The sequence below is a fragment of the Furipterus horrens genome, unplaced genomic scaffold (genome assembly GCF_987537825.1).
Source record: "Furipterus horrens unplaced genomic scaffold, mFurHor1.1.pri manual_scaffold_16, whole genome shotgun sequence".
In the NCBI taxonomy this organism is placed as follows: domain Eukaryota; kingdom Metazoa; phylum Chordata; class Mammalia; order Chiroptera; family Furipteridae; genus Furipterus; species Furipterus horrens.
Window position 1 is genome coordinate 1,689,146 of NW_028327186.1, and position 144,179 is coordinate 1,833,324.

A 144,179-nucleotide genomic window follows, 5' to 3' on the forward strand; every position below is an offset into this window, starting at 1 on the left:
GCACCCCCCCCCCCCCCCCCCATTGGTACAGATACCTTTATTAGAATGGACAGATTTCTAAAACCGGGCAACATGACTTCCTCTTACCTTAGGAATTCAGCTGTGCTGGAATTTCAGGCTCCTTTTAGAGGTTTTCTCAAGAACTTCATAGAAACTGTCAGGATGAGCAACTTCCCAAGGCTCCTTGTCCATGGTACCTGCTTGCCTTAAATACACTTTTTAGACTTTCCTTCCATCACTCTGTAAGGACCATGTTGACCCTTCCAGTCCCTTCCCTGAGTCACCAAACCACTGAAATACACAGCTTCCATTTCCTCCCTCTCATCTTTACCCACACCCCTCAAGAACGTGGAATGGGTAACTCAGCACTCACCTCCTCCCACAACCACATCAACATTACAACTACAGAACAGCCACCATTTGAAACCACCTGAAATGCAGATGAATGGAAGCCTCATGACTCAAGATGGCCTCAGGAATCTAGAGGAAGAAGAACACAGCTGGAGGGTATCATGCTACCTCATATCAAACTATGCCACAAGGCCATAGGCATCCAAACAGCACGATAACTGGCATAAAACCACGGGAGGCAAGAATGTACAATAGGGGTAAGACACTAACGTTGCTGGGAAAACATTACACCACACACAAGAATAAACCCGAAATGCATTAAAGACTTAAATGTAAAACCTGATGTCATAAACTCCTAGAAGAAAATATGAGCAGTAAAATCTCGCACATTTCTTAGTAATATTTTCATGATCTCTTCACACAACATAAAAGGAAAAAATAAAAAATAAGTGAATCTACATGACACTAAAAAGGTTTTGCACAGCAAAGGCAACCATCAGAATGAAAAGACAACCAACCTACTGAATCGGAGATGTTCACCAATAATAAAGAACTTGTACGACTCAACACCAAAAAAAATCCAATTATAAATGATCAAGTGACCTGAATAGACACTTCCCTAAAGAGGACACACAGATGGCTGATAGACATGAAAAAATGCTCAATGTCACCAATCATCAGAGATGCAAATTAAAACAATGAGATATCTCCTCACACCTGTCAGAGTGGCCACCATCAATAAATCAAGTGCTGCTGAGGATGTGGAGAAAGGGGACCCTTGTGCACTGTTCGTGGGAGTGCAGATGGTGCAGCCACTGTGGAAAGCAGTGTGGAGATACCTCAAATCTGCCTATGACCCAGCGATTCCACTTCTAGATAAATATTAAAACAACTAATTTGAAAGAAAATATGCACCTCTATGTTCACAGCAGCGTTATTTATAATAGGCAAGATAAAGAGGCAGCCCAAGTGCCCTTCAACAGATGAGTGGATAAAAAAGCAGTGGTAAATATATACAATGCAGTATTAGCCATAAAAAAAAGAAAGAAAAGCTTACCTTCTGAAGCAGCATGGATGAACCTAGAAAGTATTATTAAGTCAGAGGAAGATACACAACCATATGATTTCCGTTATACGCAGAATCTAAAAAACTATAAAGAAACAAAGCAGACTCATAACACGGCTGGGGGACTGAGCAGTACAGACTGGTTGTTGCACAGCAGTCATGGATGTAAAGTACACGGTGGGGAAGACAGTCCCTGAGACTGTAGTAACTATGGTGCCAGGTGAGTGCTGGGAATATTAGATGGGAATCCCTTTATGAAGTTATGACTGACTGCTACGCTGTACCCTGAAACTACCGAACAGTGAATGGCAGCTGTAACTGAGAAAAGGGTAGAAGCAGCCACATCGGAGCAGGTGGGAGGGGCAGAGACAGGGAACTGTCCCACACCAACGTGTGGCGGATAAAAACCAAGAGCAGCGCCTTGGCAGCAGGGGTCCCCTCTGCAGTGAGAGGTCCCAGCCCTACACCAGGTCCCCCCTGCCCAGGACTCCAGTGCCAGGAAGATGAGTCCCCACAACTTCTGGCTGAAAAGCCTGCGGGGATCGTGGCTGCGGGAAACAGGCTGCTAGATTCCCAGGCAGCTCGTCTCAAAGGGCCGGCGCACAAACTTCCTCCAACTCACCCCCTGAGCTCCAGCCCTGGGCACCAGGGACAGAGGGGCTGAATAGTCACAGCCTGGCTTCGGGTGAGGACCAGAGGGACTGCTGTGTCCCAGAGCAGTGCTGGGGCAGAGGCCGCTGCATCGCCTTTGCTAACACTGTTCACCGGGCCCTGGTGAGCCCTCAGGCCCCACCCTCACCCAGCGTGCGGGCCACGCAAGCTGTTTCCAGGGCTTTTCCGTACAGAAGGCCACCCTGCGTCCTGCCGCTGACGTCCTTAAAACCTCTGACACACGCAGCACCTGGTCCTGGTGAGCCTGTACTTTTCACTTAAGTGGGCAGAGGCCTGGCTCCCAGCTTGGCCTTGCCCAGGCACCTCCAAGCCCAGCCCAGGTGACAACCATCTGTGGGTCACTGCAGCTCGTGCTGGTGGCCCTGGGCAGGACAAAGGTGGCAGGTGCCCCTGGCTTGCACCGCCCTGGTGGGCCCAGAGCCAGTGCGCCTGGCGGACAATGTCTGACTAGCCTCCGCCAGGAGGGCAACACTCCAGGAGAGCAGTCAGGGGGCACCTCACGCTGCTAGTCCTGCCCTGTGGGGCTGTCCCACGCACAGCAGCCTCCATGAGGGTCACCGCCAGGCCCTCCCATTGACATGCCAACAGCAGTCAAGGCTCAACTGCTGCTGGAGGGCGCAGAGCTTCCACCTGGGGCTCAATGGGAGCGCCCCACTCGGAGGACAGGGAGGCCCCACGGGGCCCACAGCACACCCACCGAGACTGGGAGCCGCAGCAGCTCTGCCTAGTACAGGGGAGCACAAGGAGGCAGCCCAAACGAGGCGGCGGAAACGGGACACACACACCCCCTCCAGAAAACAGATGTGGAGTTCAAATGCTAGTTATAAGGATGCTCAGTGAACTCAGGCCGGGTAATTAAACTCGGTGAGAACTTCAACAGAGAGGAAACAAAAATGAAGACCGAAAACAGAAAACCAGTCAGAAATGAAAACACACACTGACAAAGGAAGCAGAGGAGGGTCAGTAATTCGGAAGATCAAGTATTAAACACCCAGTCAAAACAGCAAAAAGAGAGGATCCAAACCCACGAGGAGAATGTAGGGGCCTCTGGGAGAACTCAGGTGTCCCGGCACTCACGTCATGGGGTGCCAGGAGAGTGAGCAAGGACCTGAGAACCTATGTAAGAAAAAACGAGCAACTTCCCTTACCTGGTGGAGGGAAAAGACAAACATGCCCAGGAAGTGCCAAGAGTCCCAAATAAGATGAACCCTAAGAGGCCCATCATGTTTAAAAGGCCGAAGATTGAAGACAATGTTAAAAGCCGCAAGGGAAACGCGGTTTCCTCCCACAAGGCTCAGCTGATTTCTCAGCCGAAACTTGGCAGGCCAGAAGGGACTGGCATGAAATACTCAGAAATAAATAGCAAGGACTTGTAACCAGTATTACTCTGCCTCCTAAGGCTATCGTTTCAGACCAGATAGATTAGAAGAGCTTACCAGAGAATTAAAAGCTAAATGAGTTCATAACCACAAAACAAGTATTACAAGAAACTGTAAAGATAAAAAATATGAATAAAATGGCCACATATACATATCTATCAACAATTTCTTCCCCACTCTGGTCTCAGGCTGCAACCGTCACTCATGGGGTGCGCTGCCACCGGCAGAAAAACTTTAGTTTAAATGCAAATAGATGACATGCTCCAATCAGAAGACAAACGGGCTGAATGGATAACAGAACAAGGCCATTACGTATGCTGTCTACAAGAAACACCTCAAGTAAATCACAGACTGAAAGTAAAGGGACAGAAAAAAGATACTACGTGAACGTGGAAGTGAAACAAAAGCTGGGCTGGCAATACTACATCAGACAAAGGAGACCTTGAAATGAGAGAACGATGGACCTAGCAGTTCCACTTCCGGGCGTATTTATCCAAAGAAACGCAAAGCTGCCTTGAAGATACGTACCCCCAGATATTCACTGCAGCCTTATTTGCAGTTGCCAAGATACAGGAGCTGCCCACCTGTCCACCGGGAGGTGAGTGGGTAACAAGGAATATGGTAACAGAACAGAACTCGGCAAGGCCGGGTCATCACTTTTTCAGGCCAGTAAGCCAAAATGAAACTCTGCCACAGGGATAGAAAAACCTGAAGCCTTGTGGAAGTGTTTGCTAAAACACTGCACAAACAGCTCTCAATCCAGAACACCGGACTCTTGAATTCCATCTTAGTCGGAAACCCTCCCATACGTAAAGAAGCAAACGTAATAACATAGCTGAGTGATGCTGCTTAAGTTGCTGATGACTTTAGTTTACAGGTCTTTGCGAAACCAGAAATGTGGCTGCAGAAGCAACTCATGTGTGAGTCCACAATCCTTTTTACCAAACCCAGAATCTCTCATTTATTTCAGAAAGCTTGTAAACAATTCTGGCCTTATGGTACAAAAGTCCTGGTAGGAACTCAAACTCTTTCCCTGTACTCCTGAGATGAAAAGCTCTAATCTCTTCTCTGGAAATTTTTTTTAAGATTTTATTTTTTATTTACTTTTATTTATTTAACAGAGAGGGGAAGGGAGGGAGAAAGTGAGGGAGAGAAATATCAGTGTGTGGTTGCCTCTCACATCCCCCCAACTGGGGACCCAACCCACAACCCGGGCCTGTGCCCTGACTGGGAATCGAACCGGCGACCCTTTGGTTCACAGGCGGCCCGTGCTCAATCCACTGAGCCATGCCAGCCAGAGCTTCTCTGGGAATTCTTATACCAAGTGCTCCCTGGCCCCAAGTCTAGCCCACAGCTTCCATGTGATTACACACCAAGGACAAATACAAATCTGAAGTGTCTTCAGAAATATATTAAAAAGCTTCAGCCACCTGAGCAGATAAACGTAACTGATTCTAACTGCTTTTTAAAAATAGTGAGTTTTTGATGATGATTCCTGTCTCATCGCTAAAATTTTACAATAAAAACTACAAGGTCTCTGCATCTTTGTGTTTCCAGAGTGTGTCTGTGCGTGTGTGCTGTTCATGCGTGGCAGTTACACTTGCAGACAGGACAGCAAGTACACACGGGCAGTTAGAACCAGTCACAGGACGCCAAGTACAGCACAAGGAAAGCAGTCAGTACTGCGATGACTGGTGTCGGGGTGATCACTTCGTTAGTTCCATAAAAACGTCTGATGGCGAGGCTGAACACCTGAAACTACTATGGGCGTTAACTGAGCCTGAACAAAAGACAATTAGGTAGAAGGGAGAAAGGCTGCTTGGGGAGGGCCAGAGGGCGGGCCCCTTCCCCAGACGGCAGGCCCAACCGTTCACGCCCACTGGGGGCCCCGAGGCCAAGCCCCCGCTGTGCCGCCCCCACTGCCCCGTCAGGTTCTCTGCTCGCCCAGCTCGGTTCCACCTCCACCATGCCCAAGGATCCTGCCCCAGGTCCCTGTCCTCCGCTCACTGTCCCTAGCATGGCTTCCTGGTGCCTTCAGGTGGGTTCACCTGCGAAGGGACTGCTTCATCTTGCATCTCTATCTCGTTTCCTCCTGACTGTCCAGCGCTGCCCCGTGTCCAGGGTCCCCTCCCAGCTCCTCCCTCTGCTGTTAGCTCACATTGCTCAAGAGCCAAGTTTAAAAGCCCCCCACGCACAGGACTGCCTCAGCCCACCAACTGTCTCTTAACCTGAGGTGGCAGCCTGCACGTGGGCACAGTTCTCCTGAGCAGTGAGATGCTGGGGGGCTGTCTCAGCGACCATCACCTGCAGTGCGAGCTGATGGCAGGTGAAGGTTGCCTTTATCTCTGTAGCTGCATCGCGACGTGGTTCAAGGACTCGCTCCGGCGGCCCACGACCGGGTCGGAGCTGCCATTGGGTAATCAGTGCAATGACTCACGGCTTGGGGGGGGGGGGGGGGCGTTAAATCTGCTAGTACTTTAAAAAGTTTTTATCGATTGATTTCAGAGAGAGACGGGAGAGAGACAGAAACATCAATCTGTGGTCCCGCTCATCGATGGCTGCTGCCTGTACGCGCCCCGATGGCGGCTGACCCACCAGCTTAGTGTGTCGGGACGCGCTCCCCCCGGCTGAGCTAGAATATTTGCGTCTGTTTATAAGAAACATCATTCCATTTATAGTTTTCTTGTTCTGTCTTTGTCTGCTTTTGATACCAGAGTAGTTAATTCTGGTCTCATTAATGAGTTGGGGGCTTCCCTTCACCTTACACCCTGAAAGATACCACTGAACCGTTTGGAGACTGTGACCCCATGTTCCTTAAGTCCTGGGGAGCAAAGCTGTGAGGGAAGAAATTGGGGGCTACCAGGCAAGACAGAGTCTCAGCTGGGGTCCCGAGGAGAGTGAACGTGGTGAAAGGAAGCCACGACGCCCCTCCCCCCCCCCCGTCCCTAGAGGCTCAACGTCTCACCATAAGCGCCCTGGATGCTCCAGGACCCTGTTCTCCTCTCACCCCAGAAACAGCGCCCCCGTGGGGGTGAGGGGGAGGAAGGGGAAAGACGCTGGCTGACCGCAGGCTTCTGTCTCGGGGAGGCCCGAGCAAGAGCTCTGTTTCCAGCTGAGACAGAGGCGACACTTGGATGTTGCAACTGGTGTTGACTGAATACCGCCCCCTGCTCAGGGCCAGCAGGACCCTACGCTGCTCTTCTGAATGTGACGGGTTCCCAAAAGCAAGGCTGCCTGTTACCCATATATCCTGAAGCAGGTGGTGAGCAAATGAGCGACTGGAATTTTATGTGAACTTCTTGATCCTCTACCCCAGGCCCCACCCCTCCCTGCTCAGACTCTACACTGTAAGCCCCTGAGGGAGTTAAGGGTGGCATTCTGCTTCCTGTCACAGCGCCTTTCCATGCTTCCACGCAAGTGACCCGCAGAGGAAAATAATACAATTCACACCGAACCCATATAAAGGGGGGGACAAAGCAGAACACCCCGTGGACGGCGCCTCATGTCTGGCACCTGACGTCACAGGTGGCATCGAACCCACACCTGTCCTGCCACGGGCTTTGGAATATGAGCTCTACGTAGGATCCTTTTGCTGTCAATGAGTAACTTCGATATTTAGGACCAACACCAATAATACTTAAAGAGAGCCTTACTGGTTCTCATTTTAATGTAAAAGTGTCACATATAAATTTGCATGACCATCTAGTTAATAATAAAAAGATTTTAACTGCCTTCAGAAAAAAGTTGGAAATGTTAACTGAGCCCTGTTGGAACAAGCCTGAAGGGGTTTTATTTTGCTCAAGGGCAGGCATCCAAAATCTGCTTCTCACTTTCACCTCTTAGTCAACACTGACCTGGGAGTCCTAGCCCCAGCAATCAGACAAGAAAAAGAAATAAAAGGCATCCACCCTGGAAAGGAACAAGTAAAACTGTATTTTCAGGTGACATGATAGAAGACCCTGAAGGTTCTACCAGAAAACTACTAGAAGCGATAAATAAATTCAGTGAAGTAGCAGAATACAAAATAAATATCCAAAAATCAGTTGCATTTCTATACCCCAATAATGAACTATCAGAAAGGGAAACTAAGAAAATAATCCCATTTTCAATTGAATAAAAAAATACTTAGGAATAAACTTAACCAAGGATGTAAAAGACCTATACCTGGAAAATTGAGACACTGAAAAATGAAATGAAAAGATATAGGTAAGTGGAAGCACATACCGTGATCATGGATATGAAGAATTAACATCATTAAAATGTGCATACTACCCATACTCACTTAGCTGCTGAAGTCCTGTGTCCTGGTGTTTTACTGTGAGCCTTTCTCACACCCCTCAGGTACCGTACCTTTGCCTTTCCCTCTCCTAAGCTCCAAGGGCCCTTCTTTTGCTTCTGTAACTTGTTTCCTGAGCCTGTGCAACCCAGCTGGCTCACTTCTACTACCTTTGTAACTTTCTAAATAAACTTTCTCTTATCATCTGAGTTCTTGGCTCAGGATTCTTCACTGAAACCAAGAGCCGAGGTCCAATTTTGCTTCCAGCACCACCAGTAACACTTCCAAAAGAAGGATCTGTCTTCAGACCCTCCACCACTGCCTGGCAATGACCTCACTCAAATGAAGACAAAGTTCCTTGCCCTGTGCTCAAGCCTCCCCATAAAAGCCCCACTGGCTGTATGCCTCTGTTTATCTTGGGGTGGCAGCCTGGTTCTAAGGAACATTGCAGTGTGGGGTGCAGCAGACCTGATGTGGAGTCCCGTGCATAGTGTGTGGGCAAAGGGTTTTGCAATCAAGTAGTCTGTGATGAGGTAACAGACCCACAGAAGGAAAAGACTGGCCCAGAGTCAAGAGCGAGGACACTGCCCGGGCACCTTATCTTCCTCCTACTCCACCCTGCCTCCCCAGGAGACTCGGAAATCAAACCTACATTCTACGATAAGAAAAAGCTTTTTTTAAAGGATGAGCAATAACGAAGCTATTAAGATAACCAGTGACTAGACAGAAAAACGAGCCCTGGCTGGTTTGGCTCAGTGGATTGAGCGTCGGCCTGCGAGCTAAGTGTCGCTGGTTCGATCTTCCAGTCAGGGCACATCAGAGAAGGAAAACTCTGACTCCAAAAAACCTCCGCTGCCTTGCGGCATACCTCTTCAGGGGAAAGGCTAAGGGAGTAAACCCCGACAGAAAATCCGGAGCCGGAGTCCCTAAGGCGGTTTGACGTTGTAGTCAACACCGGCAACTCCTGCGGCGCACCTGAAGCCAAGCTGTATTGACTCCGTCTTTCCCTTGGACCCTTCAGCTGCGAAGAGAGGGGGGTCTGCTGCATGGGCAACAGCAGACCCTCCATATCACCCTGCCCAGGCTCTGTAGCTTCAGCTTCACTGGAGAGGACACTCCAGCGTCATCGCAAGATGTCGATTCAACACGGGAGGAGACAGATACCGTGTCACTCCCGAGTCGGACTGCACAGCCATTCTCGGCGGTGCAGATAGACTCTTAAGAAGCTACACCATCGTCTCTCGAGACGGACGGCTGCCAACGACTACCCAAAGCAATCTACAGAGCCAACACAACTCCTATCAAGGTACCAATGGTGTATTTCACAGAACTAGACTATTCCAAAAATGTATATGGAACCACAAAAGACCCTGAGCGGACACAGCAGTGCTGAGGAAGAAGAATGCAGTGGGAGGAATCATGCTACCTGATCTCAAACTGTACCACAAGGCCACGGTGACCAAAAGGGCGCAGTACTTGCATAAAAACAGACACACACAGTGGGAGGGCGGCGGCGGCAGAAAACCCTGGGATTACCTTGCGGAGGGCAGCCCCCTGCAGCACAGACGCCCCCGCCAGGTGAGTGTCCCAGGAGCCCATCCGTATCAGGTACCAGCAGGCGTGGTTGTGAGAGGCTGCGTTCGGCTTCAGTGGATTTTTGTAGAAGACTCTTTCAACCCGTTTGCCCACTCCGTGACGGGTGGCTTACAAGCGCTCCTGCCCACACCGCACTGAGGGTTCAGTGCCCACCAACAGATGAGTGGCTAAAACAGCTATGGGACGTTTACACAGTGGAATATTACTTGGCTGTAAAAAAGAATAAAATCTTAACTTTTGCAACAGCATGGATGACTGTGGAGAGTATTATGCTAAGAGAAACCAGTTAGAGAAAAACAAATATCATATGATTTCACTCATATGTGCAACCTAATGAACAAAACAAATGCACCGACGCAGGGAGCAGCCTGACAGCTGTCAGAGGAGAGAGGGGGTGTGGTTGGGTGACAAAGGGGAAGGGACTAAGCAATGAAAAACCCTCACAGACCCAAAGCAGAGTGATTCCCGGGGGGGAGGGGGTGCGGGGAGGTAGACGCAAGGAAGGAGACCTGACTTGGGGCAGTGAACCCACAATACAACATACAGATGACATGATACAGAACCGTACCCCTGAAACCTGTAGTTTTATTAATCAATGTCACCCCATTAGATTCAATTAAAAAAGAAAAACAGCAACAATAACAAAAATGCTCTCTTGTGACAAGTCAACCTAAGTTCTGTGGAAGTCTGGGGGGAAGACGGCCTGAACCATCAGGTCCCCGACGTGAAGCACTGTGCCGAGATCACCCCGGCCACTGCGCACACAGAAATGTGTACAGACGCAGCTAGGAAGCGGGGCCCCTGCCTCCGCGTGGGGCTCTCAGCGGGCCGCCCTGGGCGCTGTCCTAGGCTGAACGTAGGTGAGTCAGGAGGCTCCCCTAGGGGCGGGGCAGGGGAGAGTGAGACCCCTTCTCATTCCCAAGGCAACCAGTTTTCATCTGTTCGTTTTTATGGTAGAAAGGGTAGGAAACCAGAGCCAGGCTCCCCTCGCCTTCCCTCCCCCGGCCACTGAGGAAACAGACTTGCTCATGTCCCCCAAAGTCCCATCCTTCACCCCCTCTGCAGTGAGCGCCATGCCGGCCGAAAGCGACCCAGGACCGGGTCCCTCTGAGGTGTGTGGTCAGGTGCCTGTCGCGCCTGGGCTCCAGTGTGTCCCCAGGTCTGCCTGCCCCGGCCCCGAGCGCCGCGGGTTTGCAGGAGGAGGAGACTGCTCCCTCCCGGTGCTCGGGGGTTGGCCTTTCCTGCTGGAAGTGGAAGAAGTCATCGCTGAGTGACAAACGGTGGGAAGGGGAGGGGCTGTAGAAAGCAGGCGTTCTTGGTGACGGGCTGGCTTTGCGGTTCTTGTCCGGGCTCTTCAAGAAGGACGCTGCCCGCTTCCGGCCCCGGGCACAGTGCCTCCTGGCGCAGGCGGCACCCCCTCACCTGCCTTCCGCAAGGCGCCCTGGGAAGTGGCACCCTGAAAGAGGAGCCATGTGGGCCGAGCTAAGCTCTGGGTTCTGTCCCCTGGACACCTCGCTCCTTCGTGCATGGGGACCTCCTGCCTCTGGGTCAGGAGCCCGGGGGCCGCCTGCACCTCCTGGGGACCATGGGAGCCATGCCAGGGCCTAGGCCTTCTCTTCCTGGGGTGCCCCACACACCTGCCCCACAGGCTGTGTACTACAGAAATGTGCCTTCTGCTCTCCTGCCACCGTCTGCACGGTGGAGGGGACGCTGGGCGGTGCCCGCGGGCCTGCTCTCCACAGGAAGCTTTCGGGGCTGGGCTCCTGGCTCTGGCCTGTGCTCCCCTCTGGAAGGAGACCCCCTTATAGTCACAGCTGTCTCCCACCTTGCTTTCTCCGGGTCTGGCTTCGAGGTCACCCTGGCAGCTGCCTGGGCCCCTGCGGAGCGCCGGGGGCGGGGGGTCCGCTCCTGCCTGGGCTGACTCCGGGCAGAGCCCTGCTCTCCCTCCTGGCCCTGGCCCCCACTATCGCCCTCACGGCCGCCTCACTCTCGTCCAAGGTGCTGGGGTAGTTGGACCACGTGTTCTTGGAGGTGAGACATCGGACCTGATCCTTGTTGTCTAGCAACTGGGCGGGCGCCAGCTCTAGTCTCTGGAGCCGGGAGTGGCATCGTTTATAAAAGGCTTTCTGCTCCGTGAGCCAGGCGTTAGCTTCGTATTTCTTCATGGACTCCCGAAAACCGAGTTTCTTCTTCAGCAGGTTCTCTTCTTTCCAGTTGAAGGACAGAACCAAGTAGGACCGCTCTCTCCCCAGAAACTTCCTATTCCGAGCAAACATGGGACAGCGGCTGCTTCCTGCGCTGCCAGCGCCGTCCATCCTGCCCTGACGGTCACTCGGGTGGAGGCTTCCCCACGAGATGCCTGGCTGGCCCTGGGCAGCTGACCTTTCTGTGCCCGCCAGGGAGTTGGTGGCCGCTGTTGGGGGCAGACTTGGGAGGCGGTTGCTGTCACGTGGGCACTGTGACCAGAGGTTCTATTCTGGCTCCAGTGTTGCTGAGGAATTCTGTGGTCACCAGGGTACCCGCTCTGGGGCAAACGGCTCCCCTCACGGACAGAAGTCCTGGGAGGCTTGTTTGGTGGCCTGGTTACTGCAGGCCCCCGGCTTCACCTGACAAGCATCCCTCTTCCTCCAGGAAGGGGGCTTGAAGGCTACCCCACCCTGCTTCTGCGTGACAGGACCTGAATCAGCAGGAGTGGGGCCAAAAGGTCTGTGTGCTTACTCTTCAGCCATGGGAGGTTTCTTCCATTTGGTTCCCTCTAGCTCCGCAGCACGTGGTAATGGGTAAGTTTTAGTAAGTTTATTAACAGAGACATGAGATTTAGAAATACAATCTAACAGAACTTTTATGTAGGCTACTTTGTAGTTTTACTGTATGGACCTCAATGGTGGAGCTGGTCAGTTGGTTGAAGTTGGGCCTTTGAAAAAAAAAAAAAAATCCTCAACCGAGGATATGCTTACTGATCCAAGAGAGAGAGAGAGGAAGGGAGGGAGGGAGAGGGAGAGAGAAAAACATCGATCGGTTGCTTCTCGTGTGTGCCCCTCCTGGCGATCAAACCCACAACCCGGGTATGTGCCCAGACTGCGGATCGGACCCACAGCCCTTCAGTGTACAAGATGATGCTCCAACCCACTGAGCCACTGGGCCACGGGCCTCTTCCTTATTCGTGGTCCCTAAGAGCTTCATGCCAAGACGAGACCTCAGACATAAGGAAGGCAGGGGTGGGAGGCAGAAGAGAAGTCACACGTGAGCACACCCTTGCTGAGGGTATTGCCCAGCTGTCCCTGGATGCTGAACTCAAGAACTGTGGCCCTGCCTGGATGTACGGCCTCAGACAGGGCGGCACAGTGCGGCCCGGAGCCCTCGGCGTGGGGCTGGGGTCAGCCTCACGCCATAGCCCCGTTTACACTGGAAATAAGCTGCTGCCTCTGTCCCACCAGGAGTTCAGTGCTGGTAACATGATGCTCTGAAAACGAAGACCTACTGGCTAGGGTTTTGTTCGCTTCCAACAACTGTCCTTTGCGTGTTACCCCAGCAGCACGCAAACCACCGGTGCCCCTGCTCTGCCACCCACCCCCAGCCTGCCGGGTCTAAACGCTGTATTCCTGAGAGGCCCCGGGCCCTCCCTCAGCCCAGCACGCCCTCCTGCGGCCGCAGACCCCTCGTGTTTGCTCTCCCTCCTGGGCTAACGCTTTTCCGAGCCCTACTGCGCAAACCACAAGCGCTGGTAGCGCCCTCGCGTCCTAAGGCCTTATCCATTGCTTACATTTAGGGCAACAGTGGTACTTTTATTAGTAAAGTTAAGTGCCGTAATGGTGATTTCTAAGATAAGAAATCAGCAGGGTTATAGAAGGCTTGAATAATACCATCAACCACCTTGACTAAAGTGACGTTATACACATGATTTTTCAAGTGCACATGGAATATTTACCAAGATAAACCACATCAGGGCAACTAAACAAGTATCAGTATTTTGAGACGTGACTACAGAACAGTGACATTGGCAAATAGTGGACTAGGGAGTCTAAACCGCTGTTCTCCTACAGAGACTAGAAAAGAACCAGAAATCGGCTAAAACAGTCTTGCAGAAACTCTGAAATCAGACAAAAGTCTACAACAACCAAGCCAATGACTAATCAAGGAAAAAACCACATTCAAAATGGCAGGCGGCTTCACGGCTTTTTCATCCCCCCGCCCCACCACCTCCTTGGCCAGGGGTGGTCTTGATCTGGAGAAGATGGGAAAGCTCGGATCCCAATTCCCTCCCTCAGAGCAGAGGGAGGAACACAGATTTCATCGGCACACTGTGACCTCCGTCGGGGCTGCCTGAAGGACTGGCTGGTCCTCCCTAACGTGGACCCGGACGCAGACCAGCGGCCGCCACAGCTGCAGGGTTCCTGTAGACGTGCAGCAGCCTGGGGCAGGGGGTGACGGGAGACGTACTACAGGCCACCTAGAGCCCCAAGTAAGACTCTTTGGAAAGTTAAGACATTCAGAAGAAGCTGTGTATTATACAGGGGAATTAAAGTCACACACAGGCATAAGCAAGACACACGCTCCAAGGCGGCCTTATGATTTCCTTCACTGATCCCTAAGTTCGGAGCACGCCCAGCTAACATGTGAAGGGCTGACAGAGCACAGCAACAGTCCACGAACACTGGGAAACCTGGCTGCTTTTTGAAATGTTAATTTTCCACCAAAAAAAAAAAAATCACAAGGTGTACAAAGAAACAGGACAGCACTGTCTGTCAAGTCAAAAGAACAAAGTAAACTGGCAGAAACTGTCTCTGAAGAAGCACAGACACTGGACTTCCTCAATAAACACTTTAAGGAACTCTCTTATATATGCTTAAGTGGCTAAAGGAAAGTAGACCAAAAAAACTAAAAATAAAGAAAATTATACATGAACAAAGGGAATATCAACAGAGAGATAGAATTTATAATAAGGGGCCAAACAAACCCTGGAACCGAAAAATACAATAAATGAATAAAAATTTTTACAAGAGGGGTTCAACAGCTGATTTGATTTGGCAAAAGAAAGAATTGGCCAACTTGAAGACAGAACAATTGAACTGATCAAGTCTGAAGAGCAGAAAGAAAAAAGTTTGAAGAAAAGGGAACAGAGCTTACAAGACTTGTAAGCCATCATCAAGTAAACTAATATAGGCATTATGGGGTTCCCAAGGGAAGAAGGGAAAGATAATTTTAAGAAATAATAGCTAAAAACTGGCCACTTGGGATAAAAGACATGAATCTAGAAATCCAAAAGTCACAACAAACTCTAGGTAGAGTAAGTTCAAAAGAGATGATGCCAAGACACATTATAACCTGTCAAAAGGCAAAGACAGCAAATTTTGAAAACAGCAAGACAGAAACAACGTGTCACGTGTACCAGCTCCTCAAGAGACTATCAGCTGACTTCTTTCAGCAAAAATCTTGACCGCCAGAAGGCACTGTGGGATGATATACTTAAAAGGCTGAAGAAAACAAAAACAAAAACCTGCCAACCAAGATTTTTGTATCCACCAAAAATGCCCCTTGAAAATGGAGATGGAATTAAGACATTCCCCAAAAAACTAAAGCTGAGGAAGTTCATTATCACTAGACCTGCCCTGTAAGAAATGCTAAAGGCCATCTGAGAAGTTGAAGGGAAAAGATGCAATACAGTAGTTCAAAGCTGTATGCAGATATAAGGATCCCTGCTGAGGGTAAATACAATTCTGCAATGCAGACAAGTAATAGCCAAAGTACTTAAACAGACGTTTCTCCAAATAAGATACATAAATGGCCAACGACCACATTAATAGATGCTCACCATCATTATTTAAGGGGATGAAAATCAAATCCACAAGATAAGACTTTACACCCACACAATGGCTATTAACAAAAATGACAGATCAAGTGCACATGAAACCTTCTCCAGAACAGACCACATGTTAGGCCACAAATAAACTCTCAATAAATTCAAGAAGCTTGAGATCATGTCAAGCATCTTATCTGACCACAAGAGTACGAAACTAGACACCAATTGCATTCCCCCAAAAACACACACACACACAGAAGAACATGCTAGAACACAAGTGGGCCAATAAAGAACTCAAATAGAAAATCAAAAAATAACTTGAGACAAATGAAAATGGAAACAATGACCCACAACCTACAGGATATAGCAAAAGCTGGTTTAAGAGGAAAGTTTATAGCAATACTGGCTTACCCCAAGAAACAAGAATAATTTCAAAAGCAATCTAACTTTACACCCACCTAAAGGAACTAGAAAAAAGAACAAACAAAGCCCGAAGTCAGAAGAAAGGAAAAGAAATAATAAAGATCAGAGCAGAAATAAATGAAATAGAAACTAAAAACATCAGAAAAGTTAAATGAAACTAGGAGTTGCTTCTTTGAAAAGACAAAGCCAGATAAATGTAAGCCAGACTCATTAAGAAAACCAGAGAGCCCAAATAAATAAAATAGAAACAAAAGAGAAGTGACATCAAATTACTAGTAACAAAGTTGAATCAGTAACCAAAGGCTCCCAACAACAAAAAAATCCAGGACCAGACAGCTTTAGAGGCGATACTGCCAACTCTTTAAGGACGAATTAATACCTACCCGTCTCAAACTATTGCAAGAAAAGAATCTAAACTATTTCTCTAAGGCCAGGATTATCCTAATGCTAAAAGTAAACAGACACTACAAATAAAAAAATTAGATGCCAGTATTTCTGATGAATATAGGAAATCATTAAAAAAAAAAACAAAACCACAAAACTAGCCAACCAAATCAACAATGCATTCAAAGGATGTACATCACGAACAGTTAAGACTCTGTTCCAGCCAGGCAAGGATGGCTCAGCACCTTGAAACCAACCGATCGGATACACTACAGTAACAAAACAAGTGGGAAAATCCCCACCTAAAAGGATGCAGGAAACTTCAGTCTCTCCCAAGTGCCCCCAAACACAGAAGCGGCAGCCGTCCTCAGCTCCCACTGCTGCCCTCCCCGAGCGTCCCCGAGCCAGCCGGCCGGCCTCAGCTCGCTCTGCAGCGCCCAGCAATGGCCCCGAGCCCCGAACGAGTGGCAGCCAGCATGGTGACCTCAAGCCTGGAGCAGCAGGTGGCCGGCCCTGGCTCACACGTGGCTCCTAGCAAGCAGCCCCTGCCCACACTGGAGTTTGTCCCAGGAGGCTCCAGGCCTGGCCCACCCAGCAGAGAGATCTGGCCCACCCTTGAGTCCCTCCCAAAAGGCTCCACCGTATCTGACACACCCATTGGGCACCCTTGGCTGGCAACGGTGCCCCAGAAGGTGGCTCCCGCTGCGTGGGGCATCCTGCACACCCCAGCTCGCCCACAGCAGCTGCAGCCTGTCCTCAGTGAGTCGGCTTGAATGAAAACCCACCCACCAAGGCCTGCAGCAATTATGGCCCATGACAGCAGGAGGGCCACGCGACCCACACACGGAACACCCCTGTAGGAGCTGGCTCTCACCCTGGCACCTGTAGGACACCGTGTACGTAAGGCTGCTCTTTCAAGACTGGGAGTCATAGCAAACCCACCTAATACACAGAAACAAGCACAGAGACAGCAAAAAGAGGAGGCAAAGGAATACGTTCCAGAGAGAAGAACAGGAAACCTCTCCAGAAAATGAACTACAGAACATGGAGACAAGCAGGGGACAATCACATATGCACAGTCCATGGACACAGAAAGCGATGCGGTGAAGGGGGGGGAGGGGCCTGGGTGGAAGGGGCCATCAGGAGTGAAATGGGGGACACCTGTACTAGGGTCAATAATTTTAAAGAAAGAAAAAAATAACATCCATCAAGGAAGAAGAGTGAGTGGGAGTATAGCTAAAGCAAGTCTGTGGTGGCTGAGTGACAGGAACAAGCGTGTCTTCATTATTCTATTAGCTCCATTTTTGTGTATGTATAACATTTTCCATGATTAAAAATTAAGCAAACAAAAGTGTTCAAAACAATGGTTATAAAGATACTCAATAAACTTGGGAGACGAATAAACTGAGTACTTCGACAAACATACCAAAAATATTTTTTACAACAATCAGAACTACTGAATACAATAACTAAAACAAAAAGCACTATGGGGATGACCAGCAGATCAGATGTCGCAGAAGAGTGTATCAGTGATGTGGAGGCCAGGTGGTGGAAATCACCCCATCAGAACAGCAGAAAGATAAAAAAATAAAACTTTACAAAAATGAGGATAGTTTAAGGGATCTCTGGGAATTAGCCTCAAGCATACCAACATCTGTATAATAGGGACCCCAGAAAAGGGGAGGGGGGGAGAGAGAGAGAGAGAGAGAGAGAGATGAAATGTATTGACAACATAATGGCTGAAAACCTCCCTAGTCTACAAAGGAAGAGTCATCCAAGTCTATAAGGCACAGACTCAAGATGGAACCGAAGGGGCCCATCCCAAGACTAAAATGCCAAAGGTTAAAGATAGAGAATCTTAAGAGCATCAAGAGGAAAAGAGCTAGTTATTTTTGAAGGATCCCCCCATAAGACTATCTGCTATTTATCAGCATAATGAAAGGAAATAAAAAACCTATAACAAAAAATATACTAGTCAGCAAAGTTATCATTCAGAATGGGAGGAGGGATAGTTTCCTATACAAGAATATTGTCAATATTATAATAACTATGTATGATGTCAAGGGGGTACTAGACTTTTTGAGGGGGTTACTTCGTAAGTTATACAACTGTCTAACCCTGTGCTGTACATCTGTACCTAATATAATATTGAATGCCCATTTTAATGGAAGATTAAAAAAAAATAAAACTATTAACTTTCTTAGACAAACAAAAGCTAAATGATTTTATCACCACGAAATAGGCACTACACGAAATAAATGTTAAGTGGACATTTTTTAAGCAAAAAAGAAATGGCCAAAACTAAAAATAAGAAAATGTAAGAAAGAAAACAGTCCCACTAATAAAGGCAAACATTAACAATTTATAAAGCTAGTGTAAAAGTTAAAATGCAAAAGGAGTAAGATCATGTGTAAATACAATAATAAAAGAAAATGCACACACAATGCAAAATATATCAAAAACCAAAATGTGGATAACTAAAATTATGCGGCTTTAAAAATGCATTCTAACTTAAGTGACCACCAGCGTCAAACAGGCTGCTACCCACAGTTCACTGTATACAAATGTTATAGTAAGCACAAACCAGAATCCTGTATTAGAACTATAAAAAAATCATCAAATTACAAGAAAAAAGCAGCAGAGACCTAAACAATCAGAAATCGATTATTGAAATGACAATGAGTACATACTGATCAATATGATTTTAGATGTGAATGGACTAAATGCTCTAATCAAAAGACATAGGGTGACTGAATAAAACTAGACGTGCACTATGCTGCTTATGAAAAATTCACTTAAGATTGAAAGACACACAAACAAAATAAAGAGATGGAAAAGGTATTCCATGCAAATATAAACAGAAAAAAAGCTGAAGTAGCAATACTCAGAAAAAAACTGACTTTAAAATAAGGCTGTAACAAGAAACCAAAAGTGCATTCATAATGATAAATGGGTCAATTAATCAAAAGGATGGAACTCCTGCAATCTTCTACCCAACACAGAAAGCAAATATTAACAAATATAAGGAGAGACTGACGGTAATGCAATAATAGCAGGGCCTTTAACAACCCACTCACCTCAACAGCTATATCATCCGAACAACCAATCCACAAGGAAACTGTGGCCTTTAGCAACACAGTAGACCAGACTGACTTCCACCCCAACAGTGGGATGTACATTGTTTTCAAGTGCACATGGAATATTTTCCAACACAGATCAACTTTTAGGCCACAAAACAACTCTCAAAAACCCAAGAAGGTTCAAATCATATCTAGAACATTCTCCAATCATGTTAGAAAACTAGAAATCAATTACAAGAAGAAAATTGGGGAAAAAACTCATAGCTACTAAACAACCAATGGGTTAACAAAGAAGTCAGGAACAGATTTAAAAGATACTCAGAGACAAATCAAAGTAGAAACACAATGACCCCAAATCTACGAGAGGCAGCACAAGCAGTTCTAAGAGTCGTTCATAGCGACAGACTTACCTCAAGAAATAAGCAAAACCACAAACAACCCAGCCTAACACCTCAAGGAACTCGATGAAGGAGGGCAAAGCTGAAATCAGTAGGAGGAGGAATGGGGGGGGAGGGGGAGAAACTAAAAAAATAGAAAAGATCAATGAAACGAAGACTGGGTTTTGCCTTAAAAATTAATCACAAAATTTATATAGAAAACCTTAAGAATTCCAACAGAAAATTATTAAAGTAAACAAATTATGTAAGTTTGCAGGACACAAACTTAATATTCAAAAATCTGTTGATTTCTATACAGTAATAACAAACTATAAGATATTAAGAAAACAACCTCATTTACAACTGCATAAGAAAATAGAATACCCAGTAGTAAATTTCACCAAGAAGATAAAAAAACTTATTCTTGAAAAAATGTAAGACATTGATGAAAAAGACTGAAGAAGATACAAATAAATGGAAGGATATACTGTAATCATGTACTGGAAGAATTAATAGTTAAAATAGCTATACTACTCAAAGCAACCTATTCAATGCAATCTGTATCAAAATACCAATGGCATTTTTCACAGAACTATAAGAAATAGTCTTAAAATTTATATGGAGCCACACAAGACCTTGAAGAGCCAAACAATATCGAGAGGGGAAAAAAAAAATAAGCGAAGTTGGAGGTATCACACTCCGATCGCAAACTACACTACGAAGCTTTAGTGATCAGAACAGTATGGTATTGGCAGAAAAACTGACACATAGATCAAAGTAACAGAACAGAGAGCCCAGAAATAAACCCATGATTATTATGATCAATTAAAACTATGAAAAGGCAGGCAAAAATATATACTCGACAGAGATCATGTCTTCAATAAACGGTGTTGAGAAAACTGAACCGATACAAGCAAAAAAGAAACTAGACCACTTTCTTATGCCATATAAAAAATAAACTCAAGTAGATTAAAGACTTAAATGTAAGATCTTCCATTAAAGTTCTAGGAGAAAACGTCCGTCACGGCGGTGTTTTTCTTGAATGTGTGTCCCGGGACAAAGGCAGCGATGCACAAACCAACGAATGAGAGACCACATCAAACCAGCAAGGTCCTGTGTCGTGAAGGAAATCAACACTGAAACAAAACGGCAGCCCACTGAATGGAAGAAGATATCGTCAAACGGTACAGCTACTAAGGGATTAATACCCCAAAACATCTAAAGAGCTCATACCATTCAACATTAAAAAAACCCTGATTTTAAAGTGGGCAGAGGACCTGAACAGACGTTTCCCCAAAAAACACACAGAGGTGACTGAGAAACACATTGAAACATGATCAGTATCATGAATAATCAGGAAGATGCAAATCAAAAACATGGTAAGATATCACCTGTCAGAATGGCCATCACCAATAAATCAGCCAACAGCAAGTGCTGGCGAGGACGTGGAGAGAGGGGACCCCCATGCACGGTGGGTGGCAGTGCAGATGGTGCCCCCCCTGTGGAAAGCAGTGTGGAGTTTCCTCAAAAAAATAAAAAAAAAACTGCTTTTTGACCCAGCAGCTTCACTTCCCAGTATTTATCCAGTAACACTAAAAACACTAATTCAAAAATGTTCACCCCTATTTCACTGCAGCAGTTTTTACAATACCCAAGAAATGGAAGCAAGCTAAGTGCCCATCAACAGATAAAAGGATCAAGAAGAAGTGGTGGATATATACAACAGAATATGACCCAGCCACAAAAAGAATAAAATCTTGCCACATGTGACAACATGGATGGACCTAGAGGGAACCGTGCCTAACGAAGTCCGTCAAATACACCACATGATTTCACTTCGATGTGGAAGCTACAAAAAACAAACTAAATGAAAAAACCAAACGGAAACAAACTTGTAGATACAGAGAACAGAATGATGGTCACCAGATGGCTGAGGAGTTAAGATGGATGAATAAAACGAATGGGTGAGAGGTATAAGTGGCCAAAATAATCGCGGGGATGCCAAGTACAGCATAAGGAACACAGTCGATAATAATGTGCTAACTATGCGCGGTGTCAGACGGGTACAAGACTTGACGGGGTGACCACTTTGTTAGGAATACAGATGTCTGATCACTGGGTTGTACACCTGAAACTCATATAATACTGTATGTCAACTGGGATTGAAAAGTAGATTTATAAAAGGTGAAAACAAACCTTGCGGACCTCAGATACGCCCCACTTGGCCATGAAGTATTTCTATATATGGTCAAATTCCCTTTACTACAATTTTGATTATAATTTTTTACACTATGCTCACTCATAGGGAGTATTATATAGTTTTGGCATTTTTGGTCTGTTTTTCCTATCAGAGCAATGCTGTCCATTAATATAAGTTGGAAAACATTCCTTTCTTTTACATTTCCTAGACAATTGTATAATTTGATTATTTTTTTTTATCTGAAACTATAAGGGCCTGGAGTTTCTTTGTGGGAAGGGCTTTAACTACAAATTCAATTTATTTCATTAAAAAGTGTTATTCAGATAATTTACTTCTTGACTGAGTTTGGTAGCTTGTGTCTTTCAAGGAAAATTTCCATTTGATTTCAGTTGTCAAGTTTATAAGCATAAATATCGGTATTTATGCAAATTTTTATAAATTCTCCTTGTTATTACTGTAATACCCATAGAATTTCCAATTACGTCCCTTCTCCCATTTCTAGATGTTGGCAATTGGGTCCTTGCTTTCTTCTCTCCTTAATCAGCCTGGTTCAAATTTTACCAATATTATTTATTTATTGGTTGAATCAGTTTGATTTTACTCATTTTTTCTCTTTATTCATTCATTTACAATTTATTAATTTTGCTTTATCTTTATTGTCCCGTTCTTTTTTCTTAGCTGTAGGCTTCATTTGCTTTTTAAGTTTCTTAATGTGAAAATACAGTCGACCCTTGAACAACAGGAGGGTGAGGGGCATGGACCCCCTGCACAGTCAAAAGCCCGGGGATTCCTTTTGAGTCCCCAAAAACTTGGCTGGAAGCCTACTGCTCTCCAGACACCTTCCCAGTAACATGAACTTTCTATTAACACATATTCTGTATGTTATAGGTATTATACAGAGAAAAGTGCCTCTTTGAAGAAAACCATATGAAAAACATTTACAGTGCTGCACTGTATTTATCGATACCATGTTTGTCATCTGTTTACAAGATGAATCTGGTATCCGTAAATTGATATTGTCGTATGATAGAAAACACTGTGTAAGTTATATGTATAACTAAACTCAGACATCAAAGCGTGGGAAACCTCGTATTTCTTTACAAGCATGACGACTGATAATGAAGCAGCAGCGATACGACTGCTTCACGGCAGCCGAGTGAAATACACACAACTGCGTCACGCAGTCAGCCCGTACGCTAATGAATGAGCGTGACAGAACTCTTAGGGCACACAGTGCTGGCCATGCTGATGAGAGCACTGGAAGCACCGCCACAGGGAGCCCCTGCCTGTGACGACGGGCTGACGATGCCCACTCTGCCCGGAGGCGAGAGAGGAAAGCATGCCGTACGGCACCGCAGGCCTCTGGGTGCCAAGTTACAGGGCAGTCAGAACACTAACACACAATCAACCTCATAGCAAACGTCACTCACCTCATGCCTAGGCCAGTAGTCTACCTGCTTCCACAGAAGTCCTGCACACGGTGTCCTACGCGGCGACTACGTAACGACGGCCACCAACGCCTCCTACAGTTCTTGCCACAGAGGTACCAGACTTTCCCACGCTGTCACACACATCAGATCCGCCTTTATTAATTGTATGTCATGGCGATGATTCCCGTTCCTTTTGTGGAAGAGGATCATCATGAGGGTCTTTATTCTTGTCTTCATTCTGGGTGGGTGGAGGAGGGGGGGAGGGGTTGGTCTTGCTGTCTGTCTCCAGTGCAGAAGGCAGATCAGGCGGAGGAGGAGGAGGCAGAGGAGGTGGGGGAGGGAGGCACGTTCAGTATAACCTTCTGCTTTCTTATCCCTCTAAAAATGTCTCCACACAGAACCAGTTCTTCTCCTACCATCTGCTTTCAATTCAGTGTCCACATCATAGAAAAGGTCCGCGTCCCGAAACAAATCCAGAGCAGCCCTGACTCACCAGCTCTTCCGGGCCCCTTCGCGCGCCGGCTCCTCCCCGCCTCCCTCCTCATCGCGCGGCCCCGGCTCGGAAGCCCTCTGCTCCATCAAGTCGTCATCTCGTAACTCCCCTGGCGCGGCATCCACTCGCTCTTGAATTTCTCCAAGGTCCATCCTGTCTCACAACCCTTCACGCTCTACTTTTCTTTCACGTTTCTATGCTCTCTTTCATGATATCTTTGATTGGCTCCCGTGATTCCTGCGACGTCATGCACAACATCCAGACACAGCTCCCTCCAGCAGGAATTTCTTGTTTCAGGCTTGATGGCTCTCCCAGCTTTTTCCCTAACCATCGCGGCATCTTCGGTGGTGTCCGTCATCCTTCCCAAAGAGGACTGTGCGGGATGAAGCTTAAGGGTCCTTGGGACCCCCTGAGGCTGAATTGGACACATCGTGTCTGAGGGTAAGGAGACCACTTTGGTGCTTTCTGCATTGAACTCAGGGGGTTCTGGGTGTCCCGTATCCAAAGAACCTTCAAAGCAATCTCTCACAGGCACGGCCCTTCCTGACTTCCGGGACAGAGCGTGGATGGAAACGATCCAGAGACGGGGTTCTCACTGTCCAGTTCTCCTTCTTGTACAACCCAAAGACTGGAAGCTGGTGCTTTTCTTCCCTCGAGGCGAGCAGCCTTAGACCTAAGGGCAGTCCCGATCACAAACCCGCCGTACCTGGCACAGAACTGCAGAGTTAGCCCATCCCTCTGGTCTCAAACCCTGGTGCTCACTTCTTTTCCTTTCTAACAAACGTCCTTTTGGGCTTTCAGCTGCATCGAAAACCTGTTCCAGTAGTTACCCTTCATCCACAATGCTTTTCTCAATGGTTTCCAAAACTCATCTGCTGCCTCTCAGTCATCAGAAGCTGCTTCTGTCACTCTGACACTTTTTTAAGCCAACGTCTTTCTCAAGTGGTCACATCGTCCTTCCCAGGCGCTAACACTTCCAGTTTTAGACCCTTCACCTCTCTTTTGCTTTAAGTTGGCACCCAATGACTTCACTTCTTCCAAGATCAAAACCAAGTCCATAGGTGGGTGTGCCTTCTCTATAGCAGTCCTGCACCCACACAAAAGCTGCACGTTTTGCAATAAGAGCCAGGTTTTCACGCCTGCTACACAGCTGCTGTGACCACTTCCCACACTTCCTGTTCTTTTCTTTTCCACAATCCTCACGCTGGACTCGTTTCCTTTGGAACGCAGGACCGCCACCGCTGCACTCTTCACGCTACAGGACATACCAAGCGATTCCGCTCCTTCTTGTCATCACGTCACGACCGTTCTCTCGGGGGCACTTCCAGCATCACTAGTGGCACTTTCTACGGGTCCCGTGGTGTTATTCAAGGTCTACGGTATTGCACTGAACACAATGAAAAATACACGAGAACCACAGAGATCACTTTTTACTGCGACACACAGGGTAAGAGAGACAGACTACTCGCACAGAGATGCTGAGCATCACACAAAGGCGCCAAAAAGGAGCCATGGAGTTATGATATGAGCTCAGTGCGCACTACAGGAAACTGCATGCAGCTGCCATTTAACACTGCACTCAGCACGGGCTTATGTTTCCTCTCAACTGTGACGGGCACCACGTATGGGCTGTCAATGCTGTGTGCATTCGTTTTGATGAATGTTAGCATCTTATAACACGTTTATGGTAGTAAATAATGAGACTGACCAGTGTCTACATGCATTTCATGCATTTATGACATACCTAACTTTTTAAAAAAATATTTCTAGGATACGCACTTCATCTCCAAGTTTTTTTAAGATTGTTGCAAATCCCCCCAAAATTTTACAGTATATTCACTGAAAAAGATCTATAGAAAAGTAGACACATGCAGTTCACACCTGTGTTGTTCAAGGGTCAGCTGTAAAGTCATCAGTTCGAGATCATTCTTCTTTCTAATTGACATTTTTAGTGCTATGATTTTTCCCCTAAATAGAGCTCTACCAGCATCCCATGAATGTTGATATGCTATGTTTTCATCTTTATTCAGTTCAAAACACTGTTTTTCTTTGTTATGGGAGAAAAAATAATTTTATTCATACTCATGATTAGATCATCAATACATTTAAACACTATTTTCTTTTTTATTAAATTTATCAGGGTGACATTGGTTAATAAAATAACATAGGTTTCAGGTGTACAATTCTGTGACACATCACCTATACAGTGTAGTGTGTGTCCCCCACCCCAAGTCAAGTCTCCATCCATCACCATTTATCCCCCCTTACCCTCTTCTACCTGCCCCACCCTCTCCCTCTGGTCATCACATACTGTTGTCTCTGTCTATGAGGTATTTTTTCTTAATCTTTCTTAATCCCTTCAGCTTTCTCACCCAGGCCCACAATTTATTATATCTTCTTTGACCGATGAATAGGTTATAAGTGCTAATTTCAGTTTCCAAGTATTGAAGGATTTTCAAGAGCTATGTCTCATTGATTTCTAATTTCCTCCCACTGGGGAATTAACACAGTTTAAATTAGTTTAATTATTTTAAGTTTACTGAGACAATTTATGCCTCTCCCATCATATGAAGGACTTCAGAGATACAGGGAGCTGCTATTCACTGTTCTAGGATGTGTTGCTACTACTTAAATATAAATAACTGCCAGAAAGAAAAATAAGTATCAATTGAATAAAATATATAAATAGCAATTATATTGAAACAGCACAATTTGGTTCAACTGTCATTATGTGGCATCTGAGCGTCCTAGCTTTCCGTATACTTTCCCAGTATTACTAATATCACTGATAACGCACCTGGTACCCATCTGACTATTTTTGTAACTGCGGCGTCTGCCCACCAAGTTGCCATTGGTACTAAGGAGACCGAGCCCTTCAGCTTTAGTTCACTGCACCTGGCAGGCCCACAAGCTCCTGCTTCTGTGGACCCACACCTGGGTACTGAGATGGCATCGTGTGGGATATGGCAGTGCTGATGCACACACACATCAGAACAGAATAAATAATACAGCAGGAAGTTATTTTCAAGATTCACCACTTAAGATTATTGGAGCAAACAGCAATCACTCACACACACACACACACACACACTACACACCTTCGCTCAGAAATCCCATCTGCTTCCCACGTCAGAACAATAACGTCCCACCAGAAGCCCACCTGACTGTGGCCCTAGGGCTATCTTTATACTTTGACTCCATCTGCACTTAAGAGTTTGCTTCCTTAATTTTCTGTCTCCATTAATATTAAAGAAGCATCTGGTTTTTCTATTTAGGGACAACAACCTCTATTTCTATTCACCAAAAAAAAAAAAAAAAAACAGCTAAATTCTCCCCATAAAGCAGTCGTATCAATGCTTTCCTGCCATGTGGTATTTTTTTTTGGTCAATTTTCTCTTAGATCAACTTAGACAAACTAAGAGCATCATTAATTAACACTTCGATCTCTATTCCTTTATGCTCACTTGGTCACCATCTGCGGGTCCATTTTGTAAGAGAGTAATGAGTTCACCACACACCTAGGCTGCCCTGCAGAAAATGACCTTGGAATTACCCCCACACTGCCAGTATCCTCAGAACATACTATTAAAATATTGTGAGCACCAAGAATTTAACCTGCTGTGTTTACTGGGAATGCCTGGCCTACGGGTTCACTCCAGAGCTGGTAAGTTACAGCTGATGTGTGAATCTGAGTCAGCATGACTGTAGCCAGAGATATACAAAGCACACTGGCAACCAGGTGCTCTTGTTTAAACACACACATGCGCGCAGTCTCTCATGTGAATAAGCCGTAACATTTGCCTAGGGTGGCTGACACACAACAGAAGTGGATGCACCAGTAGCTCCTAGTCCCTCCAACAGGATGACAAGCTACAATCCATTCTGCGCCACCACCTTTGAAGCTAAGGAAACAGTATGCTAAATTAAAATTACTTGTACCCTGCATCTGTAACTGACTACAACCTGGGACCATAACATATAACTCTACATTTATTTTCTTACTTGTTCACCCTCAGGCATGGGTTGCCTACACTGAGGACCAAGAAATAAGAAGGAAACGCCATGAACAAACCAAACCAAACCAAACCAACAAACAAATCCTGCTTAAATTGCCCGGAAAGAGGCACGTGCAACATCAGAATCTCAAAGGTTCCTACTATGGAAGACATCCTAATATTTTTATGTCAACACTTCTTTTGTCAGTCTAATCAATTCTGCCACTCACTGCCATCACTGTACTACCAGAATGTAAATTAATATTATAAATAAAAAGTGAAACCTGCATGATTTATCCAGACAATGGCTTTTTCAGAACATCTGAACCTTAGCACATCCCTTTTACTTTGCAAGAAATAACACTAAGCGACAGGAGACGGCATGACCCCTCTGTGGCCGCCAGCATTACACTCCTGTGACGTTTGATTTACTGAAAATGTGTGTTCAAGGGAACGCTGTTGTTCTGCACTGAGGACGTCAATCACTAGGCCCAAGTTACGCGTTATCTGCTATCCCTACAAAAGTATTACCTAATATTTGGATTAGCTTCAGGGGGATACTGTGAACTTTCCGTTACAATGTAACACGTGTACAAAACTGCACGCACTAAAATTTAGAGCCCAATAAATCTGTACCAGCCGAACACAGCAACTAGTTAACACACAGATCAAGATGCAAATATTATGAGCTTCCAAACCCACCCACATGTCTTAGTTCCATGAGTATCTCTCATGTGACTTTCCGTGACCAATGCATTTTCAGATCACAGGTTAGTAAACTTAGAACAGATACAGACGAGGCAATTTCAAAATGGAACTGGCATATATAGAACAATGTACTAACAACGATGTAATTATATCCTAATGTGATTATTAGTGCAAGTGAAGGCTTTGCTAAATTTTACCAAACCCGGAGCCACTACAGGGACACAAAATTAAAGCTTACCTGTGTTCTCCGGGCACTGGCCGCTGGGTCCTGCGTAACGCACGCCTCCAACGGCGCCTGCCAGCAAAGGTACGGGCCGCCCTCCCCTCCGGAGCACACTAAGTTTTCGTAAGAAAGGATGGCGTGATATTTCCATCTCTCTCCAACTGATGCCTCCAACATACCCTTTTTATAGCTCCCAACAGTCCCGACGTTTGAACTGTTTTGTGTTTCAAATAAATATTAAATATTAAAACTCTTTTCCCATTTTATATTCTTCCATCATTCTATGCGAGTTCTGGTTGCACCAGATCTTTGTCAACACGCGAGGATGTCAATCTTTACCATGTTTTTTGATTTAAACTTACTGGGGGTGACATTGGTTAATAAAGAAGTATGTAGGTTTTAAGTGTACGATTCTATGACACATCATCTGTAGATCACTGCACCGTGTGCCCAGCACGCAAATCAGTTTCCGTCATCACAGATTTGTCCCCCCTGCCCCTTCCCCCTGGTCACCACCATGCTCTTGTCTGTGTCTACGAGGTTTTCACAGGAAACGAACAAAAAGCCTGCCAACGGAACAAAGAGGACAGCAACCCAATGGGAGAAGGTATTTGCAACCTAAAGCCCTGACAAAGGGTTAATATCCAAATCACATGAAGAACTCATTCAAGTCAACACCAAAAATCAAAAACCACCAAAGAATCCAACTACAAAACGGGCAGAGCACCTAACAGACTCCTCTCGCAAGGAGACATACAGACTGCCAACAGACACATGAAAAGATGCTCAGTTCCACGACGAACAGCAGATCAAAACCACAGTGAGCTGCCACCTCTCACACCTGCTAGAATGGCCGTTACCCACAAGTCAGGTACCAGCAAGCGTCGGAGAGGTTCTGCGGGAAAAGGGACCCTCACCCACTGCGGGTGGGAATGTGAACTGGTGCAGCCCCTAGGGAAAACAGCCTGGTGGTTCCCCCAAATAAAGAATAGTCAACTAACTTTACCATATGACCCAGCCACCCCTCTTCTGGGTGTCTGCCTGAAAAATTCGAAAACATGTTTCACAAAGATCTATGCACCCCCATGTTCACGGCAGCATTATTCATGGCCAAGACATGCAGACGACCAGTGTGTCCCTCGCTACAGGCCTGGACAGGGAAGATGCGGGGCACATACAATGGGATACTGCTCAGCCGTAAGAAAAGAGTAGACACTGCCATCTGTGACAGCGTGGGCGGGCCTTGGGAACATGCCACGTGAAATAAGCCAGAAAGAAAACGTCAAGAGCCGTACGATTTCACTCACGTGAGAGGCGAACTGAAAGCGGCAAAGGACACACGAGGAAGACAACACACCCCTTTTACCATTTAAACCCCACGGTCTCACAGGGACCAAGAACGTCACACACGACTTACCGAGCTGCAGCACGAGAGACAACTGGTCCGCGTTCTTCTTCAACGACTGAAGGCGACACCAACGTACCGCGGCTGTGGCGCCTCCGTCCGAAAAGCTCAGTAGTTACACCGAGGAGGAATCTTTGGTGACATTTGGGCACACTTGGTTTTCACCACGATGATTTTTAATCCAACCTGAAATTGCTAAAAATTCTCTTGATTTCTACATTTTTCCATCAAAGCAAAAAGAGTCAAAATGGGAGAAATAATAAGCATTTGATGGAGCAGTTAGGCCTGGTGAGGGTCTTACTAAGGAACAGGCACATCACGTAAGTATTTTCAATGAAGGCTCTAAAAAGACAGAGGCAGCGGCCTCAGGACCTGTCGCAGAACATATGATACAACATAAATTCAAATGAGCTCGGTAAGGTACTCACCCCCATTCTTCAATGTGGAAGACCTGGTTTCAGTGCTTTGTCTCAGCAAAACATGATCAAAAAAAGCAAAGACAGAGCCTTAGAACATGGTCAATGTTCTCAAAACCACCAAGAGCTAAAATTGGTTCCCCATCATTATTTGATACAGGCGTGCAGTAGTCCCTTGTTTTTTAGTTCATCCCGAGTTGCTTGTCATTCAGGATTTTTAATTTCCTCACTCACTATTCCGGAACGCACTTCCGGTACACAAGTCCCATCTACAACTCTCTGTTCCAAGTGGCTGCGTAGCCCGTCCCGGATCGCCAGTCACACCCAGAGGCGCACGCTGCCGCCCCAGCTGGGACACTACGGATGATGCTGTCAGAGGGGCCGCCAATCAGAGCCAGGCTCTGAGAGTCTCACGGGTCCTGGCCGAGGGCCACGCATGTGGCCCTCAGGCTGACACTTAGAACGAGGCCCTCAGCGCCCTCTGACACCTGCGCTCACCACCGACCCAGACAGGGCCCCTGCCAACAAACGCGCGCGTCCACGGCTGGGCTCCTTTGGTGCCGCCTGACTACCTGCCTACTGCCTTATGAAGACAGGACCGTACATGCGCAGTGGATATACAGTATATGGTATTAAAACCATGACCTTTGATTAATTGAACAAAGTAAGGTAACATCTCTTGGGAATGTAAAGAAACCCTTTAATCAATTAAGATCTTTCTTTTTGAAAAATTTTATAAGATTTTGTTTATTTATTTTTAGCTCACACGCCCCCAACTGGGAACCTGGCCCACAACGACCCAGGCACGCGCCCTGACCGGGAACTGAAAAGAGCAAACGTTTGCTTTGCAGGATGACGCCCGACCCACCGAGCCACACCAGTCGGGGCTGGGCGGCTTTCCTGACTTCTGTAACTCTGGTTACACGGCCCCTCCAGGGGCTTCCCAGGACCCTTCTGCCTACAGGGATACCCGAAGGGGTATTATGCAGCGGGGCAGTTTTCCAGGCCAATTTATCTACTCCGTATCAGAGAAACAAAGAAGCAGGAGCTTACTGCGAGCTTGGCTTCTGTCGCTTTAAAGATTATTAATGTGCGTTACACTCTAGCTGACCTCAGTGTACAATGTGACGCTGCTTTCACCGGCCCGGTCTGCAGTGTTCTTTTGGGAAATATATAGAAACTATTTCTACCCAAATCACAGAATCGCAGCCCCAACCTAGTCTCCACGTTATCTGACTAGGAAAATATTTATTTCAACACAACACACACAAACCAATTCTATTTCATGAATTCTTGCCTTCATTAACTTTCAAAGACCCCCAATTACCTGAATTTTTTATGTAACGTGTTCCTCATTTCCAGTGTACAAAGTGCATTTCTTTTCAGAAACCTTGTAAAATTCCTCAAAAATGCTTTTTGCATTTTTCTAATCTGGCTGACTTCACAAAAATCTGAGTTTTGTTTAATTCATTATTATTTGCAAGGGCAACAAATGTTAACACAACTAATTGAAAGTGAGAAATACATATAATAATTATATCTAGTTAATACACGTAACATATTAACCACTACATGTATCAGAGAAACAAAAAAGCAATTATGATTGGTTAAAGTCTCAAAATACAGGAAGAAAGTTATTAAATTTCAAATAAAAGTTTCTCCAGGTGCTGAGATAGAGGAAGAATCAAGATGATATTTATACCATGTGAATATAACACGAGAGGATTATAGATGTACTCATGAGGATAGGTACATGGTATAATATAAAAACTACTCTTCAGTTTCAGATCAACCTCGTTACATTAAGTTTGCAATAATTCCTCCTCACTGGCCACCAGATAGTCTGAAAAGGACAGAAAAGCACAGGGCAGGTGAGTGCCCACGCTTACTGAATTCAGAATGTCTGATGTACAACAATAAGACAAAGCAAGAAAACAGTCCATAGGACTGGCAGGCATATGATCAATATTCTAGAAGCAGTAAAGAAAACTTGAAAATCTATTCTAAAGAATGCATAGGAAATGAGGGCAAGACTGTGTTAACCGATGGCAGATTTCATAGAAAAGGTGGAAATCATAAAATGAACCCAATGAGAATTCTAGAAATCAAAGTTACAATATTTGTAATAAAAAAGACACTGGAACAAAACGACAGAGCAAAAAAATCCCTCGACAATGACCTGGCTGCTATTCGTGGATAAAAGCACCTTAGAGGACCTCTGGGTCCCAGACAGGAGACGCGGAACCCACCTCAGGGAAGCGCGAGACTCAGACCCTGCCCTGGGAGGCAGGATGCGCCCTGAGGGTGGGCTTCTGAACCCGGTCCCGCTGCAGACTGAGCACAGTCTCTCCTCCTGTGCACTCGCCTCTGCGCCTTTCAAAGGAACAAAAAACTGAAAAACATTTACATAAACTCCAAAAGAGTTGCAGAGACAACTCCAATGCATAAAATCAGATAAAAAAAAAGATGATACAACTAACAAAACAGAAACACAAAGAATCAAAGGAGATTATTACAAACAATGATATGGTAACAAACTGGAAACTGGACACCCTACAAGAAATAAATTTTGAGGAAAAAAACCTGCTAAGACAGAATCATGAAAAAATGTAAAATCTTCACAAACCAATTAACAGGAAGGAACGTCCATCAATAATCATAAACATCCTAAAAGCAAAAGTTCAGGAACAGACGCAATCACTAGTAAAGCCTAAGGAACATCCAAGGAATTATGACTAATCATACTTACTATCTTTTTAAAATAAAAAAGTGAATATTTAAAAAAATCTTTTTAACAAGGTTACTTTATTTTATTTTATTTATCTGTTTTTAGAGAGAGGGGAAAGGAGAAAGAGAGGGAGAGAAACATCACTGTGTGGTTGCCTCTTGCACACCCCCAACTGGGGACCTGACGTGCAACCGAGTCATGTGCCCTGACTGGGAATCGAACCAGCGACACTTGGCTCGCAGGCCGACGCTCAATCCACTGAGCCACAGCAGCCAGGGCTAAAAAGTGAGTAGTTTTAAATGTATATTATGACTCAAGCTTCATTCTGATTTTAAAAAGCCAGAAAGACACCAGAAGTAAATGAAAGTAAAAACCCTTGAAAAAATATGACCACATAATAAAAACAAATCACATTTATCATTATAAACCATAACGAAATAAAAAATAACGTGTATGCAATACAGTAACACAAAAAAGAATGCAAATGGCTTTACTGCCCAAAGTAGCCAACGGCATCATCTTTTATTCAGGTGTCAAAGGCAGAAGACACCCACTCACCCTGAACGATGAAGCCACAGCCACCGCCTTGCCACATGGTCTCGCTGCAAGACACAATGAAGAGAAGAAATGTTGGAATGACTGGCCGTGAGTATGGCTTTCTGTGAGGGACAAGGGGGCACCATCAAAGCCTACGAACAAGACCAGGATATGTTCACATGGAGGTGATCAGGTGGAGGCATGTGGGATGCCCTCAAATAATCGCTGCCTCCAGAAATATCACTCCCCATCACGGTGCCACACGACTGTCACCCTCACGGGGCCTCAGTGTAATCCTATTGAGCATGGTTTTTAAGTCATCACCTCCCTTCAGGACAGTAGGAGTTCTCATCATGACCCAACGAGGGCACTTTCCTGACATGTTCACAGCTGCACAGGCCTGTGCTCACCAGGGACGCGTCCTGGAACCGAGGGCACCAAGGGGGGCTTGGGAGCTGCACGTTCCCAGTTCTGGAGGACGCCCCACACAGCGCCCAGGAAACTAGGTGAAATGGAAGTCTTTTTGGAGAAAATGACCTGGAGAAAGAGGAGTAAAGAGCCTTAGAAACTACTTATCCCATCACTCTTGATACTGAAGCTAGTGAACACTCTTCTTTTGTGTGGTAATGATCACTCAAAACTTAATGAATAAATGAATGAACGAATAATTAAATAGGAACCAATGCAAGTCAAACATTTTGATGCCAGAACACACTCAAAAACACAAGTCCCATGATTTACACCACAAAACACAGAGCGCTGGTCGTGAAAGGTGAAAACAATGCATTCTGCGTGTCCATCGCACTGACATTCAGCCAAAGAGGAATCAGTGGGGGAGGCCTATTGCTGAGGTGCAATTACAGAATGACACCAGGAAGTCACATGCAGTTTCTCAGGGGACTCAGGTCCCTGAACACCTCCAACTGCTTGCCTGCTATTTTCAGGCAAGCCCCACCCACCGGGGAAACTTCCACGACAGGGCCTGGCACAAGCTATGAACTAACCTGCACTTCGAAGCGCCCTTTCGCATCTGACCACATCCCTGAAGAGGCCCGGCAAGGGTTTCCTCACCGGACGCACACGTGGACCCTTACTTTGTGCGAACTGAAGTCACAGTGAGGACACAACAGTGGCTGTCAAACATCCCCCACATCACGCCTGTCGCTGCTGACGCAAATGCAGGTTTCTATCGCCACGTTTAGGCCCACCCGGCATGAGGAGAACACTATTAATGGCCCACCAGCGGCCGTCCTGATATTGCTGAAGCACAAGGGTTCAAAGACCCAATCAAAAGCAAACTGAACGCAAAAGCCCATAATTCTGCTTGTGACTGTGGTGACGTTTGTCATTGCGACAAAGCTCACACTCAGTGACTGCAAAACCCTACAGCGCCTGGCTACGAAGGCCCATGGGAACGACCACCGCTGCCCTTCAGTCCCCGGACGCCACTGGTTTGGTCACTTTTTACACAAAGCATTTCTGATATTGCAACACTGACCACATTTATCATCCACTAAAGATACGAGAATTATGGACATCAAGCTGTGCACAAAATGACATGACACTTGCTCAGGATCCCATCACAAAAATATTAGCCCTCTTATTATCTGATTTACTACAAATAGGAAGTCTTGGGAGTTTTAAAGGTCCCATTCTTAACATTTAAATTTAGCCTACATGACTTCTGAGGTTTAAGACCACACATACGTCTTATGCCCGAAAGCAAGGTTCCTGCTTACACTCAGGTTGTCTCTGGTCTCTATCCAAAGACACCCACTCACCTTAAACATTGAGGTCACAGCCACCGCCTTGCCACATGGTCTTGCTGCAAGATACAATGAAGAGAAAAAATGTTGGAAGGCTTCGCCCTGAGTATGGCTTTCTGTGAGGGACAAGGGGGCACCATCAAAGCCTACGAACACCAGCAGGCCACATGTGTTCACGTGGAGGCACCTGAGATTCCCTCAGATAATCGCTGCCTCCAGAAATATCACTCCCCATCACGGTGCCACACGACTGTCACCCACACGGGGCCTCAGTGTAATCCTATTGAGCATGGTTTTTACGTCATCATCTCCCTTCAGGACAGTAGGAGTTCTCATCATGACCCAACGAGGGCACTTTCCTGACATGTTCACAGCTGCACAGGCATGTGCTCACCAGGGACGTGTCCTGGAACCGAGGGCACCAAGGGGGGCTTGGGAGCTGCACGTTCCCAGTTCTGAAAGAAGCTGGAGATAGAGCACCCAGGAAACTCTAGGCCGTACGAGTCTTTTGGGGGAGAATGACCTAGAAAAGAGGAGAAAGACAGCTGTCTACACTATTTATTCCATCACTCTTGGGACTGAAGTGAACACATGTTGCTCCTTTTGTGGTAACAATCATTCCAAAAGGGAACACATGCATAAGTAAGTAATAGAATAAAGGGACCGATAAAAGGCTCAGTGATGTTGCTTCAAGAACACACTAAAAGAACCTGTTCTAGGATTTCCCCTACCAAGTATAGGGCACTGGTTATGAAAAGTGAAGGCGATGTATATTGCTCCTCCCTGGCCTTAAATCAACAGGTCAGAGAGAAAACACTGGGCAAGCCCTATTACTCAGGGTAAAACACAAAATGACACCATGAAGTCCCATGCAATTAGTCCGGGGACACAGACACCTATCTGGACACCTCCCATTTTGCTCACTTGGTATATTCCATGAAAACCACACCCACAAGGAAACTTTCAAGCTGGGGCCTAAACACCGGCTATGAACTTTAACTTCACATTCTGTTTCATATCTGATCACACCCCCCAAGAAGCATGGCAAGTCTCCTCAATGAATATACAGTGGACACCTCATTTTGTTAAATTAAAATTGAAGTGAAGATACAACAGTAAATTTTAAATATCCTCGATATCGTTCCCATCAGTGTTCAGCCAAGGCGGACGTCTGTCCAGCATCGTTTAGGGCAACCCTACCCAGAGGAGCAGCACTAGCAATGGCACACCAGCAGCCTAACTATGGAGAAGCACAGGGGTCCATGTGCCATCTAACACACTGAACTGTCAAAAGCCCACAATTCTCTCAATGAACATAGTGAAGCCTTGTCACTTTGTCAGGGTTCACATACAGTTACCCCAAATTCAACAGTGTTGGGCAACCACGGTCCGTGGAAAAGATCATGGCTGCACTTCAATCCCTGGCCGCCACCCGTTTGGTCATTTTTCAAACAACGATTTTGTGAAATTCCTACAATGACCAAGATATTTATCATCCGTTAAGGATATGAGAACTATGAGTAACAAGCTGTGCACAAACTGACATGACAGTTGCTCAGATACCATGGAAAATGAAATTTGTCCCCTGAGGGGTCTGAGTCATTACAGATAGGAAGAAAATCTTTAGGGTTTTAACGTCCCAATCCTAAAGACAGACAGTCACAAAATTTAGTCTACATCAATACTGAGGGTTAAGACAGCACACAAATCTCTTTACTGCCTCAAAAGTAGGATCCAGCTAACTTTCAGGTGGTCTCTGCTCTCTGTCCAAGAAAAAAGACATCCCCTCACCTTAAACATTAAGGCATGGCCCCCACTCAGCAACCTGCAAGACACAAGGAGAAAAACAAAGTTGGAAAGACTGGCCTTGCCATGGCCTTCCATGCGGAACAGGGGGGCACCAGCAAGCCTATGGCCACAGCACGCCTTGTTCACATGGAAGTGAACGGTACAGGCACATGGGATCTCTCAGAAAACTGCTTAGCAACAGAAATAACAGACCCCATCTGGTGCCACACGACTGTCACCCACACGGGGCCCCAGCGTAATCCTACTGAGCATGATTCTTAAGTCATCACCTCCCTTCAGGACAGTAGGAGTTCTCATCATGACCCAACGAGGGCACTTCGCAGGCACGTGCACAGCTGCACAGGCATGTGCTCACCGGGGACGTGTCCTGGAACCGAGGGCACCAAGGGGGGCTTGGGAGCTGCACGTTCCCAGTTCTGGAAGAAGCCCAACAGAAGAGCGCTTGGGAAGGTCTTATCCAAATGGAAGTCTTTCCTTAAGAAGTGACCTGGAGAAAGAGAAAGACAGCCATCTGAACTCTTTATTCTGTCATTTTGGGACTGAAGTCACTGCATGTTGCTCCTTTCTGTAGTAATCATCATTCAAAAATGAATGAATGAATAAATAATATAAAAGAGCAATGACCCAATGAAAAGATCAACTGTGTAGATTCAAGAACGCACTCAAAAACACCTGTCCTGTGACTCACTACAGAACACACAGCATTTGTCATGAAGGGCGAGGACGATGCATTCTCCTCATCCCTGGCGTTGAAACAACAGTCAAAGCCACTCCTCGGAGGGAAGTTGCACTCCCCATCACGGTCCCACACGACTGTCACCCTCACGGGGCCTCAGTGTAATCCTATTGAGCATGGTTTTTAAGTCATCACCTCCCTTCAGGACAGTAGGAGTTCTCATCATGACCCAACGAGGGCACTTTCCTGACATGTTCACAGCTGCACAGGCCTGTGCTCACCAGGGACGTGTCCTGGAACCGAGGGCACCAAGGGGGGCTTGGCAGCTGCACGTTCCCAGTTCTGGAGGACGCCCCACACAGCACCCAGGAAACTCTAGGCCAAACGAAAGTCTTTTTTGGGAACATGACCTGGAGAAAGTAAATAGCCATTTAAGCTACCTATTCCTTCATTCTTGTGACTGAAGATAATATAATGTACGTTTTTCCTATATGTAGTAATGATCGTTCCAAACGGAAATATAATAAAGAAATAAAGAGACAAACCAACGAAAGCCTTTACAGCATCAATTCCAGACACAACAATACCAGTCCCAGGATCTTCACTACAAAACAGAGCACTGGTCAGGAACGGTGAAAACGATGCATCCCGCTCATCCCTGGGGTTCCAACAGTGGGCCACAGACTAAACACTGGGTGAGGCCTGCTGCTCAGGGTGAAAACAGAGTGACACCATGAAGTCACACATGATTTAGGCCGTGGAACACAGATATCTGGACACCTCCCATTTTGCTCACCTGCTATGTTCTAGGCAAACCCCTCTCAACATTAAACTTTTAAGCTGGGCCCTAAGTACCGGCTATGAACTTGTACTTCAATGTTCCCTTTCATATCTGACTACATCCATGAAGAAGTCCTGCAGTGTTTCCTCACCAAAAACACAACTGGATTCCTCATTCATATGCTATATTTTAACCAAAGGAAAGATACAACAGTTATTTTTAACTATTGTCAACATTTTACCAATCACTGCTGAAAAGTGGATTTGTACCTGGCACTGTATATGGCAATGTTAACTAGAGACAAAACTCAATTAACTGGATTTTATTGTCATGGTTTTGGTGAAGGAAAAGACATCAAAGAACTAGTCAAAATAACTGGATTTTCAAAAGTCCATAGTTCTCTCCATGTACATGGCGTAACCTTATCAGTTTGAAAAAGCTTACATTCAATTACCCCAAAGCTCAACAATTTTGACCACCAAAGGGCATAGTAACAGATAATCGACGCATTTCAATCTATTATCTTCATGGACATGACCCTTTTTTCACAAGTGTATTTTGATAATCCTATTCAGATTTCAAAGATGGCCTTTTGTGTAGTAATGTGGAGCAAAAAAGAAAACAAGGAGCAAAGAGAAAGCCTATAAAAAGGGAATGATAAGACCACTCGGCGGGCCTCAGCTTAACCTTTCAGTACCTGTTTTTTAGTTTGTCATCTTTCTTCAAGACAAATGAGCTCTCAGTCACTCAACCTGCTCTCCCCCCATGCACCTGAATGTGCTTAAAAGCATGGTTTCTAATAACAGTTGACTAAGATGAACATGATTTGTGACAATTCCATGTCCTGAGGTATTGCTGGAGAAGATTTGTCTAAAAGAAGCACTTTAAACAGATCTGAGGACATTGGCTTTTGTACTCATGAGTAAAACAAAGAACTTATTCCAGCCCTCACGCAATTGTGGCTCATACATGCTACTCTCTCATGCATCCAAAAATCATTTTACAAAATAATGAATAAATAAATAAGCCTATAAATTGCACTAAGCATCATTCATTCCCCATTTAGCAGGAGGCCTACAACTTAAAGAGACCTCATTGCATTTTTCTTTTTAAATCCTTACCCGAGGACATTCTGTAAATTGACTTGAGAGAGAGGGGAAAGGAGAAGGGGAAAGAGAGAAACATCTATGGGAGAGAGAAACCATCAATCGGTTGCCTTCCATGTGAGCCCAACAGGGATCGAACCCACAACCTAGGCACGTGCCCAGCTCAGGGATCAAATTAACAATGTGAAAAACAAGATAGCAGAAAACACCCAAATAGAGCAATAAAAAGAAAAATGAATTTTACAAAAATGAAGATCGTTTAAGTGACCACTGGGACAGGATTAACACATTGCGTACCAGGGTATTTAAATGCCTTTTAGAAATGACGAGAATTCTCGCCACCCGTACGCAATGTGTCAAGTGTACAACATCTGCATGATACGGCAGCAGGAGGTGAAGAGAAAGAGCAAGGGACTGAGAGCCTATCTGACAGAATGACTGGAAGCTTCCCTAACCTGGTGAAGGAAAACGACAAACAAGCCCGTCAAGTGCAGAGAGTCCTAAGCAAGATGAATCCAAGGAGGCCCACAGCAAGGAACATAATTACAATGGCAAACATTAAAGAAAAGGAGAGAATCTTCCTTTTTTCTCCATACTTTATTTTTATTTTTAACAATTTATTTATTTTACTATTATTATTTTTTTAGAGAGAGGGGAAAGAAGAAAGAGAGGGAGAGAACTGTGTGGTTGCCTCTCACTCGCGCCCCCAACTGGGGACCTGACGTGCAACCGAGTCATGTGCCCTGACTGGGAATCGAACCAGCGACACTTGGCTTGCAGGCCGACGCTCAGTCCACTGACCCACAGCAGCCAGGGTAAGGAGAGAATCTTAAAAGCAGCAAGAGAAAGACAGTTAACCACAATGGCGCTCCCACAAAATCGTCAGATGACTTCTCAACAGAAACATTTCAAGCCAGGAGGAATGGCATGAAATATTCAAAGTAATAAAAAACAAGGACCTACAACCATGACTACTCTACCCAACAAGGTTATTACTTAAGGAATCCATCACAACCAAACCAGTATTACAAGAAATGTGAAAGGAACTTCCATAAGAATAGAAAGGAGAGAGAGGAACATAACTATAAATAAATTGGTAACAAATACATGCCTATAATCACTTTAAATGTAAATGAATTAAATGCTCTAATGAAAAGACATGGGGTATCTAAGTGAATAAGAAAACAGGACTCATGTAACTGTCCACAGGAGACCCACCTCAGAACCAGACACACACAAATGGAAACTAAAGGGCTGGAAGAAAATATTTTACATAAATTGAAATGGGAAGAAAAAAAGCTGGCACATCAATTCTTATATCAGACAAAAATAGACTTTAGAACAAGGGCTGTAACAGGAGACAAAGGAGGTCATTACATAATTACACAGGGATCAATCCAGTAAAAGGAACACACCCGTGTAAACATCACACACCCAACACCGAAGCACTGAAGAAATGAGGCAAACACTGAGGGACAGAACGGAAGAGGTCAGCAGTAACACATAGTCGGGCACTCTAATAGCCCCTTGACCTCCATGGCGAATCTCCCAGACACAAAATCAGCAAGGAAACAGAGGCCTTAAGTGATACATCAGACCAGACAGATCTAACTGCTGTTTTCAGAGCATTTCAGCTGAAAACTGCAGAATGTACTTTTTTTTCAAGTGCACGTGTTACAATTTTTAGGGCAGAGCACGTGTTAAAAGCCATAAAAAAGTCTCAGTAAATTTAAGAAGACCAAAATACTTTCAAGCATCTTCTCCAATCACATGGCATAAAGTGGAAAGCAACTACAAGGAAAAAAAGACGGAAAATGCACAAACATATGGAGACTAAATACTACATGTTACAAAAATAACATATGGGGTAACAGTAAGATCACAGGAGAAATCAAGAGACGTTGAGACAAATGATGAGATCATGATAAACCAAAATGTACAGGACAAGCAAAAACAGTCCTAAGAAGAAAATGTACAGCAATACAGACCTACCGCAAACAAACAAGAATTATCTCAAATTAACGATCTAGCCTTTCACCTAAAGGAACTAGAAAAAAACAACAGAGGCTCCAAGTGAGTAGAAGGAAGGAAATAATTAAGAGCAGAGCAGAAATAAATAATACAGAATCTAAAAAAGCAATACAAAAGATCAATTAAACCAAGAGCCAGTTCTTTGAAGGAAAAAAAATTGATAAATCTTTAACCAGACTCATTATGAAAGAGAGAGAACCCAAATAAATAAGATCAGAAATGGAAGAAAAGTAGCAACTGACACCACAGAAATACAAAGAAAGATACTACAGACAACTATACGCCAACAAAGTAGATGAAATGAAAGAAATGGATAAATTCCTACAAGCATACAAGGTCCCAAGACTAAATCCAGAGGAATCAGAAAATCTGAACAAACATTAATGACATCCAACAAAATCAAAGCAGCAATCAAAACTCCCCAATAAACAAAAGTCTTGGATCAGATGGCTTCACATGTGAATTTTACCATATATTCAAAGAAGACCTATCACCTATTCTTCTCAGTCCAAAAAATAATGAGGGAAGACTCTCAAATTCATTTTATGAGGCCAGCATTATCTTGATTATAAAACCAAATAAAGACACTACAAAGGAAGAAAATTATAGGCCAATATCCCTAATAAACACAGATGCAAAAATCCCCAACAAAATACTAGCAAAATGAATTCAGCAATATGTTAAAAACATCACACCATGAGCAAGTGGGACTTATTCCTAGAATGCAAGGATGGTTCACTTAATGTGATATTCCACAGAAACAAAATAAAGATAAAAATTACATGATCATAATAGATTCAGAAAAAGCATATGACAAAATGCAGTACTCACAATGAAAATCTCTTAGCAAAGCGGAAATAGAGAAGATATACCTCAACATAATGTTTTCCAATTTTCTGTGATATAATTGGGAGTGTCCTAACCATTCTTCATCTAAAACACATCCGTAAATGCAATATTGTACCGATGATTTTGAAGAAAGTGTCAAATGTACAACCTTAATATACCATATTCATGGATAAAAAGAATTAAAATCATTAAAATGTCCATTCAACCCAAAGCAACCTAAAAATTAAATTCGACTGCTACCAAAATACCCATTGCCTTTTGCACATAACTAGAACAAATAACCCCAAAATTTGTATGGAAACACAAAAGCCCCTGAAGAGCAAAAGCAATCTTGAGAAAGAAGAACAAAGTGTTAAGTATCACACTACCTGATATCAAACTGTACTACAAGGCAATAGTAATTAAAGCAGCACGCTATTGGCATAAAAACACACATAGATCGTGAAATTAAATAGAGCTCAGAAATAAACTCACACCTATATGGTCAATTAACATTTAACAAAGGAGGCAAGAACATGTAATGGGGGTACAAAGTCAAATGATGTCGGGAAAATTGGACTGATACATGCAAAAAAAATGAAGCTAGACCACCTTTTACAGCATATACAAGAATAAACTCACAGCAAGAGAAACCATCAACAGAAAAGAAAACCTACTTAATGAGGAAAGATATTCACTAATGATATGAAAATAACCAAAATTTATAAAGAACACAGACAACTCAGCACCAGAAAAACAAGCAACTTGATTAAAAGTGGGTAGAAGCTCTGCAGAGACACTTCTCCAAAAAGCACACACAGATGGCCAATAGACATAGAAAAAATTGCTCAATGTCACTAACCATCAGAGATGCAAATTAAAACCACAGTGAGGTATCATCTCACACCTCTCAGAGTGGCCACCATCAATAAATCAGCAACAACTGCTGGCGAGGATGTGGAGAAACGGGAACCCCCCATGGACTGTTGGTGGGAATGCGGACTGGTGTGGCCAGTATAAAAAAACAGTACAGAAGTTTCTTAAAAATTAAAATGGAACTGCCGTATGACCCAGCAATTCCACTTCTAGTTTTATATCAAAAGAAACCCAAAGGACTTATTCAAAAGAATATAAGCACCCCCACGCTCAGGGCGGCGTTATTTACAATAGCCAAGATATGGAAGTAACCCAGGTGCTCATCGACAAACGAGTGGGTAAATGTCATCATATACAATGGAGTAGTATTCAGCCATAAAAAAGGAATAAAATTTTACCTACTGAGACAGTACGGAGGGACCTAGAAGGTGTAATGCTAATAGAACTAAGTCAAACACAGACCAACACCACATAATTTAACTATATATGGACTCTAAAGAAAAAAATAAACCAACAGAATAGAACAGACTTATAGGTCCAGAGTGTAGACTGATGGTTACCAGAGGGGAGGGCAATTCAGGGACTGGCTGAAAAAATCGAAGGGAGTAAGTACAAATTGGCAGTTATGGAACAGTCACGGGGGTTGTAAATTACAAGACAGGAAATGTAGTCAATAATATTGTAATCTATGTATGGTGCCAGGTGGGTACTTGAAATATGGGGTGAGGGGGATCACTTCGTAGAGTACAGGATTGTTTAACCACTATGCTGTAAAGTAAGCCGAAAACCAATGCAAAATAATACTGAATGTAAGCTGCAACTGAAAAAAGAAAATTTAAAGAAAAAAAGAATGGCTGAAAAATCTTTTAAATTTGGGGGAGAAATGAATTCATGAAGCCCAAAAATCTCTGAAGAGAATGAATCAAAAATGCATTATAATTAAATTATCAAAGTCAAAGGCACACAGGACTTCAAAATCAGCAAGAAATAAATCATTTACCACAAATAAGGAAACTGCCATAAGACAACAAAGCCGAAATCTTGGGGGCTATGAAAAAAGGGGGAAAATAGTCAAATAAAAAACCTTGGTAACCAAGAATATTAAACCTGTGCCAACTGCCCTTTAAGAGTGAAGGAGAGAGGAAGGCTTTCTGAGAGCGTCACAGCCAACCTGCTGTACAAGCAGCGTTTGAGAGCGCTCGAGCTGAAGTAAAACCGACACCAGAGAAGCACAGGGCGCACTGCCGTACACTCTCACTGGGAAAGGCGAATACAGCTGACCCTTGAACACCACAGGTTTTAAACATCCACAGACAGCACAACCAATGGGCATGGACTAAGGGGGGGACAACTGGAGGGAGGGGGGTCACTGGGTGGAGGGGAACAAAGGGGGAAGAAACTGGGACAACTGTAATAGCATAAACAATAAAGCATATTAAGAATAAAAATTAAATTCAAAAACCCACAGATAAGTGGACCTATTCAAACCTGTGCTGTTCAACGGTCAGCTAGATCCAGATGAACACAGAATAACGTGATACCGTATAATGGCATATTAATCACTGAACCTTCGTGTAAAAGATAAAAGTATTAAGAGTAACTGTAACCTCAAAACCTTTCTAATGCAGTCCCAATTTTTGAAAAAAAAGAAATAAACACTGGTATCAATAGTACAAAGTGTGGTGCCGCCGGAGGTAGGTTGTCACAGGCTGAACCGGGCCTCGTCCAACAGAGAGTCGCTCCAGGCAACCCTCATGGCGACTCCCCAAGGAAAAACATACAGCAGATATGCAAAGGCTGAAGATCAAATAACTAACCCATAGGCTATGAAGTCACCAACCACCAAGTCAGAAAGAGGAAAACAAGAAGTACCAATCAGACAAAGAAAAATTAAAATGTTAATAGTAAGGCCTCACCTGTCAATCGTTACTTACAATTTAAATAGTCTTCCAACTTAAAAAGGCACAGAGTGACTAAATGGATAAAATAACATCCTGGAGTTAAGGACATATATAAGCTGCAAGTGAAGGGACGAAGAGATATTTCATGCAATCGCAAACCAAAGAGAAGGGGAATGGCTATACTTATATTTCACAAAATAGACTTTAAAACAAAAAGACTAACATGAGACAAATAATAATAAAAGGGCCAATTCATCAAAAGATACAATTACAAATATATGTGCACCCAATATCACAGAATGTAGAATACAACCATTCTCAGCGGTGCAGATAGACTCTTAAGAAGCTACACCATCGTCTCTAGAGACGGACAGCTGCTGACGAGAATACAGCAAATACTGATAGAACGAAAGACTAAAATAAACAATAGAATAATAGCAGCTGATTTTAATAACCCACTTTTATTAATGGATAATCTGAACATAAATTAATAAGACCATATATACCTAATAAATATATACAGGACATTCTCTCCAACATCTTCAACATACACAAGCTTAGTAAGTACACAGAGAATATTCCCTAGAATAGATCATATGTTAGGCTACAAAGCATGTTTTAATGAATTCAAGATTATTGAGATTATCATATGTATTTTCCAACCAGAATGGTATAAAACTAGAAACCAATTAACAGGAAAAATGTTGAAAAAACTCACAAGTGGAAATTTTAAAACACATTTATGACTCACTAATGGATCAATGAGGAAATCAAAAGAGAAATAAAAAATACCTTGAGACCAACCAATAAAAACTGAAAAACAATATACCAAAATTTATGAGATGCAGCAAAAGCAGTTCTAAAAAGAAAGTGTATAGCAATAAATGTCTACATTAAGGAAGAAACATCTAAAATAACCTCACTTTACAGCTCAAGGAACTAGAAAAAGAATAAACTAAGCTCAAAGTAAGCTAGCTGAGGGGACGAAATTAATAAAGATCAGAGCAGAAACAAGAGAGACTAGTGAAAACTAGAAAATGTAAAACACCTGAGTTCATTTTAAGGCAGGATTAACCTAATTGACAAATCTTTAGACTAGCTAAGGAAAAAAACATAGAAGGCTCAAGTAAATAAATCTTTAAATAAAAGCATACAAGGATTACAGAAAACTATTATAAAAATACTGGGTTGGCTCAGAAGTTTTAGTCTTTTCCCTACCGTGGCTCTCCTAGTGCTTAGCTGTCTTTAACTTCAACCGGAACAACTGCGTTAGATTGTCATGTGATTGCTACTAACCATTGTATGGAAAGAACATTAATGGACTTTTTTTTGGCCAACCCAACACTAGAAAACCAAATCCAACAGAGATTAAAAGTATCAGACTAGGATCAAGAAAGACTTATCTTTGGGATGCCAGGATATTTAAATACGTGCAAATCGATAAATGAGATACACCACATTCGCAGAATAAAGGGTAGAAGTTATATGATCATCTCAGATGCAGAAGAAGCACTGGACGATATTCCACATCCTTTTGTGATAAATACACTCAACGGATTAGGTGTAAAAGAAATGTCCTCGACACAATAAAGGCCATATTTGACAAAACCAACACCCTCAAAGGCGAAACGCTTAAGACTTTTCTTCTAACCTCAGTAACAAGACAGGGATCCCAGCTCATGCCTCATCTCCTCAACTAATTATACTTACTGGACGACCTATTCACAGTGATTGGCTAAGAAGAAGAAACAAAAGGCATTCAAATTAAGTTTCTGTTTGCAGATAACATGATCTACATGTAAAAAACAAACAAAAAACCCCTCAAGAGTTCACCAAAAAAAAAAAAAAAAAAGTCGTTAAAACTAATAAAGGAACTCAGTAGGAGCTGAAGGATACAAAATGAACATGCAAAAAGCAGCTGTTTCCCTACACAAGGAGCTCTCCACAAAAGAAATTAATAGAACAATCTCATTTACAACGGCACCAAAAACAATAAAATACACAGGGATAAACCGGACCAAGGAAGTAAAACGCCTGTACTGAGAACTGTAAATCACTGATGACAGAAACGGAATGACACAATTGTATGAAAATGTGTCCTATGTTAATGAACTGAATCAATTTTCCTAAAATGTCCACAATGACTCAAATAGATCTTCAAATTCAATGCAATCTAAATCTATCAAAAATCCAATGACATTTTCCACAGAAACAGGGGGGAAAAAAATCTTTAAAAAATCACAGGGAACCAAAAAAGACCCCAAAAGTCAAAGAAATATCCGGGAAGAACAGTAAAGCCAGAGGCCTCAAACTTATATGACAAAGTTATAGTAATCGAAACGGCATAAAAGCAAACACATCGACCAATGGAATAGACACCCCGGAAATAAACCCGCAAATACTCGCTCAGCTCATCTTCGACACACAAAATTGGAAAAAGTCTCTTCCAGAGCGCTGGGACACTGGATAAACGTACAAAAAAATAAAAATAAAAAATAAAAAGACACGTGTGTTACAACACACACAAAATCAACACAAAATAAAAGACTTAAATGTTAAGGCCTGAAACCGTAAACGTGGGGGGAAGCCCCTTGCCGCTGGTCCGGGCGATGATTTTTTATTTTTATTTTCGGAGAGGACACCAAAAGCAAAAATAGACAAGTAGGACGACATCAGACTAAAAACCTCCTACACAGTAAAGGAAACAATGAATTAAAAACGATGAAAAGGCAACTTATGGTAAGATAAAAAAAATACACGTGTCGGGCCGGGGAGTCAAGATGGCGGCGCAGGTGGGCTTGGCGCGCGCTCCCGCACAAGAACACGTCGAACGTACACCTGTATTTGGAGCAAACCCTCCTGAGACACACTGGGAGCCCACGGAACAGCCTCTGCGGAACAAGCCGTTGACAAGAGACCGCACAGCGAAGGCCGGGGCCCGGGACCGGGCGCACCGGGGAGCGCCAGCTTTATCCTGCGCCCTGAACAAGGACGGCAGGCGGGAGCTCCTGCCGAGAGTCCCCGGCCCACCTGCAGGAGCGCCGCCCGGCAGGAACGGCAGAGCCGGAGCCACGGCGTGCGAACTGGGAGCCCAGCCTGTTCACCCGAGGCCGCGCCAGCACGTGCAGCGGGTTGCGGCCTAGCGTTCCCACCTGGCGGCGCGCACGAGGGCCTCGCCTCCGCGGGAAAGCGCGGAGCCGAAAGAACACAGCGGTACCCACCTACCCGCAGGGCCGCCCTGTCCTGAGGAGCTGAGGCGGTGGCGGGCCCAGGCCCTGTCCACGGCCCGGCTGCCTCGAGTGGAGGAAGCAGGGAGCTCCCGCGCCCCAGCCCTGCACGAACTGCCCGCCCGCGGCTGGCGAGGACCAGGAAATACCCAAGTGCCCCTGGGCCCGCGCAGGCGCACAAGGCTGGCCCAGCACCGGAAGGGCGGGCCTAGTAGGGTCAGGAAATTAGGCGCGCAGGCCGGCCCCGCCCAGACACTGCTCCTTCCGGGGATATTTTAACCAATAGGGCGAGCTCGCGGCTGCCTGGGGCGAGAGGGGCGGGGCCGGCGTGCAAGGAACCCTATTGGCCTAAGGAAGCGGAACCAGCCAAGCGCGGAGGACACCAGACCACCAACTGGCAAAGGTTACAGGCGCCCCTGGGCCGACTGCGGCGTTATGTACAACAGGCAAGATGCGACAGGAAGCAAGTGGCTAAAGACGCGCTACAGCTATACAACGGAACATCATTCAACCTTCAGAAGCATGAAGCGGCGCCATTTGTACCTGCAGGGACGGACCCTGCCAAGTGCCACAGATCAGAACACAGATCAGAGAAGACAAACACCGTCCGACTTCACTTAGATGCGGGATCTGAAGAACAAGACACACGAACCAGCGAAACGGAAACAGACTCGCAGATACAGAGACCTGCCGGGGCCGTCAGAAGGGCGTGGGGTTGGCGCTCCAGGGGAAACAGGTAAAGGGATGAAGCAGCACGAACTGGTCGTCAGAAAACAAGTCACGAGGACGTGAAGCACAGCACAGCGAATAGTAATATGGCAGCAACTATGTACGGGGCCGCGGGCACTGAACTTACCCGGGGGATCCCTTCGTAAGTTCTAGAAATAGCCACCCACTATGGTGTACCCCTGAAACTGATACAAGATAACACTGAGTTGTAATTTAAAAAATAAAAATGAAAATGGTTTAAGAAATCCTGCACAGCACCTACAGAAATCTTTCTGGATCTTTCCAGAGCATTTGAAAGTAATTCTTAGGCTAGCCCTTCTTATCTGGGGCAAAGGCTCCTTTCCAGCCCTCCCGGAAGCCCCGGAGATGTCCTCACAGCCGTCTGAGTCCCAGAATTACAGAAGATAGGACTGACATTCTTCAAAATGAAGTGAAAAATCAGGTGGTTTCTGTGACACTTGTCGTTTCAGTTCCTTCCGTAGCATGACTGGTTTTTTTTTTCGAAGTGACGAGGGCGACTACTGTCCGATCTGTTTGTATTCTAACACAGTCTTATCCAAATTTGCAAAGATGACTTGTTCTTTGCTCCCTATCGTATCTGCTTCCAGAGCCATATTTTGCATAACCTGTGACGCTCCTCCATCCCCTCCCAAGAGGTGTCAGAATGATTTTTATGTCATCAAATCCCCTCATGACCCAGGCCATCTATTTGATCCTGAAACTTCTAACCAGAGTTGCCATCCTGAAACCCTTGTTCCAAGTGGACTGGAGTTTTGGCAGATTCCTTGATGTTAGTCTGGGTAGCTGAAGGGTGTCCCTGGTGTGGAGGCCACAAGTTCTCCTCCTCAGGAGTCTTTTATCTAAGAGGATAGTAATTGACAGTACTCAGATATGAAACCATGGGCACTATTCCTAAAAATAATAATAAGATACCAGGAAGCTCCTAATTTTATTGAGTTTTGTATCTACCGGCAAGGAAATATCTGATCCCAATCCTCTGGCTGCAATTTCCAGGATCCTTGCATATTCCTGGTCCAAAATGACTCACATGTGTAACATATTGAAAACCTAAAATCATATAACAGGGTTGAATTTGTCCCCTTGGGCATTTAGGCCCAAACAAATACAGCATTATAGAAATGATACCATTGAATCGCAAAACGTGGTCAACATTCAGCTAAGCAAGCTTAGGTGAAAAGTAACATTCTTCTGAGAAGGATCATGTCATATACATCACTCATAGAAGAAAGGAACCGATCATAATGTTCATGTCTGAAAGGACAAACCTCCATTCCCTAGAAGCAAATTTTGACTAGTTCAAAGTCTATTTGGGATTTCTCAGTCAGCAAAGGCGCATATCGTGGAAGTCCTATTTTCTGCAACATACAAGGTGGGAAAAAAAAGTGACCTATAATTTCCAAAAATTATGAGAAGGAAGCCTCCAAATTGGGTTGATAGAACGGTGTCACTCATTTGGAAGGGGACAGATGTAGATGGAACGTTTCCCACACTAAGTTCATTATCTGAAGCCCAGGAGTAGAATTTCTACTCTAACGAAGCTAGGAAGCCCCTGCCCCCCTCCACCATCTGAGACTGGCCCCTGTGCTGGGGCCCTGTGGAATCCTACTGAGCATGATTTTTATATCATTACATCTCATTAAGACAAGATCTCATCATTCACTCAAACCACAGCAGCCCCACACCTATAATTTTTTTTGTCCTGAAATCTTTTACAAGGGAAGGTGTCCTTAATCTCTGGTCCCAAGTGTACTGAACATCTGCGAGATTTACTGCAGGACAACTAGGGACTTAATGGTGCCCCATGGGAAGTGGGATAAAGGGTCACCTTTCCCATTTGCTTTTGTCACCGAGGACAGGATGGGGACAGTAGTCAATGATGAATACTACAAGCCCTGGCCGGTGTGGCTCAGTGGGTTGGGTGTTGTCCCACAACGTAAAAGGTTGCCGGTTTGATCCCCGGTCAGGGCCCATGCCTTGGTTGCGGGTCAGTCCCCGTTCAAATGCGAGGCAACCAATCGATGTCTCTCTCTCTCACATTGATGTTTTTCTCCCTCTTTTTCTCCCTCCCTTCTCCTCTCTCTAAAAACAAAATATATTTTAAAAAAGATAAATACTGCAACTCATGACTGCATTGCTCAAGTGTTCCTCTGTGATCCCTATGTGAGGGATATTGGTCATCCTTACTCAGAAGGGGCATTTTCCTTTGTATATAGATCAGTGATTCACCAAGCAGTCAAGTCAACGCAACTAAGATGCCTTGGCTGTATCTCCCAGAAAACCAGAGTAGAAAAACATGGCATCACTTACAGCACAGAGTTTCCCCTTAAAATAATAAAAGGTATATCCCGGGTAACAGGCTGCTTATAATTTTAATTGTTTTATATACGGGCAAAGCATATCCCTGCATCTCAAACTTCTGGCTCCACGTCCCAAGGTCCTTCCATTTTAAGTAGTTCAGTTATGATACCCAACTATCCTAACACCTAAGCAAACTCAAAATAATGTACCAGAAACGAACCTGTCTATACATGAATTTAGATATAACCAACTATGCGCCATAGAAATAACACCAACGAATCACATTTCTCTATTTAAGGCAAAGCATGGGTAAAAAATAAAGATTTTCTCATGTGGATCCTATCTTCTGAGTCACTCATGAAGAATAATTAGCCATAATATTAACCACATTTCCTTCAAGAATAACCTAAATATCTTATAGGATAGTTTTGATTAGTCCAAGTCTATGCGGAATTACAGTTGACCCTTGAACAATGTGGGATTGAACTGTGGGGTCCAATTACATGCAGATTTTTTCCAATTGGCCTGTGCCTTTCACATGCAAGTTTTTCAAGGATCAGCTTCAAGGTCAGGAACCTGTTTATGCAAACGTTCCACTGAAAGGGTATTTGAGGCCCCAACCCCCTCTTTAAGGGTCATTTGTATATCTCTCTGTAACCATTGGAGCGGGGTGGGGAGGGTTGCAGATTAATTTCATTTTTAGTCATTCTCATTCTACCTGTGTTTTATACCTGTTACTGAAAATTCCTTCTTCAACTCAACTCTGAGAACATGATTCATTCCCATGCTAAGGTTGTTTTTTATTTTTACCTTAGCTGTTTAGCCTCTTGTTCCATACTAGTGTGGAGTTATCCAGCCCACTACCACTACACCCCACCCCTGAATTCAACAGAGCAGTATTGTGCCTTTTGGTCCGGCTCCGACTAACGTCATTCTGCATGTAGTCGCTCATCTGTCCCCAAGAAGTCCCTGCAAGGGTGAAGCTTCGACACTCAATGCCCTGCCATACTGGGATCATCCAATGTTCCCAGGAAAAGATAAAGAGCCGAAGACAGCACCCCCTACTCCAGGGAAACCCCCTCCCGTGCTCTGGCTGCCTCTCCATGTTCATTTTCCTGGGGGAATTGCTCCGTTATTTCATTGTGTGCATATACCAAGGCTTACCTAGCCCCTTCACCTTCTGATGGGGGCTGTTTTCAAGTTTTTGGCTTTTAGAAATGGTGCCACTCTTAATTAAGCATTTCTGTGTATGTTTTTTGGAGGAAATGTATGAATTTTGGTCAACTGTGTGCCTGAGACTATGTCAGTGGGCACTGAGGGTATTCTCAACACACACAGAGTGAGATGTGAAATTTATGTATTCTGATAAGCGTTTATTGCTTTGTCCCCTTTAGTCAATAACCGTTTCATATTCTTATGATCCAGGTACCTTATCTTTTGTGAAGTACTGGGTTGGCCAAAAAGTCCATTTAGCTTTTTCCATAAAAGACATCTTTTTCATTTTCACCAATGGCTTTATTGATTTGGGGTATTTTGAATATATTGGCTGTCTCCCACATGGTAGAACATCGATTGTTCTCAATTAATGTCTCGTTTTTGTTGTTGTTGTTGTTTTTTTTTTTTTTTTACTGTGTGGTTGCCTCTCACTCATGCCCCTAACTGGGGACCTGACGTGCAACCTAGTCATGTGCCCTGAGTGGGAATCAAACCAGCGACACTTGGCTCGCAGGCCGATGCTCAATCCACTGAGCCACGCAGCCAGGGCTTAATGTCTCGATTTGATCGCTATCAACTTCAAGTGGTCTACCCAACTGTGGAGCATCGTCCAGCAAGAAATCTCCAGCACGGAACTTCACAAGCCACTTTTGACACATCTGATCACTCACAGCACCTTTTCCACACACTGCACAAGTCTTTTTTGTGTGTTTCAGTTGTGATTTTACCTTTCTCAAAATAATAAAACATAATGTGCCAAAAATGTTGCATATTTTCCTCCATCTTCAATATTAAAATGGTTACACAAAAATTCACCAATTTTCATTTTTTTAAAAATACACGCTGATAGTCATATACTGTGACACACAGCTGTCACAATATAATCTAACAAAATTATTTCAAATCAAGTCAAGGACAACTAAGTGCCGTTAGAACCATCTTATGGAAAAAAACCAATTAAACTTTTTGGCCAGCCCAGTACCTGTTTAAATATCTTCTTTCTGAGTCTTTGAAATGTAAGCACTTACTATGTTTTTTCTATAACAGTCTTCCATTGTATATACCTTTTGACAAACGAAAGTTTTAATTCTGATGCAGCAATTCGTCAATGTTTTCCCTTAGGGTCAGTGCTACTGGTATTTAATTTGAATGTTTTCCTTTCCCCAAAACCGTGAAAACGTTCTCCTGTTATGCTAAAGAAAAATGCTGTTTTTCTGATTTCATATATATCTATATCCCACCGCAAAATGATTGCTCTGTGTGGTTTTTAAAGACTCAGACATTTTGTTCATGGTGACGTCCGACATTCCTAGCACTGACTATTAAACGGACTGCCATTTCCTCACCATGACACAGGGGCCCCTTTATTATAAAGTGACTCATTATGTCTCTTGATCTGTTTGTGGGGTCTCCTGTTTGTACCCCATGAGGCTAGTTTTCGATCTTTTGTCAGTACAGTCTTAACGGCAGTAACCTTACGAATGGCTTTGGAATTCTGTCGTATCATTCATGAAAGTTTGTTCCTATTCACTAAGATGGTCTTGGCTGCCCTTTGCTCCTATATACTTCCTGGAATCAAACTGACTATTTCCCAAAACACCCAATGAGATTGATGTTTGGAAAGCAATTGCATTAAATCCTTACAATGAATTTGGGGCAGAATTAACACCTATGTGTAATTAAACCTGCCAATATGTTCTATTCCTTCATTTGTAAGGTATTATTTACATCCTTTCAATGAAGCTTTATAGTACTGTGCGATCTCTTCTCATGTAACAGCTATTTCTGATGTTCCTGGAAATGTCGTATTTCAAAATTTTCCCATTACTTCACATACAAATATATTTCATCTACTTATTTGCTTATTAATATTAACTTTGCTCAATTAACTTCCTTAATTGTTTATGGTCAGATTATTTTGGGATACATGACAGCTATACACATACACTAACACCTGGTGGTATAACTCAGTGGACTGAGTGCCGGCTTGTGAACCAAAGGGTCACTGGTTTGATTCCCAGTCAGGGCACATGCCTGGGTTGTGGGCCAGGTCCCCTGTTGGGGGTGCACAAGAGGCAACCACACAATATTTCTTTCCCTTTCTTTCTCCTTCCCTTCCCTTCTAATTCCCATGAGATTTATGAGAAATGGGTTTTGTATTTTATTGGATGCTTTTATTTTTTATATCATCTGATGTTTCCTCTCTTCTGTTGTTGTAATGAATTGCATTGAATGATTTTAAATTCCTTTTTAAAATACTTACTTCAGAATAGTTTTAGATTTATGAAAAATGTGAAGAGAGCACAGAGGCTCCCCAAATACCCTACACGCCACATTTCACCTATTATTTACATCTTGCAGTAGGATGGCACGTTTGTCAAACAATAAACCAATACCCATACATGAGCATTAATTAAAGCCTATGCTTATGTCCTACTGCTGTTGGGGATCCCACAGAGGGTGTCCCATTCTATTTAATTGTCATGTCTACTTAGGATCTTCTAGACTGACACTTTCTCAGGTTTTCCTGATTTTGATGATCTTCCCAGTTTGGAGGAGAAATGGTACTGTAGTTTGTAGATTGTCAAGGGGGATCTGTCCAGTTCATTTCTCACCTTTATACTGGGTTATGGATTTGGGGGAGAAAACTACAGAGGCAAAGTACCATTCTCTTCAGATCATCTCCAGGGTACGTACTATCAACCTCGGCAACCTGTCGGAAGGAGCACTTGCCAAGTCCCTTCACCGTGAAGTTCCTTTTCAGTCACGGTCCCTCCCACCTGACATTTTGGAAGGAGCTCTGGTTTGCTTCACTGGAGAAAGGAACTGGAAGCCAAGATACGGCTTCTAGGTGGGCCTGTTGTTTCTTCTAGGAGTTTCTCAGCTGCATAGTAAGGAAAGAGGAATGTGGCATAACTGTGCATCTACATGTATCTATAAATGTTTGTGTAAACATACATTCATGTTAAACATGAGTTCCTGCCGCGATTTTCAACTCTAATCCACTATCACGCGGATCATTCTAACCTCTCCCTAATCTATGACCCTCCACTCCAAGACCGAGAACCCTTACCCCATCTGTGAACCGTTCCCTTAATTACGTGGTTCCCATATACACGCCGACTCATCCACCCTCACCCACGAGAAACAGCCTTGTCAAGCCAAGGCGGTACTATGTTCAAGTCACGTTGCCTCGAGTCCAAGCCCACAGATCCCCCTGGTTACTGAAGTCGGCGCCTTCTCTTTCCAACCCCATCCGTGAGGTGGTTTCATACATTTTATAACACAGCACGGTCTTTTCTTCACATTGTTTTCCTTCCAGGGGTCCCCCAACCACCTAAATGAGTTCTTAAAAATTAGTATATACTAAAGCTCACTTTTTGTGCTGTCACGTTCAGTGGATTTTGACACACGCCTTGTCACATATGCATCCTCACAGTATTATACAAAATAGCCGCTGTGCCTTACCCATTCAGTCCTTGCCCTCCCACTGCCAACCATGAGTATGTTGACTGCGCCTTTAGTTTTGCATTTTCCAGAACGTCTATGTGCTTTTGATCAGTGCACTTCACATATGAATATGTGAGTTTCTGCTAGTTTTTGGCAATTACGAATGAAGATGTTCTAAGTATTCATGTACTGGTTTTTGTATGTACGTAGGTTTTTACCTCACAGGGGTAAATGGCATGTAGCACAGTGGCCAGGTGCATGGAAGGACATTTAAAATTGTCAGGGACGTCCACACCGTCTTCCTGTGAAGCTGGACCACCTTCCTTCACACCATCGATGATACTTCCTGTTGCTTGAATCTTTGTCAGCTATCGGCACAGTCCATCCTTTGGCTTTGGGGCATTCTCCTAGGAGTGTAGGGGTGTCGTTTTGTTTAATCTGCATCACCCTAATGACAGGGAATGTAGAGCACCTTTATATATGCTGATTTGTTTCCTGTATATTTCTGTGGTGAGGTGTGTACTCCGATCTTTGGCCCATTTTCGGTGGGTTGGTTGTTTTCCTATTACTGAGTTTTAAGATTTCTTGACATATTTGGATAGAAGAACTTTACCAGGTATGTCTTGAAATGTTTTCTCCAAACCTGTGCCTTGCCTTTTCATCAACTCAACAGTGTCTTTTAGCAAAACAGAGCTTTTCATTTTAATCAAGTCTAACATCATTTTTTCTTCATGGTTTGTACTTGGTGTTGGAATCTAAAAACTCTTAACAAGACCGAAGGCCACATAGACTTTTCTCCGATGTCTTCTTCTAGGAGTTTTAAAGTGTCCCATTTCACATCAAGTTCTATAGTGTACTTGTGAGTTAATTTTTATAATTTCCCATGGTAATTTTATAATTAACATCCAGTCCATCATGAACATGTGCAGGGTCTGTGTCTAGGTCCCCTTCTTACATACAGACATCCTACTGTTCTAGCATTATTTACTGAAAACTTTTTATGAACCCAATTTCTTTAGCACTCCTGTCAGAAATCAGTTAACGACATTTGTGTGAATCTACTTCTGGGTTCTCTGTTCCCAACTACTGATCTATGTGTCTGTTCACTTGCCAATATCATGCTGTCTTGATTGCTGTAAACCATAAAGGTTTTGGAATAAGGAAGAGTGAGTCCTCCAAAGTTGTTCTTCAGCTTTGTGTCGGTTCTCGTCTTCCCATACAAACTTTTACGTCAGTTTGATTTATATACAGTAACTTGCTGGGATTTTGAGTAAGATTGCACTGAGTCTCAATTGAGTTGGGAAGAACTGACTTCTTAACAATATTTACTATTCCAGTCCATCATGAACACAGATTTAACTCTGCCCCTTAAATTCTATGATCTCTTTCATCGGGTTAGTGTTTTCTTCATTTATATCACATATATGGTGCTTTTATATGTATTTTTGATGTACGTAGTTTTCAAAAATGTATTTATTGGTATGAGCATAATAATGTTCTAATGGAATGAGTTAACAAATGTTCCCTCTCTATCTTCTGGAAATAATGGTGGAAAGTTGGTATTATTTCTTTTTTAAATGTTTTCATAAGTTTCACCAGTAAAACTATCTGGGCTTGATGCTTTCTTTTGGGAAGGTTATTAAATTTCTTTAATAGAGTAAGGGCTATTTAGGATATCTATTTCTTCTGGGGTAAGTTTTGGCAGTTTGTGTTTTACAGAATTGGTCAATTTCATCTAAGTTACCCAATTTGCGGGCAGAGTTGTTAGTATTGTTATTATCCTTTTAATATCCATGGAATTGTAATTGATGACTCATTTAATTCCTGATATTTCATTTGTCTTTTCTCTTTCCTTAGCCTGACTACAGTTTTAACCATTTTATTGATCTTTTAAAAGAACTGGCATTTACCCTCTCTACTGTATTTGTTTCAATTGCACTGACTTCTAATTATTTTTATTTTCTTTTATTTGCTTTAGGCTTAAAGTTTTTTTCTCCCCTAAGGTAGAAGTCGTCGGCAGCCGTCCGTCTCGAGAGACGATGGTGTAGCTTCTTAAGAGTCCATCTGCACCGCCGAGAATGGCTGTGCAGTCCGACTCGGGAGTGACACGGTATCTGTCTCCTCCCGTGCGATGACGCTGAAGCTACAGAGCCTGGGCAGGGTAATATGGAGGGTCTGCTGTTGCCCATGCAGCAGACCCCCCCTCTCTTCGCAGCTGAAGGGTCCAAGGGAAAGACGGAGTCGATACAGCTTGGCTTCAGGTGCGCCGCAGGAGTTGCCGGTGTTGACCACAACATCAAACCGCCTTAGGGACTCCGGCTCCGGATTTTCTGTCGGGGTTTACTCCCTTAGCCTTTCCCCTAAAGAGGTATGCCGCAAGGCAGCGGAGGTTTTTTGGAGTCAGAGTTTTCCTTCTCTGTAAGGTAGAAGTATGCTTATGAATTTTAGATTTTTTTTCTAGTATATTAGAATTTAATATTAAAATTTGTAAACAATGATTTAGCTGCATCCCATGAATTATGATTAGTATTTTCATTTGGAGTTAGTTCAAAAATTTTAATCTAATTACTTTTTCTTTGATGCCATCTGTTATTTATAAGTGAATTGTTTAATCCAAATATTTGGGGATTTCGCAGCTGTATCTTTTATTGATTTCCAGTTTTATTCAATTAATGGCTACAAATTTATACAATTTCTTTCAAATTTGTCAAGGTCTGTTTTATGGTATATAAGATCTATTTTGGTGAAAGTTCCATGTGAGCTTTAAAAGAATGTGTATTCTCTTACTGATGGATATAGTAGTCTATAAGCGGAAAGTGCTGTCTAGCCTACCTATATCCTTACTGTTTTTCTGCCTGCTTAATCAATTCCCGCCAAAAGGGTGCTGAAGTCCCCAACTATCACAGTGGATTGGTCTGTCTCCGTTTTACTTTTTTAAACTTTTATCTCAAGTATCTTGACACTCTGTGGTTAGGGGCATATACATGAATGATTGCTATGCCTTCCTGAAGAATGGACCCTTCATTCTGTGATATCCCTCTTCATGCCTGACCGCATTCCTTGTCCTGAAGTCTGCTTCATCTCAAATTAATATAGCTTCTGCAACTACCTTCTGATTAATGTTTGCATGCAATGCCTTTATCAATCATTTTCCATTTATTTTATCTACATCTTTCATTTTAAAGTCAGCTTTCTTGAAGACAGCATTTCGTTCAGTCTTGTTTTCTGGATCCATTTTGATGGTCTCTTTTAAAGAGAACCATTAACATTTGAAATGACTATTTAGCCCTGGCTGGTGTGGCTCAGTGGATTGAGTAGCAGCCTGAGAACCAAAGGGCCACCAGTTTGATGCCCAGTCAGGGCACAGGCCTGGGTTGTAGGCCAGGTCCCCAGTTGGCGACATGCGAGAGGCAACCACACGTTGATGTTTCTCTCCCTCTTTCTCCCGTCCTTCCCCACTCTAAAAATAAACAAAAACTTTTAAACAAATGATTCTTGGTTGGATAAACTATCTTCCATGTCTGTATTTTTCTAATCGTCACTTCTGCTCTTGGATGAAGTCTTCTTTCCCCCTAAAGTGCCCTCAACATATTCAGCACATTTATTTTAAATTTCCAATTTGATAATTCCAACATCTGTGCCCTGAGTCTGCTTCTACGGATGGCTTTGTCTCTTCACACTGTTCCGTTTCTTGCCACGTGGCATGCCCTGTAATTCTTTTTTGAGCTCAATCTGGAATTAGGAATTGAGATTTATGGCAATGTGACTCGTTGTGCCCTGTTTAACGTTCACTGTTGCTTGGGGTCTCCGAAGTGTCCTATTCCGTTCATGTGTTGCCTCCCCTCTTGATTCAGGGCTTCCATAAGTACCCTTCCTCTGAGAAAGTTAGTGCCCTGCTCTTTCCGCCACAATCCACTGTTATTATAGCAAAGGCTACTGACGGGAAGTTCCACAGTCCACAGCTTTTTGAGCCAGTCTGTGTTTGTGCGCCTGTGACCTTCCCAAGGATCTCTCCAGTAGCATCCCTGGCTCTGGTGGTTCCTACGTCCTTAGAACAAGAACCTCTACTGACATGTGTGTTTGAATGTGTGTGATGTCTAACCAGTGATGAAGGATGGCTAGAGCAGGCTTTGCCCAAGTCTTTTCCCTAGAGATGAGGCCTTCTTTATGGAGATTCTCCGGATGCACATCCCAACCATGTGTCCTCCTCTCACACTTCCAGAGCCAGGAAGGGGGTCTCTCTCAAATCCTGACCATGAGAAACTTGTGAGGTTCTAGTAGGTAAAGTCCACAACACTGGGAGCTCCCACAAGTTTCTCCCTTGCACTGTACCCCGCATTAGTCCAGTAATTCAATTAAATTGGCATTTCAGTGTTTCTACCAACTCAGGGCTTCTGTTTTAGGCAAGCAGATCTCACTTGCATTTCAATGGACAAGTGTGTCTCTCCAGGTGTGGGGTGGCATTTTCCCTGTAGCCAAGAGATCCAAGAAAACCATTTATTTTTCACTTAGCCCAACCTCATCTCGTAAGAACAGAAACGAGGATTTCTAAGGTCTTCATGTGACACAGTTGAACCCGGATGACTGGGATAATTTTTTTGATTGTAAAAGATCACCTTTCATTTAAGTAAAGCCCAAACGGCTCTACTGTATTTTTAAGTATTTTATGTAATTAGATTTACTATTGTTGTATTTAGAAGGTTCGGGTCTATACCCATAGTCATGGTCTGTAAATTCCTATTTTCACATTGTCATATCAGCTTAAGTTACTAGAATGAAGCTCGTCTGAGAACATGAGAATTTTCTATTTTTTCCTTAAGTGTTTGTAAAAGTCCACGAGTGAGAATATTTATGCCTAGAATATTCTTGTTTGGAAAGATTTTCATTACGGATTCAATGTCATTCACCAATACAAGACGATTTATGTTTTCTATTTTTTGTGATTTTTTTTTCCCCACTAGTTGTGTTTCTTAAGGAACTTTCCCATTTCATCGGTATTTGTAAATGATTGACAGGAAAGTTACTCTTCAAATGTTCTTTATACAGTGGTGCCTTGGTGTTCGTTCATTTGTTCTGGAACTCGTGATGAGTGCCCAAACCCACAAGCACTGAACAATGAAGCGTTCTTCTCTTGCGGGTGGTGTCACGGCTCACACAAGGGCCAGCCAGTGCGCAAAGCCCCAAGCAAGCGCTGGGCGCTAACCCATTTTTATTTTATTTTTTTGTCAAAATGTGATGAGTAAGGGTTTGACGAGTTCTCAAGATGTCAAGTACCGAGGTATGACTGTATATTTAAAATTTTAATCTAGGAAAACTGCAAAGGTAAACAGAGGATCTAGATGGCTGTAAACATTGTTCTCTGTCCCCACTTTTCTGTTCCCTGTGCCCTTCCAGCTTTGGATGGTGAGATAAAAAAATGCCACCTTTGCCTCAAAGACGTCACCCATGTGTGCTCTGCCCTGATAGACAGGATTACTCAGCACCCAGGAAGCTGCAAATGTGGTCAAAACTGGTTTTGAGCTAAATTCACGATCAACAAACACTACTTGAACCTGAACTGACCTGCACTTGCTAACACATCCAACCAGCTCCATTTCACTTTGATCAAATCAACACCATTCCATCTGCTCCACGTTTGCTTTGATCTGACAAAAATGCTGCTTATTATCATTTTAACCTAAATTCTACCCTGCTTCAAAGTTCTAAATTATTTTGCTCCTTTCTTCAATAAGCAAATATTGGGTTGGCCAGAGTCCATTATATTTACCGTAAAATAAAAGACACATTTTTTATTTTCACCAATGACTTTATTGATTTGGAGTTTTTGAGTATGTCAGCTGTCTCCCACTATTGGCTTCTAGTGGGCAGAGCCCAAGGGTGCTGCTGAGCATCTTCCAGTGCATAAGGCAGCCCCACAGCAGGGAATTTATTTGGCCAAAATGTCAATAGTGCCAGAAACTTCATAAACTACTTTACCTTCTCCATGCACTGCACAAATCATTTTTGCATTTCAGTTGCATATTTACCTTTCTTGAGATAATAAAGCATAACATGCCAAAAAGTTATGTATTTTTTCTATCTTCAATATGAAAATGGCTGCACAAAATCCACCAATTTTGATAATTTTTTAAAAAATGCACATTGATATGACAGCTGTCAAAATACAATCTAACAAATAGTATCAAATGAAGTTAAAGACCACTAAGCACTGCTAGAGCCATTGTCTGGAGAAAACATAATGGACTTTTTGGCCAACCCAATAGTTGAGGCTTCACTTCTGATTGTTCCTTTGCCAGACCAAGAATTTGGAGTAATTTTAGCAGCTTGGTTTTCAAACTTCAGTTAATTTTTATTGCTTTCACAGTCAGGAAATAGGTACTAATGTAAACACAGACCAAAATCTCTATGTTCAGTATGTCTGCATTCTAATGCAAGGAGACATCCATCAAAACTATTAAATGCTCAGATGGCAAGTGCAAAAAAAAAAAAATCACGGAAAGGAATATAAACTTAAGCCAGAAATTAAGAGAATAAAATATGCTAGAAAAAACTAGAATTGAAAATAGCCACCTTCTCAGAACTCCAGCACCTCACTAAACATTTTGAAAAGTTTTATAATGAAAGCAAAATCGAACTAGAGACAAAATTTCATCTTCCCACCTCAGACACCTTGAAACAGTAAGTACACTTGGAAAATAATCATCCTAAAAGGGGAAAATAAGAAGTTAATCAGCCAAGGTCCTTAAGTGGATATCAAAGCCCCCATTTTACCCTAAAGTTAAAAGTTTTCTTTAAATATCAAAGAATAAACTTGCCATTTAAATAACGGACATGGGGACTAGAATATCAATGTTAAAACTCTACCACGATTACACAATCACTTCCTCAAAACTGACCAAGTTTTGGGGGGTTAGGTTCCTCCTGTAAACCTCAAGAGGTTCCCCATGTCCCAGCTCCCCCCAGACTTGAACTACATCAGTCTTTCTTCCACTGCAACACTGTAGGTGCCTACCAGACAGGTCGGAATTTGCTGTACAAATGGAATTGCAAATTAAACCCTCTCTCGGTGGTCTGGACCTCAAGTCTCTGAGGCCTCCCCTTCCCATAAAAAGTCTATAGATAATTTGGAAATTGATTTACTACAACCTCTGTATCTAAATAAAGCCTTAACTGAAGATTGCAGAGAAGCGCTAAGACATTTTTGTGCACAAAATTTTCTACTAAAGTAGGTAAATTATTTGGAATGCACCTAGGAAGGTTTAGATTTACGTATCTGAACTGGTACCCACAACGATATCTTCTAAAACCAGAAAGTGAAAAGGACTAAAAACAAATGCCAAAAACACATACCAATCCTTATATATATAATTTCATCCCCCAATTTCAAAAACCCACTTGGGAAAAACAGGGATTTGGTCAGGACCTCAGAGTTAGAAACAGAATACACATCCCTTGCACCCTATAGTACTGCCCTCAAATACCATTTTATTGTCAGTGATTCCGTGAGGCTGTATATTTTACATTGATAGATTTGTGTTTTATGTTTTTGTTAACGTCCCTTTGGATCAAAATCATCTGTACAACATACTTGATCTACGTACCAGGGCAAAATCACCCCAGATGTCAGAACTCATCAGCAATCACAGATCCGGTCAGTTAGAGAGGAGAGGATGATTATACACTGATATGAAGTGTATTTGGAGTGCAGTCCATGGTTTTGGAATGCCTTGTGAGTAAACAGTTTCTTAAAATGGATTCTAGATAAAAGGAAACATCAATATGAGAGAGAAACATCAATTGGTTGACTCTTGCACATACCCTGCCTGGGGATAGAACCAGCAATCCAAGCATGTGCCCCGACCTGGAATTGAACTGGCAACCTTTTGGTTTGTGGGATGATGCCCAAACAACTGATCCACACCTGTCAGGCAATAAACAGGGTTCCTGATCTCAGCAGGAGCCTCAATTAAGAATGGTCAGCTAATTAAATAATTTTTTGACTGCTCTGAAGTTTCCTTTGAAAGTGGCTATTATATTGCCGTGGCTGGGTAGCTCAGTTGGCTAGAGCATCGTCCCGATACGCCAAGTTTGCAGGTTCGATCCCTGGTCAGGGCACATACAAGAAGCAACAAATTGATGTCCCACCCCCTAAAAATCAATCAATAAAAAGATGGCTATGATAAAAGTAAACTCTCAGACAAAAGGGGATTCCATGTAACCTAAAGGAAATGCCCCAGCAGGCAGCCCTCACTAAGATCTGTCCCTCCTGATTGAATCTTTAGAGAGGTTCTAATAGCTGTTATAGAATATGGGCTCCAGAGTCAGCAAAGGGTAACTGGGAGAAATCTACGGGCAAACAACACGAGAATCACCCGTGATGCTCTCAGGATGGGCGCTCGGTCGTGCCACAGGACCTCCACTGGAAAACTGCACAACTTTAGTGTGAGCCCTGGCCACCTGCCTTAGGGGGAGTGTTATCCTGTGCACCAAAATGTTGCAGGTTCAATCCCTGGTCAGAGCACATACCTAAGTTGTGGGTTCAAACCCCAATGGGGTGCATATGGGAGACAACCAATCAATGTCTCTCTCTCTCCCCCTCCTTCCTCTCTCTCTAAAATCAATAAACATACCCTCATGTGAGGATTAAAAGAAATTTAAAGTGAAATTACCTACCACAGCAAGGACAAACTGGCCACTGTATTCAATCAACGTTGGTGGGGAAACCTTACTCAGATTTCTGAGGGTGCTGGTCAAACCACAACGGGGGGGCATGGGTGAGAGGCCAAACCTGGGCTCCTTTGAACATTTGCAGACGGATTCATGAATTCCTTTCTGCAATGGGTTTTGAATGTGTGTTATTTGGGGGATGGATTGAACCCTTGTTGATTTCCTGCTTTGCCAGTAGCAACATATTACACGATTTGGTGTTCCCAAACTACTTCTATAGACCAGGCACAACCATTTTACAGAGACTGTAATAAAACAGCTTGGCACAGGCCTGCCAGGCACACAGGACACTTTGGTCCCCACGCCTCCAATCTTCAGGAAAGACAGAACAAGCCAAAATCTTCAAGTCAAATTAGCAACGCTCTCAGGCTCTCAAGTTCTCAAGGCCCAATGTTCACTTTCATGACAATGACCTCAAATCCTTCGGGGCCCACTGAACTCTTCCTTTTGAATTAGGAACAGAATAACCTATTAGTTTTGGACTCTCACCTCCACTCTTAATTCTACATTATCATAAGCGATCATGGCCACATATTGCAGGCAACTCAGGCAATTCAGTCGTTTGTAATAGTAATAAAACTTCTACCAAAAGGACTTGTAAATGAGTCATGTGGACCAACTCTTGTTCTGATTCAACTTCATAAGAATCCTCAGAGACCAGCTTACCAAACTAGCTATCTTTTTACAATATTTTATTTGTTTATTTTTAGAGAGAGGGGAGGGGAGGGGGAGAGAATCATCCATCAGTTGCCTCTGCTATCTATGCACCCTGACCAGAGACCGAACCTGCAACCCAGACATGTGCCCTGACTGGGAATCAAACCAGTGACCTTTGCTTTGTGGGATGGCACCTATCCCACTAAGTCACACCCGTCAGGGCACTAAAGTATCTGTCTTGACCCAGTTATGGCAAAGACGCAGCAGCTAAGGCAGTGGGAGCTTCATGGTTTTCCACGAGGGTCTCCTTTAAGTCATTACCTCCTTAAAACAACTGATCGATTCTGGGGACATGGTCTAAACTGGGGGAGAGAAAGACAGCCTTCAGACTCAGAAAGGACCCTTTCAGGTAGGGTTAAAACTGGTACAGAAGTAAAAATACCCACGGGATCGATACTTAAGAGTGATATCTATCAAAGGGGCATAAACCACCTGCAACCATCACTGGGACCTCCATCTGAGAAGCCTTAGGAACCCATTAGAAGCAGATGGAATTTGGAAGGAAATCAACTCCCAGGCATGGCTTTCCACTACCCACAAATGGCTTGGCTTTCTCCTGGTTTTGCTTTAGATGTGATAATGCTGCTGATACTGCAGAGCTGACTGGCTGTCACTACACTAGTCGTGATGAGTGACAATGAGACATTACAATGCTATCTGACAATCTCACAGAGAGGTACTTCGACTTTAACCAGATCCTTGGGCAGCCTTCGTTTGTTTTATCCTACCCCAGGACATTTTCATTTGCTTTTTAGGGGGAAAGAGGAAGGGTGAGAGGGAGTGAAAGAGAGAAGCATCAATTGGCTGCCACACACCCAGACCAGGGATCCAGGCCAGGACAGAGAATCGAACTCACAACCTTTCGGTTCCAGGACCACGCTCCAACCCCTGAGCCACACTGGCCAGGCCTCGTTGAGTATCTCTGAAGACTCGCACTGGACTGGTGAAACCAAAGTCTCCTGGCTACGTCCTGCACACCAGCCAGGAACTAGTTACCCTGGTCAACCAAAGTCTGCCTTCAGTATACTGTCTGATGTCACCCAGGTTCTATTCTGACCCATTAGTTTCTAAGAAGAAGAGAGTCTCAGATAACTCAATTCTAGAAGGAAAACTAGGTCTTGATGTTACAGCCCAAGCCCAAGAGCTCAAGCAGGATCCTGTATTCTGTCTTCTCCCCTCAAGCCTCACCCCCCATGGATACACCACTGAGACTCTGCCCAGGTGGGCTCTCTTTTTTCAAAAAGATTTTATTCATTTATTTTTAGAGAGGGGAAAGGAAGGAGTAAGAGATGGAGAGAAACATCAATGTGTGGTTGCCTCTCGCATGCCCCCAACTGTGGACTTGGCCCACAACCCAGGCATGTGCCCTGACTGGGAATCGAACCGGTGACCCTTTGGTTCACAGGCTGGTGCTCAATCCACTGAGCCACACCAGCCAGGGCCAAGCCCTATCTTACTATCACAGAGACCAAGGTAGTTCGGGGAATACTTTTCTGGAGCCAGTATTTGGTGTATGTACATTATCAATACTTTATGAATATATATTTTTTCAAATTCACAAGTGATATTTATCGATCACAGAATGTGCAAGATACTGGGCTCATTAACACTTCTCTTACCTATCTCATTTAATTCGGGCAGTAGCTGGCACATCCCCTCCTCTGGTCACAAAGACGACCAGGGACACAGTGCATGGGAAATGGAATCCAGGCAATGTACTCTGGCACCCGTCTCAGTAGGGAGTGTGCAATCGTCCCTAAAAATCTAGTCTACCCCATGACTGCAGGGATCCTTACTGTCTTGTTCACAGCAATTTCTACACTGCCTAGAACACTTCTGGTTCCATGCTATATGTTCCATAAATCCTGATTTCAATTAAAATTCTTTAGAACTATATAATTTTTTCTAGAAATCTATCTAACACGATCCACAAAAATATCTGATTTAAGACTAGTATCATACACCAATGATTGAGACCAACTATATATAACTTACCTAATGCCACTAAGTCTTGACACCACCCAGCCAATCCTATGAACAAAATTAACTGTAAACCAATCAATTCACAGCTTGCTCATGTAAGAAAATACCCCTGATAACATCCTACTGACATAAGGAAAACAGCTCATTTATCACGTTGAAATGGGATGACCCAAACTCACATGAAGGCCCTCAGCTCACTCTCCCATCAACCTTGAACTACGCACGGCATGGTGCCTGTCTGTAACCGGTTTCCTGCTTGGAAAGCCTGCCTTCAATAGTGTCAGCCCAGACCCTGAAGCCGTCATTTCCTGCTTTTGAAACACTGCTAAGCCTTATCAAAGTGGTGTTCTCCCTCGCTGCCAGCGACTCTGTTTAAGAAATCTTTGGGGGAGTCTTTCTGTGTCACAGACCAGCAACAATGTGCTGGCCAAGACCAAGAAGCATTACGTGAGCATGGGATCAAATCAAAGGTGGATAATAGTTCCACAATTGTTCAAGTGCTCTAAAAGTACCAGTCAGTGAAGTTTATCAACATAACTAAAATCCAGATCATTTGGAAGAGGAGAATCAAAACTACCAGCATTTGCAAAGGCATTGAGTATGGACTTTGAAAAAAATCTGGAAAGTTACAAGAAAAAACGGTGACCACTTACCTGCAAAACCAAAACTTTTAGATACAAAAAAATATATATCATGTAAGGAAAGAAAGGGAAAGAAAACACCCTCATCAGAAAGTTAAGACTATTAACCATGATTGGATTAAGAGAAAGACATACCTTGTCCTTGGACAGGAAGACTTATATTATTAGAAACCAATTATCCCATGAAGTAATTTATTAAAGTTGATGAAATTGCAGTCTAAACTGTAATTTCTCCCAACGAGAAGACATGAGACAGGAGGCAGAGAAGACGCACAGACCCACAAAACAAAAATGGAGCCAGTCACAGATGAGGATACAGCACAGTGCAAGATGGCATTACAGATAAATGGGCAATTATTGGCAAATAATCGCAGGTAATGGCAAATAACTTGGCAACTTCAAGAATTCAAATCAAAAAAAATTTCTCATGATTTAAGAATCTGATTTAAAAAACACAAAATAATTAGAAGTTAACATAGGTGAAGGGTTTCATGGAGTCAGTATAAATATCTTTCCAAAATGACATGAAACTCAGAAGCCGGAGAAGCGAACATGGTTGTACTTGGACATATAACAATCGTACACAGTCTTACAACAAAAATGAGGTTTAGAAGTGTGTAAAAATATCTGTAATGCTTGACAATCCAAAGCTTCTTTTCCCAGAAATAAATGAGCCCTCTGAAATAAGGAACAGACTGAAGGCTCCCCCCACCAACAAAATTGGACAAAGAGGAAATTAAAAAATACAGATGGCTAATAACATGAAAAAATGATCAAACTCAAAAACAAAAGAAATACATTTGAAGACAATAGTTTGGGCTATCACATTGGCAAAAAGTTTCAATATTTATAAAATCCATGATCTGTGTGGTTGTGGGAAAGTTGGCAATCTTATTTGTTGTCATTGGAGGATCAAATTATCACATTTTTAAGGAAATCTGGTGATACTTTTAAAAATTTTAAATGCGCACATTCTTAATCCCAGCATTTCAATTGCTAAGTAATTTATTATGATATAATAAGACAAATGTAAAATTATTGATATAGAGGGAAGTTCAATGCACAGATATTTTGGTGCTCACATAAATATCTATGAATGAGAAAAACTTAAAGCATTTAATTATATTCAATCTACAACACAGTCATGTAGTCATTCAATTAATGACATAGATGTGTGTTATTGAAACAGGAAAACAGCACTGAGCCCTGACTGGTGGGGCTCAGTGGATGCAAACTGAAAGGTCACTGGTTCGATTCCCAGTCAGGGCACACGCCTGGCTTGTGGGCCAGGTCCCCGGTTAGGGGCATACGAGAGGCAACCAATCGATGTTTCTCTCCCTTTGTTTCTCTATCCCTTCCCCTTTCTCTAAAAATAAATAAATAAATGAAATTTTTTAATAAAAAGGGCATTGAAAAAACTGTTAAAGGAAAGGCAGTGTGTGGAAGGTGTATAATATGGCCCCGCTTTCGGAACCCTCCCAAAATAGGGTGTGTGTGGGGGACAGACCTATCTACTTAAAGAATGCACGCAGCTACCTCAATAGAGCAAGAATTAGGAGAGTGGAGGTCACTTAATGTAGACATGAGATACTTAGATAAGCTTTGAATTTTGGGGAAAGAAAACATATAAAGTTTTTTTTGTAATAGATCCTATTTTTTAAATGTACCGCCCGGCAAATGAAAATGATGAATTTATATTGATGGAAGCACTGAGACATTCCATCATTTTGAGTTTCCTGGGCAATAATGTGTCCTCTACTGAGGCTCCCGGGATGGACTGAGTCAAGTGGCAGAAGAGAAAATAGTCACACGCCCAAATTAAAGTCTCAGCGATGACATCCCAACATGACCATTTCTCAGTTAAGCATTTCTTATCTGCAGGAGGCATCCGCTGCGACACTGGCCAGAGAGGAATCTCCGTGCAGAAGGAGGACGGTATCATAGCGTGGGGGACGCTGATGGCAGAAGTCATGGCACCAGAGGGACAGATCCACCTGCAAGGACACAGTCAGGGAATTGGTGACGGTAAGGCACCCATTTTCCAATGTCGGGGGCCTGTCAAATCCTCACACACTTTTCTATACACTGGAGCAATCCAACCCGGGGCATGCATAGAAAGCGGCATTTTTGGTAGCGGGGTCCATGCTGTGGCCAGAAAAATGACTTTAAAACATCCTACAATCAAAGAGGCCAAACATAGGAGCTACGTTTTTCCTCTGCTGGGTTAAAAAGTGATGGACATCTCCAGCTAGCTCCGGTTTGTATCTGTCTCTTTCCTTCTGTAAATGGCTTCTGAAAGTTCTACGTCACTATGCCCTGGTGTCTCAGTGGGTTGGAGTGTCGCCCCATACACCAAAAGGTCGTGGGTTCTGTCTCTTGTCAGGGCACGTATGGGAAGCAACGGATCAAAGTCTCTCTCTCTCTCTCTGTCTCAAATCAATAAACACACCTTCAGGTGAGGATTTAAAAAAATAAGTTAACTGCACACTTTAGGAAAAGTTCTAGGTCACTCATTCATTCAGTCAACTATTTCAAGCCAAACTACTTGTCTGCCCTCCAGTCTAATAGTTACAGAGAATCTGCTTTGCCTCTTATGTACAGCAAGTCTCTGCTAACACAATGGGTCTGGCCGAGGAGGAGCTCAGTTGGTTGGGGAAGAAAATCCTTCCTAGTGGCAGGACGTGGATGGACTTAGATGTGCACAAACTATATAAGAAAAGCTGTGTCTCTTAACTCGTTATACAATTGGGCCCTTGGAGTCAGTCAGATGCAACCAGAAGCCACCCACCTTTAGGAAGTTAATGGCTACTTTCCCACCCAGACATGGCTGCCCCTAGAAAGACGAAACCTCACCTGCAGAGGGCAGCGGCCTTTGTACAACGGGCCAGCGAGGGCTCTTTGTAGACTCCAGCCTTGGTGATGTGTTGGGTCTTTCATTCCCAAGAGTTCGCAGGATGGCATGCTCTGAGGGAATAAAATGAGAAACACCACCTCCAGTGAAAACGGCATTTCAGCTTGGTCCTCTTCCTTGCTGATTTTGCCTGAAGCTGCTTCTCGCTCGGTCCCCGGGCTCCGAAACCACAGCTGCCCACTCCACCCCCTCCACATGTCAACGTCAGTCAGCATCTTGCACAGAGCTCTTCCCACTGCTTTTGTAAGACCCACTGGGCTGCCTGAATCCCACTGAAAATCACGTCTCTTTTCATGATTTATCATTTTCTGCTTAGCTGGCCCGGTTATTTACAAACTCACGCAAAATGATGTACTCATGTGTCTATTCTCAAAGTCTGTTGAGGACCTAGCCTATGCCTGCTATCTGCGTCACAAACATGAACTGAAAAACATCAGGCCTTAAGAAATTAAAAGTCCATGGGATGAGTGAACCATGCATACAAAGAACTCAGAAAGAACTCAATAAATAGTCTTATGCAGGTAGACTTAGTTTCAGGACGGGATTGTGGAGGAAAGACCTGGTTAGGTCTAGGTTAGCAAGACCCGGTAGGACCCACAACTGTACTTCCAGTGAGTGTGACCACTCCCATCGGATTCTGAGCTGGGTTTTTCATTAAGCTAGAACCTAATGTCACCAGGCTTCGGAAGAACAAGATCTATCAACCTCTAGCCATGCTACACTTGTTCCCAATAAACATGCCATTCCCTGCCCATGGAGTCACACCTGCGAGGGTGCCCACAAGACAGCAGGAACGCAGGACCACCGACGGAGGAGTTGTCTGGAACTGACTCTAAGGCTGCTTCCCTTCCCTTTTAGGTTCCACCAACACCTGAAAGGGAAAAAAAGAAGAAAAGTAACACTTTAAGAAAGAATATATGCAGAGAGAAATGTACAGAGACTCTACACAAACACGCATGCACGTAATCGAATTTAACACCAAAATTCTGAAGTGTGTAGCCTGCAGTGTACACAGACTGGGAAACTGGACTTCGGGAAGTCCTGTGTGTGTTTCTCAGGAGCAAAAACTCAGCATGACCGGCTGTCCCTCCACTCTGAGGGCCAACAGACACAGGGTGGCTAGCTAGTAATTATGTCAACAAGAACAAATATTTCCATACTATTAAAACTCAATGTTATAAAATAATTTTTCTACTATTATACACAGATCAATGAAAAAATGGTTTCTCCATTACCACCTGCCGAAGTCCAAGGAAGGTACCTAACAACTTCATAGGCAATAAAGTATCTAGCTTGTCAATTTCTATAAGACCACCTTTTGAGAAAAATATGTGTATCAATAATATCTAGGTATCTAGAAAAACTGATTTAAATTAAATTATTCTTCTTTGAAAAATAGTCTAAAATTTGCCCCAAGGGCATTACCTAGCAAAAGGGCGCCTTCTCTGTGATATAATTGGAGGCACCCCAACCATTCTTTATCTAAAAGAAATCACAAATGCCATGTTCTTATCTATGATCTTGAAAAAAGCATCTAATGTCCTCCCTGGTGTAGCTCAGTGGACTGAGCACCAGCCTGCAAATGCAAGGGTCACGGGCTCAATTCCCAGTCAGGGCACACGCCTGGGTTGTAGACCAGGTCCCCAGGTCAGGGCATGTGAGAGGCAACTAACTGATCTAGCTCTCACACTTTGATGTCTCTCTCTCTCCCTCTCTTTCTCCCTCCCTTCCCCTCTCTCTAAAAATAAATAAAACCTCTTTAAAGAGTTAAAAAAAACAACTTCTATATAACCATAAACTTTGATGTGACCAAATGAAGACTATATTTGATTACTATATTCAGAGCATTCCCAAACAATGGCTTAGGTATGATTACTGATCTCAACATTGTCAATCACCCGATGAACAAATGAGAACTTGTTTGCAACTCTAAGTAATATCCTAATACTCTCCTTTCGAGGTTATCTGCAGAACATTGTATCATAATTATAAAATGTATTTATAGGTTTTCTTCCGTTATGCCAATCTTTAAAATATCTTGAAATATCATATTTAAAAGTGCAAATTTTTTACTTTTTTATTATTATTTACAATTACATTAAAAGTTAAGCAAAAAACATACAATTGGTAAAACATGCATCTGTCTTTGAATATGAACTACTGGTACCAGACCCCTGTCTTCTTTATTTTGTTTTATTGCTTCCTGATAAGTCAATAAATAAATCTAGAAATATTTAACACAATCTGGTAGCTTACAATTCTATTTTCAAACATATTTCCCTCCAAATAATTTTACCTAAGATTTCAACAATGGATACTTTAAAGATGTGATGTTTATAACATCTAAACCTTTTGTCCTATGTGTAATAGCTCTAAAGAATTTGTGTCCAACAGAACTTTGGTTCCTGCTAAAGAAAGATCTGGAAGCCCTAGGACTAGAGTAGTGGCCTATTATTTTGCATACATAATTCTCTCAGAGTGTCAACTTGCTCCTAAAAATTCCTGCTGGTAAACTCAGGGATGTAGGCCTTGGCTAGTTTTCTGCAAGTCCCAGTAGAAGCTGAGCATTCATTTCCTTCAAGGAAAATACACAGACACCTTCCTTTGGAAAGTACTTAAAATCTAAGGTAAGATAATGCATTTAAAGCCCTGGCCGGGTTGCTCAGTGGGTTGGAGCATCATCGCAGGCACAAAAATGTTGCGGGTTTGATCCCTGGACAGGGCACTTACAGGAGGCAACTGATCGATCTCTCTCTCTCTCTTTCCTCTAAAATCAATAAACATACTTTGAGAAGTTTTTTAAAAAGATAATGGATTGTAGAAGAGGAAGATATTATATGCCTCTTAACTGGGGACAATGCGCACACAACCTTCTAAAGTCACCGGAATCTGGGCAAACAGCAGCAAGCGCTGTGGCTGACGTCGCCGCTGACCACTGCTCGGTCAGAGGGCAGAAGACACAGGTGAGTTACGCCCGCGGCACAGCAGCGCGTCTCAGCCTTCTTTCTCATGGTCACTTGCTTACACATCCTGTTCAGACTTTGACCCCCTCCCATTATGTTAATAGCACAAATATGCTATATATGTGCTTATGGATGGTAGCTATTTGGGAGACATGAGCCACTATAATATTTAAGATTTCTTTTGCTCCCCCCAAACCACTTTTGACCCCAGGAGGATGCTGGCAATAATACGAGAAAAATGCCGAAGTGGGTGAAGAGCGCAGACTGCATCCCAGCTTGTCACGAACTGTTTGGGGCAGTCTCTGCTCCTTTTCTAAAGCATACCCTCCCCGGGGCACACTGCTGGGCCCCAGGGACACTGCCTCTTGTTGGCCCAATGTCACCTTCATTCCTTAAAAGGAAGAAACTATTCAAACACTCATAGCTCCTAATGTCTTGGTGCTTTGAGCCACGCTCAGAAATGTCAAAAATCCTAGACTCCACAGGAATGGAAGCTGAGGCAGAATCACTGTGTTATTAATGCATGGATGTGATGTGGTGACAAGAGGCCTCCTCAAATAGATTAGGTCATTGACTATTGAACAAAAAAAACCATCCCCCAAAATCCACAGCACTGGCTGGGAATACAGACAACTTTCAATTAGTGTATTGTATTGTCCAGAGATAATAAGCACTGATGTCAATGAGATCTAAAATATTAATGGTGCTTTGCTGAGTGAGTTTTAAATGCAACTTAAACTTTTAAGCAAGGGAGGGCGGTAGAAGAGGGTAAAAGGGGGATAGGAGACTTGGCTTGGGGAACACACAATACAATATACAGATGATGTATGATGTACTTTATAATTCTATTAACCAAAGTCACCCCAATAAATTCATTAAAAAATTAAAAAGAAAACACTTTAGCTCTGGCTGGTGTGGCTCAGTGGGTTGGGTGTCATCCCACAAAGCAAGAGGTCACAGGTTCAACTCCTGGGTTGTGGCTTCGATCCCCAGTCAGAGTGCACACAAGAGGCCACCAACCAGTCAATGTTCCGCTCTCACATCCATGTTTCTCCCCCTCTCTTTCTGTCTCCCCCTTTCTCTAAAAATAAATATTCTTTAAAAAAGAAAACTTTGAGCAAGGAAAACCTTGTTTTCCTCCATGGCCACCTCCCCTCCGAGAAAAATACAACGAGATGAACAACCTTCCTGACGTAATCTACAGTCAGCAGAGTGACTGCTCTCTCTTCCCACATTTCAGTGATCGGCGTCTTCTCCCCGTTTCTCAGTCACTCTAACCAACGCCTTGTCAATTTCATTCACCGTGGCAGACACCCCACATTGGGTTTCATGGGGTTTCTGCATAGTTACTCTGGGCTTTATGGCTCTGTAATTTATTTTTGCTCAAATTATTATTATTAATTTTGTTGTTCGTGATTTGGGTTTAACTTTCTACTTTAGTCTCTTTCCTGTTTCTTAAGATAGAAGCTTAGGTTATATACCTGATAAAGTTCCTTTTTTCTCACAGAGCCATTTAAAACTACAAATTTCTTTCTCAGCACGGAGCCTAAAAAGGATGTGCGGCCGGCTTGAAGCTAGGCCAGAGTCCTGCTGTCCTACAGGACTGTCACAAAGTGCTAAGAGGGATGTCAGGGTCTTCAGGGCAAACTGCCCTCTGATGTGAGAATTCCTACTGATGTGAGAATTCCTACTGACTCCCACAGGCGCGATAAAATTAGGCCCAGTGCTTTCTTCTTGTCACATCCCCAAAGGAAAAAATGGTTTATTTATTTACATCAACCTGTGGAAATGGAGTAAACATATAGAGATATAAGAAGCAAGCATCTAGGCAAAGGACATGTATAAATGACCCGTGGACGTGGACAATGGGGTGGGGATTGACTGTGGGAGAGGGGTGGGTAGGGTGGGGGGGAGCAATGGGGAAAGAAAAAAAATAAAAGTAAATAAATAAATCTCAGAATAAAAAATAAAAAAGGAATATAAGAAGTACACATGTCTATTTGTCAAAAAACCAGAAAAGTTATTTGTGACCCTGCACATAAAATACACTGCTTTATTACTGAGTGGTCCAATATTATTCAAAAAAGAGGAAGTGCAAAATTCCTGGAAAGAAATGAGACAGAAGCCTCAGCTGACTCACCAGATTAATAAGTGCTCACATTGCTTAGATTTAAAGAGTTTTAAAAAACCAATTACATTCTTGATTAATTAAACAAAATAAATATGACCCACAAAAAACAAGTATTCATAACTGTAATGCTACCTCTGGGAATCAGCATTCCGAGAATTTCCAGGGAAGGAAATTGGGGCAAGAGACAAATGCAGCACTTCCAATGAGTGGCGAAAAGGAGTTGAGACAATTCCAATGTCACTTCCGGCCCTCAAAGCGTGGGGGAAGTGAGCCAAGTTGAAGAAGAAAATCTTCCTAATTGAATACATGCTATTAACAGGTTACAAGGGCTTAAAGATACATATGCACTGGACAACCTAAGACAAGGGAAATATACTCAGCACTTAGAACAGGGGGCATAGGTCATTTTAATAAGAAACTGGTGTCAAAGTGTCCCCAAAGGCACGACTGAATACAACTATAGTCTCCCTTTAAATATACAGGAAACTGGCTGAAGAAATAAGAGCCAATGAAATCAACCTGGATTACCAAGAATTGTAAATTTCCTCATTTCATAACTTAAAGTGATGGAAGGGGTTCCTAACTCCTTTGGTTCAGATTTGCAAGGAATGCCTATTGGGGGCCAAAATCAATTTAAAAAGCACATATTCGGACACTGGATATTCAAAGTTGCAGGCTCGACCTGAAACAGGCAACGAGTGCGAACAGGTAAGCGATCCAGGGTACCCAGGGCCAAGCACGGGGCAGGAAGAGGATCCAGGGCCCTCGGCCGGCCGCCCAGGGGAAGGAGAGGGAAACACAGGTCCTCCCACACGGAACAACTGGTTGGTTCTGGCAAAGAAGGGCTGCTTACCGTCACGAGGGAGCCACCAACGTCCTAAATACCTGATACCCCTTGGCCCCGAGGGCTCCCTCCCAGCGGCGAGTGTCACAGGCTTCGCAGAACGGCCCTCTCTGGCGAATGTTCACTGGCAGATTCCCCTGGAAGAAATCACATGTAGGATTAAGAATTGGGCCCAGGTCCTCAGGTAATGAGACCCAGGCCGAACATTCCCCAGGTAAGCCTTGATCTGCCTCCCAGGCTCCTCTGTCCCTCAGTTGTGACTGCAGGTGTGTGTGACCGCACAATGGCACAGAGGCTTGCAGATACGTCTGCAGGTGTTTGTGTGTAGAGGCCTCAGCAACTGGACAAGCTTGCCTTCTGCACAAATCCCTACTTCAATCCTGGCCACCCCATGGGGGGAGACTGGTACCTTCAAAACAAAAAAGAGGATGTGAACTTTGAGCCCTAGATGTTCCTGAAATGGCCCACAAACCCCATCTCTTACAGCCCCTCCTGAACACAACATGCCGCTGACTCTAGATACACCTTCTTCTTGACCATAAATGCGATGTCAACCTGTACACAGCGTCCCTGCGAGCTTTCACAAGTCAACCGCACTGGGTGGAGAATTTGCAACCACCCGAACAATGGAGAACCACCAACATAACGCTGGCAACATGGGACACCAGCTACAGGGCGGTAGCAGCCCATCGTGAATATCAACTTGTCAAATGAATCCAGGCCAGGTGACTGCTCCTGATAACTAACCCTAACTGTCTTTGGTGGGCCATCAGGACCCCAGAGAAATAGCAGGTTCATCAACCGCGACAACGAATAACACCCAACAGCAACTAGGGCAATTCCGTCCAAGAACCACGCATTTCTAAGACAAAGAAATTCAAGGCCATGCCCGCTGAGAAAGCGCTCAAACACTTGGCTGCCAAGTCCGAGGTAGCGTCCTCATGCCCTGCGTGGACTGTCGAGAAAGCAGCAGCCTCCAAAGAATGAAAACAGACACACCTCCCACACAAGGAACCGCGGGTGTTTTCCAAGCAGACCTCTGCCCGAGGCAGTGCCGGTGGGATCGCCGGGCTCCAAGTCCCTGCCGTGTGCAGACCCTTCCAATAATACATCTGAACACCTCTAACAAAATGATAGCCGCCAGGACCAGAAAAACCAAACACTCCTGCATTAGACACTTTGACCGTGAACATTTTGAGCTCAGAGGACACGAATGAAAGAGGATGTGAGTCACGGGATCATAAACCTCTTCAAGGCAATAGGGAAAGCACAACGGAGCAACACTACTCCGCCATGGCAGCCCCAAGTGAGCAGCGGTCACCTAGCACGGAGCCACGCACACGGGCCAAGAAGCCTTCCGTGGTAGGCACCCATCGGCAACCGCAGCAAGAAGCAAAGACTTTGTTGCAGGCCAATGACCTCTGTTGAAACAATACAAGACAGTCCATCCAATGGAAGCTCATGGAATGACACGGCCACCTGAGCCAACTCGCGCCGAGTCCTGGGGGTCAGCCAGCATAGCATCTTGCCTTCAGAGCAAAGTCCAGGGCACAGTCAACAACTGGCCACTCTGCACATGGATTGACTGAGGAGCTGAACCACGTGACCTGCCAACTCCACCCTCTGTCCACACGGCCAGCTCACTGGATTGAAACTGCCTCGATGAGACAAAAGCTGAGAACAGGTACACAAAGGGACTGGGGCTAGAATCAGAAACTATGAGAGATTCTGGTCTTCAACTACAAGGAAAAGACCTCCAAAGGCTACAATGGAACGAGGAAATGTGGCCCAAACATATGAACACCGTGTGCTCACTAGGCCTCCATCACAACTACATACTCAGATTTTAAATTTAGAAAGCATGCCAGTCAAAAGGAAAAAAAGGCATACCACCCAACCAAAACCACAGATGCAATGTTAGTACTGATGTTAGGGCATGAGGCTCCCGAATGCTGAGGCCCTGGGTGGAGCGTGCATGAGTGTGACCAAGGGGCCGCTGTCCCTCACTCCTGCCTGTCCGGGGCCCTCCATGTGCTGGACTGCAGATCCAAAGAGGACAGTTGGCATTCACACCCATTTTGTTCGGCTTTTGCAAGGAATGCATTGTGAGGGGGTCGTCATTGATCGGAGCATATTCTGGGACGCATGAATACTTAGGAAGGAAGAACAGACAGGCCAGTGGGTAAACCAACAACCTCAGAGCCCTCCAGGAGCAGGAAAATGCAGATCCAAGCCACTGAGCAGAGGAACAGCCAATCCTTTCTCAGAGGAAATCCTCGCATGCCACGGGGGAGGTGTGGACCAACCACCACTCTAGAGAACCTATTAAATAGTAAACAGAAGGACAAAACTTGTGGCAGAGAAAATCTTACCTTCTTGAGCAACCCACATGTACAGTGACCAGCCAGGAACACACTCCCTCCAGGACTCCCACGCACCTCCGGTCATCAAAGAAAAGGAAGGTTGTCTCTTCATGGCTGACGGTGAGTTTGCACGGCCTCACCACCTGGGAAGTAAGGAGAAACCACATGCACATTTGAGCAATGTCCTCAGAAACTAAGGCAAAAAATATATAACAGTGAGATTGAGGCCCTGGGTGGAGCGTGCATGAGTGTGACCAGGGGCCGCTGTCCCTCACTCCTGCCTGCCCGGGGCCCTCCACGTGCTGGACCTCAGATCCGATGAGAACGACGGTTGGGGTTCTCACTCATTTTGTTCAGATTTCCAAGGAATGCATTGGGAGGGGGTCATCATCGATCCAAGCACGCTCTGATACGCTGGATAAATTAGCAAGGCAGGCTTGGGGCTCACTGAGTGAGTCAAGGAACTCAGTCCTCTAGCAGCCTGCGGGATCCAGATCTAAGCAACTGAGGAAGAGGGACACGTCCTTCTTGGAGGGACGTGTAAAGAAGCAAACCCCTTCGTAGTTTGTTAAGCAGTAAACAGAAAGATAAAACTTGAGACAGAGGAATGCTTACCTTCCTGAGCCATCCACGGGCATAGTGCCACCCAGGGACACACTGCCTCCAGGACTCCTGAGCACCTCCGATCATCACAGGAAAGGAAGGTCATGTCTTTGAGGCTGAAGGCCAGCTCTGCCTGGACATGCTACCTGGGAAGTGGAGAGAAATCAAATGCACATTTGAACAATGCACTCACAAACTAATACAGTGAAAATACGAACAGTAATTCAAGATGCTCTATAAGCTGAGGCCCTCGGTGGTGCTTGCTTTATTGGGACCAAAGGGCAGCTGTCCCCAACTCCTGCCTGCCCGGGGCCTCCACGTGCCGGACCTCAGATCCGATGAGAACGACGGTTGGGGTTCTCACTCATTTTGTTCAGCTTTTCCAAGGGATGCATTGTGAGGGGGTCATCATCGATCCGAGCACGCTCTGCGAGGCACGACATTTGGCTGTGGGATACCAGGTCGTTCACCTAGTGAGCCAGTGACCTAGTGCCTTTCAGTGGTCTGGAGCATCCAGATTTTAGCCACTGAGCAAGAGGGACAGGCAATGTACTCTTGCAGAAAAACCCTGAATTCCACTGGGGACATGTGCACAGGAAATCTTACCTTCCTGAGAAATCCACATGCATGGGGCACACCCAGGGACACACTCCCTCCAGGACTCCTGAGCACCTCCAGTCATCAGAGGAAATGGAGGCCGTCTCTTCACGGCTGACGGCGAGACTTGCATGGCCAGTCCACCTGGGAAGTGGAGAGAAATCACAAGCACATTTGAGCAACACATGCAGAAACTAACACAATGAAAACACAACAGTGACACTGGAGGGTCTGAAATGCTGAGGCCCTGGGTGGAGCGTGCATGAGTGTGACCAGGGGCCGCTGTCCCTCACGCCTGCCTGCCCGCCCGGGGCCTCCACGTGCCGGACCTCAGATCCGATGAGAACGACGGTTGGGGTTCTCACTCATTTTGTTCAGCTTTTCCAAGGGATGCATTGGGAGGGGGTCATCATCGATCCGAGCACGTTCTGGGGTGCTGTATAATTTAGCAGGGCAGGCTGGGCAGATCACTGTGTGAGCCAATGATCTGACACCCCAACGTAGTGGAGAATCAAGATCTAAGCCTCTGAGCAAGAGGAACAGTCATTCCCCTCTCGGAGGGAAACCACAGGGCACACATGGACAGACCATGTCCAGCAGGTCTGTTAAATCTGAAGTGATGGCCACAAACTGGAAAAGAGAAAATCTTACCTTCCTGAGTGATCCATATGTATGGGGCACACCCAGGGACACACTCCCTCCAGGACTGCCGCACACCTCTGGTCATCAAAGGAAAGGAAGGCCGTCTCTTCATGGCTGATGGCGAGCCTTGCACGGCCACCCCACCTGGGAAGTAGAGAGGAACCACATGCACATTTGAGCAACATCCTCAGAAACTAACACAGTGAGGCTGAGGCCCTGGGTGGAGCGTGCATGAGTGTGACCAGGGGCCGCTGTCCCTCACTCCTGCCTGCCCGGGGCCTCCACATGCCGGACCTCAGATCCGATGAGAACGACGGTTGGGGTTCTCACTCATTTTGTTCAGATTTCCAAGGAATGCATTGGGAGGGGGTCATCATCGATCCGAGCACATTTTCGCACATGGGGTTATTTAGCGGATTTGCTGGGTGGCTCACGGGGTGAGGCAGTGGCCTCAGTGTCCTCCGTGGCCCAGAGCATCCAGATCCCAGCCACTGAGCAAGAGGGACGCTCAGTCATTCTTTGACGGAAACCCCATAAGCCATGCAGGACACTCAGAGCCGCCATGTCCTTAAGAAATCCGAAAGTTAACATCTGAACTTGGAGTAGAGGTGTACTTACCTTTGCGAGAGATCCCCAGCCGGGTGCTCACTCAGGGCCACACTTCTTCTGGGACTCCCAGGAACCTGGGTCACCAGGAAGAGAAAGGTCTTCTTTTCTGGGCCGATGAAGAACCACGCAATGCAACTCCGCCTGAGAGGTAAACAGAAATCATACATGCATTTCAGTAATGTACCCAGGTCCTCAGGTAATTAACCCCGGACATTCCCTCTCCCTTAGCAGGGCCTTGTATCTAATTGTCACCTACTTCTGTCCCTGAAGAATGACTGAAAGTGAGCATGATACCACGTGTGCAGGCCGGTCTGCAAATATGTTGCCTGTGTTCATAGGCTGAAGCCTCTGCAGCTGAACAAGCAAGCCCTGGGCACTAACTCCTGGCCACATGCTCTTCCTCCATTGAAGGAAGACCCGTTTCTTCAAAAAAAAAAAGGAACAAACATGGAAACTTTGACCTCATTGGGCTCCCTCCCTACAGCAAATTCTGACCTAGAAGAGCAGACACTTCCCATACCTGCTCTTACTGACCAGATATGATGTAAACGTTAAGACATGTGGCCTCCACCAATGTTCGCCAGTGAACCACCCTTAACAGAAACCACCAAAAATAAATGAATAAATAAACCCAAATATTGACACGAAACCTGCTACGAGGCCAAGAGCCCTCTCTTAACATTAAGTGGCCAAGCGGCCTCAGTGCAGGCACCTGTCTGTGCGATCTAAGCCGAAGGCCTGAGGGGAACAAAAGGAAATCGGGGGGGTGGGTATCGGTGATCCCCACCCACAAGGATGAGGACAAAACCCAATTGAACCCGGGCTGCAAGGTCACACAGAGACAGGACACACCTGGACCCGATGGGTTTCAGGGTGCGACCTCCCCTCAGCACAGGAACATCACCGTGACTACTCTGAGCTCCGGGGATTCATCGACAAAGACACGGGAAGAATTTGAATAGGATACATCTTCTGACCCAGGGCACACGAACACTCCAACACAGAAACACGTCCACCAGAGTCCACACGGGAACACAGGGCCCACAGCCGCTGCCACCCCCACAGGCTCCCACTGTAACATGTCCGCCCCTCTGAACAAAGTGACAGACAGCAGTGCCAAGATGACAGCACCCTCCTGGGTAGGACGACCTGGGCGGCTCCCTACTAAGGTTCCAAGGACGGAAAGCTTGCTGGCCAACACATTCAATTCAGAGATGGCTGGGCAGCAGCCTGGGCCGGTGGACCTATTAAAAGCTACACAGAACAAACCCGCTTAGGCCGCGACTCTGGAATGGACACAGTGCGTGGGATGGTTAGAAACCAGTGTCCCTCTCAAGACTGCTGAAGCCTTGACTAGTAGGCACAAGATGTGTGGCCCTTCAAGGCTCTGAGGGATCCCTGAAACCCAAAGACGCTGAATTTGGTTGCAACAACAACAACCAAAAAAAGGCAAATACAACGCACGGAAGCCCAGAAAACACCACCATGATGTGTCCTGTCCATGACCTTCCACTCGTGTCCAGGCCATCAGCCACCACAGAGTCCTGATTCAGGGCTGTGTCCATAGCACAGTCCACAGATGCCCACCTGGCATGTGGAATGGGTGAATAATTGAATTAGAGGAGCTGCCAACATAGGATCAGGGCCTCATTGTCCCTCTGTTCCTGCCCCCAATCCCATGGTGCCTCCACTATCCTCACGTAGCGAAGACAGACAGAGGTTCCAAAATTGCAAGACCTGGGGTTCTTATCAGAATCCATAAGAGTTTCTGCTCTTGGGTCCCAAGAACGGAAATCTAAGGGCTACAGTGGAAGGCACACATTCAGACCACGGTTCCAATGGGCCCATGCCACAGCCACTCTGTACCACTTTCAGGACGTAGAATATGTGCCGGCTGACAGAAAAGATAAAAAGACCGACACTTTGCCCCAACGCCACCAATCGTTAACACCAAACTAATGCCATCAAAACCCTCAGCTGGTAGGAGGCTCTATGATGCTGACACCCTGGGTGGAGCGTGCATGAGTGTGACCAGGGGCCGCTGTCCCTCACTCCTGCCTGCCCGGGGCCTCCACGTGCCGGACCTCAGATCCGATGAGAACGACGGTTGGGGTTCTCACTCATTTTGTTCAGCTTTTCCAAGGGATGCATTGTGAGGGGGTCATCATCGATCCGAGCACGCTCTGCGAGGCACGACATTTGGCTGTGGGATGCCAGGTGGTTCACCTAGTGAGCCAGTGACCTAGTGCCTTTCAGTGGTCTGGAGCATCCAGATTTTAGCCACTGAGCAAGAGGGACAGTCAATGTACTCTTGCAAAAGAACCCTGAATTCCACTGGGGACATGTGCACAGGAAATCTTACCTTCCTGAGAAATCCACGTGCATGGGGCACACCCAGGGACACACTCCCTCCAGGACTCCTGAGCACCTCCGGTCATCAGAGGAAATGGAGGCCGTCTCTTCATGGCTGACGGCGAGACTTGCATGGCCAGTCCACCTGGGAAGTGGAGAGAAATCACAGGCACATTTGAGCAACACATGCAGAAACTAACACAATGAAAACACAACAGTGACACTGGAGGGTCTGAAATGCTGAGGCCCTGGGTGGAGCGTGCATGAGTGTGACCCGGGGCCGCTGTCCCTCACGCCTGCCTGCCCGGGGCCTCCACGTGCCGGACCTCAGATCCGATGAGAACGACGGTTGGGGTTCTCACTCATTTTGTTCAGCTTTTCCAAGGAATGCATTGGGAGGGGGTCATCATCGATCCGAGCACGTTCTGGGGTGCTGTATAATTTAGCAGGGCAGGCTGGACAGATCACTGTGTGAGCCAATGATCTGACACCCCAATGTAGTGGAGAATCAAGATCTAAGCCTCTGAGCAAGAGGAACAGTCATTCCCCTCTCGGAGGGAAACCACAGGGCACACATGGACAGACCATGTCCAGCAGGTCTGTTAAATCTGAAGTGATGGCCATGAAGTAAAACAGAGGAAATCTTACCTTCCTGAGTGATCCATATGTATGGGGCACAACCAAGTACACACTCCCTCCAGGACTGCCGCACACCTCTGGTCATCAAAGGAAAGGAAGGCCGTCTCTTCATGGCTGATGGCGAGCCTTGCATGGACGGCCACGCCACCTGGGAAGTGGAGAGAAATCACAGGCACATTTGAGCAACGTCCTCAGAAACTAACACAGTGAGACTGAGGCCCTGGGTGGAGCGTGCATGAGTGTGACCCGGGGCCGCTGTCCCTCACTCCTGCCTGCCCGGGGCCTCCACGTGCCGGACCTCAGATCCGATGAGAACGACGGTTGGGGTTCTCACTCATTTTGTTCAGCTTTTCCAAGGAATGCATTGGGAGGGGGTCATCATCGATCCGAGCACGCTCTCAAAGCTAGGAGACTTAGCTACGATGATGGGTTGGCTCTTTGGGTGACCCAATGACCTCAGAGCCCTCCAGGGCCTGTAGGATTTAGATCCCAGCCATTGAGCAAGAGGAACACTCATTCCTCTCTTTGAGGGAACCCCATGAGCCCTGCTGGACACCCAAACAAGCCACCTCTAGCAGCTCTAAGAAACATGAGAGCAGCTGGCTGAACTTGAGCACCTAAACACTCACCTTCCTGTGTGTCTGCAGGGATGACCCACCCCGGCCCCGCATCCTCTGGGATGCCCATGAACCTCTGGTCACACAGGCAGAGAAAACTCCTCTTTTCTTGGCTGATGAAGAGCGTTGCACGGCCACGCCACCTGAGAAATGTAGAGAAATCACAGGCACATTTGAGCAACGTCCTCAGAAACAAACACAATGAAGACACAACAGTGAGACTGGAGGGTCTGAAAGGCTGAGGCCCTGGGTGGAGCGTGCACGAGTGTGACCCGGGGCTGCTGTCCCTCACTCCTGCCTGCCCGGGGCCTCCACGTGCCGGACCTCAGATCCGATGAGAACGACGGTTGGGGTTCTCACTCATTTTGTTCAGCTTTTCCAAGGAATGCATTGGGAGGGGGTCATCATCGATCCGAGCACGTTATTTGAAGATGGAAAATTTTGGCGGGGCAGGCTGGGCTCACTCACTAGGATCATGACCTCAGCATTAACTGGACACTGGCCTGGAGCCTCCAGATTCCAGCCACTGAACAAAAGGGACAGTCACTCCACTCTTGAGCAAAAAAGCCCCATGCTACTCAGTGACATGTGGACAGGCTGCCTGTATCAGGTCTATGAATCCCTAAACCAAATGGCAGAACTTGGAGCAAGGAAATGCTTACCTTCCTGAGCAATCCACGGGCATGGTGCCCACTCAGGGGCACACCCCCTCCACGACTCCCACCCGCTTCTGGTCATCAGAGGAAAGAAGGTCTTGTTTTCATGGCTGACGGTGAGCCTTGCACAGCCACTGCACCTGGGAAGTGTAGAGAAATCACATGCACGTTTGAGAAACGTGTTCAGATGCTCATTTAATAAGATGCTTACCAACATTTCCCCTGGGTAAGCCTCGGACCTCCCTGTCATGCCCCTCTGTCCCTTAGGAGTGACTGCAAGCGTGTGTGACACTATGAGGAAGGCAGGTATGCAGGTGTGTGTGCACATGGTCCTGTGCAGAGGACTCGGCTCCTGAACAAAACATGCCTTGGGCGGAGAACCTTAACATCACACCGTAATGCTCAAAAGAGAAAACAAGGCCTTAGAAGAAAGCATGCAAAGTCCACTTGGGGAGATTCTATAATGGCGCATCGACGACTTCTTTCACACCGACTGTTCCCACATCTCTTCCTGCCCATGGATGTGATGTCGGCATCGGGACAGGGCCCTGCGACGGCCAGAACAACAGAAGCAACCACATTTGGTGGCATCAATTGTACCGCACAGAAGTAGCCTTCCAGGCAGCAAAGCCATAATGATTTGCTTTTTCATGAGGCAACAACCTGGAATTCAGCAAATGACCCCACCCTTGGCAGATAATAACAAAGTGGACCTCACAAATCTCAAGGGTTTCATTCATGAAGGCAAGAATGAGAACTGAAATACTACACGCCTTCCCCCAATAAACAAAAGCGGCCCTTTTTCCAAGGACTAATCAGGCCCTGGTTGAGCACCTGAGAACCCAGCGCTCCACTGTGTGCCAAGCCCGCAGACTTCCAGGGAAAAATCTAAACCATCTGAAGAAAATGTAAGACTTCAAGGCCAGAAAAATGGAACCACCAGCCAGCAGAAGTACTTTGACCTAAAGACGACCAGGCCTTCCCAGGGCAAAGAGGCAAAGGAGAATGTGCGACTACGCAATGGAAGTAGGGGCTCACCGGCCGGCTGGAAAACGCCACAGACCTCTAGCAGGTGCTAGAAACAGAACTGCTGGGCACCACCCCTGTGAACTGGGGACTCCGACGGTACAAACTCCATCCACCCCGGTAGCCTGAAGCCGTCCCGAGTAGACAGCAATCAGCAGCCTCATGGGCACCCATAAACATCCCTGGGAAGCAGCTACTGACGCCTGCTGGGGTGATCACAGGCAGTACACCTCACTGATTCCCACACCAGCCTGTCCTACAGGGGACCTTCCCTTCCTGGACAAGGAATCAGAATCTACAGCCACCCTGGCCAGGCAACTCAGGTGGTTAAAAAGCATCATCTCCAGACACACCAAGCTTGTGCATTCAAGTTTCCAGTCAGGGCACACACAAGAATCAACCAATGAATGCTTAAATAAGTGGAATAACAAACTGATCTCTCTCTCTGTCTCTCTCTCTCTCTCTGTCTCTCTCTCTCTCTCTGTCTCTCTCTCTGTCTCTCTCTCTCTCTCTGTCTCTCTCTCTCTCTCTGTCTCTCTCTCTGTCTTTCTCTCTGCCTCCCACCCCCCACCCTCTCTAAAATTAATAACTGAAAAAAGTTTAAAAAGAAAGAAGAAACTATGGTCCACTTCAGTGTTTAGAACACAGCACAGTCCATGGTTGACCAACCTGCATGTGAGCCCATTATGTTACAAAGAGCAGTATCCAGTATCCAACTAGAGCATCATGGCCTAACTATCTGCAATTGGCTTGAACACCTTGGGTAAGTCAAAATTCCTGGGGCTCGAATCAGAAGCCATGAACTCTTTGGCACCAAAGTCAGGCCATCAGGAAATGATTCTGAAAAAGAGCCCTGGCCAACACAAATCCATGGAATGAGCTAACTGGGCCAATGCCAACGCCAACGCCACATGCTCCAACTTGCAGAACTAAAATGCTAGGGAGCCTCCCTACCAACAAAGACTGGGCATGCAAACAAGAACCTTCCACTCACGGACACCCAAATTTAGTGGAAACCCACTGCCCTTCAAATGAATGCACTAAAAAGCTGATACCCTGGGCGGTGCTTGCCACAGTGTGTGATGAAAAGGAAGCTGTCCCTCACTCTTAACTGTCCCTGGGCCCTCCACGTGCCGGACCTCAGATCCGATGAGAACGACGGTTGGGGTTCTCACTCATTTTGTTCAGCTTTTCCAAGGAATGCATTGGGAGGGGGTCATCATCGATCCAAGCACGTGCTGGGAGGCAGACCCTTTTGCTCAGGCAGCCTGTGTGGCTCGCCTAGTGAGCCAGTGGCCTCAGTGTCATCTAGTAGTCTGAAGCACCCAGATCACTGAGCAGGAGGGGCAATCATTCTTAGAATGTAACCCAGCGTAACACTGGGGACCTGTGCGCACGCTGCGTGTATCAGGCCTGTGAATGTCTAAGGCAAATGGCAGAATGCGGGTCAAAGGAAATCTTACCTTCCTGCGTGGTCCACAGTCACAGTGACACCGAGGGACACACTCCTTCCAGAACTCTTCACACAGCTTTGCTCAACATGTAAAGGAAGGTTGTCTCTTCATGGCTGATGGCGAGCCTTGCACAGCCACTCAACCTGAGAAGTGTAGAGAAATCATATGCACATTTGAGACACTCGCCCAGAATTTTAGGTAACAAGATCCAAGGTCACCTTTCCCCGAGGTAAGCCTTGCACCTATCTGTCATGCCCCTCTGTCCCTTAGGAGTGGCGTGTGTGACACCACGAGATAGGCAGGTATGGAGGTGTGTGTGCACGTGGTCCTGTGCAGAGGACTCAGCTCCTGAACAAGCATGACCTGGACCAGATCCCTTAGAATTTGTTCACACAAGCTGTCAGCTAAACCACACTTGAAGCACCTCCCACACACAGATGGCATCAATGGCACCTGGCAGAGTAGCCTGTCTCAACCACCAGTAGCCAAGTGAGTCCCCCTCAAGCAACTGAACTTTATTTTCCTTTCAGTCACCAGGCGACCAGACAAAAATTGCTCCTCTTCACACACCATGACTGAGAGTAGAAACCGACTGAAATTAGGGCATCTTCTGCTCCAGGGACCAGGCATGTCCTCCTCCAGGGAGATTCAAGGCCCTGGCCTCCACGGAAATGTTCCAACACTTGGCTGCCTTGACCAAAGGTGCCTCCTCACTTCTGCAAGGGAAGCTCCTAGAGAAGTAGCCCCAGTCACTACCAACACATACGGTTCAGGGAGTGTCAGGGAACTCAGCCATCGAAGATGCTGATTCTACGTGACTCAACTACCTGATTGCAACACGGGACCCCACACTTGGCAGGCGACACCACAATCAACTTCAAAAGATAAAACGCTCCATTAATGAAGACAAGAGAAGGAGCTGAAATAAAAACGGCCCTTTCCCGATGGATTCGTCAGTCCCTGGTCTTGCCCTGACAGCCCGGCACCCAGTCTGGGACACCCCACAGACTTCTGAGGAAAAGACTAAGCCATCAGAAGATATAAGTCACCAGTGGCAGGAAAACTGGACCAGCCAGCAGGACAAAGGGTCAAACGGAATGCCCGACTACGCAGTGAGAAGCAGGCATGGCCAGCTGCCCACCGTAATTGACCACTGAACCTCCTTAGGGAGCTAAAAACAGAAATGCTGGGTGCCAGTCCTGAGAAATGGAGGCTGCAACTGAACAATCTCCGACCAGCATAGTACCATACACAGGCGTCCAACAGCCGTCCCTAGAAGACAACAATTAGCAGCCCCAGCGGAGCCGAAAAACATCCCTGGGAAGCTAGTAATCACATTAGAGCACACAGAGACAGTGCATCCCATGGGATCACACACCAACCTGTCCCACAGGTGACCTTCCTTCTTGACAAGGACATCAGACACTACAGGGCCTTCACTTCAGGTGCCCTCCATGCTAGGCAAGTATGTTATAAATAGGAATTTCCACATGCAGTACCACAGCCTGATCACCTGCAATTGGCCATCAACACCCTGGGGACTCAATAGTCCTCAGCAAGTCAAAAGGAAAGAACAGGTATCACTACCTATGAGGCCTGGGACTCTGACTAGTAGCCAGTGAATCTCTCGTCTTTGGCGCCAAAGTCAGAGCATCAGGGGATAATTCTGAAGCAGAAACCAGGCCAGCACAGATACATGTAACGAGTTAACTGGGCGAAGGCCAATGCTGTACTCTTCTAGGACTAAAATGCTAGAAGGCCACCACACTGAAAGACTGGACACTCAAACAAGAATCTTACAATTATGGACCATGCAATGACAGTAGAGCCACTAAACCTCAGAAGAATTCACTCAAAAGCTGGTGTGCTGGGTGGTGCTTCCAGGAGTGTGACCAAGGGGCCGCTGTCCCTCACTCTAACTGTCCCGGGGCCTCCACGTGCTGGACCTCAGATCCGATGAGAACGACGGGTGGGGTTCTCACTCATTTTGTTCAGATTTCCAAGGAATGCATTGTGAGGGGGTCATCATCGATCCGAGCACGCTATGGAACACCACAGAATTTAGCAAGGATGGCAGGTCAGCTCACTGTGTGATTCTGACCTCAGAATCCTCCAGTGGGCTGCAGCATCCAGACCCCAGCCACTGGGCAAGAGGGACCCTCAGTCTGCTCTCGCAGGGGAACCCGGCATACCATGCACAGCACCCAAACAAGCCACCTCTATTAGCTCTAAGAAATCTGAAAGCTAATGTCTGGACGCGGAACAAGGAGCACTTACCTTCCCAAGAGATCCCCAGGCCTGGTGCTCACTCAGCGCCACACCTCCTCTGGGAATCCCAGGAACCTCTGTCATTCAGGGAGAGAAAGGTCTCCATTTCTGGGCCCATGAAGAACCTTGCAACGCAACTCCGCCTGAGTAGGAGACAAAAATTATACATGCAGTTGAGTATTGTGAACAGGTCCAATCCATATGACTGTCCCCCTCATAGTGGGCCTTGCATCCCATTGTCACCTACTTCTGTCCCTGACGTGGGACTGGGGGCTGCGGGATGCCATGCATACAGGCTGGTCTGTAATACGTTGCATGTGTTTGCGGGCAGAGGCTCCTCACCTGAACAAGCAAGCCCTGCGCACAGACTGCTAGCCACACACCCTGCCTGCTATCGAAGAAAAGGCCCATTTCTTCAAAAAACATGAAAAAGGAAACTCTTTGACCTCAATGAGTTCCTCAAAAGAGCCAAGGACTCCCTCTGCAATAGCCCTGCCTTCTAAACAACAGCGCACAGTGGTCCTTCACACGTGCTCCTGACGGCTGTGGAGGGGATGGGAACCTCAGCACTGCGGCCCAGCCGACGCTCACAGGTGACCTGCACTTGCAGGAACATAGCAACTGGAGAAAAAATGAGACCCCCGACAGCACAAGTGATGCTGTGAGCCCACTAGCTACACAGGCCCGAGGGCAAAGAGGGGGGCCAGGTGACTTCCTCCGAGGCACCCGTTCGAGCATAATGAGCCAGAGGCCTCAGCGAGAGAAAGGGAAACCAGAGGGGCATCCGTGGTCCCCACTCACTGTGACTAACAATGCGAACACAGTGGACCTAGGCCCCACTTGCACCCAGAGACCAGATGCTGCCCCCCCCAGAGTACAAGTCAGGACTCTGAAAATGGAGAAAACCCTCAAATACACTAAGGGTACCCTGTCAATCATAGTACCCTCATGAGCAAGTCCCTCCGAAAAGTAGCCTTAAGTGCTAGGTCGCCCTGGGCAGCACTGACCAGCAGGGAAACAACTATGAGGATTTCAACACTGCATATGGCGACTCCATGAAATTCAAGGTTATGAAGTCTCCTTCCATGTGGGAACTCTGCCGTTGACCTCACAGAGCTCCAAAGCGCCACGCACAAAGACAGGATGGAGAATCACAATAAAAACAATATACATTTTCCAAGGTGTAGATCTGTTCGTGGTTGTATGCAGGGGACCCTGGCACTTACAGGCTCTGACGTGCCCACAGGCAGGCACCAAATGGTAAATCTCAGTTCCTCTGAAAAAAATGGGACACACCTGTACCAAGATGGCTGGGTGGCAGCCATGAGCCTGCGGAACTCTGCACAAATACGAGGAGATGATACTGACGCCATGAAATATAACGGAAGCAGTAAATGAACTAAGATCAGAAGCCCCAGTACCACAGTCAGGAATGCCGATGACTTCCCTGTCAGGCAGCCAGAGTACCCACCACCAGGGACAAGAGGGGTCCCTGAAGTGTGGAGAAGAAGACATCACAGGAACACAAGGAGACAGTGCATCCCATGGAAGCCCCTGGGGCCACTCTACTCCCTGTCCCGTCCATCACCTTCCCCTCCTTCTGGAACATCAGTCACCATGCGGTAGTGATTCCAGGGCCACATGCTCAGCACGGTCCCTGGATGGCCACCAGGCATGTGGAATGGGCGAACAGCGGGATCTGGAGAAGCTGACAACTCTAGCACCAGGGCCTAATGACTCTGACCTTCCTCCCATTCCCACAGTGGCTCAGATGCCCTCATCTAGACAACAGCCAAGAACAGAGTCACAGATGACCAGGACAGGACCTCTCATCAGAAGCCCTGGAAGGTACTGTTCTTGGGCTCCATATGTGGAACACAACTAGCTACACCTCAAGCAGGAACCTGGCCAGGACACATGCATGCCATGGTCTTAACTGCAACAAATTATGACTTTTAGAGCCATTACATGTGCTAGTGACAAAATAAGGGCTAGTCATACCGCCAACATCAATCAATCATAAACTCTCAACAAACACAGTGGGAAGCCTGACAGTCAGTAGGAGGCTCTCTGAGGCTGAGGCCCTGGGTGGAGCGTGCATGAGTGTGACCCGGGGCCGCTGTCCCTCACTCCTGCCTGCCCGGGGCCTCCACGTGCCGGACCTCAGATCCGATGAGAACGACGGTTGGGGTTCTCACTCATTTTGTTCAGCTTTTCCAAGGAATGCATTGGGAGGGGGTCATCATCGATCCGAGCACGCTCTGAGGACATTTTGGAGAAGCAGCCAGGCAGCTCACCTAGTGAGCCGGTGACCTCAGCATCCTCCAGTGGCCTGGAGCCCCCAGATCCCATCCACTGAGCAAGAGGGACAGTCCATCCACTCTTAGAACAAAGCCCAGCATAACCTTGGGAACACGTGGAGAGGCTGCCACAGGTAGGTCTATGAATTCCTGAAGCAAATGGCAAAAACAGGTTAGAGGAATGCTTACCTTCCCGACTGACCCGTGGGGCATGGTGCCCACTCAGAAACACACTCCCTCCAGGACTCCCGCACGCCTCCGGTCATCAAAGAAAAGGCAGGTGGTCTCTTCATGGCTGACGGTGGGCCTTGCATGGCCACCCCACCTGGGAAGTAGAGACAAATCACAGGCACGTTTAAAAGATGTACCCAGGTTCTCAGGTTGACAAAATCCACACCAACCTATCCCTCAGGTAAGCCTTACACCTACTGCCATGCCCCTCTGTCCCTTGGGAGTGACTGCAGGCGTGTGTGACACCATGAGGTGGGCAGGTATGCAGGGGTGTGCGCGTGGTCCTGTGCAGAGGACTCAGCTCCTGAACGAGCACAGCCGGGGCCAGAGCCCTAGATTCACATCCTATTCTAAAAAAGATGAGGTCTGAAGAGAAAGGATGCAAACCCCACTGAGGCAGAGTCCATTAACACAGTCTACAGACCCCTTCCTTCACAGCCCCTCCTTCAGAACAAGCCACACCAATTCTGCCTACACCCTTCTCCTGACTGTGAACATGAGATCGGTTTGGACTCTGTGTTTGTACAACTGTGACAGAAACAAGAAAAATTGAGAACAACAAAAACCCCACATACAGGTGGAAAAAACAACACCTGGCCGAAGCAGCCTGCCTTAGTCTTCAGTGGCCAGATGATTTCAGGCCGAGAAAATCCTCAATCCCACTGAGTCTAGTTTTCCTCTCCATCACCAGTGAACCGGAGAGGAAAGGCTCTTCTCAGCCACCACGACTCAGGATAGGAATCAGCGGACACCAGGGCCCATGCCCCTCCTGGGACCGGCATTTCCTCCTCCACGGAGATTCGAGGCCCTCCAACATTAGAACTGACAGTGGTCTTGACCTAAGAAGCATCCTCCTGCCTACAAGGCACAGCCCCCAGGAAAGTGCTCTAAATCACTACACCCAAGTGCAGGGACCCCAGGGGCGCAGCCACAAGAAATGTGGACACCTGGCATGAGTCAAGGAGCTGAGATTCTCCAGGCAACCCTGCACGTGGAAGGTAACACCACAATGGACCGCGCAGCCTGGAATGCCCCATTCATGAATGCAAGAGCAGAACACATCTCCCCGAAAAATGAGGTGGCGCCTTTCCCGTGGACTTGTCAATCCCTGGTCATGAACCTGAGAGCCCAGTACCCACGGCTGGGCCACCCCACAGGGTTCCTGGGAAAAGGATAAGCCATCAGAGGATGTGAGACACCAGTGACAGGAAAATCCGACTGGCCAGTAGAAGTCCTCTGGTCATAAGGTCCCGTGGCCTTAACGTGGCAAAAGATCAAAGGGAATGTTGGACTAAGCGGTACAAAGTAGGTGTGGCCAGGACAACGGAGGTCGTCAGCCACTGACCCTCCTCTGGGAGCTCAGAACAGAGCCAGTGTGTGCCCCTCCTGAGAAATGGAGGCTCCAACTGAACAACCTGCAGCCACCTCGCTACCAGGTATAAGGCTCCTACAGCTTTCTCTGGGGGAAGGCAATTGGCATCCCCAACAGGGCCAAGAAACATCCCTGGGACGCTAATGCTCTCTTTGGAGCAAACAGAGACAGTGCATCCCATGGGATCACACACAGGCTTGTCCCACAGGTGGCCATCAGACGCTACAGGGTCTTCACTTCAGGGCTTGCAACACAGCCTAATCCACAGTGCCCACCATGCTGACTCCGTGTGCTACAAATACAAGCCTCCAGCTGCAGCACATGACATCAGCATCTGCAATTGGCCACAGACACCCTGGGGGCTCAGATTTCCTCACCACGTCCAAGGACAACCACAGGAATCACTACCTGCCGGGATTGGGGCTCTGGTCAGAACTCGGGGGAGCTTGGTTCTTTGGCAGCAAAGCCAGACCATGAGAACGGGGTCATTCTGAGCAGAAACCTGGCCAGCACAGACCAAAGCCAAGGCCCATTTGGTCTAGGCCAACACCACTATCTTCCGGTCCTAGGTGGCAAATGCAAGAGGGCCACCACTGTAACAGAGACAGGGCATTCAAACAGGAACCTATGATTCATGGACACCCAGCCTCAGTACTATAGCCACTGACATTCCCAAGAATGTGCTCAGAAGCTGACACCCTGAGGGTAGCGTGCATGAGTGTGACAGAAAGTCAGCTGTCCCTCACTCTAACTGTCCCTGAGGCCTCCACGTGCCGGACCTCAGATCCGATGAGAACGACGGGTGGGTTTCTCACTCATTTTGTTCAGATTTCCAAGGAATGCATTGTGAGGGGGTCATCATCGATCCAAGCACGTGCTAGGATGCAGAAAAATTTAGGAAGGCAGAACGGACAGGCCAGTGGTAAACCAATGACCTCAGATTCCTCAGGGAGCATGAAGCATGCAGATCCAAGCCACTGAGCAAGAGGAACAGTTAATCTGTTCTCTGAGCAAATTCCTGCATGCCACTGGGGCCATGTGCATGAACCAGCACTCTAGTAAAGCTACTAAGTAGTAAAGAAAAGGACAAAAGTTCGGGCAGAGGAAATCTTACCTTCCTGAGTGATCCATATGTATGGGGCACACCCAAGTATACACTCCCTCCAGGACTGCCGCACACCTCTGGTCATCAGAGTAAAGGAAGGTTGTCTCTTCATGGCTGATGGTGAGCCTTACATGGACGGCCACGCCACCTGGGAAGTGAAGAGAATCCACAGGCACATTTGAGCAATGTCCTCAGAAACTAACACAGTGAGACTGAGGCCCTGGGTGGAGCGTGCATGAGTGTGACCCGGGGCCGCTGTCCCTCACTCCTGCCTGCCCAGGGCCTCCACGTGCCGGACCTCAGATCCGATGAGAACGACGGTTGGGGTTCTCACTCATTTTGTTCAGCTTTTCCAAGGAATGCATTGTGAGGGGGTCATCATCGATCCGAGCACATTCTGGGAGGCAGGACATGTTACCTAGGCCAGCTGGGTGGCTCAACTAGTGAGCCAGTGACCTCAGCATCCTACACTGGCCTGGAGCACCAAGATCCCTGCCACTGAGCAAAAGGAACAGTCAATCCACTCTTAAGAGTAAAGCCCCAAATATCACTCGGGACATCTGAGAGCCTGCCTATAGCAAACATATGAAATCCTAAAGTAAATGGGAGAAATAGGTCAGAGGAATGCTTACCTTCCAGAGGGATACATGGGCATGGTGCCACCCAGGGACACGTGTCTTCCGGGACTCCCACAGACCTCTCATCATCAAAGGACGGAGGACGGAGAGGTCGTGTCTTCATGGCTGACGGCAAGCCTCAAACGGCCACTCCACCTGGGAAGTGGAGAAAAATCACATGCACACTTGAGAAATGTACCCAGGTTCTCAGGAGGTAAGATCCACACCAACCTGTCCCCCAGGTAAGCCTTGCACCTGTCTGCCATGCCCCTCTGTCCCTTAGGAGTGGCTGCAGGCGTGTGTGACACCATGAGGCAGGCAGGTATGCAGGGGTGTGTGCACGTGGTCCTGTGCAGAGGACTCAGCTCCTGAATGAGCACAGCCTGGGCCAGACCCCTAGATTCACACCCTGCTTCCCAACAACAGAAGACCGGCATCCAAAGGGAGGCATGCAAACTCTGACCCCGAGAACTTTCATGCAACATACGATTCCTTTCGCAGCTGATCTTCCTAAAATAATAAAATAAAAACATAAAAATAAAACCCACCCGATTTCTAGATACTCCCTCTTCCTCACCGTGGATGTCATGTCACCTTGGACGAGAGTCTGCACATGCCATCACCAGGAAACAGAACTCACCTGAAACCTACAACCACTTCAACAACTGACCCCCCCACATGGGGGCACCCCCTACAGAACGTGGACCACAGGCTGAAGCGGCCAGTCTGAATCTCAAGCTCCACAGGGAGTCTACACCGTGCTGCAGTCCGAGCTCACTGACACTACCTGTCCTCACAGGCGAGCCGGTAACCACACAGGAAGAGTTCCTGTTCACCCACCATGACCCAGGGTAACACTGACCAAAACTGGGGCACATGCCCGCCCTGGGACCAGGCATTTCCTCACCCAGGAAGTTCAAGGCTCCAACCTCTGCAAAAACATTACAACACTCGGCTGTCTTGACCGGAGAAGCATCCTCAGGGAAAGCAGGTGCCGTCACTACGCCCAGGGTGGTGCTGAGTGCGTGTCAGGGAGGACAGCCATCGAGGATCGTGTTTTGCATGTGTCACCGCCCTGGATGCGACGAGTGACCCCACCTTTGCAGGTGACATAAGAAATGACCTCACAAAGCTCCAAGGCTCCAGTCACGAAGACAAGGACAAGAAATGCAAGACAACGTATCTTCTGCATAAGTGGATCTTTCCCACAGGAGTCGTGGGTCCCTGGCAGTGCACCTGACACCTCAGCACACATGCTCCCTGCCTCGCCCACTGGCTGCCTGAAGAGACTTTAGGACACCTGAGTCAGGAAATTCAGACCACCCTGGGGAAGTACTTTGACCTTAGCATCTCCTGCTATAATTAAGCGAAGGGTGGAGGAGAACGTTCTCCTAAGCAGTGTGAACCAGGGTTGGCCCACCCACTGACATGGGCCATTGGATGTCCTCAAGGTACTAGAAACAGAACCACAGAGCAACACTAGTCTGAAATGGAGACACCAAGTGAATGATGTCACCTTCCATGGCAACATATTCTGGGGCTCAGAAGCCTTCCCTGGTACCTACGAACGGGCAGCCGCACAGTCAAGAGAAATCCTGTGAAGCTGGCAGCCACAGTTGGAACAAATGGAGACCAGACATCGCATAGAAGCCGCAGCACCCACACCACAGCCTGCCCTGTCATTGACCTTCCCTCTCTGTCCAGGCCAGTAGGCACCACAATGACCTGATTTCAGAGCTACAGTATCACGTCCTCCATTGCTGCCCACTTGGCACCTGGACGAGGACAGTGGCTGAATTAGAGGAGCTGCCAATGTCACACCATGGCCTAATGGGCCATACGTCCCCAACCCCAATCCCATGCTGGGCTCAATGATCTGACCCGGCCAAAGGCAAGAACCGGCTCACAACATGCCAGCCCTGGGGCTCTAAACTGAAACCACAGAAGCCTCTGCTCTTACTTCCACAGGGAGAAGAAAGACGAAGGCTACCATTGCAACAAGCCCCTGCACAGGACACAGGAACTGTAAGGTCTCCGTGGGCTAGGACCACGGGCATGCTATAGCACTGTCAGGATTAGAACTCGTGATAGCCAGCAAGACAAAAAGGCCAGCCAAAGGGCGTCGACCATACGCACCCAACCAAAGACAAAAAGTACGGACAGTCAGGAGGAGGCTCTCTGAGGCTGAGGCCCTGGCTGGAGCGTGCATGAGTGTGACCAAGGGGCCGCTGTCCCTCACTCCTGCCTGCCCGGGGCCTCCACGTGCCGGACCTCAGATCCGATGAGAACGACGGTTGGGGTTCTCACTCATTTTGTTCAGCTTTTCCAAGGAATGCATTGGGAGGGGGTCATCATCGATCCGAACACGTGCTGTGATCTAGAACATGTTAGCAAGGCTGGCTGGGTGGCTGACCTAGTGAAACAGTGACGTCAGAGTAACCCAATGGTCTGGAGTATCCAGGTCCCAGCCACTGACTAAGAAGGACAGTCAACACCGGGGCCATGTGGACAGGCTGCCCCAGGCAGGTCTATGAAGTCCTAACCCAAGTCATAGAACATAGATCAAAGAAATGCTTACCTTCCTGAGGGAGCCACGGGCATGATGCCCACCCTGGGACACACTCCCTCCAGACTCCCGCACATTTCTGGTCATCAAAGCGAAGGCAGGCCGTTTCTTCTTGGCTGACAATGAGCCCTCCACAGCCACTCCACCTGGGAAGTGGAGAGAAATCACGCACACGTTTGAGAAAAATACCCAGGTTCTCAGGTGATAAAATCCATGTGAAACTTCCCCCAGGTAAGCCTTGCACCTGTCTGCCATGCCCCTCTGTCCCTTAGGAGTGGCTGCAGGCATGTGTGACGCCATGAGGTGGGCAGGTATGCAGGTGTGTGCATGTGGTCCTGTGCAGAGGATTCAGCACCGCAACAAGCACGCTTTACGCCCACATGCCTAGCATCACATCCTGATTCTGACCAATAAGATATGTGACCTTTAAAGACAGGATCGAACTCTAACCTCAAGAGACTTCTTAAAGAGCCTGTACTTGCATGTGCTCCTTGTGACAAATCACACCCATTCTAGGTGCACCCCCTCCTGACTGTGAATGTGATGTCACCTTGCACTTGTCTCCCTGCAGCCTCTGCAGGTGAACTGCACTTCATGGAAACCCGCCAACCACCAAACAACAGACCACCCACATAAAGGCAGGCACAGAGCCAAGCCACTCTTCATCTTAGGTGACCGAGTGACTTCCAGCCAGGCTTCGTCAAACCCCCTCAGTGGAACAGAAGTAAACCTGCGGAGTATCCGTGGTCTTCACTCACCATGACCCTCAAACACAGGAGGGAGTTGTCATCAACCTGGACATGATGCAGGAACATTCTCAGGGCAGGGTCCTCAGGTCTCCGTGGGTCTCAATGACAACTCAAGTCTCCAAAAGCCTGAGAGTCCAGATCCAAGCCACTGAGCAAGTGTAACTCCCCATCCGCTGCTGGAGTGAAGTCCCCACATACCACCGGAGACAAACCTATAGTTCTTTCTATCAGGTCTATGAAGTCTTCGAGTAAATGGTAGAACTTGGGGCAGAGGGATGCTTCCTTTGTGAGCAATACTAGGGCGTACCCCTGGCTGGTTTGGCTCAGTGGATTGAGCGTCGGCCTGCGAGCTAAGTGTCGCTGGTTTGATCTTCCAGTCAGGGCACATCAGAGAAGGAAAACTCTGACTCCAAAAAACCTCCGCTGCCTTGCGGCATACCTCTTCAGGGGAAAGGCTAAGGGAGTAAACCCCGACAGAAAATCCGGAGCCGGAGTCCCTAAGGCGGTTTGACGTTGTCGTCGACACCGGCAACTCCTGCGGCGCACCTGAAGCCAAGCTGTATTGACTCCGTCTTTCCCTTGGGCCCTTCAGCTGCGAAGAGAGGGGGGGTCTGCTGCATGGGCAACAGCAGACCCTCCATATCACCCTGCCCAGGCTCTGTAGCTTCAGCTTCACTGGAGAGGACACTCCAGCGTCATCGCAAGATGTCGATTCAACACGGGAGGAGACAGATACCGTGTCGCTCCCGAGTCGGACTGCACAGCCATTCTCGGTGGTGCAGATAGACTCTTAAGAAGCTACACCATCGTCTCTCGAGACGGACGGCTGCCGACGACGACTAGGGCGTGGCATACACGCACGCCCTTAGTTCTTCCACTACGTCCAATCATCTTCAGTCATTAAAGAACAGAAAGGTCTTCTTTTCTTGGCCAAGGGAGAACCTTGCATGTCATGTCCACCAGCCCAGTTTGGCGAAATCCTGCATACTTGAGCAAGTTACTTCAGGGAAGGCCCCATAAGGGTGAGTCATAAATAATACCTAATTGTGCATATTGTTTTACATACTTCATGACCCATGGCAAACCCTGATGGAACAGGGCACAGTCCCATTCAGCAGCCTTGGTTGGTGTTCTTCCATTGTCAGCTTCATTACAGTCACTTCTAAGGAAATTCAAGCACAGTTTGTCAAAGTAACATCTTCTTGACTGGAACACAAAACCTTGATGAAACAGACATCACGTGCACATTCTTTCGAGATATCTTTAAAAAGCACAGCCTTAAACATTTTAATTTTTATCAATCGCAACATGGGATGTAACATATTCCTCATAGTCCTGTTTCTTGTCATGTCTGTATTACAAAGGATAAACGAACATACATAGTTCCTCATGAAAACAGTAAGAATAGGAAGAATAAATATCCCCACGAAAAATAAGTAACAAAAATGTACATAAGTTTACTTTATCAGTATTTATGTAATATGTGTCCAAGGGACACCATTTATGTAGACAAAATACAACCCACAGATTCATAAAAACATGTTCAAATGATTTCTAACAAAAAATATGTTTTCACAATAGATAATGAACTCTTTCAACTCAACAAGAGAACAAATAACCCAATTAAAAGCTGTTAAAATTATTTTAATAGGCACGTTTCCCATGAAGACATACAAGTAACAAATAAGTCCTTCAAAATATTCCAGACATCATTAGTGATTGGGAAATAAAACATGAAAAGTGAAATTGGCGAAAGTGGCATCATAAGAACAACTCCAAAAAATATGTTCGTCCATAAACCATTAGCAATGAAGGAAAAAAATAAAAGAAAAAAAGAAAAAGCTTTAAGAATTAACTCTGGACATCTGGAAACTCACCAACAAATGGCTGGAACCAGGGGGTCTCTCCATCAAGGAAAAAAATAGTTGAATGCCTCAAATCAGTAAACACTGTATTCTTTTTAACTTACCCTCATCTTTCTTCTGACTCTCTTAACTCAGTGGTGTTTTGAAAATAAAGGCCATGTTCCTAGCACTCGTACTGCCGAGAGCAGACATGGCCTCGTATCCTCATAAGTGCAATTATTTACTTTGATTTGTACACTGGCTGCCTAGAGCACTCAATTAAAAACTTGGCTTTATTCCTCCTAACTCAGAACTCATTCAGTGCTCTAGCAGATAGACTAGTGGTAATTTACACTGTTCGTTACAGCTTACTCATGCAATGGGTAATAGTTTTATCAAAAAATAAGTTGACCAAAAGCCTACAGGGAAAGGTTAAGGAATGAGATTTTGTGTGTCTGGAATAGCCGCTGAGTGTTCTCGGGCATCTTGAAGAACAGCACTCACGGAGAGCTACGTGCATACTATAAGCACCTATGTTCTCTCCTACAGATGAACTACAGGCTCTTGACAAGCAAAACTTGAAGCTAAGGGAAAGTTTAAAATACCTGGCAGAGTGTTAAAGGTATATCCCAATGTACACAGAGGGATTTTCTGCAAATACAGGGACATGTAATGCTTTCAGGTTTTGAAAGGAAATTTCTGTGCAATTATTAGGTGCCCAATGAGGTCATGAACAGTCTTCGGTGGCCACACACCTCAGACAAGCAACTTCTATGACATCAAACCCAGGGAAGGGTTGATGGTGCAATTTCCAGGGTTGCTACATTATAGCATAGTAACAGAAGTGAAAAAACAAAATAAAACTTTACAAGCATTCACCAACAAATCTGAGCTGAAAACATAAAGGAAGAAGGAAAAAAATTAGCTTAAACATTCAGTGAGGGAACCATCAAGTATGTTAACGTAAGTATAGTAAGGGTCACAGATGAAGAGAGGAAGAACAAAGAGCATATTTCAAATAGTAATTGCCAAAACTTCCCAAAGTTGATGAAAAGTGACAAGCAGTCCAGTGAACTCCATGTAGGATAAACTCAAAAAGATCCACACCAAGACACATCATAATGGAATTGTTAAAAGCAAAGAAAACCTTAAAAACAGCAACAGAGAAGTGACTCATCATGGTCAAGCAGTCCTCAGTAAGATCAACAGATAATTTCACAGAAAAAAAAAAAAAAAAGGCAAAGTCCTCAAACACAAATGCATTTGACCAGGAATTCTGTACTTGACAAAAATTCCCTGAAAAAATGAAGAGAGCAGACCTGCCCTACAACAAATGCCAGAGAATCCTTGAAGCTGAAATAAATAGAGGACACATTTATTTCAGTCAAAAAATAAATACCAACAATAAAGGTAACTACACAGAAAAATATAAAAGCCAGTGTTAATGTGTTTTTGTTAACTCCTCTTTCTTTCTACAGTTTTTGTAAATAAATAACTGCATAGAAATTTTAAGTCTACGGTCATGAGTATATATGTGTAAAAACATACCTTGTGGCAATGACAAAAAAAATGAAGCACTATGAAAATTAAGATTTTATATTACTGAAATTAAATTGGTATTGATTGAACTGGGTTGTTCTAAATTTAGATGTTAATTGTTATCTCTAGGGCAACCACTAAGAAATCAATTCATAAATGTATATGTAAAAAGCAACAAAAAATAAAGCAATTAAGATAGTACATTAAATTGTATCTCTTTAACACAGAGACACATAAAAAATAAAAGGAAGACCAAACAACACATAAGACACATAAAAAAATCATATGGCAAAATGGCAAAAATCCTCCTGTATCAATAATGACAATAAATGTAAATGGTTTAAATTTATAAGTAAAAGGGAGAGATTGGTAAAGTGGATCTAAAAAGATGATCCAGCCCTGCCTGGTGTGGCTCAGTGGACTGAGCACCAGCCTGTGAACCAAAGGGTCGCCGGTTCGATTCCCAGTCAGGACACATGCCTGGGTTGCAGGCCAGGTCCCCGGTTGGGGGTGCACAAGAGGCAACTACACAGTGATGTTTCTCTCTTCCTCTTTCTTCCCTTCCTGTCTCTCTAAAAAATAAAATATTTAAAAAAATACTTTATATTAAAACCATTTTAAAAACACAGTTCAAGACACTGTTAAATTCAATAAAGGAGAGGTATGTAAATGAAGGGACACAATACAGAGTTCAGAATCCATACAAATATGTCTACTTGGCTTTTCACAATGACAATGAAATAATTCAATGAAGAGACAAATGGTGTGAGATAATTTGTCACACAACTGCAAAATAAATGAACCTCCAATCTACATATAGAAAAATAAACTCAAAATAAATATAGGATTAAGTTACAGATCTTAATAAAACATTACACTATAGGAGAAATCATAAAGAAAATCTTTATTATCTACAGTTATAGCTGAACAGCTATTAAACTTGGAACCCAAGGTCTCATCAATGTAAAAAATGAGTTGGATTTTATCAAAATTATGAACTTTTCCTGTGAAAAATACACTACTTCGAGGATAAAAAGACAAGTGATGGGGAATTATGCTGACTGAAATAGCCTCAAAATTAACATACTGTATTGATTTCATTTACATAACATTCTCAACAGACAAAAATTATATAGATACAGGAAATATTAGTGGTTGCCATGAGATAAGAGTGGGAGGAGGGTATGACTTCAGGGACACAAGGTTGTTTTGGGCAATTAAAGGACAAAAGCCAGGCCAGTTCTGTATCCTGATTACAGTCATGGTTACACAAATCTATGTGTGTTAAAATTTAAAGAAATGTACACCAAAAGAAAAAAGTGGTATAATTTACTGTGTAACAACATTAAAAATAAAGTCTTAATGTCAAAGTAACTACAAGAATTAAATACCTTCAACACTATTTAAGACTTCTGAAATGTTTAGCACATTCTTGTAAGAGAAAATCTGGAGGTAAATAAACAAATGAAAACTATGCACTTACGTAAAGAAACATGAATATATACACAACTATTTCCTAATAGGATTTGCAGAAATGCCTTTGTTAGAGAGATATTAATCATCAGACCCCAAGAAACACACACATCTATTGAACAATAGTGCTAGACTATATATTAACCAATACTTAGACTAGTCTGATAGAATATTTTTAACTGTCTATTAATTTATAATATAAATACAGCAATGGACATACATTCGATTGTACAGCTCGGTAAATTTGCATCTTTCAAATACATCAATGAATTAACACCCCAATCAAGAAACAAACATTACCAGCATTTCAGAAACCATCAAAGTATCTTATTTGGATGACCATCTTCCACAGACATCATTATTTTCGTTAATCTGTGTTGATCCCTTACCAATGTACTACCCATTTTTCACTACTATGGAAAGCCTTAAAATAAGATAGTGTTAAATTCTGACTCCAGAACTTTTTCAAAATCTCTTTTGCTGTTAGCTTTTATACCTTCAATAAGAATTATAGAATCACTTTGTTGATATCTAGAAAGAAGCTTGAAATGACATTAATTTGGATTCCACATGCATGTATACATAGAATTGGGTAACCAACAATTTAACAATTTAAGACCTTTGATCCATGAACATAGTATATATCTACATTGATTTTCATCTTCTTTGAGAACTTTCATCATAAGGGTTTTACAGTTTTCATCGTACAGATACTACACATTTAATCAGATTTACACTGAAGAAACTCATTTTTGTACGAATATAAATGGTATTGCTTTAAAATCCAATTGATCAATACTATACATAGTCATATGATGGACTTTTGTATATTGACCTTGTATCTCCTAAACTTGTTAAACTGAGTTTGCAGTTCTGGGACTGTTATTATAAATTCTTCGGGACTTTTTAAGATAGTCAATCATAGTTAAACACTTTTTACGAAAAAGTGTTTTCTTCCTTTCTGATTTTTATGCCTTTTATTTCTTTTTCTTGCCCTACTGCATGGGTCATACTTTGCAGAATAAAAATAAACGTTATGAAATAGGAAGGACATCATTTTGTTTGCAATCTTAGAGGGAAACAACTTCTTTTTAAAGCACACTGGGTTACGCATTTTCAATACTTGCTACTTACAGGTAAATATTGTGTGTCAGTATGCTTCTATACATTTGACACATCAATCATCCACCGCAAATCTGCTTACATACTAACATAAGCAAACATACGAGTGGGTATTTGTATGGTCACTTCTATTAGATCAAAATAAGATCTAATGTTCCTGTCATTCATCTACAGTGTCAAGAATTTTTTAAAATTAAACTTATTGGGGTGACACTGGTTAATTAGATTATACAGATTTCAATTTTACATTTTATGTTTTTTTAAATTAAATTAAGCATTTTTTAATGATATTTTGGAGTCCATTTCAGTATCTAGTAGGGTTCTTTTCCTCACTGGTGTTACAATTATTAGTGTTCATGGCTATTTTATTAATATTTGAGTTCATGTGAATGACCTTGCCAGGTTCTGAAGCAATGAATGTAGAGATGTAAATAAATAAATAACTGACTTGCACAAAACACTTATCACTTGAAGTCTGTGACAAGAACTTTGTCAAGGGAAAAACGTGAATTTATCTATTACTCATAATAATGCCAAAAAACATACAGACCATTGTTCTTATTGATGGATAATTCCATTTTAACAACAAATAATGATTAATAATTTAATACATGATATTCATCTCTCTGCACTTGATTAACCCAAGCTAATAACCTTTGTGGGGCCAACACAGGGCGGAATATACAACATTTCTGTTTTTCAGAAAAACAAAATGGAGTGCTTTGTGATTCTTTTATCATTTAAAATCTTTATGACCTTAGAAAAATCTCATAAAATTTAATATATAATTTTTCACATCAAAAAAGCTAATCAAAGTCAAATCTTAATGATGCGAACAGCAGCAATAATCTATAATGATGTAATGGACGTGACCAAAATGATGTTGATATGATGCCCTTAACTATGGGTCAACATTCTGAAACCATCATACCTCATTAAGGAAACTCCCAAATGTTGCTTATTCTAACAAAAATATATGCCATTGAAATATAGAACTGTTAAAAAAAATAAACAATTTTCCAAAATTCTACATGTCAGTCTACCCAAAACTCATATAAAGTGAAATTTAAAATTCAGAGTCGGGGTGAAGACCCTCACCACAAAAATGACACAGTATGAAGACCTCGTCCAGCAAGTAAACCGTGGAAGAGAGGAACACGGAGACCTCAGAAGGTCGCATGGGGCACAAGACAGGTGTCACTTTCAGAGGATCCTGGTGTAGCTACTGACCTCTGTTCTCTCAAGTGGAGGACCTTGCGCAGCCCTTCTGCCTTGGAAAAACATGACAGGACAAAAGCAAAGACATAATCTTGGAACATAATTCACGGTAGAAATAACAAAGGACCAAAGTCAATTCCACTGTCGATACCTAACACAGGCAGGCTGGGTTCCTTCCCTTTCCCCCAACACTAACGAGACTTCCAGCCTCCATCATGGTTGCTTGTCCCCTTCTTCATTCAATAGTTTTAATTTCCTCACTCACTATTCCGGAACGCACTTCCGGTACACAAGTCCCATCTACAACTCTCTGTTCCAAGTGGCTGCGTAGCCCGTCCCGGATCGCCAGTCACACCCAGAGGCGCACGCTGCCGCCCCAGCTGGGACACTACGGATGATGCTGTCAGAGGGGCCGCCAATCAGAGCCAGGCTCTGAGAGTCTCACGGGTCCTGGCCGAGGGCCACGCATCTGGCCCTCAGGCTGACACTTGGAACGAGGCCCTCAGCGCCCTCTGACACCTGCGCTCACCACCGACCCGGACAGGGCCCTGCCAACAAACGCGCGCGTCCACGGCCGGGCTCCTTTGGTGCCGCCTGACTACCTGCCTACTGCCTTATGAATGAACCACTGTGCGTGTGCAGTGGATATCCTAAATGTAGACTTCAAAAAGAGGTTTTTCTTTAAAAAGGAAAGAAATCAACAGTGAAGATTCCTTCAACAAGGCAGGCACACCTCTGGGAGAAAAACCTATCATTAAATACGCTCCACTGGGCCTTGGAAGACTGAGCCCAAAGAATTTCAAACACTGACATCATTGGCCACCACACACAGAGGCGATTTCAAAAGCACCGGACGGTTGCTCACCTCTCTTCCCTCAAGCACAGGGATGGGTCTAACCTTTGACCTGCAGCAGAACATCCAAGAATGTCAATCAGGTCAGAAAATACAGGACATTCAAGAGTAAAGCAGGCGAGTTGGTCCTGCTGTAATTGCTTAGAGCACGGACATCCCCGCACTTCCAGATGCTTGTTTCTTTATCACCTCTGGCATTTAACTTCAACACTTGTTCATCCTCCGAAATCTCCACTCTACAATAGTCAGTGACCCCTCCTACCGAGCTATGCAAATTAGGAACACAGCGATTTATCTTTGAAGGAGAAATTCTGAAGTTGTATTCCATCCCATAGAGACTTTATGAGAATGTTCTATGATGAGGAAAAGGAAGGACATGTGATGAGGCTGTAAGACATGGATTCCAGAAGAGGTGAAGAGTTCTGAAAATGTATTACGAAGAGCACATTCGAGCTGGTGGAACAACGGTAAGAATACAAAACCAGATGCGAGTGTCATCAGTTAAATGGAAATTAAAAGAACCACCCAATGGAAAAGGACATTAGAGGGGTCAGACCTAAGAGGAAGAAGATGAAGCATGGTCTTTCTTAAAATTCTACCCGTTTTCCCTGTAATGTCATTTACAGAAATCCTGAATGAATTCATTTTCACGTCTTATTACGATGGAACATTTCTTCAATGATTATTAACATGTTAGAAGGCCAGCCCTGGTTGGAGCAGCGTCCCAAAGAGCAAAAACACAAGGGTTCGATTCAGGGGTGGGGCACTTACCCAGGTTGCAGTGTGGATCCTCCGTCAGGGTGCAGCCAAGAAGGGAACCAGTCCACGTACCCTTCTCTCTCCCTTCCTTTCTAAAAGCAGGGACGTGTCTTCGGTGAGGATTTAAAAATGTGTGTGTGTGTGTATGTATGTATGTGTATGTATTTATATATATATACACACACACACTCACACACACACACTCACACACACACAGCTGTTTGACGACTGGAGGCTCCTTTCGTCTTGGAGAACGTCGCTCAGTCTCGGTCTGTTGTTCCCTCGTAGATTGAGGTTCATGCGCTTCTGTCTGAGAGGCTCCGGAAATGAGTGTCATTCTCAGGGCCTCCTCGTAGGCACAGCAGGTGCCACGTCACTGTAGGACCTTTCCTGCTCTTCAGTTCCGGTAGTGCCCACCAGGTTCTCCAATATGGACCGATTTTCTCTTTGTAACTGATGAGTATATTATGAGGAAGGTAACCGTGGTCTATAAAACTATCCTGTTTCTCCTCAAAATGTTCTTCCAGAAGTTGTAGCGTCCTTTGATGATTCCTGGTCAAAGCAACTATTATTTCCAAATGTTGATTTTTAGTATCTTCTCATTATATTCATTTTGTTGTAGACAACTTTACTTTTATTATTCTATTTACCCGCTCATCCAACATTTTCATTCGCATTAGTTTAATAACATTAACAAGTACCCTTAACATCATTAATCATTTTCTCAGCCTTGAAGAAATTTATCATGTCCAAACACCCCCAAATATTATCAGTCAAAGCCAGAGGTGGCTCACAGCTGGATGTCCCTCATGCCTCTGTGACACGGGACAGCCTTACCCACCCATCACTGCTTTCTCCTGTTCTTCCTCCTCCAGAATTCTCAACACTCCAGAGCCCAACTGTATCTTACATAGTACATTTCCCTCCAAATACCAGGAGATAACAATCAAGAAGTTAGAAAAGTATAGCACATTCCGTACTTTATAAACCAAATTTCTAAATACATTTTAGTCACCGTTGTGACACAGTCAGGTACAACTTAGGTCCTAAATCCCCTGCTTATTTTGGTCAGCGTTTCAGCCGCTAGATCAGACTTTGCAAGACACAAGGTGTTATGTTCAGAAAAGTGTTGGAACAAACAGAACTCGGGGGGGAGTGGTGGGGGGGTGAACTGGTTGTGGAAATACATTCAAATCGGGTGTAGTTAGAATCCATCCCATGTGTTCCTAAATTACAATTAGGAAAAATATTCCAACAGATTATGGCATACTTATATCATTTGGGGAGCACATGTTCACTCCAAGATCCTCACTGGCTATCCCCCTGCTGTCTGCAGTGGGCACTGACTGGGACCGGGCTCTCCCACGGTGGGTCCCTTCCATTTAGTGACACCCCCGTACTGGCCACTTTTCTCTGATCTGCATCCCCCCCGGCACCCCAGTGCTCTGTGAAATGGTTTCTGCTGAGGAGCACAGTGGCCCATCCGTTAGCACAGGGCGCCTGTATTTCTAGAGGTTGTATTATTTGTGGGTTAGTACCACAAAGTTCTCCACAAATCAATGTCCTGTTCATCCTTCTCCCGTCCCTGCAGCATCTCAATACTTAAGACTCTTTAGTCTGAGGAGCTGCACTGATAATTCTTGGGACTCTGACCCTCAAGTCAAAGGGAGAGAGTGACTACGACCTCAAAAGTGTAGGCCCCACCCCCCAAAAACCTTAGTTTTGCTCCATCGATTTAGCAAAATAGAAGTATTTTTAATTATTACCTTTCAAAGGTTTTCACACTCTAGGCTTTTTTAAGTTTTTAAGAATAGGATGACTTACATAATAAAACTCAGCCTCAAACTCGGCCTATATTCATTGTTTTAAAAGAAATAAATATCCTACTTGGCATGGTTATTGTACATATTAAATGAGATAATCCATGAAATAGTGTTCATCTCTGCATGTGTTACATACACTAAAACCTCATTAGGTGCTACACAAAATTGAAATACATATATTTGAAACTACACACAACACCCATACAAAGGAAACAGTAAAATAATGACCAGAACTCACTATCACCATGTTTGAATATTCTTCCTATGAAATTATTTATTGACTATATCCAAAGAAGCACAAACATTTATCATTTCACATGAATGAAATACAACGTTAACGCCTGAAACAGTTTAGTAACCCAGTAACTGTTGGAAAAATGAACATTCGAAAAACCCAGATTTTAATATCAATTAATTTGAACATACATTACTACTATATATAATTAAATACAATCCAATTAGGTAAATGGATCATCACTAACTCCCCAAACATTAGGACTTAATAGGTTACTTCCAATTTTACAAGTACAACTAAGGTTACAATGAAGACCCTTGGGTTCACATACATCTTTGCACACTATCTATTATAGCCTATAAGTAAATATCTATAAATAAAATTGTTAAGTCAAAATGTGCTGATTTCCACCTAATACATTTTTTCCACTGTCTTCCGGGAAGATTTTTAACATAGCAGGAACCCAAAATTCTCAACACATTGTACCTCTTAATCTGATAGGTGAAAAAGACAACGAATTGTTGATTTGTATCTTTGTGTGTGTGTGTGTGTGTGTGTGTGTGCGCACATTGTTTCGTTATGTATTTATAATTATTCTATAACCTATTGTCTTATAAAATTGATGTGGTGTGGCATATTTTCATATACTCTTGGCCATTTACAATAGTTTTATGAATTGATCATGTGTGGGCTTTCCTGCCCTTAGACTGGGATGTTTATATTTTTTCTCATTAGTTTGAGTTAGCTTTTCATAGACTATTAACACTAAATTGATAATGTAAGTTTCAAGTAACCATACATATATATTTTAATTGACTATAAAATAAAAAGTAGCCCCAATTTAATTTTAAGTTAGCAGGTTGTAGATTCTCTTTCTCTCCTCTAAACCCTCCAACGTGGAAATCACATTTAATTGGATTAAAGATTATATCCATCAGCTATGTTCATATACAAGCGGGCAAAAAAAGCAGGTTTGCAGTTGTTCGTATGGAAAATAATGCAATAATTAGCAACAATGAAAGAATAAACTCAATGTTTCACGTACTCACAACTATAAACTTACTTTTGCACACAGCTCTGTAGTTTACTCTTAGATTTTTATAAACTAGATTAAATAATAGCCTTGGAATATATAAATCCTATGCTGAGATATTGAACCAATTACAACCACTCAGATGAAGTTGAAATAGATCAAAGCTATTGCCCAAGGAGACAGGAAACCATTAAAGAAGTGGAGAGAGAACCTTTCGATCCAAGCTGTGCTGAACAGGAAATGAAAGCAAGGCAGGAGCTGGGACACCAATTCCTCGGGCAGCTGAGGGACGGAATGTGGGAGAAGTGTTATCCCCTATTGGTTATAACTGGGGAGCGGTTCGTATCACTCCAATCCCTTACACAGTGTGGTTTCTACATGGTTTAGCTCATGATGGCCACTAGTACTCATTTATATCATTCTCTTATGGAAGAGATTAAGCCAAAGAGCTATAATTAATTTTCATACAAATAAAATGGAGAGATAAGACTCATATATTTTTAGCACGGGGCTGAGTTAATCTGATGTTTTTCAGGTTCACATTTAGCCAGTTCAGGGACTGCTGAACTCAAGCTCATAGCCTGCGCTGTAAATAAAGTTTTACTGGAACGCAGCCAGACTCATTCCATTACACACTGTGCGTGGCCACTTTCACACTGTTAACCGCAGAGACCACAGGTCTGAGAGACTAATCCTGCCTCCTATCTGGCCCTTTACGGGAATGCTTTGCCAACCTGTTGTCTAGTTTAACAGACTGTGGGGATTAGATGTAATTTTTAAAAGGTTTTAAATATGAAATCTAGCAGGAGTGAAAATCCTTGCATTTAGTTTCAATTTTCTCATGTGAGGCTGACATAAAAGGGAGGCAGCTCTATTTTGATCATTCAAATTCAAGCACAGTAATAAGGCTGGACTTCTTGGTGGGGTGGGGGGTTGAGGGGTAAGGGTTCCTGAGTCCTCATGTTCTCTCCCTCTTTCTCCTTCTAGCCATCATCACTTAAGAGACCACTGTCACCTCCGTGGAAGGGAACTCCCGTGGTTTGCCACTGCTATACTCATTTGACTCTTACACCTAATGGCAGAAGAGATGGGCAGACTAACAGGTTAATAAGATAAATGATTGGTGGGTAAGTAGACAGAGTTGATAGGCAGAGATACACAGATTACAAAAGACAAACGGGCAGATGAAAGAGAAATTAAGTTTTTCTCAAAACTGAGGACTCCTATCTCCACTGACACGTGAATATCTCACATGTCCACTGGAAAACTGTTTCTAAATTTCTCCTAAGATCACAGGACAGCAAATGTCTCAGTGACAGGGTACCTGACAGAAATCACAACATGTGAGTCATGCCAAAGTGAAAAAATATGCCTTTCAAATCAAACAGGTACAACTGGAAGACTAGCGTCATCTTCCTGAAATTCAGAGGTCTTCAGTAAAATATGAAAACATGGTATTTGAGCCCTGGCTGGTGTGGCTCAGTGGATTGAGCACCGGCCTGCGAACCAAAGGGTCGCCGGTTCCATTCCCAGTCAGGGCACATCCCTGGGTTGTGGGCCAGGTCCCCAGTTGGGGGTGCACAAGAGGCAAACCACACACTGATGTTTCTCTCCCTCTCTTTCTCCCTCCCTTCTCTTCTCTCTAAAAATAAATAAATAAATAATAAAGTTAAATAAAATAAATCATGCAATACCTGACTTATTATCAGGGTACTGACCTCTTAAAAAGCAACAAAACAGAATTTGAAGAGCTGGATCAATTCTGTGTTAAGAGAACTCACGTGAAATGTTTATAACACAACACATTACAAAAGACTCGCTACTCCTATGCTTTGACAATAATCGTAGTATTATCAATTAATTAAATAAAATATTTCTATCATTAATTCATTTTATTTTTAATTGCCTTTTCTCTTTACCAGTCAGCCATTTCCTAACTAACTTATTCTCACTCTAAATGCCATAAAAGCAAAACCAGTCACCTACCAATATGTGATGATTATTTCTGTGTGACTCTGAGAATATATATAATTCCCTGTCAAAGGAGCTCATTTTATTGAAACTATGAGACACACACAGAGAGGAAGACATGTTGTAATCAGTAGAATACCCACTGAAATGCAGAGGTAGAGTTAAAAAGGTAAAGATAAACAAAATTCTAAAAAAATCAAACTCTCAAATGGAAGGCAGGAAAGGAGGACAAATGACCCAAAACAAAACAGAAAACAGAAAGACAATGGATGGGAAGACACATAAAAAGAAAATAGCATCAAAAATGGTATCCTTAAATCCAACTTTTCAATAATTACATTAAACATAAATTGAATCAATACAGTGACTCTTAAAACTTAAAAAACATATCCCAAATATATGCTGTCCAAATGGCTCTCTACAAAAAGATACAGGTTGAAAGAAAAAATGATGAACTATACACCATACACACAGTTAAATACAGGAAGTCTAGACTGACTATATTGTTTTAGATAAACATAAATCCTGAATATTTAAGTGACTAATAACAGTTTCAAATGAATCTGTCAGAAATAAAGAAGACAAATCTACAATCATAGGTGGGTGGTTTTAAACTCTGCTCTTCAATAATTTGTAGAATAAGACACACTACAAGTGATAAACCACACTGTCAACCATCTCACCCTAGTGGGCATTTAAAAAACACAGGAGCCAACAACTTTTGAACAAATGTACTTAAATTTTAAGTGCCTATGATATCTTTTATCAAGACAAACTGTTTACTAGGCTCAAAAACAAATCTTCAAAGATTTAAAATCATTCAACTGATAAAAGAATGTAAAATCATAAAAATTAGAAATCCATGCAATATCTTTAAAGAAGATATCAGAAAAGGACTTCTATGTTTATATATAGTTAATGAAGTTTGTGTAGCTAATAGAATTTACTCTTAATTGCCACAATTATATGTTCTTAACTTAGGTCCATATCAAAGGTAAGCAATCCTTACTTGAGATAGTTAAAAGCCAACAGAGGACTGGAATGCCAATTTAGAATAATGGGTCCACACCCTACAAAGAAACTTGATAGATAGAAAGGGATAATTTTACTGCCATGGAAATGGGACATCTTACCCAAGACTAATACTCAAGAGATTAAAATATCATTGAAGATCTTATTGAAGAAAACACTTCAAATTTGAAAAAAACGTATGTTAGAGCAAAGGTAAAAATCTTGACAGGTAATAAAAATTCAAAACTTTTAGGAACTGGGTGTCAACCAAGATGGCGACACCGGGAGTCCCCAAGCCCCCCTTGTCCTGGGGACAGACTGAGTTGGCAACCCCATGGGGAGCGCTTTCCTCTGGAAGAGATGCAGACCCCGCTGAGTGACTCCTACACATCAGACAAATGAGAAAACGCCATTATATGTTCTCTACACGTTCATCAAGCCCTGACGGGTGTGGCTCAGTGGGTTGGGTGTTGTCCCGCAAAGCCAAAGGTCACCAGTTTGATCCCAAATCAAGGCCCATGTCTGGGTTGCAGGTTTGGTCCACTGTTGGGGCAAAAGGTAGCTGATCGATGAATATGGATGTTTCTCTCCCCAATCCCCCTTCTTCCCTCCCTTACCCTCTCTCTAAAAAATAAACACTTAAAAATTAAAAATATATATTTATCAAAACAGGTTTAAAAAAAAGGGCCGAGACACACTCTTACCATAAACCTCACCCCCAGCTCAGAAACACACAATCAGGAGGAAACCAAATGTCTAGCTTCTCCCTGAGGAGTGAAGGACCTGAATCCACACCAACCACCCCAACTTTTAGGACTACGGCCATGGAGCTGGGTTCACAACACCCCCAGCTTGCAGAGCCGATGGAGCTTGTGCCCATGAGACAGCGGTACAGAAAACACAGCAGCAATTACGAACAGGCACACAAATCCTCGCCAAGGCTGTCATCCTGGGGGTCAGCGCAGAACAGTGTGGTTCAGTGGGCTGGGGGTTGTGCCGCAAACCCAAAGCTCATCCATTTCTGGTTGCGGCACATGCCTGGGTTGTGGGCCAGGTTGAGGCAAAAGATCAATTTTTTTCTCTTATATAGATGTTTCTCTTCCTCTCGGTCTCCCTCCCTTCCCTTCTAAGAATAAATAAATATAACTTTTTTTTAGGCTGCTGCCAGGAGGCCAGTCTTCAATTTAGTAGGCACTTGGGTCTGACTGCCACTTCCTCCAGAGATCAGGGAAGGAGGCAGACACCTCTCCCCTCTTCTCCCTCTAGCCCACCCCAATAATAAAACCAAGTTACAAGTATTCTCCTGGAAGGAGTTTTGACACTCATCTGGCACCCCAGCTTTTGCGGTGGCCCCCTGAAAGGCCCTAGGTCAACTGGTTCTAACCGCCAAGTGGGCTTGCATTCACAAGGACTACAGCAAACAAAGAAATAGTTCTTAATGGGCACACGAGCACCCCACCCCACCACCACCACCGTGGCTCCACAGCCAGGGCGCAACAGGGGAAGCGGGGGACAGCACCCACCTCCCAGCTCATCCTTCCCAGCTTGCTGCCTGGAGACAGCTTCTACTGGGCCTTCCTGTAAGAGATGAGTGTGAATCTCCCCGTAGGGACACCTGGCATACCCGCAAATACCGGGAGCCACAGTGAGAACTACGGCGGCTTAGACCATCACAAAGGTTTGAGAGCCAACCAGGAGCTTCGGCAGGGCTGATGGACAGGGCTCATCTCCTCCAGAAGACCATTCTGTGAAGACTTGGGGGGTGTGGCTTTGTTATCTAATGCACAGAATCAACACAGAGTCAAGGAAAATGAAGAAACGAAGGAGTATGGTCTAAACCGAAGCACAACATCCAGAAACAGATCTTTATAATGGGGGTAAGTGACTTGTCTGATGATGTTTAAAACAATATTCATCAAGATGATCACTGAGGTCAGACAAGCAACACAGAAATGAAATGAGAATTTCAACACATAGAATTTTTTGAGCACCAAAAACCACAGAGCTAAAGAACACAATGGCTGGACTGAAGTATCCCGCAGAGGGGTTCAACAGCAGAGCAGACAAAGTGGAAGAAAAAACTGGCAAAAACAAAGCAGTGAAATTCACCAGATAGGCCAAAGGAAACGCAGAATGCAAAGTGAAGGTAGCTTCAGGGGTTTGGGGGGCACCATCAAACAGACCGACGTACACGTTACGCAGGTCCGAGAAGGAGAAGGTACAGAAAGGAGCATAAGGCTTATTTATATACATAATGGCTACAAACTTCCCTAATATAAGGCATTCACACTCAAGAATGCCAAAGGATACCAAAAAAGAGGAATCCAAAGAGACCCACACAGAGACATAGTATTGATATAATTGTATCATCAGAAGTTAAAAGACTAGGAGAGAAACGTTAAAAGCAGCACGAAGCAGCAGCCGCAAACTTTTCAGCGGGAGCGCTGCGGGACAGCAGGCAGCGGGATGTGTTCAAAGTGCTGAAGGAAACCGCTAACCGAGATCGCTCTACCCCGCCTAGTGAGTTTTCAGGAATAGAAAAGAGAGAAAGTTTTCCCGGGGAACAGAAGCGGGGAGACCACTTTGACAACAGCAATGGGCTGTGCTACAACCTCAGGACGGCTACTAGGTCAAAAGGCAATAGGAACTTCTCAGCTCTCCTATCATCGTGTGGACCCACCGCGTGGATGCGGCCCACTGTTGACTGGAAGACCACTATGAGGCGCAGACTATACTAGGAACAATTACACAGCAACAAATTTTACAACCTAGAACAAACAAATTCCTACATACAACCTACCATGACTGAGTCATGAAAACAACAGAACAAAATCTAAATAGACGGGTTACTGTAAAATGGACGCTGAAGCAGCAATCAAACACTGCCCCACAGAGAGAAGTCTGGGAGCAAACTCTCACTGGTAAACTCTTCCTGACAATGAAAGAAGAATTACTCCCAGTCCTTCTCAAACTCTCCGAAGAATAGAAGAGAATGTCCAACTCATTTCGTAAGGCCGGCATTACCGTACTACAAACACCACACAAGGACCACACAAGAAAATAAAATTACAGGCCGACGTCCCTAACAGACATGGATGTAAAATCCTCAACAACACAACAGTCCATCAAAAGAATCATACACGATGGTCAGGTGCAAGTTTTTCCATGGAGGCTTCACAGATAATTTGACGTCCATAAGTCGACCAGTGTGACACACCACATTAATACAATAAAGGTTCAAGTAATGTAATTACCTGAATAGATTCAGAACAAGCACTCAACAAAATACAACATCTATTCAGGATGATAACTCTCAGCAAAGCAGGTACAGAGGGACGTAACGCCACGCGACATCACGTTCACAGTGCGAAGCTGGAAGCCTGAATGGCACGGCCCGCTGCTGTAAGAGCACCGCGGTACTTTACAGAGCCGCAGTGCGGTAGGGCTATTTACATCCGCATCATCACACACACACGAGTCATGTATTACATGATGACATCGGGACAGCCAGGACAGCATCAGGTGATGGGAATTTTCCATCTCCTGGGGCAACAAAATATATGTGGTCCGACACTGGCTGAACTGCCGTTATGCGGTACCTGACTGTATACAGAAAACTTCAAAAACTCCACCCCAAAATTTTTTAGAATAATGTACATCTCAGATTATAAAATCAGTATACATGAGTCGGTTGTTTCTGTACACCAACAACCAACAGAATCAGAAGAAAAAAATCCCACTTATGACAGCATCTAAAAAAAAATGCTTAGAAATATATTTAACCAAGGAAGATAAACAGCTTTCCACTGACAACTATGAGACATTGATGAAAGAAATGAAAAAGAATACAAATAAATGAAAAGCTGGTCTATGTTCGTGACTGTAGGGGCAAACTTAAAATATCCAGACTACCCAAAGTGATCTACATTTTCAATGCAATCTCTTATCAAAATTCCTATAGCATTTTCCAAATAAATAGAAAAAACAACCCTGAAATTTATCGAGACCTCAAAAGACTCTGAATAATAAAGCCATCTTGAGCCCTAGCTGGTATGGTTCAATGGATTGAGTGCCAGCCTGTGAACTAAAAATGCCGCCGGTTCAATTCCCAGTCAGGACAAACGCCTGGGTTGCCAGGCAGGAACCTGGCTGGGGGCATGAGACAGACAACCAACTGATGTTTCTCTCACACATCAATGTTTCCCTCCCTCTCTTTCTGCCTCCCTCCCACTCGCTGTAAATAAGATCTTGAAAAAAATAAAGCCATCTTGAGAAAAAGAACTAAGTCAGAGGTATCACACTTCCTGATCCAAACTACATTACAAAGCTATAATAACCAAAGCAGTATGGCATGAACACAGACACCTAGATCAACGCAATAGAATGGAGCGACCAGAGATAAGCTTATGCATATATGGTCAGTTGATTTCCAACTAAGGAGCCAACAACAATACCTAACGGGGAAAGGCCAGTCTCTTCAGTCATGCTGTCAGGAACACTCGACAGTCACATTTAAAAGAACAAAACTGGACTCCGATCATACAAGACAGACAAAAAGCAATTCAGAATGGATTTAAGACTTGAATGTAAGACCTGAAACCATAAAAATTGTAGAAGAAAACACAGAAAGTTCTTGACATTGATCTTGGCAATGGCCTTCTGGATTTGACACCAAAAGCCAAATTCAGCAAGGGAGACATCAACCTCAAAGCTTCTGCTCAGAAAAGGAAACCATGACAGAACGAAAAGGGCAACCTATAGAATGGAAGAAGATACCTGTAGATGACATGTCTCATAAAAGGTTCATATCCAAAATACACAAGGAACTCAACCCAATAGGAAAAACAAAAACAAATGATTTAAAAATGGACAAGGACCAAGGCCCTAAGTAGACATTTTTTCAAAGACATACATATGGCCAGCAGGTACTTCAAAAGTTGCTCAACCTCAGTAATCATGAGGGAAATTCAAATCCAGAGCACAGCGAGATATGTCACACCTGTGAGGATGTTTATTATAAAAAAGACAAGAGATGCCCTGACTGGTGTGGCTCAGTTGGTTGCACATTGTCCCACAAACTGAAAAGTCACTGGTTCAAGTCCCAGTCAGGACATATGCCTGGTGCCTGTGTTGCGTGCTGGGGGCATGCCAAGAGGCAACCAACTGATGTCCACCAACAGATAAATGAATAAAGAAAACATGGCATGTGCACACGCGCTCACATGGACATGCACACACACACACACCACTGTAAAAAGGAAGGAAATCTCATCATTGGGATACGATGACCCTGGAAGATATTATGCTGGGCGACAGCAGCCAGACAGAAGGGAAAATCAAACACACCCTGGTATCACGTACATAGGAAATCTTTTTAAGAAAGTCAAACTGATAGAAAAAGTAGAAAAGTCGTTGAGTGGGGGAAAGAGAGACAGGTTAATACTTAAGTTGTAAGACGCAGAAGGTCGGAGGATCTAATGGACAACACAGTGACTTGAGTGGGTGACGCTGTGTTAGAAACTTGCTAAGAGAAGTTAAAAGATTCTCAAGAAAGAAAAAGTGTGTGAGGTAATAGAGGTTTTAATTAACTTGGTGAGGGGACTCCTACCACATTATATACATACATCAAATCCAATTTAAGATCGCCTTATCGATCTTATAATTTTACTTAAATTTCTTTTAATTTTACGTGGCAATTACACCTCAGGAAAGCTGGGAGTGAGATTTTGGGAACACAGATCTCTTCATCTTTTTAAATGAAAGGAGGAGTAACTGCAACAATGAAGCCCTTGCATTTCCATGGGCAACAGTGTTTCTTAGCCCAATAATCATGAAGACAGACCCAAGCTGTTACCTCCTTTCCCTGCTCAAACCCAGAAGGGTCAGCAGAGTGGGGGCCAGGCAAAGAGAGAATTACACAGCATCCAAGTGAGAGAGCCGGGAAGGAGGCCTCAGACGGTGGTTCTTCTCTAACTTTCCAAATTCAGACATTTTTATGGTTCTTACCTATTGCTTACTATTAAATAAACCACTTTATGATACAATAATATCTGCAAGTTACCTTTGGGGGGGGGATCACTAAATTTTATGTTCTTTCAACACTCAAACACGAGACTCCTGAATGGCTCAGACAGCCCATGTGTCTGAGCAACACTATTGCTACATATTCTCTCATTAGCTTTGACCTCCCTCCCTCCCTCCCTCCTTCACAAATGTCTTTCAAAAAACCTTAATGAAATTTGACCGTCTGACTTTACAGCATAAAATAAGACAACAGAAAAAAATGTCCCTGTCAAGTAGGAGCTCGTTATATACAGTTCTGGAAAAGACGGAACACACAATATGAAATGAGTGAAAACCGCGCAGCGTGGCAATTACAAGTACACGCCGCACTGCAGAGTTTGCTGCTGCAGGAAGACAAAGGACGAGCGCCCTCCGCACCGGCTGTCCCTGAGGCTTCAGGTACCAGCACCAGCCAACAACGGCCCCGTCCCACACTTCCCGACTGCTCCGAGGCTCACCGCGCACTGGCACTTCTCCCACTCAGACAGTGGAGTGTGGTGGGCATATCGCCAAGGATCACGAATGAAAAAACAACCACGAAATCGTTTTTTTCTACAGGGCTCCGGTGGAATCTGCCACGACACCAAACCTGAACCAGCAGCCATTATTTTTCTAAAGGTGATCAACTCAGAAGAAATCTTAAACGAACCCCAACTGATGAAAAGCCAGAGGAAAGCCAGGAGGAGGAATATCTCCCTATACACCTCGTACTTCCACGTCCTACAAATCCACCCTCTGACACCCTGGAAACCCCCCTGATGATAGTGTTTTTATTTCCTCTTCACAATCTCCATAGAATTTAGAATTCTTACTATTCTACACTTTCCAAACCTCAGAGTATTGGAAAAGGGTCACACGCAGTCCCGTCTTCTATTCCCGTTGACTCTCTTGGCCTCTGAGAGACACAGTACCCCCATGTATCACTCATCCGTAGACTACTCCCTGAGTATCAACACTAAGCAAGTGTCCTTGGTCACAGGTGTGACGTAAACTATCATCATACTTCACACAGCAGGATAGCATACAGATACCCAAAGGAAGAATTTTGAAAAGCCAGAAAGATTATTAAAGTTAGCAACACACATACAGTATTTATGGGGGAATGGAATGGTCTCACTGAAGTCAGCCACATCAATTGTACTGTATGGTTCCCCCTCGTGACTGAAAGCCATTGTTCGTGACTACATGGTGCAACTGAGTATCAATCAGTCTACAGTCTCTCCTCAAGAACAACTAGTCTCTTACGGGGTCATTCTAAAAATCGTGGAAGGAAAAATACAGATCAAGTAAGTATTTTCAAGGGAGAGAATGCATATAAAAAGACCCGTACTATAATAGACGTCGATTCTCTCCAGAGGAAAATGTTTACCCTCGTGAAGCGTCCTCTCTGGATGGAAGACGGGGTCACTGCTGGAACACACCACGGCACAGGAAAGGCGGCAAGGGCTGACTTGGACCGCTCCACGTTGACCGATAGGCAGTCGTAACTGTAAAATTGAATCCAGCAGGCCATCCATTCCCCGACACCAGTCTATATACACCTGCACATCCCAACTCAACAGCTTCGACAGAATCCATGCCGTTAGTCACGGCTGTGACTGTCACAGAGCTGCCTCACACTGGGCCTCTGCGACCTCTTCCTAACCTGGCCCTTAAGTGATTGGTTAATTCATCAAAATCTCACTCATTCACACACTAAACACACAGTTTAGTAAAACCAGTTACGAAATGGTGTATCTACTACATACTAGTTGGCAATGGAAAGTTAATTATGGATAGGAAAAGATCCCTGTCAAAGGAGCTCATTATTTTCAGTCTATTTAACAGACACAAAAATAAATTTGCCACCTGAAATCTTAAAGACATAAAGCACGTTATAAACTGAACGGCGGTAGGCGCACCATGCCATCTCCAGATGATGTGTCATAGAATTGGACACCTGAAACCTTTCATCATCTTCCCCAATGTCACGCCAATAAGTTTAATTAAAAACTACACAACCCTGGCTGGTGTGGCTCAGTGGATTGAGCACCGGCCTGCAAACCAAAGGGTCACTGGTTCAATTCCCAATTGGAGCACGTGCCTGGCTTGTGGGCCAGGTCCCCGGATGGGGGCGTGCGAGAGGCAACCACACACTGATGCTTCTCTCCCTCTCTTCCTCCCTTCCCCTCTCTCTAAAAATTATTAAATCTTGAAAAAACAGACTAAATGGTGGCAACTTCGATAGACTGGACCAAAAATGTCAACTAATTTCTAAACCAGTAACTGGGGAATGGCAATGTACAATAAATAAAGCTGTGGAAATATTCCAGACCCAAAGGGGAAACATCAGCTTCTGTATAGTCTCCTTGGCCTTTTAACTAGTCCCTGACGGAGCTTCAGACTGGCCCCCTTTCCTCCCAAATCCCACCTCCTGTTCATCCCACCCTGCTCCCCGCCCTTGATTCCCAGCACCACCCTAACTTCACCCTTCCCACTTACCCATGACCGGACTGTTCCTTTCTCTGTCACATGGCCCCTCACCCATCCCCTTCTCAACGATCTTTGCTCCATATCTCCCCAAAGCCAACATCTCTGGGCATACCCAGCGGCCTTGGCTTTGTGAGGTGTCCTACCGTGGCCACTGAATGCAGGGGCCGACAGACCCCAAGCAAGCGGGAACGCAAAGGGTGGGTTTGCAAAGGTTACTGCTATGAGAGGATGAGGAGTCGTGAGGAAGACGACCCAGCTCTGCCCAGTGCGCCTATGACGGGGAATACTGAACAGGACCTCAGACGATGCCCGAGTATGTCTTCACTGTCTTACTCATGCAAGGAACTCCCAGGCTACCAGCCCGTGTCTGTGCCGGGCTGACATTGGTAACAGCACGACAGGGCAGACCGTGGGCTCCAGAACAGTCCTCGGATTTGTTCTTGCCCACAGGAAACATAATAAATTCCTTCCCCCACCTATACAGCACTTCTATTTAACAACATCAATGCTTTCTTTATTTCCAGACTTACCTGTGCCTGTCAATGAATGCCATGCCAGGGCCAGCCAATCCGATGGTTTTCACTCGGTGACTCAGGACACGCGTGAGCATCCCCTTTCATAGATCTTCCTCAGTATCTACATGCATGAGCATGCAAGGCACAGGCCTCAGGCGAATGTACCCGTGTCCTCCACAGACTCCCCCTTCTGACCTCATCCTGTCCCACAGCCACGGCCACAGGTTAACAGTCGTAGAATGATGAATGAGTCCCCAGTAATGGCTCAACCCCCAATCTCCACTCCCTAGGTCACAAGCCTATTTCTGCCTCTAAAATCAGCAACTTAACCTGGGAGTTTAATACAGATATGAAACTGACAAAACATCTCTTTTTCTTATCACTTGGAAGAACCTAACCTTGCCCAACTATTTTCAGAGACAAAGGATCAGCATCGTCCTATTTGAATCTGACTCTCATCTCACCACAAGCATTCTATCGTTTATCGAAGAGGACCGACAACGTTTTCAAAATACATTCTGGATCTCAGTACCTCTCAGCACTTAACTTAGATGACAACCAACTGAGCATAACCTTTACTGTGACTATGAAAATAGCCATGTAACATGCTCCCTTAATATCATTCTTGCTAACTTATCAGTAGTGGTCTTTATCCGGCCTGACTTGTTTTTGTATAGAAAAATGCAACAAACTTACGTGCTGTAGAAATCAAAATCTGGAAACTTTAAAACCCCAAGCAGTCCGCATGTTAATCACGAATAAAACACACCCATTGAACAGGGCAACGGCTTTTGCCCCAACCACCAAGTGAGAACAGTGCCTTGGAAAGTGGGAAATGAGACATTATGGCAGGAAAAACCTGTTTAAGGGCCTATAATTCTTTACAATAATTGATACCTCAATTTTGGAGTTTAATTATCGTGTGAAATTAAAGGAAGCTAACAGGATTATATGATCCTATATGAAGTAAAACGAGGCAAGCAAAGAATGTGTCAACTCTGAAATATATATAAGGTAGCATTTTCACCCAACTGTATAGCTCCACCATGGAATTAACGTCCTGTCCTCTCCTAGTTAAGCCATTTACCAGAAAAGCCTTCACTTTCTGTGCAAGTGAGTCATCAGAGTAGTGAACCTCAAGAGAGATGGTTCCTTCCCTCTGCACACTCTGAAGAGTTATGAAAACTTAAATCAATAATAAACAAGCCCTGGCTGGTGTGCTTCAGTTGCTCGGGTAACAACCTGCAAAACCAAAGATCAGCAGTTGGTTTCCCCATCAGGGCACGGACCTGGGTTGCAGGCCAGGTCCCCAGCTGGGGGTCCATGAGAGGCAACCACACACTGATGTCTCTTCCTCTTTCTCCTCCCTTCCCCTCTCTCTAAAAATGAATGAATAAAATTTAAAAAATTTAAAAAAACAAGTAGGGAGGTACACTGATGATTTACCATCTACATAGACCATCGATGCAGAGTGAAGTGTGAACCTGAACTCACTATCACGCGTCACCACCAGCTCAGAACTGTCGGGCACCTTGCCAACGGCGATGGCACTGCAATGCTCCCAACCTGGGACCCGTTACCCACAGCACGCTTCTGACCCTGTCACGGCAATGTCCTTCAGCCTCCACTTAGGTACTTCTAAGTGCCCCTCACAGTCCATGCTGCAGTTTAGATGTAAACTTCATTTAACCCTTTGGATGGCCCTGTCCCTCCTTGTCCTGGGGTCACCAACTCATTCATTCCTCACAGGCCAGCGTACACCAACTCCTCCCTCAGGGCTGAACACCAACTCATGTAAACGCCCAATATCCAATTTCAAAAAAAAAAATCATCAGAGTCTAAGATACACCCAGGACTCCGAAAACTATGGTGTCAAAGTTTGGTGACAAACAGAACAGTCCATAGCTCCAAATGATCTACCTACAGAATAGTTACTAATAAAAACAATTTACCTCTATAAAGAAAACCTAGGGGACACCGAGTGATCAAAGATGATGGAGCCAGTAACAGGACAAAGGGACCGCATTTGTCGCCTGACATGTGTCACTTACACACACACACACACCTATTACAAAGCACTCCTGCTGAAAATGCATTAACACTTTATCCTTCTCCCAAAGAAATGCCAGAGAATTCGAAATTTAAGAGCTCTTGTAAAAAAAACTACAAGCCGTTACTGTTCACGAACACCAAAGCCATCAAAGACGAAACAACGAACGAGAATCTGTTGCATATCCAACAAGACTAGAAACATGCCACCTGACTTCAATACAAGATCCTTTTTCTGGGTCCTAAACGTGGGGAGAAATTGCTGTTAAGAACATGACTAGAACGGGTGCAGCGCTCTCCCATAAACCAAAAGGCCGTGGGTTCGATTCCTGATCAGGGCACAGACCTAGGTTGCGGGTTTGTTCCCCGGTCAGAGCGTGTACAGGAGGCCACTGATCAATGTTTCTCCCGCATCACTATTCCTCTTCCTCCCTCTCTGGAATCGATATATATATGCTCAGATGAGGGTTAAAAATAATAATAATAACGGCATTACTAGACCACCTGGTAAAATCTGCCTATGGACCACATACGAAAGTCATCTATTTGTACTACTGATAAATTTCATGATTTATAAAACTCTACCAGGGCTAATATAAGAGGATTCCCAGGCACTTAGAAAGTGAATGCTAAAGTGTTTTGGGTTCAAGAGGCACAATATTTGCATTTTACAAATAATTCATCAAATCATAACAAATGAGAGGAGGGCCGGGGAGGAGGGGATGACGGAAGAAGGGAGGGGAAGAGAAAGAGAACACAATACTGTAGGAAAACATCGATTTGAAGAGTATATGGGGGCTCTGTATGATTCTTGAAACTCTGAATATAAAATTATTTCTAAAGAAAAAGTCACAGAAATAAACACTAGCATAAAGTATCCTCAGGAAGTTTATGAACCTCCAAGAAGCATCTTATTTTGAAAAGGTCAATGCCTCTGATGCCCAGGATGATTCTTGTGATAAAAGGAAAGCTAGCTATTGTTTGTTTGTTTGTTAATAAGTCATTTATCACTATTTGGTATATTTTATCCATGGGCATTTAGTGTTTAAATTAGACTTAGGTTAAAAGTAGTATTTTCACCTATTAGATTGGCTAAAATCTTAAAGGATCGATAGTGTCCCTCACATTCAAGTTCTTAGGAAAATCAGCATGGCCTTCACACCACAGGTGTGCGCTGGCCGGGAAAACACTTCAACGGTGATTTTACAGTATCGACGGAAATCAAAGGCATGCAGAACTGATGAAGTCCAATTGCCACATCTAGAAACCTATTTCATATAATCAGAAGAACAAGGGCATGAATATCAATAATTATATACATCACATTATATGCAGCAGCAAAAATGAATGAAGTTAACTCACATTTCCCAAACAGCAATGGATGGACCCATTAGGATATATAGGTACTTAAAAAAAAAAAAATCCTGTAGGTAAGTTACATTTATTGGTTTGAAAATACGTCCACAATATATTGTAAAGTTGTGAAACAACACACAATGATGGCCTGTTTGTAAAATAAAGTAAACTTGTATTAGCTTAGAAAAGTTACTGACTACTAAAACACTGGTGAACTATTGTCTCCCCTAGCAGTTAGAAATGGAAGATGACAATGAATGACCAAACTGCTCTGAGTTGTTTAAAAACCCGTTACTTCTAGGCAGCCCTGTTTCAACGTCCTTGGTGTCAAGCGGGTCTATTGAGACCGGCTGGGCAATGCAGTTGGGAGCTCCCCGCGGACAGAGCTGAACCTTACAACGAACTCAGCCACCTATGTTAAACAGTGCAATGGAGGCAACAGTGAAATGTTACCTTGCACTTTTCACTGCAACCCCAAAGAGGAAAATGTCGGTGATACCACGAAAATACCGGAACTAGATCCTGTAAGACCGTGTCACCATGGCTCCCAGTTAAGTGCGAGGACTGGCTCTCCCTTCCAGGATGTGAACGGTGAGGGCTGTCGAGTCTAATGATGGGGCATTGGCATTGGCAAGAGCTCAGCTCCAAACCCTAGTCTAGAACATCTACTAGGTCCAGTGAAAATAGGAACGAGCCTCTAGTTTATTGCAGGTGACACATGTTATAAAAGGATCTTGGTTTGGAACCTCGCTAAAAACTGTGGCCTTTGTTCATTTGAATCAGTCTCTTAAAAACGGCTCTGCGCCAGCATGTGGGAGACACTTAGCTTGTGAGAAAGGCTGGCTGCTGTCTGGGGCACAACCAAGGCGCCCACGGGCCACACAATGACACTGACCACCCCCATAGCTCTCTCCCACTGGGAAATGAAGACATGGACTTCAAAAATGCAATGAGGGTAAATTAAACAACAGACGAGATCATGTGATATATCGAGAGCACAGTGAAGTCCTTAACAACATTCCAGGCAATTACTTGCCCAACAGCAGGTCAGTCCTACTCCTGAGAAACAAAGACACAGTGAGCTTCCCAAAGAGGGGATCATGGCAGCATCGGGGGGATGCTGCGGGTGCAGCCACGTCAGCAGGCGTCTAGGATGCCGTTGTCCGCGTGTTCACGACCTGGGAGAGGACAGAGGGAGACACTGCAGATGAAAAGCAACATGTTCATCCCAGAGCCTTGCCTCGCCACGCACGGATGTCATCTCCAAGACGGGGATTTACTGCTACTCCACGGACCACGACTCCCAGCATCCTGATGCTAAGTATCTCCAAGCTACAAAGCCTAGGCACACTTACTGCAAAAAAACGGTACAACCGTCCTTCTCCTTCCGCAGCCCCTTTCCTGTCCCTCGAGTACCCATCCTCCGTTCCTGATTATTTTCATGTCATTCAACCAAATGCATTCTTTAAGCGAGCGTTTACCTGTGTCACTAGATTCGTAACTGTATTTCAGTTCAGGATTAAAAATAAAATGATAGTAAAATATATTAATAATATGCTCTGCAAATCATAGTACTTAATGGAAATATTTCCAAAATCCAAACCCTGTTAGGAATATCCACATATCTATTCTCCCTGCCTTCAACTTCTTGAGCAATTTCTGATGGCACTAACTCTAAAAAACAACAAAAAAACTCCTTGTATTTTCATTTGTGATTTTATTTGGTCTTGTGGATTAACAAGAAAACTCAAATCCTAGGTTAAACTGTAACCTCAAAATAACCACATACACCACATAATAGGTTTCATGAAAACAGAAATATGGTGTTAAGAATCTAATCCATCATCAATCAATACAGCCAAGAGCATATCTGAAAATCAGAATATAAACCTTAACGCTCTTACCTGCGGTCAAAATCTCTTTGGTCCTTGCTTATAGAAGATGCTTGTGAGATAAAGAAAAAAAGGAATGCTTGAAAATATTTGAACCATCTTCATTCGTTCACCAAATGAAAGTATTAAGAACTGACTTCCACCCTGTCTACCCACGGATATCAGCAACACTAGAAGCATGCATCTAGACACGAAATGCAACTTCTTGTCCCGCATTATTTGGGGCCAATTCTACTTCCTAACTGACATGCTTCCTGATGTCCTGTTTCAACCCCTTTCACATTTTCCCCCACCAGCCTGACTTCCTTTTCTCCCCTTTTCCATTCAACATTAATGGATTCACTCTAAAACATTAAATATTTAAGTGAATTTAAAATTGAGTGTAGGAATTATAGTCTAGATAATCACATTCTATGGTGACAGTAGGTACCTGCAGTGATCACAATCTATACAATCTACACATAAACACTGTATCACAAACTAAGAGCCTTTTATACCTTCTATGGTACATAACTTGCCATCACTCTACAATCTGACAATCATGTTTTATGGAATTCATATCTGGTTTCAGATTTTAAAATATTATGAACAAAATAGGGACTCCCCATCACAGTGGTCAAAAATAAACAGTACACCAATGTTACTGATTATTCTTACCAGCAATTTTGAAGATAAAAGTCCACAGAAATGATAAGTACTAGAATGTGGATACAGAAATGCCAGCATCTTAAGAGGTCTCACTTCTTAAACTGGTACCACCTCAGTTAAAACTGTGGAAAATATGGAAAAATTGTGATATATGTAAATGACCAACATAAAACACAAGATAAAATTCACTTCGACCTACCTCCTAAAAATTCCAAATTATTAAAATATGGAGATTAGAGAAAATTATTCTTGTGACTTCACTAGAGTTGGTCGTATTTAACAAAACCGTTTTCTGCCCTATAGGACTTTCGGTTGCTAGCAACGACCCGAGAAACAAAGCCAGTTAGTTATGATAAAAACTTAAACACAACTTTGTTACCATCACTTCCAATACACCAACTCTATCCTCTTTTCCAAGCATACCTAAAAATTATGTTATATTCATCAATTCTTTATAAAACTGCATATTACAAAATGTACTTTGGATTTTCTGCAGATTAATTTACTCGAAATTAATTTCAATCCATGGACGTTTTATATTCCCAAAATCAGATTCTGCTAGACTCCAAACATCTGAAATTGCTAACCTGATAGTTCAATTGTTCATTGTATCTTTGCTGTAAAGTTTCACTTAGAATTGCTCCTCCCTAACCCTAACCCCCAAAAATTGCAGATAACTTGATTGGACTTTATTTTCTCAACTGGCTTATTGCCAATTATTCTGTATTCATGGATTCATGGGCCACTAACATGTTTCTAAAGTTTATTAACATTTGAAATCCACAGCCAACTTCCTCTTCCATTCCTACTCTATACCAAATGCCATAACCCACCTGAATAACCTGCTAACAATGTTGCTGAAATTACCACTTATTACAAGCACAAAAAAGGCACTGTATTGAGCCAGGCCAGGCCCTTTATAGCTGTATAAGGCATTTAATACTTAGGAACCCTGAGACGAAAGCATTATTTTGTCCCCTCTGTATTGATGAGGAAACTGAGCAATAAAAGTATGTATCTTGTAAGAAAATTATAAAGTTTTAAAACAAAGTGAAAAAATATCAGAGTGGCCACTTAGGTTTAGGAACTCAACGTTTACAGTTAAAATCAATTTTTTGATATTTACATAGGGAAATGGAATGTCATTGTCTTTCACTTTCAAAATATCAAAATGACATCTGTAACTTGTTAAGAAGTTAAATATGTATTTAAAACTATTTTTTAAAGTATAAGCAAAGGTACACTAAAGCGCATCTTTCCAAAGCAATTTAGTCAGAATGAGTAAAGATAACAAGTGAGTATGTAATCAACACTTTTAAAAGGGAAAGTAAACAAAGTTACATAAAAGGTAAATAAAAACCATGTTATTTGGCACATATACTACATATAAACGGATGGGATTTTAGAAATGGTGAAAAAAATCAATATATCTAACTTCAACTTGTACAACTGAATTGTATTAACTGAATGTACATTTTACTCATTGTTAGAAGTTAGTTTTAGTCTATTGCTTCGATTTCATAATTGCATTACTAGTGTTATATTAGCAAAATTATCGATTTGTAGTTCTGTCTTCATAGACTATACAGTATATGAATTTCTTCTAACTACATTTGGAGACCTGAAGACACCAAATTCCTTATTTTGTAACTGACAATGAGACATAAGCATTCATCCTATATACCATTTTGAATTATAAACTTAAGTGAAATTAACTCATTGTGTTATTTTACTTATTTATATAGCAAACATGCAAGTAGTGAAAGATGCCATGATTCATAGATTAAAAGCTGTCAAAATTGAGCTGAATGATTAAATACTGTAGAAATATAAATCATACCTTTATCTTATAATAAAATGAGATACAATGGGAATACGCCTATAAATGATCAATAAAACCAGTAAATTAAGGTACTGAAAGCTACCACAGAAAATTGAGGAATATATTAAAGATTACCACAAGGATGCTATGTACTATATCTAGAAAAAATGCAACTTTTACAGGGCAAGTAGCCTGATATCCTTGAAAAATAACTTTAAAAATAAAAAAACTAAGACCATCTGCAGAGTCAAACCATAAACAAACAAAAAACATGCAAAAGAATACATGACCCTAAGTGCTGATGTGAACATAACTACTTAAAACAACACAAGATGGTAACAAGAAAATATTTTACAGGTGTTAGGGGGTATTCTATTCTGATACTTTTAAATGATCACCTTATATATTTTTCAACAGGCTTATGATTATGCTTGAAGACTGATCTCACCAGATATTGATACAGAACAGCCTACATTCTGAAAAAATTGTAAAAGAAAACTAGGTCTCGGTAATTTCTTTTGCATGAGATGGAGAAATGGAAATGCATTACGATTCTATTTGGGATATGTTTAAGAAATCCCATGAGAATGGGCTCATGAAAAATTTAAATCATGGTCAGACATTCTACATGAAATGAAATTTTAAAAGTTAAGGTCAGGACATCACCAATAGTCTTATTAGTTACATGGCAAGTTCATGGCTGACCCATCGTAACAATAACATACAGAGCACTATACACTGGGCAGTGCACCTTACTCACCTCCCCTAACGCAAGTTCTGATATGAGCCGTTCTTGTTATGATCCACATAAACTTACATGTTTATATTTATGACAGTATGTAGCCTATGAACGATTATATAAATGTGTGCATGTATGTGCGACATGACTGACACAGACAGAACCTCAGCGGATGGAGATCGCCACAGCCACAGCAGCTTACAGAAATGCACTCAGTACACTACAGACACCGGGGGATAAAAACCAAGACTGCAACACATGAAAATTGTTATTTTTTAAAACTCAAATATATAAAAATATTCACAGAACAAAAATTAGATAAATTGTCCTATTAACAGGTTAAGAGATTTACAGGTGGGAAGAAATTAGTAGTAATGGCCCAGGCTGAGATAAAAACAGTCTAGATGAGAATGCAGGTTAATAACAACTCGGGTCCAGACTGCTTCAAACCATAATCTTTGGAACGACTGAAAATTTTTCACGAGGACTTATTTTAAAACATTAAGGAATTACAGCTACCAAGAGGAACATGATAGTTATTTAATTATGTGATCTGTATACAAATTTCGATCTCAAACACAATGGTGATTGTAATTTTCAGTATATGGCAAAATATTGATAAATTTTATGTTTAAAAAACTTCTAATAAAAAGTTTAGAATGGAACATGATTTTATGTCACCCCAAAAATCTAATAAAATTTTAAAATATTAGTTATACATGAAATTAAGGCTCCTAGCAATATTATTACTCCTATTATCTTACCAATGGGTATGAAAACAGGGACTGGAGACCTTTATTTACCAGTGTTTACAACAGCATCATTCGCAATGTGTATGGCCACATATAGCTGTATTACTCAAAGTGTTTATCAACAGATAAAACTTGGCATATGCATACAACGGAATATTATGCAGCCCTTTAAAAAGTTGGTAAGTATCTTGCTCTATAAGTACCAATCCCCTTAAGGAACCAGGGACCCTCAGGGAAATGGCCGATGTCAAAACTGAAGAAAGGTAAATGAACTTGGACACTATGTGGCCAAAAAGTTCAGGGAAGGATATCGACATGTTGTTAAGATACAGAGCTCATCTTAAAGGAGACTTGAATGGTCAAATGTGGGACAATTTGAGAACAAAAAGTAATGAATTTTATCCACAAGATGAAGAAAAAAACCCGTGAGATCCTGGCAGGTTGCTCAGCGGGTTACAGCATTGTCCATATAAGCCAAGGCAGGTTTGATCCTTGGTCAGGGAACACACATGAATCCACCAATAAATTTATGATCAACTAGGACAAAAACGGTCTCTCAAAAATCTAATGAAAAATTATAAAAATCCATGAGACCACATTGAAATAATTGAAAAAATTACAGAGAATAACTTATTCATAGTTAAAAAATCAATTTCAGTTAATAAAAGGTACAAATGAAATTATTTCAAAAAGCACAATTAGGCAAACACCATAGTGCATTATTTTAAGGCAAAAAACAAAAGCAATGCTGAAATAAGCATTTTCAAGTATAAGAAAGGGCATTTGCTCTTCCCTAATCTAAGTTGCATCACTAGCCACCTGTCATCACAGTATGTGCCCCTAGCAATAAATTGAAAAAGGAACATCCCTGCAGTAGCCCTGACAACAATGCACAATCTCAAATGACAAAACAGGTCAGACAAACCCAAACTGAAGGACATTAACGGATGAGATTCTTCACAAGTGTCAAATCCATGAAAATCTAAGAAAAATGGGCAACTGTCTCAAGTCAAAGATTAATAGATTTTAGTAACTATATGCAATGTGGGACCCTATGAAAGGAGTGGCCAAAAATACATAGTTATAAAGTTCCTGGTTTAGTAATTGCATCATGTACATGAAACATGTTAATATAGGAGGAAGACTGGAGAGTATGTTTTAAACTAGACTGATCTGCAACATTTTTAAGCCACAATTTGAAAACAAAAATTAAATACTAAACCTTTTTTCCCTGCCTGTACCAAAAATACATGAAAAATTTTAGTTACAGTAAACCACATATAATACCCTGACAAAACTATCAAAATAAGACTGAGAATTACCTCTTCAGAAACTGCCAATAAAATTTTAACAATTATAATAGGGGAGTGTGTATACACACAATGCAAGTTAATAGTTAACCTAATCAGCAATTATAATAGTCAATATAATCAACTGTAATACATGGACATTAATAAACCTGTAAAACAAACTTGGTTAAAAATACACAATAAAACATAAACTTCCTAAAATAACCTACAAGTAAGGAAACAAACCTTAAACCAGCAAGATTAATATTATCAAATAACAAAAGGTGCTTTTTGTTGCCATGTATCCTGGAAGTATGTATTTTTGGAATTTCAATGACATAGCATCAGAAAAGCATGAGGACTTTCATTTCTAGATCTATAATCCCTCAGTACAGAACTACAAAATGCCTGAACAGTAGTAATAAAACCTATGGTAGCAGCATCCCAACAAAAATTTGATTAAAAACACACATACCTGTTGTATAAGAAGGCTCACTTTTAAAGAGATTTACTGTCTCCTAATTAATCTATTAAATTTGGCGCACATGAAATAAAACTGCGCATTTTCCAACTTGCAAAATAATTTTAACCAGCAATTGAGAGGAAAAAGTGCGATTATAGACAGGGAGTGTTCTGAAAAAGAAGAGAAATGAGACAGAACTCAATGGAGTAGATTAGAATAACAAGCATCAGTATCTTTGAAGTATTAATAGAAGAGAAGAAACACAGAAAGTCAGCCATATAAATGTGAGGATTCCTCTGACAGATTTTAGAACAAGTGGTTAACGGCTTAGGGTCAGGGTGAACACTGTGTGTATGTAACGCTGTAAAACCGCAGCAATGGTTCATGTGAAAATAAAGTGACAAAATAACTGATGAAAATAGAAGGAAATAGACAAAAAATGTATGATACCAATGTAAACATGTTTTTAAAGAAAAACACGAACACAAAAGGCATAAAACAGAAATGATTATATTTCAATACACAAGTTCTTACAACCAAAAATAAAACAGCACAGTAAAATAACAAAAACATGGTATTTCATTTGTAATGCATGAGAAATGGTTAACATTTTAGTCATATGAGCTCTTAAGAAACCAGTTACAAAAATACTAATAATCCAAGGAACTGGAAAAGAAAATGAAATAATACAAATGGCAATTAAGAATTAAAAATGACTTGAGCTGAACAATGATGGGAAGAATAATATCTCTATTATCACACTGTTAAAAATTAAAATGCTGTGTTTTACAGTCTTAACTCTCAAACAAACACTGGTAAACAGGTTGGTGAGGAGTACCTACGATTATGGGAAAGCTACCATTTTGACTCAAAATATAAAATCGGGGGTATCTTTATCTTTAGGCCCAGGACTGCTGATTAATGAAAATTAGTTCAAGAAATTAGCTGAACAAAATCAAAATGAGTTACAGAACAATATGCGTACTGCATGGCAAACATGTAGCCAGTAACTGGGCCCCAAATACTACTTGACTATCAATTTGTTCATCATCACAACCCAAAACTCCTGTAACAGATGACAGCGTAGGAAGCAGTAACATTGTAAGAACTGTGTATGTTGCCAGGGGGGTACTTAAAATACGGGGGCAACACTTAAAGTATATATGATTGTCTAACACTATGCGGGGACACCTAAAACTAATCAAATACCGAATGTCAAATATAATTGGAAAAGAAAAGGGAACCTCTACACTGGGTAGTGAAAAATCAGAAGTAAAGTGAAGGCACTTGAAGGAGAACTACTGACTATATACTCAACTCTCTACGTCCTCTAAAATCACAAGGTAACTTTTAATGAATACATTTCAAATTCACCCTACGGTGGGCTGAACCACACGCGCACTCGGCGCTCATGGGCGCACGGGCAGAGCCCGCCACGCCATGTCCCAGGCGTCCTGGGAGTAAGGGCTCCCTTGATCCGTCTCCTGGGACTGAGTCCAACAGCAACAATGGAAACAGCCAACATGCCTGCTTACAAGTCTCTCCGTGACACCCTTCAGGCCACTTCCCAACACGAGCTTTCTCAGTCCCATGTTTCTGGTCTTCAGGGAGTGTCCACGGCAACGCACAAAAGAGGCATCTCCACATCTAATGAAGACTCTTTTGGTCTGAAGATGGTGGCAGAAGCAAGGGCATGGGCTCCTGTTCAGTCATCATCACCTGCGTGGACATAGTAGGGAAAACGACAGCAGATCAGACACATCCTTTATCAGGTCAGCATGAGTGATTCTTTGAGCAATGCAACAGCCATTCTACTATGAACAAGTAGCATGTGGGTCAAAGTTGAAGGCAAGAACCAGGGATCTTCAGGAAAAATGGCTGATCCCGTAACAAGAGGAAGAACAAAATGATTTGGGACCATGTATCGCCAGACATTTCCGACAATGAGGCATCTAGATAACAGCATCTCTGCAAGAATGAGGGCTTGCTACAGGACACTGGGGGCCACAGGACATCACAAAAGTAATGTGTGACTTCTGGAGCCAGGTCAGAAAAACATGTCACTGTCCCAAGGCATGCTGTCTGTCCTCTAACACTAGTGTTGCTCACTCTGTAAATCTAGCTGTGGGGGGCGCTCTGTGGAAGCCTGAACCATGCCTGCCTTCCCAGCCTGATGTGGGAGAGGCCCGCTGAGACCCAGCCCAGCCTCTAGCTGTCTGAACCCCCCTCAAGCCCTGGGTCTTCCCAGTTGTTCCCACAGGTACGCCAGCACTATCTGAAGTGCTCAAGTATGGGATCAATGGAAGTAACACAATAGTGTTTTAGGCCCCTAAGTTCCAGGATTATTTGTTACTCAGCAATAACTAACCTGAACAGACCTCAAAACCCACCAGCTGCTACCAAAATCCATTAAGGATAAATAAAAGCAGAATACCAACTATTGCCTCCTGAAGTGCCCCTCCCCGAATCAAAGGAGCAGACATCCGTCTTCCATCCTATCCATTCCCGGACCAGAGATGGGAGTGAAGCTCACTGGAGTGAGGAATACTTCCACAGAGGGCGCTGATACCAATTCTTGAGATTAATAACAAAACAGCAAGAAGTGTAGATTCTTGGAACTATCAGGTCCTAACAGGGAAAAGGAACATTGTAAGGTCAAGGTATACACACCATACTGTTGAAACAAATGAGGCAGCAGGGAAGTAGAGGCTTATATTGAACTTTGTTGCAAATTTAACTCAAGATACAATGGCTCAGGAATCAACCTTGTAGCTGACTCAACTCTGAGGTCAGCCAGGACTTGACTACTTTGTAATATCACCCTCTTTTCTGTTTTGACATCTATTTATCACAAGAACTATAGATGCAAAAATACAATTTAGCACTTCTTTCATAACACTAGTTATGTAGCCAGGTTTGATCACAAATAAGGAAATTAATTGACAGAAGGAAATAATTCTACATTCTGCATATGCTCTTTGGTAAAACTGCCTTTTTAAACAACAAATTACTCACTAGTTCTCAGGCACGGTTGAAAATCCCAATGTGCGCAATAGATACCTGCGTCATCCTCCTGAAACAGCACTTCTCCCAACATCTCCTTACCTGGGGTTCAGCTGTAGTTCAGGCGTAAAGGAACCCCGCAGGAAGACAGATGCTCCTGATGTTGGCTGTCCTCATAGTATCTGCAAGTATGCTTCTTTCATCATATTCACCTGAGACATTTACAAAACAGCCACGGTGAGATCCAAATGAGGTACCAGGACACAAATTTGGGTCAATTTACATATGGAATGGAGATCATTCAACACCAGCAAAGATAACTCCCCAAAGGCAACTTATTTTAAAAACTTTTCACTTTTTCCCACCACCTTTACCATAAATACAAAGAATATGGAAGTGTTTTTGTGCTAATTCCTAATGACGTAATGCCATAAAGCCCTACATCAAATGCTTTTCACAGAATTAACTACAATAAAAGGGAGAACATAAAAAAGAGGGACAACATAATCCATTCTCCAAATACTCTTAAGAATAAATCCCAACCAGTCCCAAGAGACCTTTCGGTGATAACTATGTGTCTCATGGAAGTGAACCACTCAAGAGAATATTTCCGTGCCTATGGTCCCGCCCATCTGTCAACCCAAACGTGTCTGTTTGGCACATACCTCAAACGTTATCTATCCTCTCCCATCTTCTTTCCTCGGGTGATCCGATTCTCTTTATTACACTGTACAGCTCTCGGCTGCACTGGTCTAAGCCACGTGCTCTTCTTCATCCCTCAAAAACCTTTCATCACGGCAATGGGAATACAAAGCAGGACACTCCTGCTCAATATTCCTGAGATGTTGACAGGCAAGACTGAAGAGAGGCACAAGGTGGTTATATCTTTAAAATTCCTTGTTTTTTAAGTTCCTTTTGAAATGCCTTTCTAATCCAGAAAGGAAAAGCAGTCCTCCTTTTCCATCTCTCCGCACATTTAAGTTTTTGCCATAATCCTGCAGAAAACTTTCTCTTCCACGATTCGTATCATCATTTTAGATTGTCAGGTAGCACTACAGAACTCCAGGTATCGAGCAATGCCTTACTATGTATAACTAGCACATGTACAGAAATTTCAGAAAAGATGTCACAACAATCTCCATTATATTAACACTGATAATGAACGGTCATTACCCAACTCTTTAATGACAGGACAATCCCGTTCTCCAAGTGGCAGAACTGGAGGCATATGGACACACCTATTAACACACAATTACTTGATTTTTGTTCAAAAATGACAATTTTAACTATCAACTCAAAACATTCCCACTTAAGAATTTATCAGTATTTAAATTATATTCATCGTAAGCTATAATCATTACAATTTCTTTTAGTGATGTGTATTTCAGCTGCTGGATGTTACATTCTATTTAACATGCTTTCTTTTTTGTAAATCTGAGTTGGAACAGATAAAAATTGCAGCAATAATTTACATCATTTCATAAGCTTTACACATTCAATTTTGATTGTCACTGCCAAACTGCTGTTCAAAGACATAATTTATACTTTCATCAATACTGGTTAGGACCATTTTCTTAAGTTTCGTAATTGACATCACAGGCAACTGAAATACAATATTTTTGGCATTTATCACAAAAAATTCACCAAAAAATTTTAAAAACCTCCCATTTTTTAACATTTCGTGACCAGAGAAATTTCTTGTACAGAAGCATATATATGAAAACATTAAAAATAACATATGAAGCTTATATTTTATAGAGGAATTAGTATTCATTTAAATGTAACATGAGGCAGGTTTCTAGGGATGTTTAAGCTAAGCATACTATTTCCCTAATTTTCAAGAAAATAAAATGAAAATCAGTAAGCTAATGAGAAATACAGCATTATCAGATCTGTACTATTAAAACTAATTTTACATGTGTATATATGCACTGATAAACAGTTATGTGGATACATACGTTTGCAAAGACATATTATCTAGCATAGCAAAATAATTATTTCAGCAATGTGATTATCTTCCATCTTTGAATGTATCACTGAATATATATCAACATGACAAAGTGATCCTTCTCAAGTCTTTCCTTTTCTTCTTAAAAAGATCAGAATACATCCCAGGGGTCTCTTTTCTAAGTATACACAAGAACTGAACAACATGAAGATATGGAGGGCAACCCGTCAATCCTTCTCCCCAAAATCTCACTCAACACACACCAGAATGTTCACACAGCCCTTGGAGGGATTGTTATTAGTCACCTACCACATTGCTGAAACATTACAGAAGCCAACTATGATAGTTTGCAATGAAGTATTTACAAAATTTTGCGAAACTCCCAGCATCTAGAAAATCTAGATGTTTCAATTGATGTATGTACCTATTTACAAAATTGTCTTGAATGTGATCATGCAGCTCAATTATATACAAAACTGTTTTAACACAAAGGAGAGTAGAACTTCTTATAAAATACATTTCCTATGGTTAAAATACATAATGCCCTATCAGCAAGGGATTCAACATTATGCCAGTCCTTAAAAATGTATAATAACAGAAGCTCTAAACAATGGCTGAAACCTTTTCTTTAGTGAATGAAGTACACTCCCCTTTTACCTTTCCGTCTCCCAACGTTAAGAGGTCAGATATGTACAGCTCGAGAAACCCACCATTCTAGCCATTTCAATGTTAACACCTTTCCCACAAATATAACCATGAAGTTTTACAATGAGTTATTTACAAAAGTATACTTTGTGAGACTCTACACATGGAAAGGCTAGATGTTAAAAAGTAAAAAACATGTATCTGCCTGTTATTTACAAAGTTGTCTTGAATATTGTCATGCAGCCATGGGAACACATACAGAACTGTGTATAGTTCCAAGAGGTAGTATAAAATCTGCTTGATGAAGTCGCTGATATCTTGAACATTAAAGGAAGGGTAAAATATAGACGGATGAATAGGCAGAGTACAAAGGACTTTTAGGGCAATGGAAATACTCTGTATACAATAGTGGATGTATATTATTATACATGTATCTAAACACATTGAATGTACAACACCAAGACTAACCTTTAATGTAAATCATGGACTTTGGGTGATTATGATGTTTCAATGTAGGTTGATCAGTTGTAACAAACATACCCCTCTGGTGGGGGGGTGCAATAAAAATAGCCATCATTACCCATGTTTTGGGTTGATAGCAAAGAGGGTTATGCATGTATGTGGGGACAGGGAAATCTTCGTTCCTTCCCCTCTATTTTGCTGTTAATTTAAAATTGCTTTTTCATAAGTATCAATAAAAATGAACTATTCTTCGGTAACGAGGTAAATGCATTATCTTGTCCATTTTTAGTAACAACCAAATTGATATATAAATTTTTCAAAGCTCCAAGAGCCTCTCATTGCCATATTTTTAAAAGACAATGGTAGTAACCAATTTACAGTAAAATATTTACAGGATTATACTTTGTGAGACTCTCAATACATCCAGATATTTTACTTGCCCATTATTTACAAAGTTGTCTTGGTTATTGCTGTTTTAACAAATGAACACAGAATCACGTGTTTTAGACAATCTGTATTTGCTACAACAAATTCCATCATGATCCTCAGACACATCCCTTAGAGGTATTTTAATATAAAATGGATATGATCAATTTAATGATCAGTATCTAATTTTTCTTCTGAATAAAAATGTGAGGTAAAAATATGTTCAATGCTTTATGTCCCTCATGAGTGAAATCATACAGTTCTTAGCTTTTTCCTGACTGACTTTGCTCAGCATGGTATTCTCGGGAAGGGGGTGGCAGCCAGTAAAGGCTAAAGGGGACCAAATACATGGGGACAAAAGATCTGCTTTTAGGTGATGGGCACACAATGCAACGTACAGATGATGTATCATAGAAATGCGCACTCGACAGTTACATGACGCCACCCAAGAAATTTAATTACAAATACATATTCCTCCCTAGCACAACAATGGTTTCCAAGCAGTTTGTCTCTAATAACCCCAGCAATCCAATGGGGAGCAATATCGCAGGAAAGCTCTCTGCCCACTACCATCCTGTTTTATCAATGTTCTATGTATTTAGGAACAGCTATTTAACAAACCCGAAGAAACAAGAGTTCTTAAAATAATTTGCATAAGTATTTTAACCTTAGTTTATCAATGCCAAGATTGCATCCTATGGATGTGCCCAATCAATATATACCAAAGAGTAGGTATACAGAGAGAAAAACAAGTACATTGGAGATGAGATCAGAAACCATCCACTCCCTTTGTCCATAGCCCTTGAAACAAACCACACTACAGAGGAGAAGTTTAACTATATGAATAGTTCCTGATATTTGAAAGGCCATCAGCACGGATCAAGTGTTTTCAAAGATAAAATACAGGGCAGTCTAAAGATCACAATAGACAGGATTGGTGTACCATGTCATCACGCAAAAACAGCGTGTGTGCTATAATTTTGGGTGAAGTAACATTTTAAAAATACTAATTTCTGCACATCTATGAAGCTGTGGTATAAAAACAGATTTGATCAGATTAATCACCCCCATTCAAGATTCAACATCAATGTATTTACTCTGTGTGTGCGTGTGCGTGTGCGTGCGCATGTGCGCATGGAAAGAGGGTCTTTTTAATAACTAGGAAGTTAACACGTTCTAGAAGCTTGTCTCCTGTACATACAGCAGTCTAACACTTCCCTGCCCAGTCCCAACATTCAACGTTCAAAAATTAGACGGGAGAAAATTTATACATGTTTACATTATTTAAAATATAAATGGCAATGATTTTTACACCTTTAACAGACTGTCTAATGAAAAATATCACAACACAAAAACAAATCCTCAAAATCAAGTCTAACTAATGAATATGCTCACTCTATAGACCAATGACTCTACATTCAACTATAAACACGTCTCTAAAACTGATAGAAATTATATGTCCCAAACTGCTTTAGAAAACATTTAGCCTCTATGTACAATACAAAGAAATAGTATCCTCACTAAATACATCCCAAATAGACACAATATAGCAATTCAATATGTAAAATAGTTTGTTACTTCAGCAGTTTGGTAGTCAAAATATATGCCTATCAGCAAATCCTATGCAAATGTTATAAAACAAAAAATTATATCCAAAATGTCCACCATGTGATTAGCAGCGTCACAGTACCTTCCAGCAAGTTTCTAACTTGACTTTTAAGAAACAGTTCTATACACTCATATACACATATGTACATGTATCTATGTGTATATATGTATACACATATGAATATGTAAACAATCCTTGTATTTCAAGGACAAAACTTTAAAGCAAAAACTTACATGTTCTAACTATTCTATATACACTGATCTAAAAAATACCCCTTCAGCTGCCCAATTATTTATTCAGAGTTAATATGACAACCATTAGGGGAAATGTGCACTTTATATATAAATGAACCTATACAACATGCCAATATAGTCGCGCCTATGCTGCAGAAACATAATACTGTGTCTATTATATACATATAATACAAAAACATTCTTATGTCAGCCCACATTTAATGAACTTGGGTTTGATATATAACATTGCTAATGTCCCCATAAAATTTATAAAACACCTATACAACTAGAAAAAAGTACTTTAAACAAGAAAAACTAGTATCACTAAAGTAATGTTCCATTAGCAAATGAAAACTTAGTTCTAAGGAAGGCTATTATACCACTTGGTAGAGAGTTCTCTAAGTTTTGAGGAGAACTGTGTTCTATCTGTATACAATCTGAAAACCACGAACAAAGGCAGACCTACAAGTTACAATGATATTTCCAGGGTTACAAATCATGTCAGGAAAGTGACATTATATACTAGATACTATACATTGTATTAACCACAACTTGAAAAAGGAGCCTAATGATGCAAAGAAACACACAGAGGCTAGGCCTAACATCTTTGGCAAACAAAAATGCTTCTATCCTACTAAGTTGATACATATTTATAGTACATTTACAATGATGTCTATACATGTAGAAAGTTGCATATCAAACAAAAGTATTTAACATTTATAACACTGTTTATAACAAAATGTAAAGGAGTATGTAACAGAAATAAAATAATGTTGTAAGGCAAATTAACAATTCAACTGGCGGAAGGGAAGCAACATTAGAAGATGAACTAAGTAACATCTGAGCATGAAGTCATAAAGCTGTCAGCCACCTGTATGCTTGATAAGATGGTGTAACAGCACTTTTTCTATTACAGGTAGACTAATAAGGAAACCCACGCAACTCTGCACAGCTGTTATCAAGCATGGAGCAGCTA

At 43.8% G+C, this 144,179-nt stretch overlaps 1 protein-coding gene, 3 long non-coding RNA genes and 22 other non-coding genes across 26 annotated transcripts; all 26 read right to left on the reverse strand.

Moving 5' to 3' along the window:
* Positions 1 to 30,714: 30,714 nt before the first annotated feature.
* On the reverse strand, positions 30,715 to 30,781 carry LOC149991956 (small nucleolar RNA SNORD109A). The gene has a single exon (XR_016508558.1). It is a non-coding gene; the product is annotated as a small nucleolar RNA SNORD109A (small nucleolar RNA).
* A 3,038-nt stretch (positions 30,782 to 33,819) lies between these two features.
* On the reverse strand, positions 33,820 to 33,899 carry LOC149991957 (small nucleolar RNA SNORD115). Its single transcript, XR_016508528.1, has one exon. It is a non-coding gene; the product is annotated as a small nucleolar RNA SNORD115 (small nucleolar RNA).
* A 1,670-nt stretch (positions 33,900 to 35,569) lies between these two features.
* LOC149991958 (small nucleolar RNA SNORD115) lies at positions 35,570 to 35,649 on the reverse strand. The gene has a single exon (XR_016508530.1). It is a non-coding gene; the product is annotated as a small nucleolar RNA SNORD115 (small nucleolar RNA).
* A 1,690-nt stretch (positions 35,650 to 37,339) lies between these two features.
* Positions 37,340 to 37,419, reverse strand: LOC149991959 (small nucleolar RNA SNORD115). The gene has a single exon (XR_016508531.1). It is a non-coding gene; the product is annotated as a small nucleolar RNA SNORD115 (small nucleolar RNA).
* A 522-nt stretch (positions 37,420 to 37,941) lies between these two features.
* Positions 37,942 to 38,021, reverse strand: LOC149991960 (small nucleolar RNA SNORD115). The gene has a single exon (XR_016508529.1). It is a non-coding gene; the product is annotated as a small nucleolar RNA SNORD115 (small nucleolar RNA).
* A 12,856-nt stretch (positions 38,022 to 50,877) lies between these two features.
* Positions 50,878 to 50,952, reverse strand: LOC149991961 (small nucleolar RNA SNORD115). Its single transcript, XR_016508532.1, has one exon. It is a non-coding gene; the product is annotated as a small nucleolar RNA SNORD115 (small nucleolar RNA).
* A 17,556-nt stretch (positions 50,953 to 68,508) lies between these two features.
* On the reverse strand, positions 68,509 to 77,299 carry LOC149991962 (uncharacterized). Its single transcript, XR_016508456.1, has 4 exons — positions 77,180 to 77,299; positions 71,998 to 72,103; positions 71,175 to 71,285; positions 68,509 to 70,315 (listed from the first exon to the last, which is right to left on the reverse strand). It is a non-coding gene; the product is annotated as an uncharacterized LOC149991962 (long non-coding RNA).
* Positions 77,300 to 79,206: 1,907 nt separating this feature from the next.
* LOC149991963 (small nucleolar RNA SNORD116) lies at positions 79,207 to 79,297 on the reverse strand. Its single transcript, XR_016508549.1, has one exon. It is a non-coding gene; the product is annotated as a small nucleolar RNA SNORD116 (small nucleolar RNA).
* Positions 79,298 to 79,837: 540 nt separating this feature from the next.
* LOC149991964 (small nucleolar RNA SNORD116) lies at positions 79,838 to 79,930 on the reverse strand. The gene has a single exon (XR_016508533.1). It is a non-coding gene; the product is annotated as a small nucleolar RNA SNORD116 (small nucleolar RNA).
* A 222-nt stretch (positions 79,931 to 80,152) lies between these two features.
* Positions 80,153 to 85,662, reverse strand: LOC149991965 (uncharacterized). The gene is made up of 6 exons (XM_090263818.1): positions 85,605 to 85,662; positions 85,051 to 85,123; positions 84,347 to 84,481; positions 81,994 to 82,125; positions 81,385 to 81,519; positions 80,153 to 80,282 (listed from the first exon to the last, which is right to left on the reverse strand). Exons 1-6 carry the CDS (start codon positions 85,660 to 85,662, stop codon positions 80,279 to 80,281), a joined length of 537 nt encoding a protein of 178 aa, XP_090119944.1. The 3' UTR covers positions 80,153 to 80,278.
* On the reverse strand, positions 80,461 to 80,554 carry LOC149991966 (small nucleolar RNA SNORD116). Its single transcript, XR_016508545.1, has one exon. It is a non-coding gene; the product is annotated as a small nucleolar RNA SNORD116 (small nucleolar RNA).
* On the reverse strand, positions 81,059 to 81,152 carry LOC149991967 (small nucleolar RNA SNORD116). Its single transcript, XR_016508547.1, has one exon. It is a non-coding gene; the product is annotated as a small nucleolar RNA SNORD116 (small nucleolar RNA).
* Positions 81,666 to 81,758, reverse strand: LOC149991968 (small nucleolar RNA SNORD116). Its single transcript, XR_016508534.1, has one exon. It is a non-coding gene; the product is annotated as a small nucleolar RNA SNORD116 (small nucleolar RNA).
* LOC149991969 (small nucleolar RNA SNORD116) lies at positions 84,065 to 84,158 on the reverse strand. Its single transcript, XR_016508546.1, has one exon. It is a non-coding gene; the product is annotated as a small nucleolar RNA SNORD116 (small nucleolar RNA).
* Positions 84,659 to 84,752, reverse strand: LOC149991970 (small nucleolar RNA SNORD116). The gene has a single exon (XR_016508539.1). It is a non-coding gene; the product is annotated as a small nucleolar RNA SNORD116 (small nucleolar RNA).
* LOC149991971 (small nucleolar RNA SNORD116) lies at positions 85,270 to 85,363 on the reverse strand. Its single transcript, XR_016508540.1, has one exon. It is a non-coding gene; the product is annotated as a small nucleolar RNA SNORD116 (small nucleolar RNA).
* A 250-nt stretch (positions 85,663 to 85,912) lies between the features above and the next one.
* Positions 85,913 to 86,006, reverse strand: LOC149991972 (small nucleolar RNA SNORD116). Its single transcript, XR_016508541.1, has one exon. It is a non-coding gene; the product is annotated as a small nucleolar RNA SNORD116 (small nucleolar RNA).
* Positions 86,007 to 88,409: 2,403 nt separating this feature from the next.
* On the reverse strand, positions 88,410 to 88,503 carry LOC149991973 (small nucleolar RNA SNORD116). Its single transcript, XR_016508542.1, has one exon. It is a non-coding gene; the product is annotated as a small nucleolar RNA SNORD116 (small nucleolar RNA).
* Positions 88,504 to 90,670: 2,167 nt separating this feature from the next.
* Positions 90,671 to 90,763, reverse strand: LOC149991974 (small nucleolar RNA SNORD116). The gene has a single exon (XR_016508535.1). It is a non-coding gene; the product is annotated as a small nucleolar RNA SNORD116 (small nucleolar RNA).
* A 2,391-nt stretch (positions 90,764 to 93,154) lies between these two features.
* Positions 93,155 to 93,248, reverse strand: LOC149991975 (small nucleolar RNA SNORD116). The gene has a single exon (XR_016508543.1). It is a non-coding gene; the product is annotated as a small nucleolar RNA SNORD116 (small nucleolar RNA).
* A 2,426-nt stretch (positions 93,249 to 95,674) lies between these two features.
* On the reverse strand, positions 95,675 to 95,767 carry LOC149991976 (small nucleolar RNA SNORD116). The gene has a single exon (XR_016508538.1). It is a non-coding gene; the product is annotated as a small nucleolar RNA SNORD116 (small nucleolar RNA).
* A 531-nt stretch (positions 95,768 to 96,298) lies between these two features.
* On the reverse strand, positions 96,299 to 96,392 carry LOC149991977 (small nucleolar RNA SNORD116). The gene has a single exon (XR_016508536.1). It is a non-coding gene; the product is annotated as a small nucleolar RNA SNORD116 (small nucleolar RNA).
* Positions 96,393 to 98,888: 2,496 nt separating this feature from the next.
* Positions 98,889 to 98,982, reverse strand: LOC149991978 (small nucleolar RNA SNORD116). Its single transcript, XR_016508544.1, has one exon. It is a non-coding gene; the product is annotated as a small nucleolar RNA SNORD116 (small nucleolar RNA).
* An 8,621-nt stretch (positions 98,983 to 107,603) lies between these two features.
* LOC149991979 (small nucleolar RNA SNORD109A) lies at positions 107,604 to 107,670 on the reverse strand. Its single transcript, XR_016508557.1, has one exon. It is a non-coding gene; the product is annotated as a small nucleolar RNA SNORD109A (small nucleolar RNA).
* Positions 107,671 to 128,396: 20,726 nt separating this feature from the next.
* LOC149991980 (uncharacterized) lies at positions 128,397 to 135,041 on the reverse strand. The gene is made up of 4 exons (XR_016508501.1): positions 134,890 to 135,041; positions 129,822 to 129,934; positions 129,177 to 129,216; positions 128,397 to 128,450 (listed from the first exon to the last, which is right to left on the reverse strand). It is a non-coding gene; the product is annotated as an uncharacterized LOC149991980 (long non-coding RNA).
* A 933-nt stretch (positions 135,042 to 135,974) lies between these two features.
* Positions 135,975 to 138,203, reverse strand: LOC149991981 (uncharacterized). Its single transcript, XR_016508469.1, has 3 exons — positions 137,983 to 138,203; positions 137,316 to 137,505; positions 135,975 to 136,596 (listed from the first exon to the last, which is right to left on the reverse strand). It is a non-coding gene; the product is annotated as an uncharacterized LOC149991981 (long non-coding RNA).
* Between the last annotated feature and the right edge of the window lie 5,976 nt (positions 138,204 to 144,179).

Excerpts from the sequence above, each read along its gene's own strand:
- LOC149991965 (XM_090263818.1), bottom strand. The coding sequence starts at position 85,662 with ATGGGCATCCCAGAGGATGCGGGGCCGGGGTGGGTCATCCCTGCAGAC. Across the intron at positions 85,124-85,604 it reads CCCTGCAGACACACAGGAAG|GTGGCGTGGCCGTCCATGCA; the intron begins GTGAGTGTTTAG and ends TCCACTTCCCAG. Across the intron at positions 84,482-85,050 it reads CTTTCCTTTGATGACCAGAG|GTGGACTGGCCATGCAAGTC; the intron begins GTGTGCGGCAGT and ends TCCACTTCCCAG.